The sequence below is a fragment of the Protopterus annectens genome, chromosome 1.part1 (genome assembly GCF_019279795.1).
Source record: "Protopterus annectens isolate FY-2018-M chromosome 1.part1, PAN1.0, whole genome shotgun sequence".
Classification (NCBI taxonomy): Eukaryota; Metazoa; Chordata; order Ceratodontiformes; family Protopteridae; genus Protopterus; species Protopterus annectens.
In genome coordinates, this window is record NC_056726.1 from 1,184,551,719 (window position 1) to 1,184,695,897 (window position 144,179).

The window sequence follows — 144,179 nt, forward strand, 5'->3', positions numbered from 1 at the left end:
CAGCCATGTCGAACTCAGGATTAATGGATATGCTCCACCTATGGGAATCCATGTGATAGTGAGCCACACACTGTAGTGAGTTGAACCTTGCCACAACATTAACTGGAAGATGCTGGAGGGATGGATTCCTGTTACAGACACTGCCCATACTTTGGACAACATCCCTAACTACATTATACAGAGCACCTCACTAACACTCTGCAAGAGAAACCTTGAAGAGTGGATGGGAAACATTTGATGCACTCCAGGGATCCCACCATTAGCTCTGCTCCACAGAGGGACAGTTATTTAATCAATGGGATGGCAAAAGCTGACGCATTTTGGCTGGGCTTATGAATGACCTCTGGCAGTTGGTCAAGTACCTACCTATGAATCTATACATACAGTATCAGCACATGCTGATAGCTTAATTTACTGTTCAGGTGTTTACTTACCTTGTGCCAATGGCAGTTGTGTGTGCAATAGCTGAGGGCTGCCTATGTTAGATGCACACAGTAGACTGCCTATACATAACAATTTACAGGAGTCTTGTGTGTGTGCCTTCCATTTTTACTGTGTGTGCAGGTGGAGAAAAGTATCAGTCCCTAGGTTCCTACACTGTCAGTGTGTGTGCTATACGTACCCTCTTTGCCAATGCATGGGCATACTGGGCACACCTCCGTCTGCTTACTGGGGCTGGCTCAGGGTGTTCGTGTTCTGAGTATCTCTGTACCTGTGGGGCCCTTGGCAATGGCGGTGAGCTGTGAGGGCCTTCACCATTCTGTCCCTTCTGCAGCTGTTTCCGCAGGACCATATTGTGTAGCATGGCACATACTATGAAGATGTGGGCACACCTGCCTGGAGAGTACTACAAGACTCCACCAGATATGTCCAAGCAATGGAACCGTGATTTCAGCATCCCAAACACACACTCTATAATGATTCTGGTTTGTGCGTGTGCCTCATTATGGCATTCCTGCATGGGTAATAATCAACAACTGGGAAACAGTCCACAAAACACAAACGAAAAAAAATGCAATTCCCCTGGAGATGAAATCAAGATGCTGCGATTCAGTGCAATTGTAAAAAATATATATAACTTCTCTTTATTAGACGTTATTGTTGTTTAGCGCTTTCATCTAACCATCCTTAGACTTCCTCAGAACAAATATCTGCCGTTAGGCATCCATTATATAAAAGGTGTCATCATCACCTGATTGAATAATTTCAAAACATTTAAAGTGCTAGTACAAATTCTCCTCCTATACTTCATTCCCTTTAACAAACATTTATAAAACAGGTTAAAAATCAATCATATAACATACTAATTCATAAATAACTTATGCACATGTTTGTAATATAAGCATTTGTTAAAAAATTTATATATTTTTTTATATATAAATGTATAATAAATAATGAATTAAACCAGTTTTACATACATAATTACACACAAATGGAAGTAAAGAAAGAACACTTCACTTTGTTTAGTAAAGGTATGAAGTATGTGCCAGTGAAAAAATGTAAGGTAGAGGATTTCATTATAGATTTTAAAAAATATGTAAGGAAACTAAACCTTGCGACAATATTCGACAAAGAGAAGACTAACACCAAAAGCAAGGCTATGTTCAAAAAGAGAAGCACTTATACCCCACCGCTTAACAGTGTATTAGGGCTATATGAAAAAATGGTCATTGAAGAATTATACAAATATAGTAACAAAACTAAGCATACTAAAGTAAGGTATAATTTGACCATTCCTGAGTCCACAGCACTAAAGGAATTACAGCAAAATAACAAGGTAAGATTAATGAAACCAGACAAAGGGGGAGGGATAGTACTATATGGATAAGAAGAATATAAGAATAAAATTAATGAAATCCTACTGAATTCTGGAAAGTACACAACCTCCTCAAAAAATGAAGTGAATATTGGATATAATAAAATTAACCTATACTTGGAAGACTTATTGATAGACGAAAGAATAAGTGGTGAGTTATATGACTATTTAAAGGTGGATTCTCCTATTATAAGTACTATGGTGGGCATTCCCAAGATCCACAAGGATTTAAATGATCCCCCTTTTAGACCTATAATATCAGGTAATAAGGCCAAAACTTTTAATTTTGGCAAGGTAGTGGATGGTTGGCTTAAACCCCTATACAAGTCATTCAAACATGTAATTATAGACTCTTGGGACTTTTTGGGGAGATTGAAGGAAGACATGATAACACCTGGCGCGCTTCTAGTGACTATAGATGTGGTAGACTTATTCTCAAGCATTCCACAAGAAGATGGACTGCTTAGATTGGAAAATTGTATGGAAAAATCAGGTATTTATTCAAGTGATAAAATACAACTTACAGTAGAATTTATGGAATTAGTACTGAAACACAATTACATAATGTTTGAAGGAGAATACTACATTCAAACAAAAGGAGTAGCTATGGGGGCAGCGTGTGCCCCCATATTTGCCAATATTTACTTATGTGATTGGGAAGAAGAACATATATTTAGTGATAGTAGGTTTCAGGAAGTGTTATGCTACTACCGATTTTTGGACGACATTTTTCTGATCTGGAAGGGTAATAGAAAAGAATTGGAATTATTTATGAGTGACCTGAATTTAAAGAGTAACGAACTGAAACTCACATACAGTGTGGGACTGTATTCTATAGCGTATTTAGATACCCTTATTATTGTTGATCAGGGGAAAATAAAAAGTAAGATACACAGGAAAGAGACGTTTAGTAATGGCTATTTAGAATACAGTAGTTCCCATCCTACTTCACAAAAAAAGAGTATAATCAAGGGCCAATGGATTAGGGCTGCTAGGATGACATCTGAATTTAATGATTTCATTAGGGAATTGCAGTTTATAGGAGACATGTTCATCCAAAGAGGATATCCTAAATGGTTAGTCAAGGATGTGACCAGTTATGTCTTGAAAGAATGGGGTAACAAATATGTACCCCTATTAGGAAAAGGTCCTTTGGTAAAAGCATGTAATAAGACAACTGTTAATAGTATGACAGATGTGGAGTATACTAGGGTCTGTATTTTGCAACATACCCCTTGGACTACAAATATTAAAAGAATTATTAGTAACAACTGGAATATATTAAAATGGATAGAAAAATCATAGAGATAGTAGGAGATACACCTAGATTTGTATCCAGAAATGGGAACAATTTAAAATATGAGTTAGAAAGAAAGATAACATTAAATAACAATGAAAGAGGTAAGACAGGCACAACAAAATGTGGCACATGCAATCAGTGCAGATATATATTCCTTGAGAAAAGTATAAAATTAGAAAATGTTACCAAGATAGAGATATGTTTCAAGATAGGGAATTGTAGGTCTACACATTTAGTCTATCTTGCGAAGTGTGCCAATTGTTGCAGTTATTATGTAGGAAAGACTGATAGGAGTTTAAGGCAAAGGATATATGACCATTACTATTGCATTAAGAGAAAAGATGGAAAAAATGCCTTGTGGAGACATTTGCAAGAAAGCCATAGCTGTACATTGTTTCATTTTGCCATTTTAGATACAGTAATAGTAAATCCCAGAGGTGGGAATATAAGTAAAAAACTGGGAGAGTTAGAGACTAGATGGCAAATAAAATTAAATGCATCTACCCCACCAGGACTGAATGACCATATTTCAGTCAAGCCAATTTTGGTAAATAGTGTTTAGACTGATAGGAGAGGTAGATAATAGGTCACAATGCACTTTTGGTTATTGTTTATTGACCAACTTGATCCAGAGCATGACATTATTAAAATGGACCATGAGGTTACACATCATTTTATGTATACAATAGTACTATATTATTTTATATATACATATATATATAAAAAAAAACATATACATTTTTTAACAAATGCTTATATTATAAACATGTGCATAAGTTATTTATGAATTAGTATGTTATATGATTGATTTTTAACCTGTTTTATAAATGTTTGTTAAAGGGAATGAAGTATAGGAGGAAAATTTGTACTAGCACTTTAAATGTTTTGAAATTATTCAATCAGGTGATGATGACACCTTTTATATAATGGATGCCTAACGGCAGATATTTGTTCTGAGGAAGTCTAAGGATGGTTAGATGACGCTAAAAAACAATAACGTCTAATAAAGAGAAGTTATATATTTTTTACAATTGCACTGAATCTCAGCATCTTGATTTCATCTCCAGGGGAATTGCAATTTTTTTCATTTGTGTATTCCTGCATGGGTGTGTGTGGGCATTTCTGATGGAAGTCATCATCCACGGTTCCAGTGCATAGCCAGCATCCCCCACCAGGTGGCCATTTGGGATGTCCTCCCTGGCAAATAACTGATACAGCTGTGAGTCATGCCAGATGTGGGAGTCATAATAGCTTCCAGGGCTGCCAGCACACACATCCATGATAATGCCCTGGCATTGGACACGAACTGGCAGTTGATGGAGGGGTATCCCTTGCGGTTTATGTAACGCCTACCCTGCTCACTGGGTGGTGACTTGATGTGTATGTGCGTGCAGTCTGTTGCACCCAGTACCTCCGGGTATTCAGCCACATGGTGGAAGAAATGCATATTGCTGGCCAACACCTCCTGCATTCGGGGGAAGTATATGTGCTCATTGGCATGTAGTAACATGGCATCCAGGAACTGGTGTAGTACCCTGGATGCTGATGCGTGTGAGATCCCCATGATATCCCCAGTTGGTCTTTGAAAGGTACCTGTAGCTAGCATTCTTAGGCTTACACATACCTTCGTATCCACTGGGAAGGGTTCCCCTCTGTTTGTTCTGGCTCTGAGGCGTGGCCGGCACAACTCCACAAGTTGCTGTAGGATGTCCCTGTCCACCCTGTAATGCTCTACTATCTCCAAATCATGTAGCCCCTGGTAGGTTATCCTGGGTCTGAACACTCTCCTCCTCCTCTGGTGCTTGAGGTAGTTGTGTGCATCATCCTCCACACCACCTTCAGTCTCCAACACATGCTGGTGGATCAAAACTATGGCAGCCCCTAACATGTACATACTAAAAGTTCCCCGTATGTATACACCACTGGTGCAGAGTGTATGGGAATACACAAATGTGTGTGAGGTGCTTTCACACTTTATACTATTGTGCTATAGATGCTGCTGATGTCAGTGGGTGTATATGAGCTATTCCAGCTACAGCGTGTCTTAATTATTGTTTTACAATGAGTACTGCAAGTGTGGGGCATTTACTGTGGAGCTCTGCTTGCCTGCCTTAATTAATCTGTTGCCCTTTAATTCACTTTTAAACCTGGATCACCTCCCATTATCAGGCATGCATCCACCTGCCGTCTTTCTTGTTTTGTACTTTCCCTACCCAGTCATATCAAAATGTGTCTTGTAGCTGATATACTGCAAATCAACTTTGTTCTGCTTTGACACTTTACTGTTTTCTTTGCAGTACAGCCCCTCCCCTTCCTTGTTCTGCAGGAAGCTGCTTGCAGCCTTGTTAGCTGTTGTCAATGGCCCACTGTAGGCTCCTAGGTGTTAATTAGTCATTTGTACTCCAATTTCCCTGCTGCAGCATTTCCTTATTTCTTTCCTATATCCTTCCTCTTTCAGCTGCAGTGTGAGCTGCACAAACCCATTTACTGGATTTAAGCGCGTTTTCATCTCCGTTCACATGCATACTCGGTTACCTTGTGTACTCTCAGCTAAGCACAGCTATAGCCAGTTTAACACACCCCTATCCTGCAGCTTTGCTTAACTAGGGGCAAACCGGTTTAGCAATGCTCCAATGTGCTTACAGCAATGGTGGCACACCCCTCTCTTGATGTCATCTTTATCTCAAGGGCACACCTCAGTGTTATAATGCTACACTGTAAGGTGCACCCTTACACCAGTGGGGAATCTATGATTAACTATTACTCCTCTCATTTGCATGGCATTGCCTACTAATTCCTAACTACCATGCATAACACTGTCACAGCCCCTTAGCAACCCTTTCACCATAGTATGGTGTAGCATGCCTGCCATTGACTATTATGGGGAAATCGTGATATGTGTTACATTGCAGTTTTATTCTATATTTTTATATTTTCCTTGCGATCCCCTTTGTGCACCACTGCCCTGTGCTTCCACATCGCGATAGTTTGACTATATATATTAAATGTTAATTTTATATTTTGTACATTTTTATGCCAATGGCTATATGTTTGGCCATTGGCATATATTAACAATATAATATATGTGTTTGGTCGGCTGTCATACCTCCAATTTTATGTTTGCAAAAATGTAAACCGTTTTCTACTGTTTACATTTCTGTATGCTTACACTATGCCTGCACCACTTCCTGGATCGCTACATACCTTCATTTGCATGCTATACTGCTGCACATGGGGTAATTAGGATACAAGGCCCGGGAGTTGTGCGGGCGTAGCGTATGCAGGTAGTGCACATGGGAGCAGCTCGTACCTGGATCACTCGGTGTCCATATTTGGTGTTAGAACACCAATGCTACGCCTGCACCTGGTGCAAGCTTTATGAATCCCAGGGGCAGTTTCACTTTTGCTGGCTATTAAACTGCAGTAGCTATGAATTCCCACTAGTTGTCATGAGTGGGTTAGTTTGAGGCTTCTATGAGAGATAGAGTAAGCATGGATATAATATATCCATGCAGTAGGTTATTAAATATATAGTTGTATTTTCAAATTAAGAGTTTTTATGTTGTCCATAACAGTTTTAAAAATATATTCATCATAATGAATCAAGGAAAGCACTTTTTAATTTTACTTATAATAGCAGTCTCCATCAAATGATAGATAATGTTTAACATTATATCTATTAATGTCAGTGGGTTGAACAACCCCATGAAATGTCAACAAATATTTAATGCTATATAAAGCAGATGTTGCATTCATTCAGAAATTCCACTTATTAACAGAAGATCTAAACAAATTAACCTTTAAGGATTATAAGATTTTGGTAAGTTCAAACTGCAACAACAAAAGCAGAAGTATCCTAATTTTACTCAGAAAATCAATGAGAATTCCAGAAATAGTTGGCTCATACTCATGCAATGATGGTATGCTTGCTTTAGTCATACTAATACTAGATAAAAAGATGTACACTTTTGCAAACACCAACTGGATGCTGGGTATTGAGACTAAAACTGTGAAAATACATTTAGACGCCATAACATTAAAGTCTTAAGGTGAGTTACTATTAGCATGTGATTTTAATTGTATCCTGTCCTCCACTGATACCACAAGCTCTAAGCCCTTCAAGATGTCCCTTGTTGCCATGCACTTGAACAAATGCATAAAAGACAGAAACCTAATTGACAGTGATGGTATAAAAATATTATCCTCCCTGAAGTATTCTCACTATTCTTACATATTTGGCACACAGACCAACATATACAAATTCTTTGTAACCAGTTCTTTACTGGCCAAAACTGATAATGTAATGCTGACATCATGGCCTATGTCTGACCACAATGCTATCACCTTCAATGTAACACTTAATACTGACCCCTTAAACTTCTGCCAAAGATTACCTGCTTATCTAGTAATAGTACAAGTATTTAAAAAATGGTTTCTAGATGAAATAAAGCTTTACCTAGATGTCAGTAATAATGGACAGGTTTTAGATATTATCCTATGGCACACTTTAAAGGTAGTCTTACATGGTAAAGTCAAACACTGGTATATAAATAAAAAGAAAGAGTGGGATAAAACACTGGTAAATATACAAAAAGAAATTGATGAACTAAAACTTACATCAAATGACACATCTGCATTAGTTGACATATGTAAACTGAACAGAAATATCAGGATATCATGCAGAATAAAATATCAATACATCTGTAAAAAGTCAGATTACAATCCTATTCAATTAATCCCAAGAGTATGCATGGGATTGTGATTATATCTAAATATTTAAATGAGAAAAGTCATATAAAATAAATAATAAACACTAGAAATAATGAGACTATCAAAGTTACAGGTCTAAAAATACCTTATTATGTTTTAAAAACCATTACAATAATAATAATAATAATAATAATAATAATGATAACTCATCTACAAAGTGAAAAAACTATACACAACTTTTTTGCTAATAATATTCAAAAGAAGCTATCCAAAATTGATATTAATAACACAGGTAAACCATTTTCCTTTAAAGAAATAAAGGAACAAATAAAAAAATTTAAGTCAAAAAAGTCACCAGGGCTGGATGATCTAATTCAAGAATTTTACAAACTCTTACCTGATAACATCTTGAAAAGATTACTCAATGTATTCCAATAAGTTAAAACTACAGCAAACATCCTTACACCATGGAAATATTCTATCATCTCTCCTATCTTAAAACCAAATAAAGAGCCCAACCTTTGCACATCACATAGGACAATTTATTTGCTAAACATTGACTACAATATATTCATGTCTATCTTAGCAGAAATATTAAACACTATTCTTTCAATATTAATTCATGAAGACCAAACCGGGTTTATCAAAAACAGAAACTCAAGACAATGTAATTGAATTACTGTCCTTAACAGACATAGCAAACAAGAAAAAAAATGAACTTTCTATTTTAAGCCTTGATATAGATAAAGCTTTCAACTCCCTAAGTTGGCCATATCTGTTTAAAGCTCTGCAAAAATATAATTTCTCCCCAAACTTTATAGGATAAATTAGAAAACTATATTTAAAGTCCATAGCCTATGTAAAGATTGGGTCTTATCTATCTAGCGCATTTGAAATATCAAGAGGTACTAAACAGGGGTGCTCCCTCTCCCCATTACTCTTTGCCCTGGCTATTGAGCCTCTTGCAAATTATGTTAGAAATAACGACAGCATTGAAGGATATAAAGTGTCAGACAAATTATCCCCCAGGATACAACTGTTTGCTGAGGACCTACTAATAACTTCTAATGATATTGAAAATTCAATAGATCACCTATTACATAATCTAAACTTCTTTGCAAACATCTGTGGTCTAAAATTCAATCATAAGAAAACTCAGGCACTTTTAGTGAATAAAAATGTTACTATAAAACTTAGATCAAAAAGTGGCATAAACTGGGAGGGCACACATATTAAAAATCTAGGTATCATTACTGAATCTAATTATAAAAAAATCACTAACATGTAATTACCAACAACTTACAAACTCAGTTACTAGTCTAATAAACAGTTGGAACAGACTCTTCTTCACATTTGAAGACAGACTAACTTTAATCAAAATGATACTGTTACCTAAAATCTTATTCATTGACCAAGCTCTAATAATTCCCCCACCTGTCAAAATTAATCAGAAAATTAATAATTTATTACTTAACTTCCTTTGGTATCCCAAAAAAAACAAGAATTTCACTTCTCTGGCACACCACAAGCTAGGATGAATGAGGTATAGGGTTTCCAAATATTGATTTTTATTTAAAGTCCACATATATTAACATAGTATTCCTTTGGAATAATACTTCTTATACATCATATTGGAAATCAATGCATGAAACCTTACTTCTTAATAGTAATTGGACATTGCTTGAACCATATACTCAAATACATACAAACATCTTAATATGGATTTTAAAAATATACATTCAAAGTGAAAGGTCAAAACTTGCTCTCACACCTCTAATAAACTAAAGATTGCTGTTGTTTAAAAAGCTTATGTTTTCTAATCATTTAATTAAGAATTTATTAATAATTATGTTTCCTATTGCTTACACAATTGAAAGTTTGATGTCTTTGATACTCAGAAAATGTCAGCATTTATGACGGGTGACCTATTTTATTGGAATCAATTTCTCTCAGTTAATAAAATAAGTTCTGCAGACCATTTGGTCAGCATATATAGTTTGCAAAATTGCAATTGGCCGGACATCCAAACTATAAGGAGTCTATACATACTAAGCTCAAACCCTCATTAGAGGCATACAATAAGAGTAATTTAAAACTCTAGAATTTTATCTCAACAATTATTAATAGCTCACCCAAGAATACTTCATACATTATCTGTTATTTATAAAATTTTCAGAAATAATTTTAGCAAAACAGGCGTTTCTTTTTGGAATTATTCAACCGAAGTTAATAGACACGTATTCTCAGAAAAGGATAAAAAAACTTTAAACTTTGTTTACAGTTGGTGAAGGGGGGACTATATCATTTGAATGAAAGTTCAAAATGTTGATTGCTGTAAACAGCAAAAAATGCCGATAATCGACGTCTGTTTTGTGAGATCACGGTACAGTGAAGATTGGGAAATTTGCCCTTTTCTCACTGTAATGTGATCTTGGAGTTGGTATATATAATTAGCAGGGGGGTGTCAGCATTTTTGCTGTTTACAGCGATCGACATTTTGAACTTTTGTTCAAATGATACAGACCCGGTGAAGGAATCCGCATCTTCCTTGTTCTGGTGTGTATACACATGAAAATTTTTTACATAGATGTTTTTTCATTCCACATAGACAAGCAATAATGTACAAGAAAGATGAAATGAAATGCTGGAGATGTGGACCCCCTGATGCTGACTGGATACATGTGGTTGTTAATTGCAAAATAATTTCCCCATTTTGGTTAGACTTTAAATATCTTTGTAAAGCTCTATGGAATGACAACTGTATAATTTCTGACTCCCTTATCCTTTTTAATGTTCCTGTTCCTGAAGTCATTCCTAAAAATCACATTTTTACTATGGTCTATCCTCTCTATAGCAAGGAAAATTGTTACTAAAAATTGGAAATCCCAATCTACTCCTGTCTTTACAGCTGAGTATATTCATCTTGTGAAATACATTTGTAAGAATGAGATTGCTACTATAAAAGCAAGGACTAACAACACAACCCATCATTTAATTGCTTGGACAAAATTGTCTAATCTGTTAGAGAAATATTAGGTATTGTCCTGTGTATATTGCTTTTTTAGTTGTTATGGACATTGTATATAGTTTATTTGTTTTTTTTGTTACTATATTGTTAAGTTATTGTGTTATGAAATGAATAAAAACATTTTGAAAAAAAAAACTTGGTATGCTCCACAGATCCAAAAAAATCCTTACCTACTTCTCCAGAGTAATACTGACAAATGCATTATTTATTTATTTATTTATTCATTCATTCATTCATTCGTTCATTCGTTTGTTTGTTTATTTATTTATTTATTAATTGATTTGCTTATTTATTTATTTATTTGTGTATTCATTTGTCAATTTTTATTGGGAAAGTCTAACTGGGTCTTAAATTACCCGTTTTCAGCAGAGGCCTGGGGAGCAAAATTCTAATTACATCCAAAATACAATAAATTAATTGGAAATACACACAAAAAATAAATTCTGGATACATTCAATAAAAAATTAAAGTATAACTTCTGCCTTTTCTACTGTATGCCTCATCAGTTCTTACCAATATTCAAATCTCCTTCATTAAAAAACTAGTGCTATCTTATAAAAAGGCATAAGATTTCTAACCAGTCTGTCATATAAAAGTCATCATTGCTCTGCTCTGAATACATTAAACTGGCTTGAGTTGCTGAATTACTTCAACTACTCTTAGCTTCTACTTGCCCACAAAATGATATATAATCCCTTACACTATCCATCCATCAGTAACATTCTCAAACAGTACCTTCCTAACCATCCACTTTGCTCATTTGAGAAACAGCTTCTTGAAACACATAAAACTAAAACATCAAAGGACTTAGTTTTATTTGTTTGTGTCTTTAGGCTTTTCCCAGTTAGGGGTCGCCACAGCAGAACTCCGGTCCGCTAATGATTGGCAGTAGAGTTTTACGTGCTGGCTTGCCGGGCCTAATGCACAACCTTCAATGAAGGAACACCCATTCACGCATGTCGCCACACAGAAGGCACTCTAACTGAGAATCGAATGGGCAACGTTTAACTGTGAGGTGACAACACTACTGCAGCACCACCACCGCAGTACCACAGGACTTAGTTTTATATTCCTGCATAATAGCCAAAACCTGGAATAAGATTTTTATGGACATTAGATCAACACCTATAAGTCCCATTTATAAATGATCACCTTCTCAGCTCCAGGCTCTGTACTTGCCTGTCTCCAGGTTAAACTGGCCCTTTTATTTTCCGCTTCCTGTATAGGCTTATAGATTAGTACTAGGTTATTGCCCTTGTGGGTCATTTTAAGCCTAGCCAATTATCCCATGTGAGACTCAAACCTTGCACTTTGCGGCAACACCTTAACCATTATGCCAAGCTATATTCTTTCTCTTACACTCTCTCTCTCTCTCCCTCTCTATGTCTTCACCTTCTCTTCTATACTCCTTCCTCCTAGCAATCTACTATTACCCACTATTGCTCCCACTGCTATTAGCATCTACCCTTATTTCTCTCTTATTTCTTTCTGTATCATATTTAAATCTTTTTTTATCTTCTTCGATTCCACCCCCTTTGACCTTTCTTAACCTATAATATCCTTCTTACTGACAAGTTTCTGTTTCTGAGCCTTCAGTATCATATTACTTCTTCTTTCTACATAACATTCAAATATTCTTATTAATTATATATTTATATGTTTTTTGCCTGTCTCTGATATAATCATACTTTTTTCTCATTTGTATAATTTGCTGCAATTTTTTACTACTTATATCTTTAAATGGATCACACCCACACATACCCTTGCGCGCTTACACGCACACACACACACACACACACACGCACGCACGCACGCACGCACGCACGCACACACACACACACACACACACACACACACACACTTTGCATTATATCTTATGGAGTTTTTTTCTGTGGGCCTCATTTGAAAATGAGATTACTTTCCCAGTAATGAAACGTCAAATAAATAAATATATGGTAGACCGGTCAGGAAACCAGATATGAGTTTCAGCTAACAAAGTTGAAACAAGATTCTAAGCAGCAAAAAGTTGCTTTATTAAAATGTCTCTTTTGCAATATGCAAATATTTTGATGTGATTGTAAGTAGGCTATAACATGCTTAGGATGGTGTTAAGTAAACTTAATGTATGCTAATATGTTTTATTTTTAAAAACAAGTGATGCAGAATATATGGTATATAGCTTGTTAGAGTGATTTGTAGGTCATAGTACACAGAAGTTCTAGAGATATCAGTATAAATATCAATATTTTTGGGGTCAGACCATAGCTACTATCTCTGTATGCAATTTATAACACCTTCTGACATTACATTAGAAAACACAGACTGTCTCAGTTTAACAAGACCACAGGGCAAGCCAAATGAAGGATTCTTTGTTTTACAAAGAACTGTATTGACGAAACTTTTTCTCATCAGTTCTGTTTTCATTAATGTCTTAAAAACTGCGATTTCTGGTATGGCTGTCTGACAAATGGTTATACCCTCTAGGGATCTCCACAAATAATATATATTTGAGTCATTAGAACACTCTGTGGAGCTCTTTGCAAGCCTTACTTGATTATAGTTGCAACTGCTGATGCCCCCATCAGTCAAAAAAGTGAATTTGGTGAAGAGATATCTATATGGGAGGAGCAGTTGGCAAGAAAGAGACTAACATGGGGTGAAATACAAAACTGGAGTGTGCAGAGATGAACAGCACTAAAAGATCACAGAGTAGGAACCGTCACACATACGAGTCACTTTGGAACTAATACTGCAAGAGATTCAGAAAGTAAGCCAAAAACTGTATGGGAATCTCACAATAATGAAGTTGATGCAGTACTGTCCTCATTTTTAGATGAACTAAGTTAAGAGGAAGCTTTGAATTAACAATTTAAAGGCCATGTGGCAAGCCTGGAAATGGCTTTGGATTCTGTTTAAGAGAAACAAAGAGATGCTGAAGGTAGAGCTTGATGAAAAAACATTCACATTATAAGAGTACCTCAATACGTGCTGAATTTATGAGGAGCTGTACCTGTGAGAAATTTCACATCAGGTACCAAAAAGCCATATGGAAGCCTTGTATAGCATGTAAAATGTATGACCACAAAGTGTTCCTACATAACATCAATTCTGGTCAAGCGAAAAAAAAAAGACAAGGGCACCATTTGCCAATAAGATGGCACCTTTTAACATTATTACAATTGGTTATATTAGTGACAAATATTTCTTGTTATATCTTTTTATATCTTACAGCTTTTTCTTCAGGCCTTGGCTGAAAGGGGCCTATCAGACTACTCCAGTGAACAAAAGTAAATAAGTTAATTAATAAATAAATAAATGCAAATAAGCAATGCACGAAAGCCAAGTCTGAGGACTGAAATTCAGACTTTTGTACCTACTAACACTGAAACTGTAGAAGCAAACTCATTCGTGGAGCTCTGAATGCCCCAAACTGCCTATGCCACCTGGAACTGAACCAAATCAGAGAGGGCACGTGTAAAAGAGAACCATTGCCTGCAGGTGCTGATAGATTGTCGACATCTCCAAACTCAACTCCTTTACTTGTGCAGCAGACCTTCTCCTTATTGTCTCAGCAGCAGCATTGAGGTGAAGAATAATAAGCAACCAGTCAGGCACAGCTAGCTATTAAAGCCGATGTATTCATTTGGAACATTTAAATAAGGAAAGTGATCTGTAGGTTTCTGAGAGGCATGGAAGCAGAAAGAGTGTTTGCTGTTTCACTGAGGTGGCAGGAAGGACCAACAGGTATGAAAAATTTTTGACTCATCATAGCTAGGGAAGTGGGATATTATAAGTGTACTGCAAATACAGGAATAACAGATACTGTTAGTCAAAAGGCTACATGCAAATTAGACCCACACAAGTAATCAAAACCAATCCAGTTCTGGACAGGTCTTTTGATGCTCATGGATGACCCTAGTAGGAAAGACCCATTTAGAATATTTAACTTCTGTGGACAAGACAGCAACACAGCCAAACTAGTGCGTCAGTAGTAAGTAATGACAACTTTTCAACTTTTAAGAGCTGGTTTAACTGGCGGTATCTCAGTACCTGACAGCTACCTCACATAAATTATTAAATGCTCAATGATATGGTCAGCCCTGACAATTGAGAACAGAAATGTTTATTCAGCTGACCTAACCTCCCACTTATCGAAATACATAGGGAGATCATAATTATTTTTGTTTTGTGTTATGGCTGTGTGATAGTGATGATTGGGATTGGGTGAACCTGTAAAACCCATTCAGTGTTTTAGTCTCAGTAATGTTAACATTAATGGCCTCATGATACCCATTACTTTCAAATACAATTTAACAGACATAAGTGCAGTCCTGAACATAAGCTCTACCTGAGAAATCTAAAAGAGTAATGGATGACTCTGTGGATACTTTAATTGCTATATAGCTGGAATAACTTATTTGTGTGTGTGTGTGTGGGGGGGTGAGTTAATGGACTGCTAAGATGGTAGATGAATGTGCTAAAGTGGCTGTGAAACACACAACAGATACACAGTTGCCTAAGACCAACACAAATGTCAGACAGATGAGTTGCAGGGTTATTTCCTGTTCTTTAACAATATTGTTTATTTGTGTGTATATAGCTGATGAAGATTTAGTGTTGTTGTTGAATCATGTTTAGCAATTAAAAAGTGGACAAACATTTTACTGTACAAGAACAGTAGCTGACAAGTGGTAAATTGGAAGTTATGAAAATTAATTCTGAGCTATGGTCCTTGTGGTATTGTTACCATCATTAAGTAAGCCATGGAGGGCAAGGGAGTCAACAGTGGAACGGACAGTGTTTACTCTAACTTAAGAGCTAAGTGAAGTAGGTGCATACACTGAAGTAGTAAGGTAAGATGAGGGCATATACATTTTATTGACAACTAGCAATGACATTTTTCAAATAGAATGCTATTAGTTTGCCCTACCCCATTAAAGGAAATAGAGGAATGCTATATATATAAGCATGTTTACCCTAAACACTGTGGTTCTGCAAAAGAGGCACTTAGATAAGTGAGAGTGCCATCAGTTAATAGGAGGCCATTAGAACAAAGGGACAATAGTAACCTACCAGGGTGCCTGGGAAAAATAGATTGCTTTGTTGGTTGCTTAATGGTTTCCTATGATCATTGGGAAATGATAAGTGACCCCCACTGGAAGTTTGTAGGGAGAAAAAGCTTCTTATATAGTGGTGAGAAATGGGCATCCTTTAATATATATCTGCAACAGTGATTCCTGGTGGGTAAATTAAAAGCTGTAGTGATGTGCCCGCTGTAGTTTCAGCATAGGATAGGGGTACACGTGGAGGACCGGAATGTGACAACAGATGCTATAGGTGTTCATGGTGGGCCAACTGCAATCCATGTCCTAAGACTGGGGAAATTCATGCACAGGTATATGGATAATATGAGCCTGTTGGCTGTATATACTCAGATGTCAGGTCTCTTGTCTGAATCATCACCCAACAGTTATCAACTACCTTGAAATGAGACTGGCAATGGATCCATTGTTTCCAATCATAAAAATACTGGAGGTTCTCCTTTATTATTTACAGCAGAAGTCCTTTAGTAATTGGTACAGAGAGATCTTTTAAGAGTCTGTTGAGATCATGAAAGTAGATAGCCATAACATGAGTATGATTTGGGATGAATTGAAGATGAGTATAATTCAGACTCTCATACCCTCGGTTGTCAACTATGGTTGGGAAAGCTGGACCATACGGAAACAAAATAGAAGGAAGATTGACTCATGCATGCGCCATGGACAGTGAGGTGGACCAATAAGTTCATCACAGAGGAAATTAAACTTGAAATGCCACTTGAAACACAAATGATGAATCTCTGTTTGTTATACTTTGGCCACATGGTTCAAAGGGAAAGATCGCTGGAAAATGATATTATGATTGGAAAGAGTGAGGGTAAAAGGTGCAGAGGAAGACTGCCTACGAGATGGATTGATACGATCAAAATGACAATGTGTCAGACATTGGAGGATCGCATCAGACTAGCACACAAAACTGAATGCTTTTTAATTCCTTAGTCTATCAAGTCACCAAGACTCAAACTTGGGTTGATGGGACATCACATAACATAACATAGTGACAAAGGTGAAGATGTATACAAATAAAATCTGGCATAGAAGTGAAGTACTATAGAAGTTAAGTACTGTAAATGGAATAAAAATGGAAAGTGAAGGACAATTTTCCTCAACTGTCCCATGGCCAAAGGGAGACAACAGATCAAATGAAAAGGAAAATACTAATAAACTGTAAGTACGAGTTCCTGAGAGAATGTGACAGTGACATATATTCCCAAGAACTCACTGGGACATCAAAAGAGTCTTGCAGAAAAGATATGGTAATAATCAGTCCAGAGGTTGGTGAAGAAACTTTACAGGCAAGATGCAGAAATGACTGTAAAACACTCATCTTTGGATGGGGCAGTGGTGCAGCGGTAGTGTTGTCACCTCACAGCAAGAGGTTCTCCGGTTCAATTCTCCACTGCAGTGCCTTCTGTGCAGAGTCTGCATGTCCTCCCTGCATTTGTGTGGGTTTCCTTCAGGTGCTCTGGTTTCATCCCATGATTCAAAGACATACATCTGGAGTATTTCTCCTCAGCCTCCACTGAAAATTGGCTTCATTCCAAGTCAGACTTTCCTGGTGAACAAATGTTAAATAAATAAAGTAAATCTAAAGTGATGGACAACCTTTGGGGATATTACCAGCAGATACACAGAGTGGTGAAATGGGCTTGTCTATTCTCAGACTGGAGATTTGTATTCAGTGAAAAAGCGCAGACTGAAGCACTGGTAGGCCCAATAAATAATGGAGTGAAAAGATACCATGTTGAAACAATGTTCAAAAACTTGATCTTGATCAATAATTGCATTTATGAATAAAATAAGACTAAATATAATGATCTATTTAACAATACAAACATATATTATTTGACTTAGAAGTAGGGGACTTGCATTTTTAGCGAATAAATATTTATTCCCCTATTTATTTATTTATTTCTTATTATCTTCATATCCATATTTATTCATTTATTTATTTATTTACTCATTTATAAGAATATTTATTCATTTATATATTCTTATATTACTTCATCACAGAATAATCTGTAACATAACATAATACAGTAAGCTTTATATTTAAGTTACTGTAACAGAACATGTTCTGTAATTATATATAATTCTTAATATTTTAAATATTTAAATAATTTGAATACTTTGAATGTATTAAATGTGCTAACCCTTTCTATATCAGGTAACTTATTTTAATTTAATTCAATTCTACTTTAAACGCTCATGAAAACACTCGTCGCTAACATTAATTCAAAGAGTTTAAACAGTCTAAAAACACACTGACCAGTGGTTATTATACGAACATTTCAGTATGGTTGATGTATTTAGGCCTTTTATGAAATGAATGCAACATTTGAAAAATTCTTTAAGTTTGTATTAACCCACTAATTGATAGATTGCTTGAGTTGCTTGTTTTATTTTGGCGCCTTTTCCAGATCTATTAGTATAAATAGATGGCTTGAATTTTAATTGTATTGTCTGAAGAAGCGTGGTGGTGACCACGCGAAAGCGCTTACAATAAACGTTTTGGTTTTTATATACTGGATCTCTTGTTATTCTACAAAGCGAATTTATGGTTCCTGACTTAATGACTTTTTGGTTTACTGCAAATTGAAGTTCATTGCATATTGAATCAGCGAAGCTGTTGCTTCTGTCTTCACTGTTCTGTCGCTACACTTTTTGTGAGCTTCAGTCCGTTTTGGATATATTGCTTTTCCATACAATTCCGTGGTGAGAGTACCTGGTTGCTTTTCTCATTTCTGCCTTCGGTTACAGGTATTCTCTCTTCAGCTGCCGGTGAAGAGTTTTTTTGAACATTACCTTTTTATACTTTATTTTCGCCGCCAGCACACGATGGATATCGCTGATATTGAACTTGATTATACTCCAGGGACGAGGGAAGCAGTAGTGCACCTAGAAGACTTGCTACATGTACAAGCTAACCCTTTATTGACCTTGGATTTTTCGCAAGCTGAGCATGTTACTCCCGTGAACACAGAAGGTTTTAATATTGCCGACTTCAACCTTGTATCCAAAGCTCTAGAGGATGATATGTACAAACTTCAAAGATACGCCTGGCAAAGGCAACATTTAGAGGCTTGTCTCCATTACTCCATTGTACCAAGAGGGATGCGGGTTATGTGCATGCCGTCCTACGGTGAGGCACATCCAGAACTCCTCAAAAAATGGCAGGATCTGAACATAGACCTCGGACACAGGTACATTAGACTTCTTCTTGACTATTTTTCTTCTTTAGAAATAGAGCTGAGAGATAAGGTAGATGCCAATTTCAAAGATCTTAGCAACCGCTTTAAAGCGGACTACTGTACTCGCAGATTACGTAATATATGTTTACAAGTAAATGCCTTCAGCGAAAGACTGAAGGCAACAAAAATGCGTAAACTACAAAGGGACTTTCAAGATTTTAAATTAAGACAGGTATTTGTCTGGCCTAGAGGCAATAACTTAACACACAATGAGAATGATGGCTCCTATGTCAACACAAAAAACACTCAACGTTCTATTTCTGCAGAAGATTCTTCTGCTGCCAATAATGTTAATGATACTCTGTTGCCGACAAATGTTACCTTGCCTATTGCTAGTTTAGAGGGGGCTAATACTAGTGCTTTGGTTCCTAATTTGACTGACACGCCCCCTCCGAACCAACTAGCGTTGTTAAAAGCTGTTACTAATCCAGGAGCCAGACCAAAGGATCCTAATATTGTAGCTCCTTTGGGCTCCTCGTCAAAAAACTTTTTACCATACCCAGTGAAACAAAGGTTTCAGAACAGAGGACGGTCTACGAGTCGAGGCCCAAGGAAAAGGAAGCTATCTGCGGAGAGCTTCCAATCTACAGGACGAACAACAAAAAAGTGACTGGTTTATTGTATAATTATTCTGACTACAGTCTCTCTGATGCTGACATTTCTCTTTTAAATCGTGGCTTGAATTTTATTCCAGCCTGTTCTGACACACTAACTAATGTTTTAATTAGTTTAAGACTGTTTTGTAGACGGGTAGCCTTAAAAGTTTTCTTTAAAGAGAAACCTGATTTAAACAAAAATGTTACATCTACTGTTTTTAAAAGGAGAAGCACTTTTATGCCCCCGTTACCCCATTGCATAGAATGTTTTTTACATATCTGTGAGCAAGATTTTTATGAACTATTTTCCACTAAAGTGAAACCTGCCTATTTTAATTTAAATCTAGATGAATTTAATTCTTTGAAACACCTAAAACAAATTGATAAAATCTCTATCAAACCTGCCGACAAGGGAGGAGGGATTGTGGTACTGAACAGGGTTGAGTATAATACTAACATGTGTTTAATGCTTACTGATGAAATGACTTACATTAAATTAGAATTGTGTAAAGTGAATACTATCATTAAGAATGTACAAGACATGTTCTATGACTTGCTTATTTGCAGGCAGATTAATGAAGATATGTACAGTTATCTTTTGGTGGATAACCCCACCATACCTATCATTAAAGGACTTCCGAAAATCCATAAGAATACCTTTCCCATCCCATTACGACCTATAGTATCAGGCGATCGCTGGGTTACAGCCAATGCTTCTTGCTTTGTAGAGTCTTTACTCAGACCAATGGTTGACTCATTTGATACTATTTTAAAAGATACCTATCATCTATTGGCATGTCTGTCAGAGATACAACTAGATATCCAACATCATGATTATATTTTGATTACTTTGGATGTGAAGAACCTCTTCACTTCAATTCCCAACGATCTGGGTATTGAGGCTATAAGAGAAATATTATTGTTGCATAAATCTTTTTCTAATGAGAAGCAGTTACTCATATGCCAATTACTGGATGTTATATTAAATAACAATGTATTTATGTTTTTAAATGAGTATTATCTACAGAAATGGGGGGTGGCGATGGGTACCCCATGTGCAAACACCTATTCCAACTTGGTTGTTTTGGCCTGGGAACGAACTTACCTATTTACCCACCCCCTGTTTACCCAGATAATCACTTACAAACGTTTTGTGGATGATATTTTTATTGTATGGAAAGGCACGGAGTCTGATTTTGTACAATTTTGGAACTACCTTGAGAGCACCTCCACTTTTTTACGGTTTACTATGGAATGCTCCAACAAATCTATTAATTTTTTGGATGTCACACTAAATATTAATGATGATGGTACCATAACCTCGACCATCTATAGAAAACCAACATGGAGGAATACACTTTTATCTTTTGATAGTATGCACCCTAGGTATGTTTTTCCTGGCATCCTTAAGAGCCAATTTATCAGAATAAAAAGACTTTGTAAAGATCCACAGTTGTTACAACTAGAAGCGGATAACCTAGAATTATTATTTAGGGAGAGAGGCTATGATTCAGATCTAGTCACAAAAACAAGAAATAGTGTAATTAGAACTACACTAACAAGTAACCAGGAAACAACTACCATTAATAGTAGATACTTTACAAGATGCAAGGACTATGTACCCATAACTCTGAATTTTTCTAGTATCATTAATGACATCAAGAAATTTTTTTATAATAACTGGAAATTACTTATGATAGATCCCTTTGTCAAACAATTAATAGGGAACAAACCACACTTCATGTTTAGTAATAGCCCGAACTTAAAACAGCTATTATGTAATGATAAAGCTACTAGTGATGAACTAAGTTCACCATTTATTAATAAGAAAGGCACCTTCCCCTGTTACAATTGTAGGAGGTGCAGCTATATTTCAAAAGAAACAGATTTTAAACATCCCACTTTGAACTATAGTTTCCGTCCCAGGTTCTATGCCAATTGTTGCACCAAGAATCTTATTTATTTGGCCACATGTAAAAATTGTACATCATTTTATATTGGCCTTACTAAAAGATGTCTGAAAGACAGAATTTATGGTCATCTTTATGACATTCAGAAGAAGAATGAACTTAACGCCTTAGCTAAGCACATTTTGGAACAGCCCCACCATAGCTTTGAATTTAAGGTATTAGAAATAGTTACGCCTAGTAAAAGAGGCGGGGATAGTTCATTACTTCTAAATAATAAGGAGTTAAAGTGGATATTAAGACTGGCTGCACATATCCCTCCTGGTATTAATAACCAAGTCTCTATTAAACCAGTCTTGGAATCTAGATAAAACTCTGTATATGAAGGTTTATTAATGGAGTGTAACACTGGTTCATCATTATTGTCAAAAGTTTTCTGTCTTCATTGTTTCCTTAATCATGCATTTTATTATAAATATACTAACTAGTAAAAATGTATTTTTTATATACAAAGGCTTTCCACACGGTGTACCCAACTGGTCCTAATTATGTATATATTCATCTAACTATGTAAGTTGTATTATACCTATTTTATTTGTCACCTTTCAGTACCACACACATAACACTCTTTTCTATCATTTTTAATCATTACTCATTTATTTTATTCATGTTAATAGTTTCTTATATATTTACATATCTATATATTTACATATACGTGCATTATTTTAATATTCATATTTTCATATCATATATCCTTTAAATATAAGGTGTATTTTATGTATACTTATATGTTTCAAAAAATTCCATATTTACAGACTTGTTTAACATTTAATATTGATTTCATCTAGATTTCAATATCAGGTTAACTGTTTTTAACATTCATTAACTTTTATTTATTTATTTATAAACTCGATTAATGATTTAAACTTTGACTATTGATCTTGATCAATAATTGCATTTATGAATAAAATAAGACTAAATATAATGATCTATTTAACAATACAAACATATATTATTTGACTTAGAAGTAGGGTACTTGCATTTTTAGCGAATAAATATTTATTCCCCTATTTATTTATTTATTTCTTATTATCTTCATATCCATATTTATTCATTTATTTATTTATTTACTCATTTATAAGAATATTTATTCATTTATATATTCTTATATTACTTCATCACAGAATAATCTGTAACATAACATAATACAGTAAGCTTTATATTTAAGTTACTGTAACAGAACATGTTCTGTAATTATATATAATTCTTAATATTTTAAATATTTAAATAATTTGAATACTTTGAATGTATTAAATGTGCTAACCCTTTCTATATCAGGTAACTTATTTTAATTTAATTCAATTCTACTTTAAACGCTCATGAAAACACTCTTAGCTAACATTAATTCAAAGAGTTTAAACAGTCTAAAAACACACTGACCAGTGGTTATTATACGAACATTTCAGTATGGTTGATGTATTTAGGCCTTTTATGAAATGAATGCAACATTTGAAAAATTCTTTAAGTTTGTATTAACCCACTAATTGATAGATTGCTTGAGTTGCTTGTTTTATTTTGGCGCCTTTTCCAGATCTATTAGTATAAATAGATGGCTTGAATTTTAATTGTATTGTCTGAAGAAGCGTGGTGGTGACCACGCGAAAGCGCTTACAATAAACGTTTTGGTTTTTATATACTGGATCTCTTGTTATTCTACAAAGTGAATTTATGGTTCCTGACTTAATGACTTTTTGGTTTACTGCAAATTGAAGTTCATTGCATATTGAATCAGCGAAGCTGTTGCTTCTGTCTTCACTGTTCTGTCGCTACACTTTTTGTGAGCTTCAGTCCGTTTTGGATATATTGCTTTTCCATACAATTCCGTGGTGAGAGTACCTGGTTGCTTTTCTCATGTTGAAACAATCATCAAAGAAACCCCCCCCCAATTTATTGTAGATCCCTGAAGGATATTGGAGGACCATGAGTGGCATTTGAGGGACTGCTTGCACTATTCAAAAAGTTCTTCTGAAGGTGTTGTTTCAGACTCTTTTAGAAGGAAGTATTAACTGTAATTGTGAAAAAGGGGTAGGGCCATTTACTGTTCTCCTCCTAAAGACTCATACTAGTGTTAAGCTATTATTACAATTTTATGTCAATAATATGAAACAGAATATCTTGAGATATACCAGGGCTTGTAGAATTGGAATAATGTGAGTTTCTGGTGGAATAGCAGACTTTTCATAAGATCTTGAAGACATCTTTGGTTGTAAGAGATGTGTATGAGAGTAGTTAACAGGTGGTCTTAGGCAGTATCGATGCCAGAAATGAATTTGACCAGGTGGAATGATCACATATGTGGAGACTGCTGTTAGAATTGGCAACTCCATTGAAATTAAATAAACATATATTTGGCACATACCAGGGTTCATCAACAAGGGTTAAAACTCAGCTGAATGTACTAGAATCTTTTGATTTTTCAAGACAAACAAGCTAGGGCTGCCCTCCATATTAGTTTTGTTTGCATTATATCTAGAATCCCTTGTAGAATTGATTAGGGCTTCCCCTGTCAGTGGCTACAGGGCCACTGGATACAAGATAATAATATCACTGTATAAAGATGATATCATTCTAGTTATGTATAATATAGAGCAGGACTCAGTGTATCTATTTAGGAAATTGCTCAGATTCAAAGCACTAATTGCCTACAATCTTAAGCAAAACAAATTGTTTGGTTATAATAAATTGCGTTCCCTTGGCATGTAATTAAAGGTTGATAATAAACTTTTAAGGGGAAGTCAGAATGTAGGATCTGGTTTGGAAACAGGTCAGTGAAAACACACTTGATGGTTAGAATATGCGGGGCTACTCTTAGTCTAGACTTAAATATTTAACATGTGATTATAAAAAAAATGTTGCCTGTGCAAAAGGGCCTAGAGAGTTGATGCAGGAACATAACATAGCTGGTGACTCCGTAGAGCGATCTGGAGAGTTGTTGACACAGGGAAAGGAAACACTCTGCAGTTAAGGTTCAGTGTTTTTTTTTTCTGTTATATTTTTAATATTATGTTTACAGTTATAGTATTTAAATATATTTTATTGTTGGGTCAATAAACTCATTACTATATAAAAGAGAATGCAAATACACTAAATTAACATCAGGAAAAGAGCCAACAAAATATAATAAACAGAAGGCAGTGCAAGCAGTGTTAGATGAATAAGGACCCAGGTTTGTAGCTTGCCTATTCTGATAAGAGAAAACTGCACAAACAGAGCTCAGTCATATATATATGAGACAACTGAACTGTCCCTGGAGATTATTTTAATGACAAAGCTGCTGCATATTTTTTACATTTAAAAATGACAGTCTCAATGCTAAAGTCTCCCAAACAATATATAGCTTGATCTTCAAATTTAAGTAAGTAAAATATAATTCTTCCAAAACTGATATTTTAGATAGAAATTAGAAAGCATAGTGCCAGACATTTGCAAATGAATAAATGAATATGCTATTCTATGAGAAACACCAAATTTTAATGCTTTCTGCTGTGGTCCAGTGTATTTTGTGTGTGTGTGTGTGTGTGGGGGGGGGGGGGGATCACATCAGTCACCCTGCTAGACAGGGGTCCAGGGAAGTAAATAGTGTAGGAAAAAATAGCCAGAGAATTGTTCTGGCTAGGCTTGTATAGGCCCTAGGGCTGATAGCCTAGTACCAACCTATGAACCTATGAATCTATGTGTGTGTGCGTGGAGGGCGTGATGCAGCATAAACAGAGCTGAAGAATGAATACTGCTGTGTGAAAGGGGATATAAAATATTTTAGCATCAATGTTCTGAAATATGAATTTAGGGTGTTTTTTTAAATTTCTTAAACAAGCAGCCAAAAATATTATCACAATGTTTACAAGAATCTGCATGAACATGTAACTGCATTCCCTTTTTTTATGTTTGCATATGATTAGTTTGTTAATACAGTGATAGGAATGGACCTCATTACTAACTCAGGGTATAGTTTAAGTTTATGAAGTCACTATTACTTCAGTGTTTAATGTATGCTAAGATTACTTTTCTCAGAAGGCATAACCTGGGACTGCAGAAGGATAAGCATGAGTATAAGACCCAAAATGAGCAGCCGACTCTTTCAGGAGAGTGAATGAGGTGGGTGACTGTGCCAATAAAATGCAATGCATGGACTGTCAGAGGTAAATGCCACTAAAAGGTACATTTTTAGCACTGCTGGTAATTAAAGATAATTCAGAAATGTAGATTATTGCTGGTGATTAAGGACAATTCAGAAACATGTAGATTCACTTATAATGAGGTCTTCCTCATTGCGGCTAAAGTTACCTCTTAATTGCATTTTACACAATCATGTAAATTGACCTACCTGAGATAGGCAGTTTATGCAAGTGACAAGGATTCTTTAGGAATCCCAGGAATAATATAATCAGAGCTCTTTCAGTGTGATCCTACTCTTGCTATTAAATTATAATGCATTTACATTTCATACACTGTTAGGGAGAATGCAGTATAATTTCTTAAAAGATATGTGGATCAATTATGTTTTTGAAATAGTGTTCCAGGTTTGCCTTTATAAAATATTCTTGGGCTTATTTTGCTTTGTTATTAAACATGTTAACATATCAGAAAGAAAAAGCCTTGAACATGTTACTCAGAATTGTATATGTGTATGTTTTGTTTGTGTGTGTGTGTGTGTGTGTGTGTGTGTGTGTGTGTGTGTGTGTGTGTGTGAGAGTCTATATATATATATATATATATATATATATATATATATATATATATATATATATATATATATATATATATATATGTACTACAATACCAAATGTATGTTTGTTTCAAAAATTAAGTGCTGGTTAGAACTGACAAGCATTCAAAATTGTGAATGTCTGCGTTACTGACAAAGGATAAAAAAAGGTAAAAACCCAGGGTTTTCATTAGGATTAACAGGTATTACTAAGCCCCACTGCCTTCCTTAACAATGTCTGCTAACCCTAAACCTGCCCCTAACTCTAACCATGCACCACACCTTACCTTATTAAAACCCTTTTGATAACACTACCACTATTCGGACAAATTAAGGTTTAGTGTTAAGAAATGGTTTGGTGTAAAAATGGCACATGGAGAACTGTTTTCCTTTTGCTGTCTTCTACACTTTCAGCATTATGGAGTTACATTTTAGGAAACTTCAAAATAGTGTTTGGCAATGATTTTCATGCAGCATTTTGGTATGTTGATCATTCATATCAGTCTGTCTGTCTGTCTATCTATCTATTTGCCTATATCAGCAGACTTCCAGAGACTTCCAGTACTATACAGTGAAGAAACTGCTTTTGTTCTCCACAGTTACAGCAGTAAAAACAAGAAACCAGTTTTACCCTTTACCTGTGTAAACCTATTATTTCAGTGTTGACTTGGGTATAGTGTCTGTTTAAATACATTTCCCAAATTCTAATCTTGTACAAATGAAAAACTGATAGACTTAACCTAGTGTTTCATCAGCCATGTCCTTATTAATAATATAACTGCCATTAAGTCATTTTCAAAGGACGTGCGTCTTTTTTCTCATGCTGCCACTGCTGACTTCATTGTTTCTTGTACATCAGCTCCCTGGTGTTCCCATCCTTGGAAATGTCCAGAAATTGTCACTACCCTGGTATAACACACAATGGGAGGATCTCTCTTCAGAAGAAACCCTTCACTCAGGAATCATGTGAATCACAAATGTTTGTTTTCTTATGGGCAATGCACCAACACATGTTATGAATAGGAGACAGTGAGGTGATGAGTAATCTACTATGGCAGACAATGGGATTTTTTGCTTTAGGCCCTAGATTCCACTCTGGGTGTCTGTCGTGTTCAAGGGTTTGGTGGGTTTGGCACACAACTGCCCACATTGGTGTATATCCACACCTTCAAGTGTGATGTAATCAGCTGGCCCTGCCCCCCTCCTTATAGGCTATTCCCTCTATGTGAGTTATAGTCTCCAGATGGACTTTAAATATGGACAGTAAGCATGTACATTGCATCCCTCCCCCAAGATAAGGACAGCAGAATAAAACTTGTTCCCCTTCTTCCTCTTACCAGCTTTAGTAGGTGCCACTCACAGATCAATCCCTGGTTACCTGAGTCAAAGTCAGGTATTTATCATATGTAGCATTGGAGCTGGACCATGCTTTTACAGCTGTCTTCCACATACAAACAAGAAACCCTTATTCTGGGGGACTTCAACCTAGATTGGTTCACCTGTATATCAGAACCACCAAGTAATCTAATAAATCTCCATGGCTACCAGCAGCTAGTCCAAATTACAACTAGATGTGATAGAAAATCTAAAAGGGAATCCATCCTTGACTGGGAGCTAATTAACAACCCCAAATTGTACCCATACACAGGCAGTCTCCCAGACACCTTAAGTGACCACAACATAATATACTTTATACGTAGTAGAAGAAGCATATGCAAAACCACTAACTATATATCCACTAGAAACACAAAAAAATTCTCTCCTGAGGTCCTTAACACTTTACTCTGTAACTGTGACTGGACCCCCCTAAAAAACTCTCCCACTTGACCAGGCTGTAGCATATTTCAACAAAATATTTCTACAACACCTAGACACTGTCGCTCCATTGCGCAAAATCAAGGTTAGAACCTCTACAAATCCCTGGCTCAGTAAAGAAACCAAACAAATCCTCAAGTCCAGAGACACTGCCTGGCTTTACTATCAAAAAAAAAGAAACACAAAGCCTAACTAAGTACCAAGAACTGAGCAACCGTGCAAAAAAATGCATTAGGCCAGACAAAAAATCATACTACACAATATTACAAACTAAATACCAACACAACCCACAAACATTTTGGAAAAATGTAAACCAACTACTAAAATCCACCCAAAAGGCTACCCCCAAACCAACCACCCCTGACACTAAACTTCCCATCGAAACACAATTCAACTCCCACTTTGTGAACTCAATTCTATCCTTAGTATCACAGGACAGTTCCTTCCTCACTATCCCCCCCAACACAAATAACTCTAATACAAGCTTTGCCCTCAAAACAGTTTCCACCACTTCAATCAAAAGCATGCTCTCCAAACTAAAAACCTCATCAACAGCAGCCGACCTGCTCCCCAGTTATTTCTTGAAACTCACAGCAGATGCTATTGCTATCCCAGTCTCCACTCTCATAAACAGATTAATTGTTGAAAATTATGTGCCCAAACTCTGGAAAATATTCTATGTTACACCCATACATCAAGGGGGGGACCTCCATTGAACTTAATAACTACAGACCCATTGCTTTACTCTCCCCCTGGCCATAATCCTAGAAAAATGCATCCATACCCAGATGCTTAACTATCTCCTAGACAGCAACATCCTGTCACCTACTCAGCATGGTTTCAGACCTGCCCATAGTACCACTACAGCCCTCCTCTGCTTCACAGACACAGTAAACCATCTCAAATATGAAGGCCTACAGGTGTCAACTCTTTTTTTGGATATGTCCAAAGCATTTGACACAGTCTCAAACCAAATCCTGTTAAACAAACTAAACCATTATCACCTATCAAATTCCACTCTCAACTGGTTTCAAAGCTACTTAACCGACAAGTACCAAGCTGTGAAATGGGAAAATTCTCTCTCTCCTCAGCTGCCCATAACTATAGAAGTCCCACAGGGTTCTATCTTATGACCACTACTATTCACAGTCTTCACAAATTACCTCTATACCTCAACACAGCATGCATCTATAATCCAGTATGCAGATGACACTACCTTAATCTGTGCTGCACAAAACATTCCCACCCTCCTGCAAACAACTCGACTAACATTCTCTGATGTTGAAAACTACCTTACCAAAGCCCAACTTATCCTCAATCCAAAGAAAACTCAGCTTATGATTATAACCTGTTCTAACAAAAACACTAACAGTCAATTCACTATCTACTCCACAAATGCTACTCCAATTGCTCCAGTGGCACAGGCTAAGCTATTGGGAATAACCATAGACTCCCACCTAAAATTACATAGTCATCTCAACTTAACTATTAAAAAAGTACATGCCAAACTGAGATCACTCTACCGTATCAAACCATTTCTTACCAACAATACAAGATCAGCCATTGCTCACTCCCAACTTCTATCCACCCTACTCTATTCATCTCCCATTCTGACTAATCTCAACAAAACTGAACTAAGCAAAATGGAAGCCTGCTATAACAGAATTGCCCATTGTGCTGCAAATTGCTCATATAGAACTCATCACTGTACTGCTTTGAGACAGCTCTGTTGGCTTGAACTGCCCAACCTCCTAATCTACAATCAGCTCTGCCTCTGTTATTCTATCTATTACCTCCCCAATAAGTGTCCTGCCCTCAAAAACCTAGTACAACATCACTCAGCCAAAAGTCCTCTTAGATCATCAAGCAAACTACTACTAGAAGTCACCAACAGCTGCAATAGCTTTGGAGATGCACTATATAGTAGTTCAGTGGCTAAAAAATGGAACTCTGTCCCTACTAGCACTCAAAACTCATTATACAAAGCCTCCTTTAAAGACCTCATCAGGCAACATCTCAAGCAAAGTTGGCAGTGCCATGATTGCTCCTCAGGCTAGTGAAAGCAGATAACATATATACATACTAAATCTAGACCACTTGTTAATAGTTTTCAATCTTACTCACAAACACTGGCTAATCTACAATGTATGCACTGTACCTGTGTACTATGTATATATTCTACCTATGTTCCAAATTTCAGCTGTACACCACAAATCTATTAATTACCTTTATTTTAAAATTAATATTTTTTGTTTGTTCTCTCCACTGTAACTGTTTATGTGCCGCATACCACTGTAAAAACATGTCTCTTGTAATTTGTGTGTATACTGATCATGTCTATATAACTAAATGTGTCTGTAATTTTTCTTTGTGGGGCTTTTCTTCCCGGGCCTCTGCTGAAAAAGGGCCTTTTTGGCTCAGTCAGACACCCCCGGTTAACAAATGTAAAATAAAAAAATAAAATTTTCTGCTAAGCCATTATAAGCATGATAACACTTGTATTTAAGGAAATACTGTACAATGTATGTGAATGTAGGGTTAGACAGTTCAAAACCCACAGATGCCAGTGAAGGTGCATTTCAAAGGCACATGTGCTGTTAGCTTTACATAACTATACTTAGTAGCCCAAGTTTCTGCCATTCTTCACTAGCTACTTCTCAGATATATTTTCAAGTTGTATTACCATCCCTTCCCCCAAGGTAAAAATCATCTTATTGAACAACAGCTGCTCACATTCAGTAGGCTGCTTCTTTCTTTTTATATTTCCAGTTAATATCTTACACTTACCTAGTATTTGAAATAAATGGTAATAAATATCAGGAGCTGAGCTAATACTTCAGTCTCAGTGACTTTTGCTACAGTGTGGACTGACTTGAAATACTGTTACCACGGACAACTGGTGCTGATTGCAGGAAGAAATAAAATGCATGTGGTTGTTTTATATATATATATATATATATATGTATATATATATATATATGTGTGTGTGTGTGTGTGTGTGTGTGTGTGTGTGTGTGTGTGTGTGTGTTTTAGGAAAGAACATGTGCTTCGGTGTTAATAGCCCATTATGAAAGGTGCATGGTAACTCAAGGATTAAGGTCTGTGCTTCACAGCCAGAATGTCTGAGGTACATTTCTGTCTTCCAGTAACTGTTTTAATGGAGTTTACATGTTCTTTATGTGTGGGAGAGTGTCGGAGTATGCTGATTTCCCTATCAATATATGTTAGCTGACTGGCTAATGTATACTGTCTTTATATATGTTACATTTGCTCCTACCATAATTAGAAAGACCAGCTTACTTACATTAATATAAAGACTAGCACATTTTGTTAATGGTAGGATAGTTGATTTGCTTCATTCCTCCATCTTAGGAAAGCACACCATCCTCACAGATTCTGAATTAGTGAAGCACAAACAACGTCTTATTTATTTTCAATGGAAAAAGAAAGAATCATCTTAAGCAAGCACCCAGAGCTTATATCAGCCTGGTAATACTTGATTAGTATAACATACAAATGTTTTCAAACTCATTATCCTGCTACTCAATATTCAGGTTGCCATTTCATGGGATCATAAGACTTTTGAGTTTTTTCTAGAACTTATAATCTCTTAGAGTGAACATTCATAAAACTTCCAATTATATTTAGTATGCCCAGAAAATTAACTCACTATTTTTGTTTGTAAAGGACAATAAATGCATCCGTATTCTATAGATAATTTAGTAATGTATAAATCTTTTTGTATTATTTGCCATTACCATATATTTATTATGACACATTATTACATACCATTAGTCTAAATCCTAGGCTATAAATTAGCCCAGTGAATGAAAGAGAGGCTTCAGATGTACAAACACTGCAATCAAAGAATGAACTATGCGAGTCTTAGTGTTAGAGATCATTAATAGCATTTTTTAAATATATTAATATCTTGCAGTGCATTGTTTCCCTGATGAGCGACAAAAGCTATTTGTTCTAAAACCCAGGAAACTACATGAAAACATTTTTTTAACAATACAATGTAAACTTATTTGAGAAATAAAAACCTCTTGTAAAACAATGGCTTGTAAAATTCCCATATAGGGATCAAGAGAAGCCGCTTACCTGAAGTTAGTGTAGCTAGCACCAAGATGTTTATAGTGTTAGCAGAAGAGCATTTTTCATTAGCATAAAACATGTGATGTGCTCTGGCTGACACAGCAACACATCAACTTGATTTCCATTTAATACCACAAGCTGCTAAATATACTGTCAGTTCCCTGAAGAGCAATCAGCTAGAGAATGTTGCTGATTTAAATCATCCGGAGTATGGTATAGATAAGACAAAATATATTTTTAAAAATTATCATAAACTCAATTGAATGCAGGCATTTCTTTCTTTAAAATGACTGAACAGGAGATGCAAATAAATTGCACAAAAGAAAAAAATGCTGCTCCCTCTTTCTGCGTCATTAATTTGCACTCTCAACCTGAGTGAGCAATTTATGAAAAACACATTTGTACAAATACACTTTCTAAAATTCATGTGGTAAAAGGATAGAGTGAAAATAAATTTGCATGTAAAAAGCCAGTTAAACTACCACTCACCCCTTCTATTTTGAAACAAAACTGTTTTGCTCTCTATTAAAACTTTGGCCATGTGTAGAAAATTAATAGGTGAAACCTGGAAAAGCATACAAATGAGACATGGGCTATCTTTATGAAATGAAGTCACTAGAGTTGCACTGGAGTTCTGATATGTATCTGGAATTAAAGGGTTTGCAGCCTACAACACAGATAATGAATCACAGTCTTTATAACACCACACTACTTTGTTAGGTGTAGATGATTATTTGAATTGATTACTTTAGTTAATTACTTTAGTTAATTCATTCAGTTAATCACATCTTCTAAAACTGTGAGAGCTGGAAGAGGCCAGCAACTGATAATCCAGAGGGAAAAAGTATTTAACAGGTATGTATTTGCTACCTTAACAATAACATTTAGAACACAGAACCACTTGACTCATTAGACTGATACCACCTTAGCCTGAGTACTTCCTTTTGTCACCATTTATAACGGGAGTCTTTCAGCCATCGCCTGCAAAATACAGTAATGTAGCAATTAGCCATGGCATTTTCAATTAATTTGTACAAACTTATTAGTGAGTAGTGACAATCTGTAAGTTAGATGAATGTCAAGTACGTGAAAACTGAATGAATACAGAAATGTGAGAACTAAAAATAAAAAAAAGGTTTTCTAAAACAAATTAAGAAAAAAAAAAAACCCAGCATAAAATATATAAATGAAAAATAGCACCATTTATAAAGGCTGCACAATGCATCCCTTAGCTGTTGAACAATCACAGAGTTTTGTATTAAGAACTCCTGTCCAACATTTTCCACAGACGCATGCTATGAGAACCTGCTATGCATTATACCTTTAATGAAAAAGAACATTAGAAATCATCAATGGGAGTCACATTGAGTGTCGTAATGCTAGCAACAAATTAAACTTCCCAGAAATATGCAAAACACTGCAAGTGTTTTTGTAGTAGGGGAAGCCCCTCTGCATTGTGCAACCTCAGGGAAAAGGGAATACCCAGCTTTTAAAAGAAATAAACAAACAAACAAACAAACAAAAAAACTCCTTTACTTATGAGAGAGAAACCAATTATTGCAACTCCTATGACCTGTGTTTGACTTGCAGTTTAGGTAGTAGACAAAGACAGATGGTATAAATAAGTAGCCTCTGCAGGCTCACCCATCATGGGAAGAAAGAGACTCTATGGTACACAGTACGGATGAATTCAGCAGGAGTCTTGAGAGGCTACAGGAAACAACTACTTAGTCTGTGAGACTATGTGCTAATCTTAAAGCAGAAAGAAGTACACCTGTGTGCAAAAAAAAAAAAAAAAAAACATGGGACTCCTAGGACAGCATTAGCACATGCAGAATTCAGGGACTGTTGCAGGGATGGGTTATGTACTTGGAAATGTAGGCCTACATGAACAGTGGGCAGCCTCTTGCATAAAACCTGAGTCTCACTCCCTTGGAAGGAACAGGTTAATGCTCTAGCCTCAGAAATTAGGACAGATACACAACAAGGTTTTGCCTTGGTTAGGGAAAGAATGGTAGTGGCTCTTATCCCTATAGAAAGAATAAATGGGTTCACGTACCTCTCAACCTCTTAGACCAAGAAATCCAGACAAAGCCATACATAAAGTGGGACAGAGGCCCAAAAATAGGGACATTTTTTAAATATCAGTCTTACAAACTTAGAAAGTTGATAGAATTACAGGTTTTGAATTAGCACGAATGTTCGGAAGGGTATGATGTCTGAAACTCAAATGTCTGGCATTATTTTCTAACTTAAATCTGTAGTTATTTGCCAGTAATTTTCCAAAAAAGCACAATTTTATGAAAAACTAACCCAAAGTATGAGGCAAAAATGTGAACGTTCTGCGAAAACCTTTATGTTTGAGAAGTATGATGAGTTGATTGGGTGCAGGGAGGGGGTTTCCATTGGCCATGATGAGGGTGACAAAAAAATTCTGCAATGCCTGCTGCAACATTACATTTTTGTGAGGTATTATGATAATCAGTAACAGTGCTGCTGATAAACTGCCACATTCCCTCATCAAATAACACAGTATGAAAGCTAAAATTCACTAAAGTTAAAATTTTATAACCATATTTATAAATATGAGAAAGGTACCTTAAATAGACTGTTATAGACTTCCACAGTAAAGTGATTAAGAGAAATTCTCATCTCTGCTCCTAATTGTACTGCACTGTTGCTCTATACATAAGTAACACAAACTATATCATCAGAGTTTCTACTGTGAATCCAATCATTTCTCAGCATTCTGAGGTTTCAGACATATTCAAACCTCTCAATCTTTTAGAGCAAAAAATCTGGGAAAAGCTATAAAAAATGGAGGGATAATGGCCCAAAAATAAGGACACTTTTTAAATATTACTCTTACAAACTTACAAAGTAGATAGAACCATAGGTTTTGCATTAGCATGAATTTTCAGAAGGGTATGAAGTCTGAAACTAAAATGACTGTCATTATTTTTTAAATGACCTCAACACTTAAAGAATTGCCAGTGATTTGCTAGAACATCACAATTTTATGAGAAACAGACCAAAAATAAGAGGAAAAAATCTGTACATTCTGCAAAAATCTGTACAGTCGAGAGGTATGGACATATTCATGAAACTAAATTATTAGACTTCCATAATTTAGGCATCTTTAATATTAACATACCTGCTGAATCACTCATTATGTTTTTGTCCTGTATCTTTGTCATCTGTTTGTGAAGGCAGATGAAGGTGATCTAATTAAAAAGTGTTCTCATACATGAGCATATGTGTGCTTATGCATGCATGTGTGTGTATAAGAGCATGCAAATACACTGTGTGCATGTATGTGTTTGAGCAAGCGAATGCACTGTGTACATATGTGTGGGAGCATGTGTATGCATTGAGTGCATGTGTGCTGGAATGTGTGAGTTTGTGAGCTTGTGCATGTATTGCTTGTGCATGAGCATCTGCATACATTGAGTGCATATGTGTGGGTGTGCGGGTGTGTGCCTGTGAGCATGTGTCTGCATTGTGCATGTGTACTCATGTGTGTGTGTGTGTGTGTGTGTGTGTGTGTGTGTGTGTGTGTGTTCTTGTATTCGAGTGTTGTCTGTATACACTTTTTTTAGAAAAAAATAACTGGGTAAGAACACAAGGACCTGAAAGTTAATACCTAGTGGCACCATGAATGTTGCAGAAATATCATTATATGATGGTAATATGCAAATGCACTATGTGTATGTGTGTGTGAGCATGTGCATGCATTGAGTGCATGTGTGTATGTATGCGTGCATTTCTGAGCATGTGCATGTATTACTGGTGTGTGAGCATGTGCATGCATTGAATGCAAATGTGTATATGTTTGTGTGAGTGTGTGTGTCTGGGGGGGTGTCTGTGAGCATGTGTATGCATTGCATGTGTTTGTGTTTGTGTGTCTTTATACGCTTGTTTTAGAAAAAAAATAACTGTGCAAGAACACAAGGACCTGAAAGTTCAGACATAGTGGCACCATGGACGTAGCAGAAATGTCATTATATGATAGTAATATCAGGATGACTTCATAAGTGACTTGTGCATCTTTGAGGAGAGCCCTTGCAAATTAGATTTTTCACATGCATAAGCAGGGTAAAGGCAATAAAGATTTATTGCCTTCCTATCTCCTAAACTCACCAGTCAAAACACATGCACAGATACACACACACAGACACACACACACACACACACACACACACACACACACACACACACACACACACACACACACACACACACATACAGAGCCAAAGGTGATTCCAAATTTTAAAAATTAAAGGCTTTTTTGGAAACCTACGCTAACTGCATAAGAAGTGTAGAGTTCTAAATAGCTACACACTGATCAGTAGCTTAATTTCAGCTCTCCCAGTGTGAGAAAAGAGACTGAGAGGTAAGGGCTAGTAATTCTGTTAGTAAAATTTAGTTACTAGCTAGCAAGTAGGCTGCCTGGATGCCAGGAAGAAGAAACACAGAAAGTCAGAAATAGAATGAACTAGAAAAAATGAAGAGAAATCACTGACTAAGAAGAATCCTGTAGCTGTTCAACAAAAAGCAGTTTAAGTTCCAGCTTTGGTACAAGAGATGGCTTCCTGTAACTTAGAGTAAAAGAATAAATCAGATATACTCAGAGTTGATTAAAATAAATTAAACATTGAAGGGGTAGATCAACTCAAATTAAACAGATGGAAAGAATGGAAGAAGTTTTAAGTTGTAATTTAGGTCAACTGATTGAACTGCAAAAATCAGTGGGCAAAATGAAGAAAAGCTGAATGACAATGAGACTTTTCAAGAAATGATCGTTCAAAAAATTGGTAGATTTAGCAGACAGAGCACACTGAGACAACCAAAGGTTTTCTGCTGTACCAGAGGAACTTGATGGAACAGACTGTATTAATTTTATGAAAGTACAAATAAGCAACCAGACTGGTATTCCATAGCAAGACCTGTATTAGTAAAGATGTGATCATACCAGTAGAAAGAGTTGATTCTGACAAAAGTGTTACAAAAGGGCAAAGTATTAAAAACTGGAGACAGTATAGCATTTGTGGAAAATTATTATTCACTGTACTCCAGGCAGAAGAGAAGCAATTTTATCCCAGCAATTAGGGAATGTTAAAAGGCAGATGTGAGATTCAAGCTGTTATGCATAGCTGTGTTCAGAATAGTTTTTTTTTCCCAGAAGATCAAATACATTTTTTGATGCAGAATAGGCTAAAGAGGAAATGTAAAAATTTATCCAAAATAAAAAGTGAGCCAGCAAACAGAAGGGGAATCTGTTTCTCATTCTTCTAACAATAAAACTCAAAGAGATGTTGCCAGTGAAACATTTTCTAATGTCCCAAAGGAAAACGCTTGAGAAATGGGGGGGGGGCACAGGAGATGACTAGAAGAAGCGGAAGTACCTTGGAGTTCTACCAGAGTCAAGTATTGGGAAACGGAGATGAACAGGAAGAAGACCAGCAACACTGAATTTAGTGAATAAATGTGTGAACTATGGCTATACTGTTAAAAGTGGCTGAGAAAGATGTGACTTTTGCTGACATTGTTAAACTTCTAGGTGGACTGGAAAGCAGATTTCCAACTTGTCACTAAAGTTTAGAAGAATACTAAAAAAGAAGAAAGTAACTGTAAGTAAAACAAAGTTTTGTTCTTAGCAGTATTTATATAAAACATTTCATTATATAAACTGCATGTTATATACTAAAAAAAATTGTGTAGTATGTAGTCAGAGATATATAGAATGAGGGAGTGGTTAGTATATGTAATAAATGTACTAAAGAAATTAAGTAATTTGTTTTATATTTAACAAAAATATAGTCATAACTATGTAGAAAGATAAGAAAGGCTGGACAAACGTGTGTTTATATGTTGTAATATTGAACTGTTGGGGTGGATGATGAGGTGTAAATGTACACTAATTATAATGTACACTGATTATAATATAGAGTTGAGATGTTTTCTCTTAGTTTTGCATAGAAGAATGTCTGGATTAATGCCATTAGCTTAATCTAAAAATATTCATGTGTGTGTGTGTGTGTGTGGGTGTGTGTCTATGTGTGTGCTTATTAGAAAGTGGGCTTGAAAAAATAAGACTAAAGCAAATTTGTGTAGTATGTAGTTAGGGATATCTAGAATGAAGTGATGATGGTTATTCTTTTCAGTGATTGTTGTATGTGATAAAGGTACTAAAATAAGAACTTTTTTAGTTTTAAAAAATGTAGTCATTACAATGTAAAAAGAGAAAAAAGGCTGGATAAAAGTGTGTTTATATAATGCAGTTTTGGACTGGTGGATGTGGTGTAAATGTGTACTGATTTATAATATATATAGAGTTGAGATGTTTACTGCTACTTTTGCATAGGTGAATGTCTGGATTAATGCCCTTAACTGAACCTATAAATACATTTTTTGATGTGTAAGTAAGTGGGCTTGAAGAATAAGAATAACATGGTGAATGCAATGAGAAGGTTTAAGTCTACTGCATATATAATAATATTAACTTGCTTTTTTTCCTTCAGCAAATAAAGGTTCACTGTGAGCTGTGATTTGAGAAGCCTTCAGCTGAAGGCAGTTTTACATTGTGTTCTTATGTTTCCATGGAGACAAGTTGACTTTGGGTGCACGCAATATATCTTGAGAGTTCTGATTATTGTTTGCTAAATACTTCAATGCGTTTACTAGAACAGTTTCTAATTTTGTTTTATTTAAAGATAGTGCACTTTGTTTTCTGAAAGCATACAAACTGTTTTCACACCTGGGAGGATAAAAGAGATAAGAAAAGAACAATCAGCATTCAATACAAGTGGGAGCAAAGGATGTAACATGCATTGTCACATGGATAACCTTAATTTTAGGTTAGATAATACCTAAAATTGTAGCACCCCTACAGTACCATCCTCCCTGGTAAGATCCAACCATAAAGCAGTCACTTTCCAAGTCAGCATCTCACCTCACTCCCTTCTAACTAGGGTCAAACAAAAAACTTCTCCAAAGCTAATTAGAACCTCACCTCCTGAGGGATGGTATAAACAACTTCACAGCCCCCTCCCCCTCAGTTGGAACTGGCAGCAGTGTCCAAATCTACACCAAAGTACTATATGAGACACTTATATAGATGCATGGAATCAGGAATACCTGACAGGACAAAATCATCCTCCAGAAGGAAGAGTAAACCTGTCTGGTGGACATCTGCAATAAATAAACTATATAACAAAAGGAAAACATTGCTGACCAGGAACAAGAAGGAGCAGGTGCCAAATTGGAAGCAATTTCTCCTTAGCCTGAACAAGCAAATAAGAGCACTAGTGAAATCCTCAAAAGCCAACTTCGAATCCAAATTGGTCACATCTACTACAGACAATCATAAGCCCTTCTTCACATATGTCTGCAATCTCAAAGGAAGCACGCAGATCTGTTCAGAACTAGTGGTCAAGGACACCACATACACAAATGCTGTAGATATAGCCAACCTACTGGCTGACAGATTCAGCAAAAACTTCACCCTTCTGTCCCCCCCCATCAGTAAATCAGGAAATCCCCAGTACCTGCACCCCTCCCCTTATCTCTAGGGAACAGGTCATTATTACCCTCTCAAAGGAAAATCCATGGGACCCGATAACATCCCAGGGTGCATCCTACATGAACTCAGGCATGAACGTGCAGCATCATTAGGCACCATATTCAACCAAAGCCTGAATACTGGCTTTGACCCAGCCAAGTGGAGGATAGCTACTGTCAACCCTTTACTCAAAGATGGACTGTCCTTTGATCCAGGAAATTACAGACCCATCAGCCTAACTAAAGAAACAACCAAAAGACTAGAATGTGGACTTAAATTCATTCCTACTGTTATGCCACATATTCATGAGTTAAAGTGTGACATTTTTAGATTTATTAGGAAACTGCAGCTTAAAGTATTGTTTAGTGGAAAGATGGCTTCTTTAGATTATGATTCAGATGACATTGATTCTAATTCAGATATGGATAGCTTTTATTCTTGTGTATCAGATGAAACACCTAATGCTTATTGTGTATTTGATACTAGCATGATTTCTGCAAAAAACAAGTTTGTTCCTATTTCTAACAATGAGAATGTGTTACAATTGTACAAGATGTTACATTTTTCAGTAGAAATTGTGTGGTGCATCAAGCTTCTCAACTTCTTTTTCAACTCTCTTTTTTGGATTTATCAGTAGAAAAGGAAATGTATTAGTTTCTGGGGAATGTTAATAACATCATATATAATTTAACAAAAGCTGAATGGTCTGCTCTGGTAGCTCTCAGCAATAACAAGAATCTTATTTTTAAGCCCTCTGATAAGGGCAACAAACTTGTTATTATGGATGTAACCCAGTATCTGGATATGTGCTATAGACACCTAAACAATGACAATGTTTATCTGAAGGTCCCTTTTTCTGTGTATAGGTCAGCTATTAGTGAGTATTTGGACCTGATTGGAAAGGGTGCAAGACTGGGGTATATTTCCTTTGATGATGCGAAAAAGAAATTTGGTGTGAATGGTGCTGGCATTGCATGTTTTTATTGTTGGCCCAAAATACACAAATGTTTGTTGAACCCACCTGGATGCCCCATAGTATCGGGGACTAAATACTTTGCTCATAATATTGGATGTTTGTTACACCAGCTGTTACTACCTAAGGTGATGTTGCTACCTGCATATATTAAAGATGTTTTTGATTTTTTGAAGAAAATTAATAATGTGGAAATTAATAGGAACATGTACGGATTTACTAATCTTCCATGTAAGACTAGATTAGTCTTACATGGAAGCGCCAGTGTAAGAGTATGATGGCAGCGCACCGTGCATATTAATAAGGGGGTGCTGCCTCAACTCTAAAGCTTATATAGAGCATGGACGAGTGTAGGGAGCGTGTCGGACTGCCGAGCAGTCCAATAATCCACACCCCTGCAATGAAGAAATGCCGCAATTTTGAGTTACATGAGCTAGTCCACTCACATGTGTACAATGTAACACTACACTCCCCCATATGTTAAACAACTGACAAAATTAAAAATAAAAAGAATTATATATATATATTTTTTCTTCCAATGCAGATGCCCGTATTTGCGCGGGTTTGCCCATTGCTTAGCTACAGTTAGCAGCTTAGACACCAGAAGAGGATAATAAGAAAAATATATGCAAATTAAGCAAAATAGTGATGGCATAGTGGTTAGAACCTTCGCACAAAGAGGAGGCATTCCCGGTTCGAGTCCCACTACTGCATGTTCCATTTTCTGTGGGAAATCTGTATACAAAAATATTTCTTGACAATTTTTATTTATAAGTTTTGTAAAAGCATTTAAATGTTAAATGTAGTAGTGAACGAATTATATATATATGAAGGTGAAATAGTTATGCATTCTGAAGCATGAGTATTCTATTTTAAGCAATATAAAGCACTGCTAAGCACATTTTACCATTATTGAGCATATTTAAATACAATAGCGTGTAGCTGCGCACTGCACTAACCAGTGCAACCACAACGTATATGCGTGTAGCTGCGCACCACGCTAACCAGCGCAACATCGGACAACGTTAGGCAACGTCGATCAACATCGGGCAACATCGAGCAACGTTAAGCAAAGCCGGGCAAAGTTGAGCAAAGTCGGTTAAACACGCTCACACCTCCTTTACTGTACCTTAACCAGTCAGGTCTGGCCAGCAGGAAAATAAAAAGCAGTGACAGGGCTCAAACACAGGATACTGTGCACTATAGTCACAGTACTTAACCACTAAGCCATGACAGCATTTCACAAACATGCACTTTCAACAGACACATATCTATCAAAGGAATTTTAAACATTGCCAACATCAGCTAAGCAGGCGTGCCTACAGCTGAGTTTTTCCATAAGTTGCCAATCACAAATAAGTGTGGGAAATGAGGCATATTTAAGCTCCACAGGTGGAAATACTTGCTATAACTGGTTGTAGCTTCCTTCTGCAGTCAGCATGGCTGGTATTGGTGAAGGCACTCGATTTAGAGCGCAATGCTGGTGCATCCAGGAGTCCAAAGTAATGGTTTGGCTCCTTGTCCACAATCATGAGGAAAGACTCCTGCAGGGCCAGTACCAGGGTACCCAATATAAAATGGAGGCCTGGAACAGTCTTGCCCGTGATCTCACCAGTGCCACTGGTGTTCCTTAGACTGGTGAGCAGGTCAGGCACCATTATTCTGATCTGAAGCAACGTAGGGTGCATCAACTAGACCAGTGGATCCAGAAATCCTGTATGATGCCTAATGCCCCAGTACTGAGTAAGTACCCATTGTATTAAGTAGGTAAGATTTGCTATGCTTGTCTATACTATGGATAGGTATGTCTCAATATCACTGCATTTACTTCACAGCTGCAGGTGTCCAGGCTATGAACCAGCAAGCCCATGAAGATAGGCTGCAAAGGCTGCATCATGAGGCAGGTTAGTAATTATTCTGCATGTACTGTTATATAAAATAAATGAGAGAGCCTTCAAAAAGTCTTTTAACCCAATAAATAAAGGTGTAATAATCCTTTAATAAATGTATGATTCATGGAGTGTGTCTGTGTCATTTTCTTTGATATGTTGTTGTACTGTTGCATTCTACAAATAGTAGTGTTGTATTAATCAGTGTCAACCCACCCTTGGGTAGGCCCATATAACGTGGATGAAGGGAGTCCCAGCATCTTGTATGCATATGTACAGCCCTCAACTGTTGGTTCATGGCCAGCATGTACAGGTTAATCTGGCACATGAGTAGCTTGGTATTGTGTTCCCCAGAAATGTCAGTGTGCTGCCAGAAATGTAGGGATCTGTTAACATATAACTGATAATTTCACCTGAACATATCTAGATAATTATATGAAAGTAGAACTGTCAGTGTACCATCTGAGCAGTAGTGTGTGTGAGCAACTCTCAAAATATGTTGCAGTAACATCTGCATCTTGGACAGTTTGTATGTAAGATACAGCTCATGTATATAATGATCTAGCAAAATCCAGTTGCACAATATAAGGACATTGGGTAGTGTAATAATACATTTAAGGGACATATAACTGCAGTTAATAGGAATGTAGTGAAAACTAGAAGGATATATAAGTTGTTAATTGAGCTATCTTTTCCCACCCTACTGTATGTGCATAAAAAATGCAATTCCACACCTCAGTCAGTATGTCTAATCTCAAAACATTTGTTGGGATATATGTCCTTTTGGTTTATAAATATTTGCATTTATTTCTATGCATGTGCCTTGTTAAAATACCACAATATTGGTGGCCTGTTGCCATCAATTCAACCTGCATGCTGTTGTAATGTCCACTAATGTTCTATATATGCATGTGTTATGCTTGCTTTTCAACTGTTGAAAATCTGGTGTGTTGGTTTAATTGGAATACTTCTGCATGCTGTTATAACTAATTGGGAATGCTGTTGATTGTTACTAACCCATATCTTTATTAAACTATCCAAAACATAGTTCGTATGGGAAGGCCAGTCCCAGCGGACCCACCTGTCCCACCTCTGCTAGCTATGGCATCTGGCACCAGCAGATCCAGTGCCCAACTTGGAACCTGTGCCACCTTTGGGTGGAAGCACTGCAGGGGATGGGGCTCAGCCCCCCCCCCCATGCAAGCATGGGCAGAGGGGCACCTATCACCCTTCGAACGGTCCGGGCTGTGGTGCGTAGAGAGATTGAATGTTCTGTTGCAGAACCTCTACGCCAGCTTGAAGCCCGAGTGGTGCAACTCCCAGGTCAGCCTGCCCCTCCTACACAGCCCCCAGCACAGCTACCCTTTGGGCCGTGAAGGTGCATTGGGGACTGCCCATGGGTGGGGACCTCAGTCCCACTATTTTCATCTGGCGGCTCATGGGCTTGCGATTTCTAAACATCCCTCCCCGTCAAAGGTGTTCACCCACCACATGCGTCATATACTGCCCCTGTATGTGTCTTGTTTGCCTTGTCTGTTTACCTCCCCAACCTACCTCCCCAACTATACCTACTTCCCCTACCCCAAATTCCACTCTCACCTGAAAAAAAAAGGGCAATCTGCTCCCAAAAAAAATTATGCCCCATACATAGCTGCCCATTTTGCACACATGTCCACTGGACACATAAAATGTTATTTAATTGGCATTACAACATATTTTGTTGTCCTCACCCCTCTCTCAGGGGTTGAAGGGTTCATATCTACCTCCAAATATATTGCATATGCACAGCTGTTGCTGTGAAGAAATGGGCAGCTATGGACCTTCCCTACACCCGTCCTGCACATCCCAAGCTATTTTCCATCTTGTCTTTCCCTCTTTGTGCCCCTTTTTCACCACATTTCTATCTCCCCATTTTTCTTTTCTTTCAAAGAAATTAGCGTGGGGGTGAATGGGAGTAAACACTATTAAGCAGTACTGAGCGGGTTTGTGCAGGTTTGCGCTTGTTTTCGCTTGGCTAAGCAATGCGCAGCAATGTGCAAACCTGCACAAACCCACTTACAACTGCTTAAAAGTGCCTTAGTCACTCTGTATGTAAGGGCCCTTGTTCTGCTCAGGAGCAAAATAAAACACCTCTGTAAGTCTCGAACCCCGGACCTTGCACACACTACACAACATGAAGCACCACTAAGCCACGGTAGATATACATCAAGTTGGTGCTTAAATAATTATATCATGCATAAGAATGAGTGAATGTAAAGGAAAATTAGGAATACCATACCACACAACTTGTTTTGTGGATGGAACTACATTCCGCTCTGCTTCAAGCCCCATGAGGAGCTCAGTGTCTCTCCAACCTAACACCACTCAAGTATTCAACTGCAGTACCACCTTTATCATTCTTATAAGAAAAGTGCAGTCTGGGTCTGAACTGTCTACAAACAGCTAAAGTTAACTTTGAACCTAACACCACTCTTAAGTATTCAACTGCGGTACCACCTTTATCATTCTAATAAGAAAAGCGCAGTCCGGGTCTGATCTGTCTGCAAACAGCTAAAGTTAACTTTGAGTAAGTGTCTACCTGTTTGAGCCAATATTCATTGTCCCCTGGAGAGCACTGTGCTTTTGCTTGTAAGCAACCATCCCCCCCCCCCACACACACACTCATCTTCCACTTTCTCTCTTATTCCCTTCTGATAGCAAATAGTATCCATAATTGATCAATACTGTGTGTTTGTTAATTTAAACTGAGACCATAGTAGCCTACTGATACAAGGTTATCCTGTTTTTCCACCTGAGAAATGGTTAAGAAATGACTTACAGTTTCAGAGCAGTCCTTGGTCAATTCTGATTGTTTCTTAAATGCAAACTTGTCTTTACTTTGGCTCATTAGCAGCAGTACAAAAGAACTGCCTGCTCACAACCTTGTTCTCCTCCTCCCCCTTCCCTGTTTATTACCTTAAGCCAATCCCAAAGTTAATAAATATTACCTGTGGCAGGCATCATTTTTAAAACTACAACCACCCTTTGTCACTATCATATGTTCATTTATCAGTTTACTCTGTTACCTGATTGTTTCCAGCCCCCTCATAAGAGCAACTAACAGGGTCTCTACCTGCTTCGCTCCCCACCCTGCCTCCTATTCCCTCCCGCTCCCAGTGGTCCTACCTTTATTACACTCACAAACCCCTCCCATCTTTCCAATAGCCAACCACAGAGCTAACCCAACACTACCTCCTCCATTTTCCCACTACTATCGCACCTCCTCAACTAACATGTGCAAGCATACCTTACCTATGCTCACTGCATGCACTCTCCTTGCATATCTTACATCCTACCAAAGCTCCATCATTGCCCCACTCAACCACTACCACCGTACTACTACTCACACCACCACTCATGTCTCACACTCACTCAGCTCCCCTCCCACCAACTCAAGAACCATCCCTATGCACCCCCTCATATTCTACCAACTATATTACTCAAACATAAAGCATCCCTACAACTTAACATAGTAACCCTCCCACCATACCTATTACCCACAGAGCACAATCATAAAGTTTCCCTAATAAACAAACACATTCAAAAACTGAGAAAACTAATAACCTCATGCATATCAAAACTAGCCCTAAGTGGAGACATCCACCCCAGCCCTGGCCCTACCAACTCCAACCCCAATCCTCATAATCAGACTAGAAACCACAACTTCTCTCATATCACAGACAATAGAAAGCCAAGTGACTTCCTTCTATTAAGCCTAAATATTAGAAGTATATCCAACAAAGTCCATGAACTCCATGCCACCATAGACTTGTACTCCCCAGATATAGTCATCCTGACAGAAACCTGGATAAAACCTCACATTACCAGTGAGCAAATACTCCCTACCGGTTATGGCATACTAAGACTAGACCGGCTAAACAAGAAAGGAGGCGGTGTAGCTATAATATTTAAACAGCATCTAAACATCCAGATCTTAAAATCATCAGCTCCACAAACAGGCAATGAAGAAATAATATATATCAACCTCAAAATAAACCAAAACAAAACTATCAACATAATTGGATGCTACATCCCACCTGGCCAAAACATCCTTCCACTAGAAAACCTCCTCAGCTGGTCTACCCACCATCTCCCCCAAGAAACTATCATTTTAGGTGATTTCAATATTGACTGGCAATCCTGTTCTGGCAACAATCCAACCCATCATATAAACCTTCATGGCTTCACCCAACTAGTCCAGTTGCCAACCAGGATAAATAAAAACTCCAGCAAACACACTACCCTGGATTTGATACTAGTCAGTAAGAGCCCCCAGTCATATACAACAGGCTGCTTATCAGATAGCCTCAGTGATCACTCCTCAACATTCCTACTAAAAAAATACATATACCAAGCTAAACCTGTCATCTACCGTCAAATACGTAAAAAACTAAACTTTAACCCACTCACATTCATCTCATCCCTCAAAGAATGTAACTGGTATTCCCTAAAGTGCCTCAGTCTTGATGAAGCAGTTGAATTTTTTAATACTACCTTCCTGAGCATCCTTAATTACCATGCCCCATAAGACTTTCCAGAACAAAAGCACAACCCTCCCCATGGCTACAGAAAACTACTAAGTCAGAAATGAAAAACAGGGATAAAGCCTGGGAGCACTGGCGCAAAACCAAAACCCCCTCAACTAGACAGAAATTCCTAGAACTACACAATATAGTTAAAAAGCTAATAAAACAGGACAAATTCCAATACTACCAGTCTGCCCTAGACTCCTCCCAACACAGCCCCAAACAATTTTGGTCCTCCATAAACTCCATCCTCCACCCAGGTAAACTCAGTACCCCTCCTCCTAACATCTCTCACTCCTCCAAAAATATTGCTACCTCATACAACACACACTTCACACAAACAATACTACCACCAGCTGAACAACACAACCCCCCTCCCCTCCAACCCACACCTTCAACTAGTAATCTCCCCACTGCCTTCTCGTTTTCTCCTGTACCTACCTCCAACATAAAAAAAAACTCTTAACTAAATTTAAGCCCATGAAATTAGCAGCAGGCAACCTCCCAAGTGAATACCTACAAATTGCAGCTGATGCTCTGGCCTACCCAGTATCCATCTTGATTAACCGATCTCTGTCAGAAAGTTACGTTCCCACACTGTGGAAAGTATCACATATAATTCCCCTCCACAAAGGCGGCCCCTCCACAGAACTAACCAATTACCTCCCCATAGCTATTCTCTCTCCACTCTCCAAAATACTAGAGAGATGCATACATTCTCAGGTCTCAGACTACCTCCTTACTAACAACCTCCTTTCCAATACTCAGCATGGTTTCCGACCAAACCATAGCACCACTACTGCCTTACTCTCCTTTACTAACACTATCCTTCAGCATAAAAACAATGGCTGTCTCTCCTCTGCTATTTTCCTAGACCTATCTAAAGCATTTGACAAGGTCCCACACAAACAACTCATCTCTGTCCTCAATAACCTATCCTCTCAATCAGTCACCAAATGGTTTCAGAGTTACCTGTCTGACCACCAACAATCCGTTGTATGGCAGAATGACATATCTCCCCAACTACCTGTCTCCATAGGGGTTCCCCAAGGATCCATCCTTGGACCCCTACTCTTCTCTGTTTTCACCAATAATCTAGCCTCTGCCACCAAACATGGCACACTCATACAATATGCAGATGACTCTACCATCATCTGCTCAGCCCAGTCCCTACCCAAACTGCAAAAAGTCACACAGGAAGCCTTTTCCTCTGTTGAAACTTGGTTATCCGATGCCCAATTAATACTCAACCCAAACAAAACTAAACTACTCATCTTCCAACCCACCAAACATACTCAAAACAACTCTCACTTTGCCATCACAGCAAAAGACAACACCACTATATACCCAGCTGAACACACCAAATTGCTAGGAGTGGAAATAGACAATAAACTAAAATTTGACATTCACATATCCATGACCATAAAAAAAGTCCACAAAAAACTAGGAGCATTATACAGAAATAAGCAACTTCTCACCAAAGCAGCAAAGATTTCAATAGCAAATTCCCACCTTATCTCCACCCTACTTTATGCCTCTCCAATATATACCAACCTAAGACAATGCGATCTAAACAAGCTAGAGACCTGCTACAACAAAATCGCCAAATTCGCCACAGGGGCATCCTACCATAGTGACAACTGTCTCTCACTTGCTGAACTGGGCTGGCTTGAACTCCCTCACCTCCTTCAATGGTATCAGTTATCACTCACTCACAAACTAGTAAACCATCCAATAAATGTCCCATCCTTCCAGAATCTACTCCAACCCTATTGCACCACCAGACCACTAAGATCCAGCAACATAAATCACTTGCAGATCACTAAAGCCAATAACTCTGCTGGTGAAGCACTATTCTCTTGCACCATAGCCAAATTATGGAACTCCCGCCCTCCCACAATTACCTCTGTACCATCATGCACCCACTTCAAAACTTTACTAAAAGCGCACCTAAAAACATGCTGGCTATGCCCTTGCAACTCCCACTCTAATATCACCCACCCCATCCAGCCACTACCTTTCTTTCCACCCCACTAATTACCTTGAATATAGCAAGCTCAGATGCTCATAAGCCTAGTACTTATTATACAGCAGGAACTTCTTATTGTAACATTTGTTAATGTCTGCTATGTACTTCACAGATAAAGATTCTAGTTGTCTACTGATATACTATGTTCTTCATCTGTAAATATGTTTGTAATTAATTATGTTAAATTGTTAATCGCTATGTAATCCAATGTAACTACTGTCTGTTTATTTTAACTGTGGAGCTTTTCTCCCCGGGCCACCACTGAAAATGGACCTACGCCCAGTCTGACACTCCCGGTCAACAAATGTAAATAAATAAAATAAATAAATGTTGACCAACAGTTGTTGTGGGATTACATTACATGACTGTGATAAGAGAAGCAGCCATTCTAGCAGGAAATAATGTTACACCATCACTTTACAACTCCATACAGTATCACAGCAGGACAAACACTGGCATATCTGTTTAGGGCAGAGGCCATACCTCCCAACTGTCTCTAATTTTCAGGGATGTCCCTGATTTTGACAAAATTTTAGCTCTGTCCCTCTGAATCTCTCCTAAAATTACTGACTTTGGGCAGAAAGGTGGTGAATTACACTTAATGAATAATGAGAATAATTAAGAGTTAGACACTTATTTTACTCCAGAAAAGGTGTATTAATTCAGATGCTCTGATTCTCTCAATGTTTCAACTTAATGGCACTAATATTTTAAAGGTGTCCCTGATTGTCCCTGACTTTTTCCTGACTTTTCCTTGAGTCTGTTCAAATATGTACCTGATTGGTTGAGAGGTCTGGCAGAGGCAGAAACACAGGGGCATATTAGCCTTTCTGCTGTTACACACTGTGCAAATAGCTTTGGAAGGAGTTTCGGAAGCATACCATTATGTAGGAATACAACACTGAAATACACATGGATGTAGCCATGTACTGGTAGCAACCAACTGTAAGAATGCCATTGCTCTATTGCTGAAAAGACCTGTGTGGTGCACAGACAAAAAATAACAGGCTATTCTCTGGCTATCATGTGGATAGGTCCATAGTTGGGAGTTACGCAGATTACTTGCCTTGATAAACTAACATGTACACAGCAACCCTGTAAGTCCAACAAGATAAAATGCACACAATACTACTTACGCTCTCTGTACTTCTGCAGCCCTATCCAAATGTAGAATATACCTGTGTGTGCAGGGTCTACCAAGGATGTAGGTAAGCATACTCACAGTACTGAAATGTGTCCAGTTTTTCTGAGCAGCTTGTGCTAATGTCAGCACTAAAAAAGCACAAACTGTTTAGAACTGTGTAAATGAATATTCACAGTATAGCAGTTCACAAACAATTCTTCTGCCAAAGGATTACAACTCTATAAATAGCTTTGTATGACAGTTAATTTTAACAGTTGAAAAGAAAGTACATCTTTCCATGTATCTTGGGGTAGCATTTTGAGGGGTGAGTACATTTCTACACTGACAAGTGAGTAATGGAAGCAGCAACATTAGGTCTGAGTACAAAATGTAAATATCTGACTACACCCCTGGCTTCTGATATAAGAACTATACCAACCTTCTGTCTTAAACAATGATGTCCACACCAAACAAGGATGAGCTCCATCTTGGAAAGCTGAAAGGGCCATGCCTACATGAGTCAGCAATTTATAGTACTGGGTTGCTAAAACAGTGATTACTGCAAATACTACACAGCAGGCTCCATGCAATTAGCAAATGGTGGCCACTAATTGGTGCAGAGGCCATTGCATGCTCATGTGCAAATTCCTACAAAATCAGGCTGCAATCTCTGCCAACAAACTCAATCACTCTATTGCAGAGACTGACAGAGAGAGAGGGAGAGACAGAGAAAAGACAGAGAAAGAGAGAGAGACAAAGAAAGAGAGACAGAGAAAAGGAAAAATAAATATTACTAAATTATACAAAGGAAAGGTATGTGACACATATGTATTTACTGGCATGTAGTAGATGAATTATTGAAGAATAGTCTACATAATGTGAACCATTCATATGTGGCAGCAGTATTTCTTTATGCACAAATGTTCTGCTTAATTACTGCTATGGACAATACTGTGTGTACCTGTGGGCAGTGGGACATACCTGTGAAATGTGTATCTCAGCATTAAATGTCAAAGATATGATCCATGTTATCTGTGTCCTGTACAGTAGTGTGCCCAATGGCTGTTGGGGGAATTAGCAATGACATTATATAAACATGGGTGTGACAGAACAACACATGCATGATATGATAGTCATATTAAAGTGTAGCTTAGAATTGGCAACTGTTGTAGCAGTCTAGTATGCTTATCTAGCATCTGTTGCCATATATACCCCCCTAATGTTAGTCTGTGTTCATATGTGACACATGTTTGTGTTGCAGCAAGGCCCAACAGCTCAGCTGTGAGGTCCAGGGACTTACAACAGTGTGGACCATGTGTGTGTATGCCACACACATAAACGGAGAAATATATATGTCATATATATTCACATCTGTATATGTGCTTAGAGCAGGGGACATATTGCAACTGTTTGCAAAGGGGTGAAATATATATGTTGGTGAAGGTTAGTATGCACATATTTGTATGTAGGTTTTAGTGCGTGACAAACAAGGCAGCATACAGTGCTGGTATATGACATGTGGTGGTTAAACACTGTGGGTAGTTTGTTCAGTTTGCAATGTTGAAGCCAGTAAGGCCTGCTAAAGCTACCTGGGCTGTGAACACCTTCAATGCATTTATCCCAAGACTGTGCGATTTTATTACATTACTGTACACCTGACATCCTTTGTATAATTGATATTCTCACTATGAAAGGTGAAATGTATATGTGCCTACATATATATGTATATGTAGAAAAATGGATGTGTATATGTATATATACATACATATATATATATATATATATATATATATATATATATATACTCATACACACCTACATCTACTTGATGCAATAGATTCTCTATACTGTTGACTGACTGTGATGGTCAATATGTTTGTGAATACGTCAAAGATATGTATCTGTGGGATAGCTTAGTGGGAAACTGTTTATGTTATGGCATTATGGGTCCTTGCTTTGATCCTAGCAAAAGCTGTGTATTCTGTTGCTAGGCAGAATAAGTGCTATTGCATAAAGTGTGATTAAGTCCCTTGGTTTTAACTAGGGTGTGTCACTGGATGCTAAAGCACTACATCTATGATTATTGATTGGTACCTATGTTGAATGCAAATCATGTGTGTACTGTAGTACTAATTGAAGCTTTGGGCCTGATCAGCAAAGTATGGTGTATGTCCACATTGCTTGCATCCACTGTTTTGTGTGGTCCCTGTATTCATCACAGATTACATTTCTTAAGATTAAGGTTGTGTAAGTACTGACACACAGTACTGTATAGTACACACTGAAAGCTTATCTGGGTTGTCATACCTTTGTGTCCGGTAATTATGTCTGATGTGTGTGGGTATGTCTGTAACATATCTTTGACATATGTGTGGTAATATAACTGCATATCAAGCAACATTCATAGTGTACTACAGCAGTATGTGACCTATATTCCCAAGTTGTGTGGTATAATAGTAATACCTTTACTGGACCTTACAGTGATTGTGATGGATGATATATTTCTTTACACATCAGATTGATGTATATCTGCTGTGGCTAGGTGGTGCATTGTGTTGCATACAGTGTGCCAGGTACTCTTGTATAGTCTTATATAGTGATTTTATTTTGTTGGTGTGCAGAACATGGTTCATTAGATAGAGAGTCAGCAAGGCACTTTCAAGCAGTTGTGGGGTGAGCAGTGATAAGTGGCAATTACAGTGTTTCACTCTCGGTTAGCTTATAGGTTGCTATATATGGCAGTTCAGTGATATCTGTACTGTATAATGTTAAATGTGCCATATGACTTGCTCAGACATATTTTTGTATTTATGTCTTCCAGGGATCATGGCCCACCACAGGAACCTGAGTTACAGTAGTGCTGAAGATTATATCATTACTAGCAGTATGATTCAGCCCTACCGTCTCATGTTCTCACAAACCAGCCAGGACCAGCAGGAGCATACTGCAATGTGGCAAGATGTTGTCGCAGGGTCAATGAGGTAGGCCTGCATAACCAGACATATGAGCAGGTATGCCACCACTTCAGTAATCTTCTCAGACATGTCCGTCAGCATGCTGCTGATGTGCATAGACAGCAGCTTGCAACAGGGGGTGGTGTTAATATCAATCCCCCCCCTCACCAGAGTGGAGGAGCTGATCATGAGCCTGGTGGCACCTGCCCAACAACAACAGCTGCAGACATACACCATGATGGAGGTTGGAGCCAACCAGCAAGCACACATGGAGCATGCAGGTAACATGGCATATCTGTAGACTACTGTTATCTGTATTGGTAGATCATGCATATGTGAGATGTGGAGTGTGTCGTTCAAATATGTGGAGCCTGTTGTTGTGCAATACTGATCATTTGGAACATAATCTGTAGCCCTGTGAATCTAAACTGTTGTACTGTAAGACTGCAAATACACAGTAGCAATGCCACAGTTATGGCTACTGACAAACTGTTTCATCTCTATGTAGGTCCCTCTGGGGTGACATCAAGGCAGCAGACAGATGCTGGTGAGTGTGTTGTCCATTTATTATTGTAAATAAAAAGTGCATGTCTTAGTTAAGGTGTAGGCCATGTACACATGTAACACACCTACCCATAATGCATAATTGTGCATGTTTGGTGTAAGAGCACACACATCTCACTAATGTGATTAGCTGCCTCAAACACATGCAATACCCAGACCATCTCAAACAAATGTGGCTAGACTGTAGTGACCATTGGATAGGCACAGTTGATACTCAACATGCACATAACATACACATCTATGTCATACACAGAGCATTTTAACATGCTACACATAAAGGATTCCAAACCCTTTGTAAAGACACACTCCAGTATCCAAAATCTCATCCACACTTTACACATAATATACCTGAGGGGTAAAGGCCTATCCTGGGGAATTTAAACACTCTGCAACACACTACACATTCACGTCATAGAATGCTCCTTATTGGCCTCCTTATAAACTCACGTAACAACTGGTTGTGAAATGGTGAATTTAGCCAAGGTAGTACAGTTCCGGCACAGCATGATTAGTGCTGGTTTGTGAAACATTTGTAGCCTTGAGTGACCACCTCATGCTTCATTTTGATGACCTATGGTACTATAGCCCATCCAGTTATTGTAACCACAGTACTACACATAGCTGTCATTGCTACACATCATAATGATGCGTGTGTGCACACATATGTACTTTTAAACAGTTTGCATGCCAATCACCATTTACACAACTGACACATATATGTCTTGTGATGCTATTGAGTGGCTAGGTAATATGACTCATATTGGGTATGTGTAGTGTTTAAATATACAGTTGTGTTTTAGCATGCCATGTCATGGATGAGACTGGCATGTCCACAATATGATCTACACTCACCATACGTACCGTACATTTTGTATGTGGCCGAATGGTATTCCATCAAATATCCATGCACCACTGATGATGTTGTGTGAATACTCATCATGCATGTGCTAAAAATGTGTCCACAATTTTTTGCTAAAGACACAGAGGTTGTAATCAGCATTGGATACCTATCTGACACACAGATACACATCCAGCAATATTATGTACACCTGTTTGTTATGGTGCACAGTACATCACAGGGTTATGAATACCTGCACAGCAATGTTGTGTTATGTATGCATTGTGTTCCTGGGGGAGAGCCATCACCTAATAACAAAACGCATGCACCAAGGCCATGTATAATGTTAGTAAGAAGAACTGACTGCACTTGCACTGCATGCTGTTGAGCAACACATGTCCTGCATGTTGACATGTGTGATATGACTGTTTTGCTTCTGATACTGTACCCCACCATCACCTGCTATTGTGTATGTTCTGTGATTGCTGGTGTTGTGTGTGTCTGCTTTCAGGAGGAGTGTAGTTTTGTGTGTGTGTGCATGTGTTGCATGTGTGCATGTGTGCATGTGCACATGTGTGCATGTGAGCATGTGGTCTGAAGTCATGTTCAGGTCTTAAAGTGTGTTTCCTGTTTTCCTCTCACAGGTGGTGAGGTGGGGCTGGTTCAGTACAGCAGGGAACTTGATGTCACTGAAACAGACAGTGATGATGATGAGGATAGGTGTGTTGAGGCACAGGCAGGTTTGTCAGGGTCTGTTGTTGGGCCACCAATTGACAGTACACAAGTCTCCACCCCATCCATGCACACAGTCATACTGCCTGTACATCCATCATCACCATTGCCCTTAGCTGAGGGACAGTGTGTGGTTGGCACTGGCCATGACAGTGTGGTATCTATGGCACATGTATCAGGACACAGCAGCCATAGCCAGACGTCTGGAATGGTACCACATAGGCAGATGCCCAGGGGTTCTCGTCAGAGCACTGTTGGTCATCATTCCCCTGGTAGACATGCCACACCTCTTTCTACCATACGCATGTTCCAGGCACAGAGGGCTCATTGCACCTCTGTAAATGACAGTATCCATAACCTAGCATGTGCCATGTGTAACTACACTGAGGTCATTGATAGATGTTGGGGTGAGACAATGGATGTCCTCCACATTTTCATGTCCATGTGCGGGACAGTTGAAACGTCAACATGGATGTATGCCAGCAACATCACCAGCTGGAGGTCACCGTGGACATCCAGCAAGTCACAGCCACTCCTGTAGTGCCAGTACCAGCCCCAGCAATGTTGGGAAGCTGTCCATAGACCTTTCTAGCAAACCATGTGCATGAGGCTCTGGCCAGTCTCAGCAGGTTCCTGTATCCAGTGGACATATGTCAACCTCTTTGGATAATATCCAATCTGGATTAGTACCTGATACTGTCTGTAGCACCCCTTTCAGGCACAGGTTCCGTATCTGTGGCCAGAGATGGTGATCTGTAAAGCCTACCAGGTACAGTCTGTAGCTGTCTCACAAATCCCTGTATATGGCAGCCACATGGTAGAACTGTGTGCATGCAAACACACACACACATAAACCAGAAACCTAGTGCAAACACATACCCGCACACATGACATCAACATTGCCCCTTAACAGTACTCATGGCCCTCACATACACACTCACATTCACACACACACATGTCAATTGTATGGCTCAGTGTAAGCCTCTGGCAAACCAACAACACACCCTGTGCATATGATGAAACCAGTGCCACCTCCTGTCATCTGTAACACTGATGCAGGAACAGGCTAACATGGTGCTGATGCACAGGGTGACTTTAATAAAGTATAGCAATTATTGAATGTGTAGCATGTTGTCAGCAGTAAAGTGTAATGATATCCTTGAAGGTGTAGCTGAGCAGGCATGATGCATTAAAGCTGTAATTAGCAATTTTGTATTGTTTTCACCAGTGTTTATTCCAATTGTGTTTTGTTTGCCCATGTGCCACTTGACTGATGTGTGTAGTTGTGTTAGCATGCGTTATACAGTGGACAGTAAGTGTGGGGTATGTGCAACACATGTTTGCAGGTGTCCATTTGTGAACATGGTGGAGGTGCACTGTCTGCATGTACATGCATATTGGACACATGGGCAGGGTGACATGCCCTGTATTGGCCAGTGTTAACACTCCATAGTTTCTATTGGTGGCCAGTATGCATTGCACTACACACATTTTGGAACTTGAGCACGCATATGTTTGTATGACACAGGTTGACACTGTGCTGTGGGTGATGCTGTTCTGGCTATCTGTCATTGGTTTGCATTACTAAGGTTAACACTGTCCCAGCTGCATAATCCTTTAGTAATGCACACTGTTCACCTGCAGGGTTGCATGGACCGTGCTATCACAAACACAAGAAATTCTCACTTATACAGTAAAAGTGCATTAGTCTCATGGACCCCTTCCATAAACTAAATACATAATAGAAGGTGTGAAGTTGTACCAAAAAAGAGTTACATACTAAGAAGGGATAACCTCCCTGGTCAGTATCATTGGGAAAATACAAGCCCTCATTAAAAATACAAGGCAAGCTTCAAAATACAAAATGGCAAGGATTCCAAAGACAGGGAAAATCTCAAGTCGGGTCACAGTTAGTGTAAATGGTAACAAAGTACACTTATCTGACTGATATTACCAATTTCTTGTCAGACAGTCTGAATGCAGATTTCACCACCCTGTCATTACACAAGGGCCACATTTCCAGATCTGAAGAATGCAAAACCTGATGATTCACAGACAGTCTAGTTAAAACATCTCTTTACCAAAGTCCAAACCACAGTGGCAATGGTACTAGACAGTGTCCCTGGCTATGTCATATACAAGCTGACATATGAAGTCACTACTCACCTAAACCCTCTGTCCAGATGCAGCCTCTATACAGGTTACATACTTGTGGAATGATGCATGGTAATGGTGTTCACAGTCAACATGGGTTGAGCTACAACGTCTTCTTCCTCTCTTTTCAGATGCTCCCTTTAGGGGTTGGCACAGTAGATCATCTGTTTCCATTTCTTCCTGCCCTCTGCATCTTGCACTGTCACACCATCCACCTGCATGTCCTCTCTCACCACAGCCATAAACCTCATCTTAGCCATTCCTCTTTTCCTGTTACCTGGCAGCTTCATTCTTAGCATCTATTTCACAATATACTCTGCATCTCTCCTCAGCACATGTACAAACCAACTTAATCCTGCCTATCTGGCTTGGTCTACTAACCTTCAAACCTGGGCCGACCCTCTAATATACTTATTCCTAATTCTGTCCACCCTTGTCACACCCAGTGCAAATGTTAACATAAATTGATTAAGGGTAGAACTACAACAGATCCTGGAAACTCTCACCCTATAAGCCAGACAAATGTTATCTGGAAGGCTATGGAGCACAGCATTATGGAACTCATTAACAGGGAGATTATGAACCTGCAAACACTGCACCATACCCAGTTAGGTAATCTAAAGGCCAGATTATGGCTCCTACACCTAGTAGACTTCAAGCCTGTTAACAAGGCTATAGGTGAGGGAGGGGAGGTCCACACAGCCAAGCTGTAGCTCACCAGCAATTCATACCCATCCCACATTCTGGTATTATACATAACCTCAACAGACTGACCATAAACAATTGTTAGATAATGAATTGACAACTGACGCACAGATGTAGGAGACACAGTAACATTTGCAGCCTCCATGTACAATTCTATGCCAGTAACAAGTGGTATTCACCTGCACTCAGTCCTGGGACCACTCCTGTTTGGCATATAGCTTTCTTAGGTACAAGCAAACACAGTAGGGATATGTCTGCCCACGTTTAATGAAAATGCATACTGTGGGCTATACTTTATTCTCCAGATGACAATCACATCCTCCAAAAGGGTAGCATAGAGACAGACACCTGGTGTCAAACTCATGCTGTAAAGCTATAAGCCAAAGAAAGCATAGTTATCCACTTTTAGGAAACAAAGTATCCCCAGAGTACCACATAGGTAGTAACCCCCAAAATGTGGAACAGGTACTAATGTATACATAGAGCCATGTGTTTCGTCATCTCTCCTTTGATAATCACATTACCAAAGGATTTTGGAAATCCCTCTGTGGAGCACATAAGCAATAAAGGGTTTGCATGCAGATCCACAGAGGTTGTTGCACACCTATAATGATTAGTCATCTTTGCCAGGCTTTGCTTGCTTTGGAACAGGATTCAAATATACCTCAAGCATAAACCCTCACTCACACTCTTCAATAGAAACTGTGATGAGTGGATATGAAACAGAAGACGTAGCCCAGGGATCACTGCAGTGGCTAAGATTGTCACAAGCATACAGAAGTGACCTAAGGTCTGGAAAGTGCCAGCATGCTCTGGCAAAGATAACTGATGCTTTCATGGAAAAAACAGAGTACCCACCTATGAAATAATTTAGGTCACATGTATGTATATGGCTGTGCCCCACAGCTACCTTACATGTGTAATGCGCATACATTTGTCATTGTGATATGTCATACACTAGAAAAATTAAAACCCACTTTACATTGACCAATGGTGTCACACACAGTCAGCAATGGTGTGATTCAAGCTCCTTCCTAACTACATTACAATACTACAGCAGTTTGCATTTACACGACATGTTACACACATTACTTGAATTTTACTTTTCCACAGGTATATTTGTAGGATGGTGACATCATCAGACTTGACAAAGATGAGTATACCACTTTTAAGGGGTGTGAGTAGTCTCCAAAACGGTTATTTTTCCTAGGGAGACACACACACACACACACAGTTGACAAATGCAGGAATAAAACCCCTATTTAACTACATTATGATACTACAGCAGTATGCATTTACCTGACACGCTATACACATTACTTGGATTTTACTTTTCCACATTTGTAGGATGGTGACATCATCAGACTTGACAAAGATGAGTATACCACTTTTAAGGGGTGTGAGTTGTCCCCAAAAAGGTTGCTCTTCCCCAGTGAAACACACACACACACACACACACACACACACACACACACACACACACACACAGGTGAGAAGTGCAGAAATCAAACCCCTACCTAACTACATTATGATACTACAACAGTACGCATTTACATGACATGCTATACACATTACTGGGACTTCACCTTTCCACAGTTATATTTGTAGGATGGTGACATCATCAGACTTGACAAAGATGAATATACCACTTTTATGGGGTGAGAGTAGTCTCCAAAAAGGTTGCTCTTCCCCAGGGAGACACACACATTCACACAGTTGGCAAATGCAGGAATCAACCCCTACCTAGCTACATTATGATGTTACAGCAGTACGCATTTACACGACCCACTATACACATTAGTAGGATTTTGCCTTTCCACAGGTATATTTGTAGGATGATGACATTATCAGACTTGACAAAGATGAGTATACCACTTTTAAGGGGTGTGAGTAGTCTCCAAAAAGGTTGCTCGCTCCCCAGGGAGAGACAGGCACACACTCACACAGTTGGCAAGTGTGAGGTTCTTAATCCAATCTAAGTACATCTTCACACTTCAGCAAGCAATATGGAGTTACAGGGTGCAATACAGATATTACTTGCTGACAATTTGCCCAAAGGTTTTTTTTTCACATTTGCTAACCTCAGCAGGCTTATCATACTAGGTGTATTGTGAGTGTATTGTATGCATAGGCCATGACCATATCATATATGGTTTAATGCACCACATGCTGGCACACACAGGGTCAAACTGGTGGCTAAGCTCTGTCAACCCAATACTGGACAATACAGTCAAGAGGAGTAGGGTCATACAACCACAACACCAACAGTCTCACATAGACCTACAATATAAGCACCAGCAAAACACACACATAAATACACATTACCATACTCAGAGAATACAAATATTAATCTGAAAGAGAGAGAGTGTCCTCCTAAGCAGACAAGCAAGCAACATGCACCTCCAAGCACATGCCAGAAAACACATAATACACCAAAGCAGTGTGACTCACAACAGACCCTAAGGTAAAACAACATACCCAACACACTAGTAATAGGTGACTCCATAGTCAGGCACACAGATGTTCCACTCACTCGGCTGGAAAAGGGGAAGGTTACTGTCAGTTGTCTGTCAGGTGCTATGATCCGCCACATAACACAAGCACTTACATCACTCCAGAACAGGTACATATATGATGTATTCTTTGTACATGTCAGTGTGAATAATCTGAGACATACCTCCCAGGACAACATGACAAGAGATATATAGTAGCTCTATGATCATGTAACCCAGGCTGGTATGACCCTGACCTTGAGTAGCATCTTACCTTCACCTACATGATACTGCAATATAACAGAAAGATGATAAACTTCAACAATTGGCTGAGCTTCTGGTGTCATTCAAAGGGGATCCAGTCTCTGTTTGCCTGTGATGACATGATAGACAATCCTCATTGCTTCGCTACAGATGGTTTGCACCTGTTGCTCCTATGCTTCTGAATACTGGCCAAAGCACTTGCTGTCCCCATATTACGTTATTTAGGCAAGGCTCAAAGGTTCATAGGTTCATAGGTTCATAGGTAGGTAATAGGCTATCTGCCCTGGGGCCTATACAAGCCCAGCCAAAAAGGTACCTTGGCTTTCGCCACCCAAGAAATTTATTTTCCTGTGCCACCATTGAGCAGAGACAAGGAAGTGATCCCCGGGGTGAATTTCCTATTTCCCATTCAATCATCAAGATTTTTCTTGAAGAATGCTAATGAGGAGCTTTGTTTGATATAGATAGGTAGTTGATTCCGGAGTGTGGGAATTCTCTGGGACAGGAATCTATCCCTCCGGCATATTCTGTTTATTGTGATGACAAAACGTTTAGGTCCCTAGAACGTGTAGCTCGGAGGGATTGGGATTTCTTTAAGTGGAGCATGTCCAACAGCTCTGGGTTTGACATAGCTTTGTATGTTAGGCAGAGATCAACTCTGAGTAGGCGATATGCGATGGAGTAAAGCTGGAGTTTTTCACTGCGGCCTTTCCAATTGTTGTAGATGTCTTATGAGGTACATACCAAAAGGGGCGTTGTACTCTATAATGGATCTAATGAGTGATGAGTAGAAGGGAACAATGACCTCTTTTTTTCCACATGAGAAACCTTTTGTGATGAGGTGTGCCACGTGGAAGGATTTCCTGACTACTGTGGCGATGTGATTATCAAAGAAATGACTACTGTCCACCTGTGTCCCAAGGTCTCATCACACTTTCAGTGTTAAGTATACTACCGCCTATGTTGTAGTTCATGGTTACAGAGTTTTTACCAAAGGGGATGACAGTGCACTTTTTGGCACTGAGCTTGAGGCCTTGGCTTTGACATCAGGCATCTGTCTCAGTGAGGCCCTTTTGTAGGATGTCCACATCATTAGTAGTTTTGATTATGGCTCTTAGTTTGCAGTCATCTGCAAACTTCATTAGCCAAAGACATTCTGTGTTAGCCTGTACTTCAGGGAAGTAGATACCAAACAGGACAGGACCCAGGACTGAACCCTGTGGTACTCCACTTGTCACTGATCTGAAGGCGGATTTGGAGTCTGCTACTTTCACAGTGTGGGTTCTGTCAGTAAGCCAGTTGGCAACCCATCTTGTGACATAAGGATTTATACCTAGATTAGTGAGTTTATCTATAATTCCAGAGTGGGGGATGGTGATGAAAGCCTTGGCAAGATCTAGACAGGCTGTGTGAATGACCTTACCCTTGTCTACGGCTTTGGTGACTGCTTTAAAGAAGTCTATCAGGTTTAGGAGACATGATCTGACTTTTACAAACCCAAACTGGTTGGGTTCCAGAGTTTGGGGATTACCAGTGCCTTTGTTTATAAGTTCCATGATGATACATTCCATGGCCTTGCAGACCAGGCTCATCAGGCTAATGGGGCGCTAATTCCCGGGGACTGTGTTGGCTCCCCCCTTGTGTAGTGGGATAACCGTCGCTGTGCACCATTCAGCAGGCACAGAGCCTGAGGTGAGGCTATGATTGAACTTGGTACTTAGGTGTGGTGCCATTAAATTATGTAGTTCATGTAGAACGCAGCCTGGGATGTTGTCTGGTCCCATGGATGCTGTGTTCCTGGCTTTGGAGAGTGTTTTTTACCTATGCAGCAGTGATTACAGGAACATTGCATTCTTCTGGTATAGAGATGGGCTCTTTAATGGGTGAGAGGGGGGTAAAGTTAGCACTGAACTTATCTGTCAGGATGTTGGCAATATCAGTTGGGTCTGTATATTTAGTGCCATTGTGCTGTAACTCAGAGCATATCTGAGTGTTGCCACTGAAATTCTTGACATAGCTATAGAATGCTTTATGGTTGTCTTTAGAATCAGTGGCAATTTTGTTTTTGTAACTAGCTTTGGAGGATTTTATCAGGGATCACAGCTTCTTACTGAGGCTGACCAGGGAGCTCCTCAACTCATGGCATTTTACTCTCTTTTGCAACAGTTTCTTCCTTCTGTTGTACAGTTTGTTTATGGCAGGGGACCACAAGATTGGCTTCCTTTTTTTGGAGGATAGTGTCTTGGTTCTGTTTGGGATAGCACGATCCATGCACTCATGAAAGTGCTTATAAAGTGCAATTGTCTAGGATTCAGTAGTCATAACTGTATTGTCCATCTGCATGGGTGTCATGAAGTTCACCACTTCTGTCTTAAGATGCATGAAGTTGGCTTTGGAGAAATTGTTTAACATGGTCTCTTTAATAGCGGGAGGGGGCAGAATGTGGATATGTAGGGTAATTAGCTTATGGTCGGGTCGGACCAATGAGGTGTTGACTTCAGGTGTCACTCAGGACAAACCAAACTCCGTAACCAACACAAATAACCACAAAGTAAGCTAAATGCTACTCATTGCCAGAAGTCTCAGCCTCCAAATACACACACTCAAGGCACTTCTTAGTATGGAGAATATTGATATCTGTGCAGTAACAGAAACCTAGTTCAAGGCTCCAGAGAGCACACCAGCACTACCAGGATACTACTCATTCCATACCTTCCAGCATCAGAACCTGGATCATAGCACATAGGGTGGGGATGTATCCATATTCAACAAGGATACCTACACCTATCTCTCCACATCCTCTCTACAGGATATGTACCCATAGAATGTTGCACAGCAACATTCTTCCCACTCCACAAGGTTGGGGCCACAAAAGACCTTTGGCATTCATGCTCTATGAGCCTGACGAGTCTGATCTGCAAGGCAATGGAGCCAATCATAATGGAAGTCAACAATAAAGACATTGGGAACCTTCACACAGTTGAGCACAACCAGTTTGGCTTTGTCAAATGCAGATCATGCCTCCTGAACTGGGTGGATTTCTTTGAGCCATTTACCCAGGCTACAGATGATTGAAAGGAGCTCCACACAGCCTACCTACACCTCACTAAGGCCTTTGACACCATTCCACAGTCAGGTATCATAGATGAACTCACCAACCAGTGCCGGTTAAGCAGGTTTAAACTATTCGGGCTACCTAAAGTCCACTCTTCAAATTTTCCCTTAAAACTACCTTCCTCGAACTATACTACTGATCAAATCAGCGTATCCTATAACTAAAAAGATCAACTCTACTTGACTCCAAGTAGACTATTCTCTATCTATTAAACCTAGCACTTGCTCCTACAGTACTTATTACCTTGATACGGCACTCTTGTCATAGATAGTACCCCAAAAAGGCAACCCCCCATTTCTCGGTCACCCATGTCCCCGAATCTTTTTAAAGTTTTTCGTCTACCCTTCTAGCATGTCGAGGGATCAGTTGCTAGTGTCCTCTCCTGCTCAGCTGGTGAACCTGGGAATATTGAGGCAATGTTTCAATTGCCTCATGTACACAGACAACCCTTTCCTCCTCCCACAAAACACAAATACATGCGAGATGCAACTATACAGCCAAACTGGAGGCTGAGCTCTCTCAACATAGGACTGGCAAGACCAGTCAGGAGGAGAAGGTTACCACACACACTATAGACCCAGTCTCACATAGTACCATTACAACCTCAAATCATACACATAAACACACAAAGACATACTGGAGGCTCTGATCAAAAATCTACCAAAACAGCAGAGGCCACCAAAGCAGACACCCAAACAACCACCACCTCAGAACACAACACCCGCAACACATAGACCTCACAGTCAGAGTGTCAAACAGTCACAGCCCTTAAGGCCAAACACAATGCCAGACACACTAGTCATTGGTGACTCCATAGTCAGACACACTGATGTCCCGCCACCAGACTGAGTAAGGAGAAGGTCACAGTAAGCTGCCTGTCGGGCGCTAGAATCCGCCACATAACGCAAGCACTCAGGTCTCTCAACAGCAGGTACAAATATGACTCAGTCATTGTCCACGCTGGTGTAAACGACCTGAGACGTACCTCCTTGGACTACATGAAAAGAGACATTGAGGAGCTCTCTGATTATGTAGCCCAGGCAGGTATGACCCTGACCTTGAGCAGTATCCTACCTTCACCAAGAATGATGCCACAATACAGAGATAAGATGATCAGCTTTAACAATTGGCTTAAACACTGGTGTCATTCAAAGGGGATCCAGTATCTGTCTGCCTGGGATGACATGCTGGACAAGCCACGCTGCCATAGGACGGCTTGCACCTGTCACCCTGGGATTCCGGATATTGGCAAAGGCTCTTGCCACCCCATAGTGCCTTTTTAGGCAAGGCTCAAATTCTAAACCTACCACCCTAGAACACAAAAAGGAAAAAACTAAGGGTAATGCTGCTCAATGCCAGAAGTCTAAATCTCAAAATGCACGCACTCGAGGCCCTTCTCAGTATGGAGAACATCGATGTCTGTGCTGTGACAGAAACCTGGTTCAAGGCTCCTGAGAGCACCCCAGCGCTATCAGGTTTTACCTCATATCATGCATTCCGCCCCAAAATCCGGACAATACCAAGAAAGGAGGGGGTATCCATATTCATCAAGGACACCCACACCTCAAGACTGGTGGCAACGCGACGATGCATCGGAGACCATCCAGGTGCAATTAACCGTAGGCAAGACTGCTCTGCAAATTGTAGCATGTTACAGGCCACCCTCACAAACTCAGGAAACTCACATGGCCTTCCTGAAAACACTAGAGGGGATAAATGTATCACCAAACACCATCATACTAGGTGACTTCAATTACCCTAATATAGACTGGGAACACTACTCAAGCCCAAACACCCTAGCCCAAAAGTTCCTGGAATTCATAAACTCAAATGCCATGGAACAACTAGTCACCATCCCCACAAGAGGAGATAACATACTTGATCTCATCATCACGAACATGGGAGCACAATGTTCAACACCGTAAGTATACCCCTCACTGGTGAGATCACATCACAAACTAATCTCGCTGGAGGTCCTCATCCCACCCCCACCTGAAATAAAAAAGACCACAGTAAAGAACTTCTCAAAAGTCGACTTCACACTTCTAAAGACTAGTGTGGTCTCCTTTCAGGCCCCCGAGCCGGCGGAAAACAATACTCAAGCCGCTGAATCACTTACAAACGCCTTCTACCAGCACCTGCAGGACTGCATGGATAAGGCAATCCCAAGCAAAACAAAGACTCTTTGTACCAAAGGCAAGCGTCCAGTCTGGTGGACCCCAGCCATAAACAAACTCTACAACAAAAGGAGGAAGCTACTACAAGATAGAGCAAAATCCTTAAAAGGTAAGACACCCTTGATCACTATAAGTAAAAACTAAGAGCTCTCATAAAATCATCCAAAGCAAATTTCGAGAGAAAAATAGCTAAAGACTCAAAAGACAATCATAAGGCCTTCTTTAGCTATGTTAGAAACCTAGGAGGAAACTCCCAGATATGCTCAGAACTAGTTCAAAATGATGTGAAGATTACTGATCCTACAGACATTGCCAACATACTGGCTGACAGGTTCAGTGCAAACTTCTCCCCTCCCCCAAAAGGAGAGATATCTATACCAAATGAGTGCAGCCCCCAAACATCTCCAGCCCAAGTGAGAACTGCTCTCTCCAAAGCAAAAACACAGCATCCATGGGACCCGATGGTGTCCCGGCTGTGTGCTCCATGAACTCAATGAGGAATTAAACCCACAGCTAGGACAGCTGTTTAATCAAAGTCTTACCTCTGGATACGCACCCAGGAGTGGCACTGCAACTGTGGTCCCACTTCACAAAGGTGGTGCCTCCACAGACCCTGGAAATTACCGCCCATTAGCTTGACAAGCCTTATCTGCAAAGCCATGGAGAGGATCATAATGGACCTCATAAATAAAGACATAGGGAATTTGCAGACTTTGGATCCAACCCAGTTTGGCTTTGTCAAAGGCAGATCATGCCTTTTAAACTTGGTTGACTTTTTGAAACAGTCACCAAAGCCATTGATGAGGAAAAGGCAGTCCATACAGCCTACCTCAATCTGGCTAAGGCCTTGATACAATACCCCACTCGGGTATCATTGAAAAACTCATCAGCTTAAATGTTAACCCATACATCACAAGATGGGTTGCAAACTGGCTGAGTGACAGAACCCACAGGGTCAGAGTTGCTGGCCATGTCAGACTCAAAGCCTGTCACAAGTGGTGTCCCACAGGGCTCAGTCCTGGGCCCACTCTTGTTTGGCATCTACTTTTCAAGTACAAGCAAACACAGGAGGGTTATGGCTGACAAAGTTTGCAGATGACTGCAAACTGGCGCCATAGTAGAAAACACATCTGACACAGATATCCTTCAGAAGGGTCTCACAGAAACGGATAACTGGTGCCAGAGCCACGGCCTAAAGTTAAATGCCAAAAAATGCATAGTCATACCCTTGGAAAACAAGGTTACCCCTAGCTACCAAATAGGTGGCAATCCACTGAGCACAGAAGAAGTTATCAGGGACCTGGGGACCCAGGTTGATAGTAGTCTGTCATTCGACACCCATGTAGCTAAAGTAGTTAGGAAGTCCTTCTACATTGCCCACCTTATCATGAAGGGATTCTCATCTAGATCAAGGGAGGTCATAGTCTCCCTTTACTCATCACTCATCAGACCAATGATTGAGTACAATGCCCCATTCGAATGTATCTGACCCGACACTTGCAGCAGCTGGAGAGGCCACAAAAGTTCCTCACCAAAAGGATAAAGGGTCTCAAAAATCTGTCCTATGCTGCCCGACTGAAAGAACTCCAGCTCTATTCAGTCGCCACGCTGCTCAGAGGTGACCTTTGCCTAACATACAAGGCCATGTCAAACCCAGATTTGATGAATATGCTTCACCTCAAAAATCTAGATCCATCAGAGCCACAAGGGCGGGAGACTTAAACCTCGACACGGCTATTAATAGGACGTGCTGGAGGGATAGATTCATCACCCAAAGACTCCCTATGCTGTGGAACAAAATCCCGGTACATGTGAGGCAGAGCACCTCGCTGGCCTTGTTCAAGAGAAATCTTGACCAATGGATGGGAGATCGCAGATATACCCCAGGAATTACCTCAGTGTCACTGCTCGACAGAGGCACAGCAAAATAATGGGTATAGTTCCCCATACTAAAGGGGTGGCGTAAGCCACAAAACAATGGGCTAGGCTTATAAATGCCCTCGGGCAGATAGCCTAGTATGAACCTATGAACCTATGAACCTATGAACCTGGGCATAAATCCATACATCACAAGATGTATTGCAAACTGGCTCGCAGATAGATCCCACAAATTAAGAGTTGCTGGCTACATGTCAGACTCTAAAATGGTAACATCTGGTGTCCCCCAGGGTTCAGTCCTGGGGCCCCTCCTGTTTCGTATAGACTTCTCAGTAGTACATGCCAACACATGAGGGTTGTGGTTGACTAAGTTTGCTGGGAACTGTAAAGTGTTTGCCATAATACATTCCCAGGATGGCACAAATATTCTCCAGAAGGGACTTTATGAGACAGATGTGTGGTGTCAGAATCATGGCCTTAAGCTCAGTGTGAAAGAATGCATAGTAATCCCCTTTGGGGAAAACAAAGTACCCACAAACTATCACATAGGCTCCTCTGGAAGAGTGTCAGTGAGGGACACAGCTTAATATAGGTTGGGAGCCTGTTCCAAAGCAAGGGAAGTCTGTGAGTTAGTAATGTATCCCTCCAACATGTTCTATTTATTGTTGTGATGATTATATCCCCAGAGCATGTGGCACAGTGAGCTTGGGTTTACTTCAGATAGAGCATGTACATAAGTTCTGCATTGGACAACGACCTATCTGTTGGGCAGAGATCATCTGTGTAGACAGTATGCTACAGAGTACAGATTGAGTTACTTCAGTCTTGTTGCATGGGGCAACTGTTTGAGGCCAGTAATCCTCTTGTTGAAGTACTTCAGTGGTCTTTCCAGATGCTGAAGGTGCCTAGTCAGATTCAACACAAGTGTGCCGTGGTACTCTCTGATGGGTCTGATGACTGATGAGCAGAGGGAACCTCCTTTGAACTACATGCAAAGACTTTGGCAATTTGTGGGAACACATAGCATGATTTTCTAACCACTTTGTGAATGTGTTTCTGGAAGTAGAGATGACTATCCACATGCGTCCATAGATCCCTTATTATTACCTCCATATTTAGGGTGTTAGCATCTATGTGTTATTTGTATGACTAGCTCGAGGCCATAATTGTGACACCACATCTGTCTGAGTGAAACCATTTTTAAGGATGTCTCTGTTGTCCCAAACATCGATTATGACAACCTTTTTAAAGTCATCCACAAACTTTGCTAGTCATAGCCCTTGTGTGTTTGACTGTATTTCTGAAAAGTATACACCAGACAGGAGGAGTCCCAGGACTGAGACATGGGGGACAGCAGTTGTTACCAGCTTACAGTCCAACAGGGAGAACATAATTCTTACCTTGTGGGATGTATCTGTGCCCCAGTTGGCAATCCATCAGATGAAATACGTGTTTAAGCACAGATTGTTGATTTTGTGGATACATGTGTGTGCGATGTTGGAAAAGGGCTTTTCAAGGTCTATGTAGGCAGTGTGGGGCTCACTTCATTGATGTATGTCCTGGGTAACTGCCTTGAAAACTGTCTAGCAGGTTTAGGGACCTTGATCTGCCCCTGACCAAACCAAAATGGGTAGGGCTGGGTGTTTGTAGGCTCCCAATAGCTCTATTTATGAGTTCCATAATGATGGACTCCATGGCCTTGCAGATCAGGCTTATTAGGCTTATAAGACAATAGTTCCTATGGTCTGTTGTGCACCAACAAGTGAGGAGTGTGCCAAACATTGCTGTAACCCATTCAACAGTTGCATATCCTGTACAGAGGGTGAGTATTAACAGACTGTTCAGGTGCAGGGTCTGTTTGTTTTGGAGATCACATATGACACAGCCAGGGACACCATGTCATCCCATAGACACAGTGTTTTTAGGTTTGGATAGAGCTGTTTAACTATTGTATATGTGATTTCTGGCTTTTCACAATCTCCAGGTATAGTAATGGGCCCTTTTGTCAGTGAGAGGGGGGTAAATATGTATGAACCTGTCTGACAAGATGTTGGCAATGTCAGTCATGTACATGTATTCATTTACACTTTGCACTGACTCAGAACATATATGGGTATACATTGATATTTATGACATAGCTAAAGAAAGCTTCATGGTTCCCTATGGACTCTTTGGCAATATTTTTGCCAGAACATGGCTTAGATAATGTTAGGAGTGCTCATTGTTTTTTGATGATACTGATCGGAGATTTATTTATCTTCTTTGGATTTTCACTTTCTTTGAACAACTTAAGTACATAGTTTGATTATGACAGGGGTCCAATATATTATATGGATCTATTTTCATATCACTGTGTGTGCTAGGCAGGATTGGTGAATAGTGACATGTGTCTGGAGTAAGAATTGCAACTGCCAGATATGTGCGGCCCACTGCTGTACTCAGACATGGCCTAAGTGTATGAGCATGCTCAGTATGACCTTTCAGTATGTTGTTGACTGACATTTGCTTTGTTTGTTTATGTGTGTGAGCATGCCCACTATGGGCATATATATACTATATATGTGTGTGAAAATTCAAGTTGTTTTTACTTCAGGGCTCACCTTTGTGTTGTACATCAACAGGAAGCACGCTGTGCCTGCAGGCTTCCATGAGTCAATTTGCATAGACTTATCAACATTTCTACATACAGGGGGGACAGCTATTATTTGTACATTTCTACCCGGGGGGAGCACCTGATTGTTACTGTGGGTGTACATAGGATGAGCGGTACACCTGACACTTATACACATTTGCTAGGCCTGCACTGCTATGTCACGTACTCCATTTCAGTCTGTACTGTTGCCTATCATACTGGTTTGAGGCATACAACTGTACTACAGACCTTAGCTTCCAAATACATGCATATTAGTTTGTGACTTCATAGCCTACGCAACCCACATCACACTGCCTGGCCTGTTGTTATCTGTCTGCATAGGCCTGGGGGAAGATTACTCATATGCCTCTTCAGAGGGCATGATACAGCATTTGTTTGTGTTTGCTTTTGTCTACAATTGTCCTGCTGGTTGTGACCATTAGGTATGTGACCCCCCCCCAACTGGTATGTGTGAGTGACTTAAGTTGTGTTTGTGCCACTGAAATGCTGTCATGGCTTAGTGGTTCAGTACTGTGACTATAGTGCACAGTATCCTGAGTTCGAGCCCTATTTTACTGCTGGGCAGACCTGACTGGTTAAGGAACAGTAAAGCAGGTATGAGCGTGCTTACCCAACTTTGCTTGACTTTGCCCAACTTGCCCAACATTGCCCAATGTTGCCCGTCGTTGCACTGGTTAGCGCGGTGTGCAGCTATGCGCAATTGTATTTAAATATGCTCAGTACTGGTAAAATGTTTTTAGCAGTGCTTTATATTGCTTAACATAGGGCACTCATGCCTCAGGTGGTGCTGCAGGGCTGCCTATGTCGGATGCACATAGTACACTCCCTATACATGTTTGAAAACAGGTAGTGTCAAGTTAGGCATCCCTTTTGCTGTATGTGTGAGTCAGACAGAGGTGTCATTTCCAGGGTTCCTACTGAGTCAGTGTATGTGCTATGCGTTGCCTCTTTGCCAAGGCCAGGGCATACTGGGCATGCCTCCTTCTGCCTACTGTGGCAGGCTCAGGTTGTTTCTCCTCCAAGTCACACTGTGCCTGTGCAGGCCTTGGCAATGGTGGGGGGCTGTTTGGCCCTGCCCCATGCTGTTCCTGCTGCAGCTGTTTCCACAGGATCATATTGTGTAGCATGACACAAACCATAACAATTTGGGTACATGTTATTGGTGAGTACTGCAAGGCTCCACCAGATGTGTCCAGGCACTGGAACTGTGACTTGAGCATCCCAAACACCCGCTCAATTATGTTTCTTGTTTGTGTGTGTGCCTCATTATGGAATTCTTGTTCAGATGTGTGTGCATTTCTGATGGGTGTCATCAGCCATTGGCTCCAGTGCGTATCCAGCATCCCCCACTAAGTAGCCATTAGGGATGTCGCCATTGGCAAATCTCTGGTACAGCTGCGTCAGATGCCAGATGTGGGAATCGTGATAGCTTCCAGGGCAGCCAGCACACACATTCATTATTATGCCCTGGGCATCGCACATGACCTGGAAGGTGATGGAGGGGAAGACCTTGCAGTTGATGTAGACCCTACCCAGCTCACCGTGTGGTGCTTTGATGCATATGTGCTTGCAGTCTATTGCACCCACTATCTCTGGGTATTCTGCTATTTGGTGTAAAAGACACATATTGCTGGCCAGTGCTTCATGGGAATTGGGGAAATATACGTGGTCACCGACATGGCATCCAGGAACTGGTGGAGTACCCTGGATGCTGATGCCTGTAAAATCGCCATCATATCACCAGTTGGTCTTTGGAAGGTACCTGTAGCTAGTATTCTTAGGCCAACACATACCTTGATATCCGCTGGGATGGGTTCCCCTCTATTGGTTATGTGTGTGAGGCATGGCCAGCACAGCTCAACAATTTGCTGTAGGAGGTCTCTGTCCACCCTATAGTGCTTCACTGTCTCCAGCTCATGTAGCCCCCTGGTAGGTTACCCTGGGTCTGTACACTCTTCTATGTCTCCTCACTGTGGGTTGCTCAGCAGCATTCACAACATCACCACCCTCAGCACCTTGCACATATTGGTTTATGATAGCAAGAGCAGCCCCTAACATTTTGGCTGACGTAAGCTTTTTAAGCTTTCCCTGTTTATATACTGCAGTGTTGCAGAGTTCTTGGGGAAAAAACAGGGGAGAATGCTGTTTGCAGAGTTTAAAATGCTGGGCTGGGCTGGGCTATTCTGCTGCCTGTGTAATTGACTGATTCTGATATATTTCACATGGCAGCTCTGCTAGTTCTCCTTGGTTAACTTCCTACTACTTCTTTTCCTTCCTTTTGCCTTTCTGTTTCTGCCCGGGGGGGGGGGGAGTGCTGCGCAAACAAGCGCACACGCTGTGTGCATGTTTGCAAGGAGTTTCCAATCTTTTAACATTGTGCAGCTTTGGTTTGATGTTTTCAAATAGGACAACTGTAGGCATGCCTCTTGCAATCCTGAGCAACTCAAATCAAACATAAGCCACTGTGCTCCAATTAGCTTGCAGCCTTGTTTGACACACCCCCTCATGATGTTACATATATTCTACTCTGCTACTCACCTACTCCTACTCTTACACTCTTGGGACATGGCTCACATGTTGGGGAAAACTGGGATTCACTATCCTTATCCTCATTTGCATAAGATTGCCTACTAATGCATGGTTACATCTCTGACACTGAGCTTCCCCCCTTATCAACCACTACTCAGTGGCTATGTTGTCTTCAGCCTGCCATTCACCTGCATGGCAGAATAAGCTTTTTAGTGAAAATGCATATTTGTGGCTTTTTTTAAATTATTTTCTTGTTTTTATAAGCGTTGCACATTTGTGCGGTGTTGCACTATGCTTAAACATTGGAGATCGGGAAAAAAATGTAATTTTTAAATATTGTTAAACATTTATAAATGCCAGTGGCCTTATATTTGTCCATTGGCATGCTTCCTCAACTGTATGCATCCTTTTATTGGAGCTGTCATTGCTCCGTTTAGCTATTTGCAGAACTGTACTCTGTTACCAATGGAGTACATTTCTGCAGCTAACACTAATCTTCCAAGGACAGGTTAGTTTTTCCTGGATCGCAAATTTACCTCATTTGCATGGCTTTCACCAGCAAATGAGGTAATTTGCATACCATGACACTGTCCGTGCAAGAGTAGCTTTAGCAGCTCTCGTGCACGCCCCTGCCGGCTGTACCTGGATCGCACGGCAGACATATTGCAGGCGTGAGCTCCTGCACTCTTCTTGCACTCCATGCAAGCTTTCATAAATCCGGCCCATACTTTGTCACTATGGATGTCTAAAGCTTATATACAAATATTGCTGGTATTGAAGCTGTTTTTATGGGTGAATCTCCTGCCACAGAGTGTATTTTGGAATTGTTAACTTTCTGCTTGGAATAAAATATTTTTGTATTTAATGGGGAAATTTATCAACAGAAACAAGGCACAGCTATGGGGGCAGCATTTGCCCCTACATATGCCAACCTGAGTATGGGGTAATTTGAACTGGAGTGTATATACAGATCATCATTTTATATACAGTATGTTAAATTTTATTCTCGATATATTGATGATCTTATTTTTCTGTGTGATGGGAAGAAAAGAATGTGGATGAATTTATTGAGCATATACAGTCCAATAGATTCAATCTGTCTTTTGATGGCATACAGAGGGGCAAAAATGTGTCCTTTCTGGATGCTGAATTGGATATTTCTGGGCCTAGAGGGTTACATACTAAAGTACATAGAAAATTTGATGGAATGAACCAATATCTAAAAGCTTCCACTTGCCACCCTCCCCCCCACATACTATTAAAGCCCTCCCCTATGGGGAAATGGTGCGGATTAGTAGGTTATGTAATGACCCTTTAGAACTTCAGGAGGAGATGTTGAAAACAAGCCTAATGTTTGAATCTAGGGGCTATAGTAGCTTGATTATTGACAGAGCAGTTACCAAAATAAAAAAGAGGGAGAGAGACAATTACCCCAGGTGCAAAACAGTTGGTAATACATATCATGGAAGTCAGACAGTGTCTCTACTTATAGTTGCTTTAGTGACATTCTAACAGGTTTGGTGAAATACTATTGGCAGTATATGCAATGTAGTGGAGATTCTCAAGTTATGGTTAACTGAGAAACTAAAATTCTCATTTAGGTTGGGGAAATGATTAAAAATGTTCTAGCAAAAGGTAAATTTATTATGCCTAATATTAATATATATAATTTGAGATTTAACTTTGGCACCTATGTATGTAATAGATGTAAGGTTTGTAAACATATTGTGAATAGTTTTGGGAATATTGGTGGATGTAGATTTGCAGTGAAAAGTTTTTTCAAATGTGATACCACTGTCTAGCCTTGATACAGATTTGCTGTGTCCAGGACTATTTGTGGGCTTCTAAGCCCCCAAGCTTTTCTGTGTTGAAGGGAAGCCTTCTAGCTTAATTTTGTTTCTTAGAACTAGCCAGTTTTATAGTTTCAGCACTCAAGTCTGTTTCTTTGAGCTCAGCACTTGTTCAGAACTTATTGTAAGCACTAAATAAGATGCAAATTACCACAGCACTCAACTTTCCTCACTGTCTAGAGGAAAACAGTTTCTAGTACTTAACAAATAAGCACCTATCCAAGCAAGTCTAAGGATCAGCTCCCGGTGTTTTCTCCTGTTTACCTGATGAATCTGGGCATCTTGGGGCAATGCAGCAATTGCCTCATGTACACAGATAACCCTCTCCTCCTACCACCCATCACTACAACCTGTGAGAGATGCACTTATATAGCCAAACTGAAAGCAAAGCTCTCTACACCTAAGACTGGACTAGACAGTCAAGAGGAGAAGGTAAAGGCTTGCATCACACCACACTCAGCACATAGTCCCTCAAAACTTACACCACCAAAACACACACATAGAAGCACAAAACACACACCTACATTCTCGGAGGCTCTCATAAAAACCTGCCCAAGCAACAGTGACCTCCAAAGCAGAAACATAAGCAACCTCCATCCCCCCAACACAATCCAAATGACACATAGTCCACAAACTCGGTGTGCCACTCAACCACAGCCCATAAGACATAACAACGTACCCAACACACTATTCATAGGTGACTCTATAGTCAGGCACACTGATGTTCCACTCACCAGCCTAAACAAAGAGAAAGTTATTGTCAGCTGCTTGTCGGGTGCCAGGATCCACCACATAATGCATGCACTCAGGTCACTCCACAATAAGTACAAATATGACTGACATTGTCCATGTTGGTGTGAATGACCTGAGATGTACCTTCCTGGAGTACATGAAAAGGGACATGGAGACATGGAGGAGCTCTCCAATCTTGTAGCCCAGGCAGGTATGACCCTATCCCTGAGTAGCATCCTGCCATCACCCAGAATGATACCACAGTACAAGGACAAAATGATTGACTTCATCAATTGGCTAAGCTTCTGGTGTCATTCTAAGGGGATCCAGTATCTGTCTGCCTGGGATGACATGATCAACAAACCACGATGCTTTGCCAGAGATGGCCTGCACCTGTCGCACCTGGGATTCCGGATACTGGCTAAGGCTCTAGCCACCCCTATAGTGCCTTTTTTAGGCAAGGTTCAAATGACAAATTCACCACCATAACAGGTACAAGCAAGAAGAATCTGTGGGTATTGCTACTCAATGCTAGAAGTCTTAACTTCAAAATGACTCACTCAAGGCACTCCTTAAAATGGAGAACATCAACATCTGTGCAGTGACAGAAACCTGATTCAAGGCTCCAGAGAGTACCCCTGCATTACCAGGCTATAATTCATACCACACGTTTTGGCCATGTAACCTGGACCAAAACACTAAAGGCAGAGGCTTGTCCATATTCATTAAGGATATCCACACCTCCAGGCTAGTTGTCAGCATAATGCATCTGTGATTATCCAAGTGCAACTAACTCTGGGCAAGACCACAATCCAAATTGTAGCTTGTTATAAATCCCCCACTATGCCCCAGGATTCCCACTCCTCATTTCTTGATACACTGGAAAATATTAGGGTATAACCTAACACCCTAATAATGGGCTATTTCAACTACCCCACCATTAACTGGGAAAGCTACTCATGTGCCAAATCTTGTGCTCAATGTTTTCTGAAATTCATAAATTCCAATGCCTTGGATCAACTTATCCACACCCCCACCAGGGGCAGCAATATCCTAGACCTGGTTACTACCAACATGGGCAACCGGTGCTCCACACCAGAGGTCAATTCCTCATTGGTCAGATCCGACCACAAGCTAATTACCCTAGACATCCACATCCCACCTCCACCCCCCCCCCCATTAGGGAAACCACAGTAAAAAAATCTCCAAAGCCAACTTCACACTTCTTAAGACAGAAGTGGCAAACTTCACAATACCCATGCTGATGGACAATAGAGGTATGACTGCTGAATCCTACACAAATGTACTTTATAAGCACTTACACAAGTGCATGGATCATGCAATCCCTAACAGAACCAAGATGCTATCCTCCAAAAAAAGGAAGCCAATCTGGTGGTCTCCTGCCATAAACAAACTCTACAATAGAAGAAAGAAACTATTGCAAAAAAGAGCAAAATCCCGTGATTGGAGAACCTCCCTGGTCAGCCACAGTAAGAAGCTGAGATCCCTCATAAAATCCTCCAAAGGTAGTTATGAAAACAAAATCACCACTTACTCTAAAGACAACCACAAAGCATTCTATAGCTATGTCAAGAATCTCAATGGCAACACTCATATCTGCTCTGAGTTACAGCACAATGACACTAAATATACAGAACCAGCTGATATTGTCAACATCCTGGCAGATAGGTTCGGTGCTAACTTTATCCCCCTGTCATCCCCTAAAGGGCCCATCTCTGTACCAGAGGAATGCAAAGTTCCTGTAATCACGGCTGCACAGGTAAAAAACACACTATCGAAAGCCAAGAACACAGCATCCATGGGACCTGACAACATTCCAGGCTGTGTTCTACATGAACTACAGAACGAAATGGCACCCCACCTAAGTACCATGTTCAATCATAGCCTCACCTCAGGCTATGTTCCCACTGAATGGCGCATAGTGACGGTTATCCCACTCCACAAAGGGGGAGCCACCACAGACCCCAGAAACTACTGCCCCATTAGCCTAACTAGCCTGGTCTGCAAGGCTATGGAATGTATCATCATGGAATTTATAAATAATGACATTGGTAATCACCAAACTCAGGGCTCCACCCAGTTTGGGTTTTTAAAAGGCAGATCATGTATCCTAAACCTGATAGACTTCTTTGAAGCAGTCACCAAAGCCGTAGATGAGGGTAAGGTGGTTCACACAGCCTATCTAGATCTCTTCAAGGCTTTCAACACCATCCCCCACTCTGGAATTATAGATAAACTCACTAAACTAGGTATAAATCCCTATGTCACAAGATGGGTTGCCAACTGGCTCACTGACAAAACCCACATTGTGAAAGTAGCAGACTCCAAATCCAACTTCAGACCTGTGACAAGTGGAGTACCACAGGGTTCAGTCCTGGGTCCTCTCCTGTTTGGTATCTACTTTTCTGAAGTACAGGTTAACACAGAAGGTCTTTGGCTAATGAAGCTTGCAGATGACTGCAAACTTGGAGCCATAATCAAAACTCCAAAAGATGTGGACATCCTACAAAAGGGCCTCACTGAGACAGATGCCTGGTGTCAAAGCCATGGCCTCAAGCTCAATGCCAAAAAGTGCATTGTCATCCCTTTAGGTAAAAATTCTGTACCCATGAAATACCACATAGGCAATAGTCTACTTAACACCGAAAGTGTGATAAGAGACCTTGGGACACAGGTGGTCAGTAGTCTCTCCTTTGATAATCACATCACCACAGTAGTCAAGAAATTCTTCTATGTGGCACACCGCATCACAAACGTTTTCTCATCCAGGAAAAAGAGGTAATTGTTCCCCTCTATTCGTCACTCATTAGACCCATTATAGAGTACAATGCCCCTTTTGGTTTGTACCTCACAAGACATCTACAACAACTGGAAAGGCCGCAGAAATGCCTCACAAAGAGTATTACCAGCCTCAAACAGATGCCCTACACAGACCATCTCAAAATACTGCAGCTTTACTCCGTCGCATATCGCCTACTCAGAGGTGATCTCTTCCTAACACACAAAGCTATGGCAAACCCAGAGCTTTTAGACATGCTCCACTTTAAGAAATCCCAATCCCTACAAGCTACATGCTCTAGGGAACTAAACCTTGTCACCATAATAAACAGAACATGCTGGAGGGATAGATTCCTGTCCCAGAGACTTCCCATACTCTGTAACAAACTACCTATCTATATCAAACAAAGCTCCTCATTAGCACTATTCAAGAAAAACCTTGATGATTAGATGGGAGATAGGAAACTGACTCCGGGGATCACTTCTGTGACTCTGCTCAACAGTGGCACAGAAAAATTATTTTCTTGGGTGGCAAAAGCCAGGGTACCTTTTGGCTAGGCTTATATAGGCCCTAGGGCCAATAGCCTAGTACCTACCTATGAACCTACGAACCTATAATCTTTGCCCTTAAATGTCCATGTAACAAATGTTATATTGCTCAGTCTCAGAGAGTGTTCAAAGTAAGACTTCTTGAACATATAAGAGATATACAAAACTTTAAAGAAACCAGTTCTATGGCAGTTCATTTTCATCAAGCACATCATGGTTCTTCTGTGGGTTTACAAGGCACCATTTTAGAAATAGTGGATGGTAGTAATTGTGAATTTACTGACACTTATTTTAAGGATAAACTTTTATATAAAGAAGCTAAATATACTCTTAAATTTGATACTCTTTTACCTAATGGTATGAAATATGAACTTAATTGGAGAGTTCTCCTTTAATTATGCTTGTGATTTTCTTTAACTGAATTTTTATTGAATAATTGATTGTGCTATTTATATGGAGTGTTTCTTTGGGTGTGTTTTGTCCTTTGAAGACTTTCCAGCCGAGACATCAGAGAGTGAAGAGAGTTAATAAAATACTTCTGGATTCTACTAGGTTACTGGTCTTTTGGTTGTTTCTTTATTTTATTTTGTTTTATTTGTGTATTATTCCATCAGCCTAACTAGCCTGATTTGCAAGGCCATGGAATGCATTATCGTGGACCTCATTAACAGGGACATTGGCAACCTCCAAACTCTTGGCTCTACACAGTTTGGCTTTGTCAAGGGGAGGTCATGCCTGTTAAATCTGGTCAACTTCTTTGCGTCAGTCTCCAAAGCCATGGACGAGGGGAATATGGTGCACATCACCTACCTTGACCTGGCCAAAGACTTTGACACTATTCCCCACTTGGGCATAATAGATACACTTTCTCAACTAGGTATCAATCCATTTGTTATCAAATGGGTAGCAAATTGGCTCACTGATAGAACCCACCTAATCAAAATAGGGGAAGCCACCTCAAGCAGTAGACCCGTAATGAGCAGCGTACCCCAGGGATTGGTCTTGAGGCCTCTGTTATTCAGGATATACTTCTCTGAGGTGCAGGCCAAAACCAGTGGGCTATGGCTCTCCAAGTTTGCAGATGACTGCAAGGTGGGTGCAGTCATCAATTCCCCAAGTGATGCGGATGTCCTTCAAGAGGGTTTCACGCAAATAAATGACTAGTGCCAGAACATAGCCTCAAGCTAAATGCTTTGGGGAGAGAGATGTCCCCACATATTATCACATTAATAACAATGCCCTAAGCATGCAATCAGTCATGAGGGATTTGAGCACCCAGTTTGATACCACCTGACCTTTGACCCCATGTTGCTTCTATTGTATGGAAAGCTTTTTACATGGCCCACCTCATAAGTAAGGGTATCTCATTCAGGCACAAGTAGGTCATAACATCCCTGTATTATTCCCTTATAAGGCCAATTATTGATTGCAATGCCCCCTTCTGCATGTACCTTGCAAAACAAATGCAGCAGCTGGAGAGACAACAGAGGTTCCTCACCAGAAGAATTCAGGGCCTCAAGCATCTACCCTACACAGATAGGCTAAAGGTCCTGTCCCTCTACTCAATTTCACACAGACTCCTCAGAGGTGACCTCTGTCTGGCCTACAAAGCAATCTCATACCCCGCCTTGATGGGACTGTTGCATATCCGCAAGTCAAGCTTCACTCAAGTAACCCACATGCACGACCTCAACCTGGTCTGTGACATCAATAGGACTTGTTGGTGGGACAGTTTTGTGTCCCAGAGACTCACCCTTCTTTGGAATAGACTCTCTCTCTCTCTCTCTCCATGTCAAGCAGAGTACCTCATTATCTCTTTTCAAGTGCAACCTGGATAACTGGATAGGAAACAGAAAAATACACACCTGGCATTACACCTGTGTCTGCTGGACATGGGATTTGGGTGCTGACTTGTCTAAACATGGACTAAACACTTGGCTAGGCTTATAAGGGCCTCAGGGCCAATAGCCTAGTAACTTCCCATGATCCTATGATCCTATGGGTGCAACTGTCAATTTGGAGCAATTGTTCCTATCAAGAGGGATAAACTTCATTACTTGAAAAGGTGCATAGTTTTGTGTGTGTTTTTTAAGTAATTATCTTATGGGAGTGTTCTGGGTGTGCGCATCATTTGTTTTAAGGATTTTCAGTAAAAGAATAAGTCTTGAAAATTGTGACAGGTTCAAATGAAGATGCAAAGAAGCAACATTTAAAAAAATCTGTCACGTGTTATAGGTGCTGATAATACCTTCTTATCATAATGGATACACTATCTGTATTAGTTTGGAACATAAATGAAATCACAGGTATAGAAAAAAGGTAAGAGTACTGAATTATATTAACTCATTCATACCTATAGCACTTTTTATATACTTCCAGTTGACATTCATAACTCCTTATGGCATCCTGATCTTTTCTGGATCTGGCTTCTTTAACTAAATGACTTACCACTTAATAATAGGTAATATTAGAAAGGGCAAAGGGTTGTTAACAAGAATGACTCTAATATTGGTAAGCTAAGGTGCACTGTAGTGTAAAAATTCATCACTGCCAGTTATTATTCATATGTTCATATTTATGATCACACTTTCATAACTTAGATGCCTACATGCTGCTGAGGAGTATGGTGTGAAAGAGCATGGTGAGAGACAGGAAAATTCATTGTCAATGTCCAGTTATATCACACTATACTTGTGATATTGCTAGTTGTTTGTGAGTAGTTATGCAAATAAGCAATATTTCCATATGCATGTAATATTTGAATAAACAAGTGACTTAAAAACTGCTACATAGCATCAGGTGAAACCTTAGATATTATTGAAGTAAACTTTGATATTTGCACATTAAGTTTGCACATCATGACAGATATTCAGTGTTATATAGAGTGCTAATTATACAATTAAGCATATTTTCATATTTCTGTAAATATCTAAATAAGCATGCACTCAGAGATGATTTCTTGCTGTCAAGTGAAAGCTTGTGTCCAGTTAGCCAAATTGTTCTAACAGTATATGTTTATTTTGTACATTTTGTAAGATATGACAATTTATTTGTGAAAGCTTAGCAAAAAATATAATTCTGGGTTTGTATGAGTTAATAATACAGTATTTATGGAAAAACTATGAATGCAATGACTAATAGGATCATAGGAATTTAGTAGGCTATTGGCCCTAATGTCCTCACAAGCCTAGCCAAGAATTTTGCCCATGTTCCATCAAGTCAGCACCCTGTACCCCTGTCCAATGGGGACAAGTGGAATCACAGGGGTGTATTTTCTGTTCCCCATCCAGTTATCCAGGTTGTGCTTAAAAAGTGTTAATGAGGTACTCTGCTTGACATGGAGTGAGAGTCTATTCCACAGAAGGGGAAGTCTCTGGGACACAAATCTTTCACACCAACATGTCCTATTGATGTCACAGACCAGGTTGAGGTCACCCATGTAGGTTACTCCAGTGGAGCTTGACTTGTGGATATGCAGCTGTCCCATCAAGGTGGGGTCTGAGATCGCTTTGTATGCCAGACAGAGGTCACCTCTGAGGAGTCTGTAGGAGACTGAGTAGAGGGACAGGGCCTTTACCCTGTCTGTGTAGGTCAGATGTTTGAGGCCCTGGACACTCCTGGTGAGGAACTTCTGTGGTATCTCCAGCAGCTGCATGTGTTTTATGGAGGTACATGCCAATTGGAACATTGTACTCAATAATGGGTTTTATAAGGGAAGAATACAGGAATGCCATTCCACAAAGTACAATAACTGGGCTAGACTACCACCACAAATAACACTTCTTACTGATACCATTGCTATTTGTACAGTTTTCATAGATTTTATTGTCCACAACATATTCGCATTTTTTATCTTAGGCTTTTGAAGTTGATTTTTCAGAAAATGCTCTGGAATCAATGATCTGTACAGGATGCTAGAGGTGTGACATTCCACATCACATAGGTGTTAATGAGTTGTATATCTGACATGGCTTAGTGGTAAGTCACTTTGTCTATGGTGTGCAGGGTCCTGGGTTCAAGACTTGCAGATGCTGTTTATTGGGGTTAGGAGGGTGGCCTAATGGTTAAGGTGTTTGCCTTACAAACACAAGGTGCAGGGTTTAAGTCTCACAAGGGATAACTGGCTAGGCTTAAAATGGCTCACAAGGGCAGTTAGCTTAGTACTAATCTATGAATAAAGAAATGCAGAGAGTAAGTAGCAATCTTGCAGAAGACACATTTGGAAAGTAATGAGCATATGAGATTTGATAAAGAAAGGATTTCAGGATGGATATTCAGCAGAATATCAGGGACAATTATACAAATTGTTAGAGGAGCTACAATAGTGATAGAAGACAGAAAAAAATAATAATGGTAGATTTGTGGCAGTTAAGGGGCTAATGGCAAGAGAGGAATATTATCATGGCATAGTTTTATATTCTATCTAAAACTGCTATTATGGAGCTTAAGAAATTTTGGGAGAAATAATCAGCTTTCATCAGGGAATGTTACTTAGAGGTAGGGACTAGAACTTGATTTACAACTCTGAGGATGTTACTGGGAGACCTTGAAGAGAAAATTTAACAAAAGAGGGTAGATTTCTGAATAAATTTGTGAAACTATTTGATAGGGAACAAGGGGCAGCCACGGTGGTGCAGCGCTCAGCATTGCAACCTCACAACAGGAGGTTCTCTGGTTTGATCCTCAGCTGGGGTGCCTTCTCTGTGGAGTCTGCATGATCTCCCTGTGGTCGCATGGGTTTCCTCCGGGTGCTCTGGTTTCCTCCCACATCCCAAAGACATGCTGTAGGTGGATTGGACACTCTAAATTGGCCCTAGGTGTGAGCATGTGTTTGTGTGTGCCTCCTGTGGAAGGTTGGACACCGGGCTGTCAATTCAACACTGTAAAACTCCACTGCCAATTATGAGAGGACAGGTGATCCGCTGTGGTGACCCCTAACCGGGAAAAGCTGAAAGAAGAAGATTTGGTAGAGAACACATGCATTCAGTAGTAAGAATTCAAAGAGAAAATGTGCTAATAAAAACTTAAATAAAATGCAGGGAAAAGAAGTCGAAATGAGACACTGGCACTTTCCCAGCTATCTGTTAAAAACAGAGGAATTTATGGAATGGGTAGTGGAAAATATTTGAGTTATTAGGGAAGACACAAATTTCTTCAGAAGTTAGAGTTAGTGAGTATGATACAATGAAAGTAGAGTTTATAAATAAGGTAGAAATAAAAGAAAAAGATATATGGTTAAGAAGTAACAATGATTGTTTATGTGGACTGACAAAGGTTAAAGTATTATACAAAAAGGGGAATCTCAAACAGCAAGAAGAGGCACCAGCTGCAGAGTGCTAAAGAGAACATATCGGAGTAGCTAGATAATATGCATAAGTTTAGAAAGATTGCTATTAAGCAACTGTTTTTTGAAAATTACTTCAGAGTACAAAAACTTTTAGTACAATTATTTAGGCAACAGAAAGTAGAAAGGGGTACTGCCACACAGATCGACTATAAGAAGAAAATAACCAGAGATATTATAGAGGCATTTGTATAAAGCAAAAATGTGGAAATCAAAAAAAGTGCACAATGGAAATATTTATGTAATTCTTAGGTATGCCAAGGTTGGAGGTAGATGAGGCTGAACAATTAACAGTTAAGATAGGAGGAGATTAGATAAAAATGGCGGCATGTAATTAATCTGCTAGAAGGTCTCCAGGATCAGATGGTGTTCCTCTGAGAATTTGGAACCAAAGCAGGAAGAAAGTTATAAAGATCTGGAATTTTTTGTTTGACAGTATTTTAAAAGAAGGAGAAGCACCAATATCCTGGAAGAAAGCTGTGGTGGCTTCAATACCTATATACAGTAAAGACCAATGAGGTCCTGCTTCATAAATAAACATTTCAATTCTAAATCATGATTATAAACTATTTTCATCTATAAAAACTAAACGAATGGCAAAGGTGTTTCCAAAATTGATAGATACGGATCAATGTGGTTTGTGGAGTGGAGATACACATTTGACAACATTAATAGAACATTGATGACACAGGGGAAGCAGAATGTAAAAATACTTCATTTATTGGTGGGTCTTGATGAAGAGAGAACATTTGACAGAGGAAGCTGGGATTTTATGATTAGGACAATGGAAGCATTTGCATTCCCTGATACAAAAGTAAGGTTAATTAGGAGGAGGTATGAGGGATCAGAGAAAATAATTAAAGTGGAAAGGTACCTCTCTAATACACTGTGTCTGAACAGAGGAAAAGGCAATGGTATCCCCAATACCTTTTATTATTTGCTTTATATTTAGAGACATTGGCAAAGAAAATAATGGACTCAGAAATTCAAGGATATAATTGATATGGTAATCAAGAAATGTTGGTTTTATTTGTAGACAGTATTATTTTGTACCTTATAAAAACAGAAAAGGACATTTCAGCGCTGTGGAACATTTTGATACAGTTTCATATCTTTTCAGGATATAAAATAAATTAAGATAAAACAAAGAATTTGGCTGTAAATTATATACCCATGCATGAATTAGTTCAGCAATACCCATATGTATGAGGACACAAATCTTTCAACCTCTTAGAGTAAGAAATCTGGACAAAGCCATAAGTAATGGGGGAACAAATGTTCAAAAATAGGGACAGTTTTAAATACTCTTCTTACAAACTTAGAAATTTGATAGACTAACAGGTTTTGCATTAGCATGAATTTTATAAAGGATAGGAAGTCTAAAACACAAATTTCTGTCAATTTTTCCATAATCTTCCAGTGATTTGCTATATCACATTTTTTGGAGAAACAGACCAAGAATATGAGGTAAAAATCTGGACATTCTGTTGAGAGGTACACATAGGTTCATAGGTGTGTACTAGGCTAATGGCTCTGGAGCCTTTACAAACCTAGTCCATAGAAGTGCCCTGGCATCGTGCTCTCCTGACATTGGTTCCCACTGCCTCTATCAAGTACAGCCACTGGAGTGATCCCCAAGGTGAACTTTCTATTTCCCAGCCACTCATCAAGATTTTTCTTGAAAAGGGCTGGTGAGGTGCACTGCTTGACATGTATAGGAAGTCTATTCCAGAGCATGGGCAGTCTCTGGGTTATGAACCTCTCCCTCCAGCATGTTCTGTTGATTGTTGGTAATGAGGTTGAGGTTTCTGGAGTGTGTGGTGTGGAGGGATTGGGATTTCTTTAGATGTAGCATTTCTAACAGAGCTGGGTCAGACATGGCTTTGTAAGTCAAGCACAGATCGCCTCTTAGTAGACGATATGAGACAGAGAATAGCTTGAGTTTTTTTGAGTCTGTCCATGTACGACATGTGTTTAAGGCCTAGGATCCTCTTTGTGAGGTACATTTGCGGCCTGTCCAGCTGTTGCATGTGTCTAGTGAGGTACATGCCAAATGGGGCATTATACTCAATGATTGGCGTAATGAGGGAATAGTAAAGAGAAATGATGACGTCTTTCTTCCTGGATGCAAAACCCTTAGTAATGAGATGTGAAACATAGAAGGACTTTCTGACCACAGTGGAAATGTAGTGGTTGAAGGAGAGGTTGCTGTCAACCTGCATCCCCAGATCTTTTATAACACCTTCAGTGTCCAGTGGGCTCCCATCAATGTGGTAATTAGTGGAAACTGAGTTTTTCACAAAGGGAATGACAGCACATTTTTTGGCATTAAGCTGAAGGCTATGGTTTTGACAACAGTCATTGGTCTCAGTGAGGCCTTTCTGTAGGATTTCTACATCACTTATGGAGTTAATAATGGCTCCCACCTTGCAGTTGGCTGCAAACTTGGTCAGCCAGAGTCACTCCATGTTGGCCTGGACTTCTGAAAAGTAGATGTCAAACAGGAGAAGACGTAGCACCAATCCCTCTGGGATTCCACTCATGACTGGTCAGCAGTCTGACTTGGAGTCCGCTACTTTCACACTATAGGATCGATCTGTGAGCCAATTTGCAACCCACCTAGTGATATAGGGGTTGATGCCAAGTTTGGTGAGTTTATCAATAATTCCTGAGTGGGGAATGGTATCAAAAGCCTTGACTAGATTGATGTAGGCTGTTTGAACTTCTTTGCCCTCATCCACAGCTCTGGTGACTGACTCAAAGAAGTCACCCAGGTTGAGCAGGCATGATCTACCTTTCACAAAACCAAATTGCATGGGATCTAGAATTTGGAGATTCCCCTTATCCTTGTTAATTAGGTCCATGATGATGTGCTCCATAGCCTTACATATCAGACTCATTAGGATAGTGGGGCGATAATTCACAGGGTCTGTAGTCACTCCTCCTTTATGGAGAGGGACGACTGTAGCAGTGCACCCTTTGGTAGGGACAAAGCCTGAGGTGAGGCTGTGATTGAACAGAGCACATAGATGTGGTGCCAGTTCACTTTGTAGTTCATGTAGAACACATCCAGGGATATTGTTGGGTCCCATGGAAACTGTGTTCTTAGCTTTGGACAATGCAGCTTTAACCTGTGCTGCAATAATGTTGGGTCCCTGGCATTCCTCTGGTATTGTGATTGGCCCTTTGGGAGGAGAAAGGGGTAAAGTTGGCACTGAATCTGTCAGCCAGTATGTTGGCTCAGTATAGGAGGTACCATTGTGCAGTATCTCAGAGCAAACCTGGGTATTGCCATGGAGATTTTTGATATAACTATAGAAGGTTTTGTGGTTGTTTTTAGTGTCTGGTGCAATTCTGCCTTCATAGCTGGCTTTAGAGGTTTTGATAAGGGATCTCAACTTTTTGTTGAGGCGAAAAAGGGAGTTTTTCCAATCTTGGGGCTTCACCTTTTTCTGCAACAGTTTCTTCCTTCTGTAATAGAGTTTATTAATGGTAGGGGACCACCAGATTTGGCTTCCTTTTTTGGATGAAAGCATCTTGGTTCTGTTGTGTATGGCTAGTTCCATGCATTTATGTACGTTTGTACAGTGCATCGGTGTATGATTCAGCAGCCATGCATCTATTTTCCATTGACATGGGTGTCGTGAAGTTAGCCACCTCTGTTTTTAGGATCCCAAAGTCAGCTTTGGAGAAATTTTTCATGGTGGTTACCTTTGTGGGGGGGGGGGGGGTGAGATGTGGATTTCCATGGTGATTAGTTCGTGGTCGGATCTAACCAGGGAGGAATTGACTATTGATGTAGAGCAATGGTTGCCCGTGTTAGTAATAACCAGGTCAAAGATGTTGCTTCTTCTAGTGGGGGTAAGAAAGAGTTGGTCCAGGGCATTGGAACTGATGAATTTCAGAAAGCGTTGGGCCAGTGTATTGTTGCATAAGTCGTTTTCCCAGTTGATGGGGGATAGTTGAAGTCAACTATATGAGAGTGTTGGGTTCGACCCTAATTGTTTCCAGGGTGCTTAGGAATGTGGAGTGAGAGTCTTATGACATGGTTGGGGAGCTATAGCAGGCTATGACCTGAATCGCTGTCTTACCCAATGTTAATTGTACATGAAGTATCTCAGATGCATTATGCCGGGCTACTAGTATGGAGGTGTGCATATCCTTTATGAATAAGGAGACACCACTGCCTTTGGAGCTTCGGTCCACATTCTGGGGCCAAAAGGTGTGGAATGAGGTATAGCTTGGTAGCACAGGGGTGCTTTCTGCTGCTTTAAACCGGTTCTCTGTTACAGCACAAATGTCTATGTTCTCCTTTTTGAGGAGTGGTTTGAACAAGTGCATCTTGAGATTTAGTAGCATTGAGCAGCGTGACCCTTAGATTGCATTTATTTATAGCTGTTACGGTGGTAATTTGGTCTTTGGAACATCACCTAAAAATGGCACTATAGGGGTAGCAAGAGCCTTAGCCAGTATCCAGAAACCCAGGGGTGACAGATGCAGGCCATCTCTGGTAAAGCATCAAGGTCTGTCAATCATGTCTTCCAAAGCAGACAGATACTGGATCGCCTTAGAATGACACCAGAAACTTAGCCAATTGTTGAAGTCATTCATTTTCTGCTTGTACTGCGGTATCATTCTGGGTGATGGTAGGATGCTGTTCAGGGCTAGGGTCATACCTGCCTGGGCCATATAATCAAAGAGCTCCTCCATTTCTCTTTTCATGTAGTCCAGGGAGGTGTGTCTCAGGTCATTCACACCCACATGGACAGTGACAGAGTCATACTTGTACTTGTTTGTGGAGTGACCAGAGCGCGTGTGTTATGTATTGGATTCTGGCACCTGATAAACAGCTGACTGTTACCTTCCCCTTATTCAACCTAACGTATTGAATATGCAGTAAAATAACATGAACTGTGTTAAGTTTTACTAGCTAAGATTTTCACCTGTGTATTTCAACAATTGAAATGAAATGGTGACATTTTACAATGTACTTGTTGATAGTACGTGAAATTTGTGCCATGAAAATCGGACTTTTATGTGAGTTATAACACACTGCATATTAAAGTACCCTTTTTGAAATTGTAAAGGCAAATCCAGTGTTGATGATTTTTAACCTATTTCCTAAAAACTGAATAAAATATAACTTTAAAAAACATACATCAATTCCCCAAGTGATGTGGAAGTCCTCAAAGAGGATCTCACACAAACAAATGACTGGTGCCAGAAATATGGCCTCAAGCTGAATGCCAAAAAATGCATCATCATCATCTTTGGGGAGAGTGATGTCCCCACATATTATCATATTAATAAGAACATCCTAAGCATGGAATCAGTCGTGAGGGATTTGGGCACACAGGTTGATAGGAACCTGACTCTTGACCTCCATATTGCTTCCATTGTACTGAAAGCTTACTACATGACCCACCTCATAAGTAAGGGTACCTCATCCGGGGACAAGGAGGTCATAACATCTATGTATTCTTTCTTTATAAGACCAAATATTGAGTCCAACATCCCCTTTGGCATGTAACTAACAAAGCACATGAAGCAGCTGGAGAGACCACAGCGGTTCCTCACCAGGAGAATCCAGGGCCTTAAACATCTACCCTACACAGATAGGCTATAAATCTGACACTCTACTCAGTTTCATATGGACTCCTCAGAGTTGACCTGTATTTGGCATACAAAGTAATCTCAGACCCCACCTTGATGTGACTGCTGCATATCTGCAAGTCAAGCTCCTTTCGAGTAACCCACACGTGCGACCTCAAACTGGTCTGTGATTTCAAAAGGACTGTTGGTGGGACAGATTTCTGTGCCAGAGACTCCCCCATGTGTGGAATAGACTCCCTGTCCATGTCAAGCAGAGCACCTCATTATCCTTTTTTATCTTTTTTTAAGCGCAACCTGGATGGGAAACAGAAAATGACCCCCCTGGGATACCACCTGTGTCCCTGCTGGACAGGGCCTTTGGGTGCTGACTTGTCTAAACATGGGCTAAACTCTTGGCTAGGCTTATAAGGGCTTCAGGGCCAACAGTCTAGTAACATCTATGATCTATGATCCTATGACCATATACTAGTTTAAACAGTCAAACTGTCATGATAACACTTTGATTCACTATGGAGCTACAGACTGCTGTTTTATGGTGTCTGCATACCATAGTAGCTTAAGAAACTTTAAAATATCAGCCTTCATCCATATGATATGAAAAGATTACAAGGCAAGACTGCAGGTAATGGAACTAATAAATTAGGGAAGCATATGTTCAAACATGCTTAATTACATCTTTTTGCAGAAGTCTGTAGTGTACTGTGTCATAATCTTTTACTTCATTCCACAACACAAACAAAAACAATAAACCTAAAGAAACAAACAGGTAATAGGCATTCACAGGACTGGAATAATTTAATTGTAAGCACTTTTGAATGTAGAAATTTAGAAACTTCTTCAGACAAACATAAAATTAGTAACTGACCAAGTTTAAATAACCCTCCACATCAATGACATCATATCCTGTTAAACATTTAAAAAGATAGTCCCCCAGATTTACTAATCTGTGTAAGACTAGATTAGTCTTACACGGAAGCGTCAGTGTAAGAGTATGATGGCAGCGCACCATGCATATTAATGAGGGCACGCTGACTCAACTATAAAGCTTACACGGAGCATGGACGAGTGTAGGGGGCATGTCGGACTGCCGAGCAGTCCAAAAATCCATGACCCTGCAATGAAGAAATGATGCAACTTCCAGATGCATGAACGAGCCCGCTCACATATGTACAATGTAACACTACACTCCCCCATATGTTAAACAACTTACAAAATTAAAAATAAAAATAATTTTTTTTCTTCCGATATAGCTGCCTGTAGTTGCATGGGTTTGCGTGGGTTTGCCCATTGCTTAGCTACAGTTAGCAGCTTAGACACCAGAAGAGGATAATAAAAAAAATACATGCAAATTAAGCAACATAGCAATAGCATAGTGGTTACAGCCTTTGCACAAAGAGGAGGCATTCCCGGTTCAAGTCCCACTACTGCACATTCCATTTTCTGTGGAAAATCTGTATACAAAAATATTTCCTGACATTTTTTTATGTATAAGTTTTGTAAAAAGCATTGAAATGTTAAATGTAGTAGTGAACGAATTATATATATATGAAGGTGAAATGGTTATGCATTCTGAGACATGAGTACCCTATTTTAAGCAATATAAAGCACTGGTAAGCACATTTTACCAGTATTGAGTATATTTAAATACAATTGCACATAGCTGTGCACCGTGCTAACCAGCACAACGTCTTTGCGCATAGCTGCACACCGAGCTAACTAGCGCAATGTCGGGCAACATTGAGCAACTTAGGGCAAAGTCGGGCAAAGTGGAGCAAAGTTGGGTAAACACGCTCACACCTGCTTTACTGTTCCTTAACCAGTCAGGTCTGCCCAGAAGTAAAAAAAAGCTGTGACAGGGCTCAAACTCAGTATACTGTGCATTATAGTCACAGTACTTAACCACTAAGCCATGACAGCATTTCACAAACATGCACTTTCAACAGACACATATCTATCAAAGGAATTTTAAACATTGCCAACATCAGCTAAGCAGGCATGCCTACAGCTGAGTTTTTCTAAAACTGGCCAATCACAAATAAGTGTAGGAAATGAGGCATATTTAAGCTCCACAGGCAGGAATACTTGCTAAAACTGGTTGTAGCTTCCTTCTGCAGTCAGCATGGCTGGTGTTGGTGAAGGCACTCGATTTAGAGTGCAATGCTGGGGCATCCAGGAGTCCAAAATTATTGTTTGGCTTCTCGTCCACAAACATGAGGAAAGACTCCTGCGGTGTCAGTACCAGGGTACCCAATATAAAATGGAGGCCTTGAACAGTCTTGCCCATGATCTCACCAGTGCCACTGGTATTCCTCGGACTGGTGAGCAGGTCAGGCACCATTACTCTGACCTGAAATGATGTAGGGGAGATAAACTGGACCAGTGAATCCAGGAATCCCGTACGATGCCTAATGCCCCAGTACTGAGTAAGTACCCATTGTATTAAGTAGTTAAGAATTGCTATGCTTGTCTATACTATGGATAGGTATGTCTCAATATAACTGCATTTACTTCACAGCTGCAGATGACCGGGCTACGAAGCTGCAAGCCCATGAAGATAGGCTGCAAAGGCTGCATCATGAGGCAGGTTAGTAATTATTCTGCATGTACTGTTATATAAAATAAATGAGAGAGCCTTCAAAAAGTATTTTAACCCAATAAATAAAGGTGTAATAATCCTTTAATAAATGCATGATTTTTGGAGTGTGTCTGTGTCATTTTCTTTGATATGTTGTTGTACTGTTGCATTCTACAAATAGTAGTGTTGTATTAAGCAGTGTCAACCCACACTTGGGTAGGCCCATATAATGTGGATGAATGGAGTGCCAGTAGCTTGTATGCATATGTACAGCCCTCAACTGTTGGTTCATGGCCGGCATGTACAGTTAATTTGGCACATGAGTAGCTTGGTATTGTGTTTCCCAGAAATGTCAGTGTGCTGCCAGAAATGTAGGGAGCTGTTAACATATAACTGATACTTTCACCTAAACATATCTAAATAATTATATGAAAGTAGAACTGTCAGTGTACCATCTTAGTAGTAGTGTGTGTGAGCAACTCTCAAAATATGTTGCAGTAACATCAGCATCTTGGACAGTTTGTATGTAAGATACAGCTCATGTATATAATGATCTAGCAAAATCCAATTGCACAATATAAGGACATTGGGTGGTGTAATAATACATGTAAGGGACATATAACTGCAGGTAAAAGGAATGTAGTGAAAACAAGAAGGATATATAAGTTGTTAACTGAGCTATCTTTTTCCACCCTACTGTATGTGCATAAAAATGCAATTCCACACCTCAATCGGTATGTCTAATCTCAAAACATTTGTTGTGACATATGTCCTATTGGTTTATAAATATTTGCATTTATTTCTATGCATGTGCCCTGTTAAAATACCACAATATTGGTGGACTGTTGCCATAATTTCAACCTACATGCTGTTGTAATGTCCACTATTGTTCTATATATGCATGTGTCATACTTGCTTCTCAACTGTTGAAAATCTGGTGTGTTGGGTTAATGGGAATACTTCTGCATGCTGTTATAACTAATTGGCAATGCTGTTGACTGTTACTAACCCATATCTTTCTTAAACTCTCCAAAACATAGTTCGTAGGGGAAGACCCGTCCCAGCAGACCTACCTGTCCCACCTCAGCTGGCCATGGCACCTGACACCAGCAGATCCTGTGCCTAGCCTGGGACCTCCTCATCTGTTGGCCCTGTGACAACTTTGGGTGGAAGTGCTGCAGGGGATGGGGCATACCCCCCTGTGCAAGCGTGGGTGGAGAGGCACTTATCACCCTTCATAGGGTCCGGGCTGTGGTGCATAGAGATATTGAACATTCTGTTGCAGAACATCTACGCCAGCTTGAGGCCCGAGTGGCGCAACTCCTGGGTCAGCCTGCCTCTCCTTGGCTAAGCAATGTGCAGCACTGCGCAAACCAGCACAAACCCGCTTACAAATGTTTAAAAGACCCTTAGTCACTCTGTATGTGAGGGCCCTTGTTCTGCTCAGGAACAAAATAAACCACATCTATAAGACTCAAACCCCTGACCTTGCACACACTACACAACATGAAGTACCATTAAGCCACGGTAGATATACATCAAGTTGGTGCTTAAATAACTATATCATGCATCAGAATGAGTGAATGTAAAGGAAAATTAGGAATACCATACCACACAACTTGTTCTGTGGATGTTGACCAACAGTTGTTGTGGGATTACATTACATGACTGTGATAAGAGAAGCAGCCATTCTAGCAGGAAATGTAGTTACACCTTCACTTTACAACCCCACACAGTATCACAGCAGGACAAACACTGGCATATCTGTTTTAACTAGGGTGTGTCATTGGAGGCTAAAGCACTACATCTATGATTATTGACTGGTACCGATGTTGAATGCAAATCCTTTGTGTACTGTAACGCTAACTGAAGCTCTGGGCCTGTACAGCAAAGTATGGTGTATGTCCACATTGCTTGCATCCACTGTTTTGTGTAGTCCCTGTATTCATCACAGATTACATTTCTCAAGATTAAGGTTGTGTAAGTACTGACACACAGTACTGTATAGTACACACTGAAAGCTTATCTTGGTTGTCATACCTTTGTGTCCTGTAATTATGTCTGACGTGTGTGTAGGTATGTCTGTAACATGTCCTTTGATATATGTGTGGTAATACATATAACTGCGTATCTAGCAACATTCGTAGTGTACTACAGCAGTATGTGACCTGTATTCCCAATTGTGCACATATTTTGGCCACAAGTTTGGCATTAACAAGTTGTGTGGTATAGCAGTAATACAATTACTCGACACTGATTGTGATGGATGATATATTTCTTTACACATCAGCTTAATGTATATCTGCCGTGGCTAGGTGGTGCATCGTGTTGCATAGTGTGCCAGGTACTCTTGTATAGTCTTATATAGTGATTTTATTGTGTTGCTGTGCAGAACATGGTTCATTAGATATAGAGTGAGCAAGGCACTTTCAAGCAGTTGTGGGGTGAGCAATGATAAGTGGCAGTTACAGTGTTTCACTCTCAGCTTACAGGTTGCTATATATGGCAGTTCAGTGATATCTGTACTGTATAATGTTAAATGTGCCATATGACTTGCTCAGACATATTTTTGTATTTATGTCCTCCGGGGATCATGGCCCACCACAGGAACGCAAGTTGCAGTAGGGCTGAAGATTATATCATCACTAGCAGTATGATTCAGCACACCCGTCTAATGTTTTCAGGATCCAGCCAGGACCAGCAGGAGCGTACTGCAATGTGGCAAGATTTTGTCCTCAAGTTCAATGAGGTAGGCCTGCATAACTGCACATATGATCAGGTACGTCACCACTGCAGTGATCTTCTCAAACATGTCCGTCAGCGTGCCACCGATGTGCTTAGAGAGCAGCTTGCAACAGGGGGTGGTGTTAACATCTATCCCCCCCTCATCAGAGTGGAGGAGCTGCTCATGAGCCTGGTGGCACCTGCCTAACAACAGCAGCAGACATACACCATGATGGAGGTTGGAGCCACCCAGCAAGCACACATGGAGCATTCAGGTAACATGGCATATCTGTAGACTATTGTTATCTGTATTGGTAGATCATGCATATGTGAGATGTGTAGTGTGTCGTTCAAAGATGTGGAGCCTGTTGTTGTGTAATACTGATCATTTGGAACATAATCTGTAGCCCTGTGAATGTAAACTGTTGTTGTACTGTAAGATTGCAAACACACAGTAGCAATGTCACAGTTGTGGCCACTGACAAACTGTCGCATCTCTATGTAGGTACCTCTGGGGTGACATCAAGGCAGCGGACAGATGCTGGTGAGTGTGTTCTACATTTATTATTGTAAATAAAAAGTGCATGTCATAGTTAAGGTGTAGACTATGTACACATGTAACACACCTACCCATAATGCATGCTGTGCATGTTTGGTGTAAGAGCACGCACATCTCGATAATGTGATTAGCTGCCTCAAACATATGTAATACCCAGACCATCTCAAACAAATGTGGCTAGACTGTAGTGTCCATTGGATAGACACAGTTGATACTCAACATGCACATAACCTACACATCTATGTCATACACAGGGCATTTTAACATGCTACACATAAAGGATTTCCAAACCCTCTGTAAAGACACACTCCAGTATCCAAAATCTCATCCACACATTACACATAATATACCTGAGGGGTAGAGGCCTATCCTGGGGCATTTAAACACTCTGCAGCACACTACACATTCTTGTCAGGGAATGCTCCTTATTGGCCTCCTTACAAACTCACGTAACAACTGGTTGTGAAATGGTGAATTTAGCCAAGGTAGTACAGTTCTGGCACAGCATGATTTGTGCTGGTTTGTGAAACATTTTTAGCCTTGAGTGACCAGCTGATGCTTCATGATGATGGCATATGGTACTATACCCCATCCAGTTATTGTAACCACAGTACTACACATAGCTGTCTTTGCTACACACTATAATGATGTGTGTGTGTGCACACATATGCACCTCTAAACAGTATGCATACCAATCACCATTTGCACAACTGACACATATATGTCTTGTGATGCTATTGAGTGGCTAGGTCATATGACACATATTGGGTATGTGTAGTGTTTAAATATGCAGTTGTGTATTAGCATGCCATGTCATGGATGAGACTGGCATGTCCACAATATGATCTACACTCACCATAAGTACAGTACATTGGGTATGTGGCCGAATGGTATTCCATCAATTATCCATTTATTTATTTTATTTTATTTTACATTTGTTGACTGGGCTAGTCTAGCTGGAGAATTTCAATTTTCAGTAGAGGCCCGGGGAGAAAAGCTCCACAGAGTGAGATACATTCAGAGATGAAAAAATTTACATACAAACAAAAAATGTCATACAAAAATGTAATAGCAGTACTCAATATAATGAAAATCTAAGAGTTAGTAATAGAGTTTGCAAGCAAACATTAAAAATAAAAGATAATGGCTATCCATGCACCACTGATGATGTTGTGTGAATACTCATTATGCATGTGCTAAAAATGTGTCCACAATTATCTGCTAAAGACACAGAGGCTGTGATCAGCATTGGAAACCTATCTGACACATAGATACACATCCAACAATGGTATGTACACCTGTGAGTTATGGTGCTCAGTACATCACAGGGTTATGAATACCTGCACATCAATGTTGTGTCCATGTATGCATTGTGTTCTATTGGAAGGGCCATCACCTAATAACAAAACATATGCATCAAAGCCATGTATACTGTTAGTAACAAGGACTGACTACACTCGCACTGCACACTGTTGAGCAACACATGTCCTGCATGCTGACATGTGTGCTATGACTGTTTTGCTTGTGATACTATACCCCACCATCACCTGCTATTGTGTATGCTCTATGATTGCTGGTGTTGTGTGTGTCTGCTTTCGGGAGGAGTGTACTTTTGTGTGTGTGCATGTATGCATGTGTGCATGTATGCATGTGCGCATGTGTGCATATGTGCGTGTGCGCATGTGTGCATGTGTGCATGTGTGCATGTGGTCTGAAGTCATGCTCAGGTCTTAAAGTGCATTTCCTGTTTTCCTCTCACAGGTGGCGAGGTGGGGCTGGTTCAGTACAGCAGTGAACCTGATGTCACTGAGACAGACAGTGATCATGAGGATAGGTGTGTTGAGGCACAGGCAGGTTTGTTAAGGTCTGTTGTTGAGCCACCAATTGACAGTACACAAGTCTCCACCCCATCCATGCACATAGTCATGCTGCCTGTACATCCATTATCACCATTGCCCTTAGCTGAGGGACAGTGTATGGTTGGCACTGGCCAGGAGAGTGTGGTATCTATGGCACATGTATCAGGACACAGCAGCCATAGCCAGATGTCTGGAATGGTACCACATAGGCAGATGCCCAGGAATTCTCATCAGAGCACTGCTGGTTATCATGCCCCTGGCAGACGTGCCACACTTCTTTCTACCACACGTATGTTCCAGGCTGTCATGGAGGCACAGACACGAATGGAGTGGTACACCAGACAGGGGCTAAGGGCACAGAGGGCTCATTACACCTCTGTAAATGACAGTATCTGTGACCTAGTAGGTGCCATATGTAACTACACTGAAGTCATTGATAGACGTTGGGGTGAGACATTGGATGACCTCCACAATGTCATGTCCATGTGTCAGGACAGTGCAGGATGGTTGAGATTTCAACATGGACATATGGATGTCCAGCAAGTCACAGCTGCTCCCATAGTGCCAGTACCAACCCCAGCAATGTTGGGGGGGCTGTCCATAGACCGTCCTAGCAGACCATGTGCACGTGGCACTGGCCAGTCCCTGCAGGGACCTGGATCCAGTGGACATTTGTCAACCTCCTGGGGTAGTACCCAATCTGGATTAGTACCTGATACTGTCTGTAGCTCCCCTGCCAGGCACAGGTTCCATATCCATGGCCAGAGACAGTGATCTGTAAAGTCTGCCAGGTACAGTCTGTAGCTGTCTCACAAATCCCCGTATATGGCAGCCACATGGTGGAACTGTGTGCATGCAGACAAACACACATAAATCAGAAACCTAGGGCAAACACATACCTGCACACATGACATCAACATTGGCCCATAACAGTACTCATGACCCTCACACACACACACACACACACACACACACACACACACACACACACACACACACACACACACACGTCGATTGTATGGCTCAGTGTAGGCCTCTGGCAGACCAACAACACACCCTGTGCTTATGATGAAACCTGTGCCACCTCCTGTCATCTGTAACATTGATGCAGGAACAGGCTAACATGGTGCTGATGCACAGTGTGACTTTAATAAAGTATAGCAATGGTTGGATGTGTAGTATGTTGTCAGCAGTAAAGTGTAATGATATCCTTGAAGGTGTAGATGAGCAGGCATGATGCATTAAAGCTGTAATTAGCAATGTTGTATTGTTTTCACCAGTGTTTATTCCAATTGTGTTTTGTTTGCCCATGTGCAACTTGGCTGATGTGTGTAGTTGTGTCAGCATGCATTATACAGTGGACAGTAAGTGTGGGGTGTGTGCAAGACAGGTTTGCAGGTGTCCATTTGTGAACATGGTGGAGGTGCACTGTCTGCATGTACATGCATATTGGACACGTGGGCAGGGTGACATGCCCTGTATTGGCCAGTGTTAACACTCCATAGTTTCTATTGTTGGCCAGTATGCATTGTATTACACACATTTTGGAACTTGAGTACGCATGTGTGTGTATGTCACGGTTGACACTTTGCTGTAGGTGATGCTGTTGTTGCTATCTGTCATTGGTTTGCATTACTAAGGTTAACACTGTCCCAGCTGCATAATCCATTATTATTGCACACTGTGCATCTACGGGATTGCATGGACCATGCTATCACAAACACAAGAAATTCTTACTTATACAGTAAAAGTGCACTAGTCTCATGGACCCCTGCCATAAACTAAATATATAATAGAAGGTGTGAAGCTGTACCAAAAAAGAGTTACATACCAAGAAGGGATAACCTCTCTGGTTAGTATCATTGGGAAAATACAATCCCTCAATAAACATACAAGGCAAGCTTCAAAATACAAAATGACATGGATTCCAAAGACAACACTAAAGGTTTCTTTAGTGTTGTTCATAATCTACAGGGGAAATCTCAGAGAGGGTCACAGTTAATGTAAATGGTCACAAAGTACACTTATCTGACTGACATTACCAATTCCTTGTCAGACAGTTTGAATGCGGATTTCACCACCCTGTCATTACACATGGGCCACATTTCCAGACCTGAAGAATGTAAAAACCTGATGATTCACAGACACTCTAGTTAAAACATCTCTTTAACAAAGTACACACCAGAGTGGCAATGGTACTTGACAGTGTCCCTGGCTGTGTCATACACAAGCTGACATATAAAGTCACCACTCACCTAAATGCTCTGTCCAGATGTAGCCTCTATACAGTTTACATACTTGTGGAATGACACATGGTAATGGTGTTCACAGTCCACAAGGGTTGAGCTACAACGTCTTCTTCTCCTTTCGGATGCTCCTATTAGGGGTCGCCACAGTACATAATCTGTTTCAATTTCTTCCTGCCCTCTGCATCTTGCACTGTCACACCATCCACCTGCATGTCCTCTCTCACCACAGCCATAAACCTCATCATAGGCATTCCTCTTTCCTGTTACCTGGCGGCTTCATCCTTAGCATCTATTTCATAATATACTCTGCATCCCTCCTCAGCACATGTACAAACCAACTTAATCTTGCCTATCTGGCTTGGTCTACTAACCTTCAAACCTGGCCTGATCCTCTAATATACTTATTCTTAAACCTGTCCACCCTCGTCACACCCAGTGCAAATGTTAACATAAATTGATTAAGGGTAGAACTACAACAGGTCCTGGAAACTCTCACTCTATAAGCCAGACAAATGTTATCTGGAAGGCTATGGAGCACAGCATTATGGAACTCATTAACAGAGACATTATGAACCTGTCAACACTGCACCATACCCATTTAGGTTCTCTAAAGGCCAGATCATGGCTCCTACACCTAGTAGACTTCATGCCAGTCAACAAGGCTATAGGTGAGGGAGGGGAGGTCAACACAGCCAAGCTATAGCTCACCAGCAATTCATACCCATCCCACATACTGGTATTATAGATAACCTCAACAGACTGACCATAAAAGATTGTTAGATGATGGCTTGACAACTGGCACACAGATGTAGGACACACAGTAACATTTGCAGCCTGCATGTACTATTCTATGCCAGTAACAAGTGGTATTCACCTGCACTCAGTCCTGGGACCACTCCTGTTTGGCATATAGCTTTCTTAGGTACAAGCAAACAAAGTAAGGATATGTCTGCCATGTTTGATGACAATGCATACTGTGGGCTATACTTTATTCTCCAGATGACACACATATCCTCTAAAAGGGTATCATACAGACAGATACTTGGTGTCAAACTGATGCTGTAAAGCTATAAGCCAAAGAAAGCATAGTTATGCACTTTTAGAAAACAAAGTATCCCCAGAGTACCAAATAGGTAATAGCCCACAAAATGTGGAACAGGTACTAATGTATACATAAAGCCATGAGTTAAGTCATCTCTCCTTTGATAATCACATTACCAAAGGGTTTTGGAAATCCCTCTGTGGAGCACATAAGCAATAAAGGGTTTGCATGCAGATCCGCAGAGGTTGTTGCACACCTATAATGATTAGTCATCTTTGCCAGACTTTGCTTGCTTTGGAACAGGTTTCAAATATACCTCAAGCATAAACCCTCACTCACACTCTTCAATAGAAATCGTGATGAGTGGATGTGAATTGGAAGACGTAGCCCAGGGATCACTGCAGTGGCTAAGCTTGTCACAAGCATACAGAAGTGAACTAAGGTCTGGAAAGTGCCAGCATGCTCTGGCAAAGATAACAGATGCGTTCTTGGAGAAAGCAGAGTACCCACCTATGAAATACTTGAGGTCACATGTATGTATATGGATTTGCCCCACAGCTACCTTACATGTGCAATGCACATACAGTTGTCATTGTGATATGTCATACACTAGAAAAATCAAAACCCACTTCACATTGGCCAGTGGTGTCACACACCTGGAGCACATACACAGTCAGCAAATGCAATATTCAAATTCTTTCCTAACTATATTATGATACTACAGCAGTATGCATTTACACAATGCACTATACACATTACTGGCATCATGAGACTTGACAAAGATGAGTATACCACTTTTAAGGGGTGTGAGTAGTCCCCAAAAAGGTTGCTCCGTCCCAGGGGGAGACACACTCACACAGTTGGCAAGTTCAGGATTCAAACCCCTACCTAACAATATTATGATACTACAGCAGTACACATTTACACAACACGCTATACACATTACGGGGGTTTTGTTTTTCCACAGGTATATTTGTAGGATGGTGACATCATGAGACTTGACAAAGATGAGTATACCACTTTTAAGGGGTGTGAGTAGTCTCCAAAAAGGTTGCTCCTCCCCAGGGAGACACACACATGGCAAATGCAGGATTTGAACCCCTACCTAACTACATTATGATACAACAGCAGTACACATTTACATGATGCACTATACACATTATTGGGATTTATCTTTTCCAAAGGTATATTTGTAGGATGGTGACATCATGAGACTTGACAAAGATGAGTATACTACTTTTAAGGGGTATGAGTAGTCTCCAAAAAGGTTGCTCTCTCCCCAGGGAGAGACAGACACACATATACAGTGGGCAAGTGTGGTATTCTTAATCCAAACTAAGTATGTCTTTACACTTCAGCAAGCAATATGGAGTTAAAGCGTGCAATACAGACATTACTTGCTGACAGTTTGCCCAAAGGTTTTTTTCACATTTGATAACCTCAGCAGGCTTATCATACTAGGTGTATTGTGAGTGTATTGTATGCATAGGCCATGACCATATCATATATGGGTTGATGCACCACATGCTGGCACACACAGGGTCAAACCAGTGGCTAAGTTCTGTCAACCCAATACTGGACAATACAGTCAGGAGGAGTAGGGTCATACAACCACAACACCAACTGTCTCACATACACCTACAATATAAGCACCAGCAAAACACACGCATAAATGCACATTACCATACTCGGAGAATGCAAATATTAATCTGAAAGAGAGAGAGTGTCCTCCTAAGCAGACAAGCAAGCAACATGCACCTCCAAGCACATGCCAGAAAACACATAATACACCAAAGCAGTGTGCCTCACAACAGGCCTTAAGGCAAAACAACATACCCAACACACTAGTAAAAGGTGACTTCATAGTCAGGAACACAGATGTTCCACTCACTTGGCTGGACAAGGGGAAGGTTACTGTCAGTTGTCTGTCAGGTGCTATGATTCGCCACATAACACAAGCACTTACATCACTCCAGAACAGGTACATATATGACATGTTCTTTGTACATGTCAGTGTGAATGATCTGAGACATACCTCCCAGGACAACATGACAAGATATCTATATTAGCTCTATGATCATGAGACATACCTCCCAGGACAACATGACAAGAGATCTATATTAGCTCTATGATCATGTAGCCCAGGTTGATATGACCCTGACCTTGAGTAGCATCTTACCTTCACCTACATGATACTGCAATATAACAGAAAGATGATAAACTTCAACAATTGGCTGAGCTTCTGGTGTCATTCAAATGGGATCCAGTCTCTGTCTGCCTATGATGACATGATAGACAAGCCTTGTTGATTTGCTACAGATGGTTTGCACCTGTCACCCCTATGCTTCTGAATACTGGCCAAGGCTCTTGCTGTTCCCACATTACCTTTTTAGGCAAGGCTCAAAGGTTCATAGGTTGATAGGTAGGTACTAGGCTATCTGCCCCAGGGCATTTATAAGCCTAGCCATAATGTGTTGGCTTTTGCCTCCCTTTTAAATTAGTTTCCTGGGCCCCTGTCTAGCAGGGCTACTGAAGTGATCCTAGGGGTAAATTTACAATTTCCCATCCACTCGTCAAGATTCGTCTTTGAAGAGAGTCAGCAAGGGTCTATGCCTAACATCACCTGGGATTCTATTCCAGAATGAGGGAAGTCTCTGGAACAGGAATCTATCTTTCCAGTACGTCCTGTTTATTACTGTGCTGAGGTTTAATTCACTGGAGGTGTGGCTCTAAGAGATTTGGTTTTCTTGAGGTGGAGCATGTCCATTAATAACTGGTTGGACATGGCCTTATACATCAGGCATAGATCCACTCTGAGCTGTCAGTAAGCAACCGAGTAGAGCTGGAGTTTCTTTAGTCGAGCTGCATAGGGCATCTCTTTGAGGCCCATGATCCTCTTGGTGAGGTACTTCTGTGGTCTTACCAGCTGTTGCATGTGCTGATTAAGGTACATACCAAGTGGGGCATTGTACTCTATTATGGGCCTAATGAGTGATGAGCAGAGGGGCACAATGACCTCCCTTGATCTAGAGGTGAACCCTTTCGTGATTAGGTGGGCTACATAGAAGGAATTTCTAAACACTTTGGCAATATGATTATCAAAGGAGAGTCTACTGTACACCTGTGTCCCAAGGTCTCTTATCACACTTTCAGTGTTAAGTATACTACCGCCTATTTTGTAGTTCATGGGTACAGAGTTTTTACCTAAGGGGATGACAATGCACATTTTGGCATTGAGCTTGAGGCCATGGCTTTGACACCAGGCATCTGTCTCAGTGAGGCCCTTTTGTAGGATGTCCACATCGTTAGTAGTTTCGATTATTGCTCCTAGTTTGCAGTCATCTGGGAACTTCATTAGCCAAAGACCTTCTGTGTTAGCCTGTACTTCAGGGAAGTAGATAACAAACAGGACAGGACACAGGACTGAACCCTGTGGTACTCCACTTGTCACTGGTCTGAAGTCGGACTTGGAGTCTGCTACTTTCACAGTGTGGTTTCTGTCAGTCAGTCAGTTGGCAACCCATCTTGTGACATGGGGATTTATACCTAGTTTAGTGAGTTTATCTATAATTCCAGAGTGGGGGATGATGTTGAAAGCCTTGGCAAGATCTAGATAGGCTGTGTGAACCACATTAACCTTGTCTACAGCTTTGGTGACTGCTTCAAAAAAGTCTATCAGGTTTAGGAGACATGATCTGCCTTTTACAAACCCTAAAGGTTGTGGTCCAAAGTTTGGAGATTACCAATGCCTTTTTGTTTATAAGTTCCATGATGATACATTCCATGGCCTTGCAGACCAGGCTCATCAGGCTAATGGGCGCTATTTCCCAGAGTCCGTGGTGGCTCCCCCTTGTGTAGTGGGATAACTGCCACTGTGCGCCATTCAGCAGGCACAAAGTCTGAGGTGAGGCTATGATTGAACATGGTATGTAGGTGTGGTGCCAGTTCATTCTGTAGTTCATGTAGAACGCAGCCTGGTATGTTATCTGGTCCCATGGATGCTGTGTTCCTGGCTTTGGAGAGTGGTTTTTACCTGTGCAGCCTTGATAACAGCAACTTTGCATTCTACCGTTATAGAGATGGGCTCTTTCATGGTTGAGAGGGTGGTAAAGTTAGCACTGATCCTATCTGCCAGGATGTTGGCAATATCAGTTGGGTCTGTATATTTAGTGACATTGTGCTGTAACTCAGAGCAGATCTGAGTGTTGCTATTGAGATTCTTGACATTGCTATAAAATGCTTTGTGGTTGTCTTTAAAATCAGTGGTGATTTTGTTTTCGTAACTAGCTTTGGAGGAGTTTATCAGGGATCGCAGGCTCTTACTGAGGCTGACAAGGGAGCTCCTCCACTCACGGGATTTTACCCTGTTTTGCAACAGTTTCTTCCTTCTGTTGTGCAGTTTGTTTATGGCAGGGGACCACCAGATTGTCTTCCTTTTCTTGGAGGATAGCATCTTGGTTCTGTTTGTGATAGCACGATGCATGCAATCACATAAATGCTTATAAAGTGCAATTGTGAAGACTTCAGTAGTCGTAACAGTATTGTCCATCTGCATGGGTGTCCTGAAGTTCACCATTTCTGTCTTAAGAAGCATGAAGTTGGCTTTGGAGAAATATTTTAACATGGTTTCCTTAATGGGGGGTGGGGCCAGAATGTGGATATGTAGGGTAATTAGCTTATGGTCAGATGAGACCAATGAGGCACTGACTTCAGGTGTGGAACACCGGTCACTCAGGACAAACCAAACCCTATAACTAACACAAATAACCACAAAGTGAGCTAAATGCTACTCATTGCCAGAAGTCTCAGCCTCCAGATGCACAGACTCGAGGCGCGTCTCAGTATGGAGAATGTTGACAACTGTGCAGCAACAGAAACCTAGTTCAAGGCTCCAGAGAGCACACCAGCACTACCAGGATACTACTCATTCCATACCTTCCAGCATCAGAACCTGGATCATAGCACATAGGGTGGGGGGTGCATCCATATTCATCTAGGATACCTACACTTCTCTCTACATCCTCTCTACAGAATATGTACCCATAGAATGTTACACAGCAATGTTCATCCCACTCCACAGGGGTGGGGCCACAAAAGACCCCTGGCATTTATGCTCTATGAGCCTGATGAGTCTGCTCTGCAAGGCAATGGAGCCAATCATAATGGAAGTCAACAATAAAGATATTGGGAACCTTCACACAGTTGAGCACACTCAGTTTGGCTTCATCAAATGCAGATCATGCCTCCTGAACTGGGTGGATTTCTTTAAGACAGTTACCCAGTCTGCAGATGATTGAAAGGAGCTCCACACAGCCTACCTATACCTCGCTAAGGCCTTTGACACCATTCACCAGTCAGGTATCATAGATGAACTCACCAACCTGGGCATGAATCCATACATCACAAGATGGATTGCAAACTGGCTGACAGATACATCCCACAAATTAAGAGTTTCTGGCTACATCTCAGACTCTATACTGGTAATAACTGGTGTCCCCCAGGGTTCAGTCCTGTGGTCCATCCTGTTTGGTACAGACTTCTCAAAAGTACATGCCAACACAGGTTGTGGTTGACTACGTTTGCTGGGAACTGTAAAGTGTTTGCCATAATAGATTCCCTGGATGACACAAATATTCTCCAGAAGGGAATCTATGAGACAGATGCATGGTGTCAGAATCATGGCCTCAAGCTCAATGTGAAAGAATGCACAGTAATCCCCTTTGTGGAAAACAAAGTACCCACAAGCTACCACATAGGTGTTACCCCCTAAAAACTGACTAGGTAATAAGAGATCTGGGGACACAAGTAGATAGTCATCTTTCCTTTGACAACCATGTTGCCAAAGTGATTAGGAAATCCTTTGTGGCCCACCCACTCAACAAAGGGTTTGCATCAGGATCAAAAGAGGTAGTGGTGGCCCTCTACTCTTAAGTCATCAGACCCATCATTGAGTACAATGCACCATTTTGGATGTACTCGACTAAGCATATCCAGCATCTGTAGAGACCACAGAGGTACCTCACCAAGAGGATTACTGGCCTCAAACAGTTGTGTTATGCAACACCACTGGTAAAACTAAATCTGTTCTCCGTTGTGTACCGCCTACTCAGAGACACACTCTGCCTAACATACAGAGCCATGTCCAACACATAACTGTTGAACATGCTCCATCTAAGGATAACAAAATTGAGTCGCACTACACACTCCAGGGATATGAACCTCATCACAACAATGAATACAACATGCTGGTGGGATAGAGTACCATCCCAGACACTTTCCTTACTGTGGAACAGAGTCCCAATGTACATCAGACACAGACCCTCACTGACACTATTCAATAGGATCCTTGATGAGTGGATGGGAAACAGACAATTCACGCCAGGCATCACATCAGCAGCCCCACTAGAAAGGGGCTTAGGGTACTAACTATTAGAACTAGGGCTTAGGAGACTACCCAATGGGGTGGTAAAAGCTGCACAACTTGCCTAGGCTAATATATGCCTTCATGAAGATAGTCTACTACATACCTATGAACCTATGTGACAGGTACATGTCTACAGATAGTAGATGTGTACTTCATTGTACAGTCATGTTGTACAGTAGGCACATGCACCACATGCACTGTAATGCTTACAGATACTGGTGGCTGTTATGTACAGTGGGTGAGATGTTCACCACATGTCTTTTGTGCCATTGGGATGTGTGCTGGGTGGGATGGTCCTGTATGGCTCCCTGTCATGGTCACCCTCTTACACACATCTCTGCCCATCCATCTTTGGCTTATTATACTGTGTTCCCCCTACATATATATAGGTACATAGGTGGGTAATAGGCTATCTGCCTGAAGGCATCTATTAGTATGGCCAGAGTGTGCAGCTATCACCACACATGGGGTTAGTTCTCTAGGCCTCTGTGTAGTAGAGCTGATGAAGTGATCCATGGTATGAAAGTTCAGTTTCACATACACTCATCAAGTCTCCTCTGGAAGAGTGTCAGTGAGGAACTCAGCTTATTGTAGGTTGAAAGCCTGTTCCAAAGCAAGGGAAGTCTGTGAGTTAGTAATGTATCCCTCAAATATGTTCTATTTATTGTTGTGATAATGATATCCCTAGAACATGTGGCAAATTGTGCTTGGGTTTACTTCAGATAGAGCATGTACATCAGTTCTGCATTGGACATGGACCTGTCTGTTGGGCAGAGATCGCCTGAGTAGACAGTATGCTACAGAGTACAGATTGAGTTAACTTCAGTCTTGTTGCATGGGGCAACTGTTTAAGGCCAGTAGTCCTCTTGTCGAGGTACTTCAGTGGTCTTTCCAGCTGCTGAAGGTGCCTAGTCAGATTCATTGCAAGTGTGCTGTGATACTCTCTGATGGGTCTGATGACTGATGAGTAGAAGGAACCTCCTTTGACCTACATGCAAAGACCCTGGCAATTTGTGGGAACACATAGCATGATTTTCTAACCACTTTTTGAATGTGTTTCTGGAAGCAGAGATGACTATCCACATGTGTCCACAGATCCCTTATTATTACCTCCATATTTAGGGTGTTTTTGTATGACTGTAGCTCAAGGCCATAATTTTGACACCACATCTGTCTGACTGAGACCCTTTTTAAGGATGTCTCTGTTGTCCCAAACATCAATTATGACAACATTTTTGCAGTCATCCACAAACTTTGCTAATCATAGCCCTCATGTGTTGGACTGTATTTCTGAAAAGTATACACCAGACAGGAGGGGTCCCAGGACTGAGCCATGGGGGACAGCAGTTGTTACCAGCTTACAGTCTAACAGGGAGACCATGATTCTTACCTTGTGGGATCTATCTGTGCCCCAGTTGGCAATCCATCAGATGACATACGTGTTTATGCACAGGTTGTTGATTTTGTGGGTATGACATGTGTGTGGGATGTTGGAAAAGGGCTTTTCTAGGTCCATGTAGGCCGTGTGTAGCTCATTTCATTGAGATATGTCCTGGGTGACTGCCTTGAAAACTATCTAGCAGGTTTAGGGACCATGATGTGCCCCTAACCAAACCAAAATGGGTAGGGTTGGGTGTTTGTAGGCTCCCAATAGCTCTGTTTATAACTTCCATAATGATGGATTCCATGGCCTTGCAGATCAGGCTTATTAGGCTTATAAGATAATAGTTCCCATGGTCTGTTGTGCACCAACACTTGTGGAGTGTGCCAAACGTTGCTGTAACCCATTCAACAGTTTCATATCCTGTACAGAGGGTGAGTCTCAACAGACTGTTCAGGTGCAGGGTCTGTTTGTTTTGGAGTTCACATATGACACAGCCAGGGAAACCACGTCATTCCATATATGCCGTGTTTTAAGGTTTGGATAGATCTGTTTAACCATTGTATATGTGATTTCTGGGTTTTCACAATCTCCAGGTATGGTAATGGGCCCTTTTGTCAGTGAGAGGGGGGTAAATATGTATGAACCTGTCTGACAAGATGTTGGCAATGTCAGTCATGTACATGTATTTATTCACACTTTGCACAGACTCAGAACATATATGAGTTTCCATTGATATATATGACATAGCGAAAGAAAGCTTCATGGATCTCTATGGACTCTTTGGCAATATTTTTGCCGGAACATAGCTTGGATAATGTTAGGAGTGCTCATTGTTTCTTAATGATACTGATCAGAGATTTATTGATCTTCTTTGCATTTTCACTTTCATTGAACAACTTAAGTACTTGTAGCACACAGTTTGATTATGACAGGGGTCCAATATATTATATGGGTCTGTTTTCATATCACTGTGTGCGCAAGGCAGGATTGATGAATAGTGACAAGTGTCTGGAGTAAGAACTGCAACTGCCAGATATGTGTGGCCCACTGCTGTACTCAGACATGGCCTGTGTATGAGCATGCCCAGTATGACCTTTCAGTATGTTGTTGACTGACATTTGCTTCATTTATTTAAGTGTGTGAGCATACCCAGTATGACCTTTCAGTATGTTGCTGACTAAAATTTGCTAAATTTGTTTGTGTGTGAGCATGCCCACTATGGGCATATATACTATATGTGTGTGAAAAATCAAGTTGTTTTTTACTTCAGGGCTCACCTTTGTGTTGTACATCAGCAGGAAGCACGCTGTGCCTGCAGGGCTTCCATGAGTCAATTTGCATAGACTTATGAACATTTCTACATACAGGGGGGACAGCTATTATTTGAACATTTCTACCCAGGGGGCACACCTGATTGTTACTGTGGGTGTACATAAGATAAGGGGTACACCTGACACTTATACACATTTGCTAGGCCTGTACTGCTATGTCAGGTACTCCATTTCAGTCTGTACTGTTGCCTATCGTACTGGCTTGAGGCGTACCACTGTACTACAGACCTTAGCTTTCAATTACACGCATATTAGTTTGTGACTTCATAGCGTAACCAACCCACATCACACTGCCTGCTGTTATCTGTCTGCATTGGCCTGGGGGGAAGTTACTCATATGCCTCTTCAGAGGGCATGATACAGCATTTGTTTGTGTTTGAGTTTGTCTACAATTGTCCTGCTGGCTGTGACTGTTAGGTATGTGACCTCCCCCCAACTAGTATGTGTGAGTGACTTAAGTTGTGTCTGTGCCAGTGAAATGCTCTCATGGTTTAGTGGTTCAGTACTGTGACTATAGTGCACAGTATCCTGAGTTTGAGCCCTGTCACTGCTTTTTATTTTCCTGCTGGGCAGTCCTGACTGGTTAAGGAACAGTAAAGCAGGTGTGAGCATGCTTACCCAACTTTGCTCGACTTTACCCGACATTGCCCAACTTTGCCTGACGTTGCCCAACATTGCGCTGGTTAGCGCGGTGTGCAGCTATGAGCAATTGTATTTAAATATGCTCAATACTGGTAACATTTTCTTAGCAGTTCTTTATATTGCTTAAAATAGGGACTCATGCCTCAGGTGGTGCTGCAGGGCTGCCTCTGTCAGATGCACATATTACACTCCGTATACATGCTTGAAAACAGGTAGTGTCAAGTTAGGCATCCCTTTTACTGTATGTGCAAGTCAGACAGAGGTGTGATTTCCAGGGTTCCTACTGAGTCAGTGTATGTGCTATGCATTGCCTCTTTGCCAAGGTCAGGGCATACTGGGCATGCCTCCTTCTGCCTACCGGGGCAGGCTCAGGTTGTTCCTCCTCCAAGTGATGCTGTGCCTGTGCAGGCCTTGGCAATGGTGGAGGGCTGTTTGGTCCTGCCCCATATTGTTCCTGCTGTAGCTGTTTCCGCAGGATCATATTGTGTAGCATGGCACATACCATGACAATTTGGGTACATGTAGTTGGTAGTACTGAAGACTCCACCAGATGTGTCCAGGCACCGGAACCATGACTTGAGCATCCTAAACACCCACTCAGTTATGTTTCTTGTTTGTGAATGTGCCTCATTATGGAGTTCTTGTTCGGGTGTGTGTGTGCATTTCTGACGGTGTCATCAGCAGGGCTTCAGTGCGTATCCAGCATCCCCCACTAGGTGACCATCAGGGATGTCCCCATTGACAAATCTCTGGTACAGCTGCGTCAGATGCCAGATGTGGGAATCATGATAGCTTCCATGGCAGCCAACACACACATTCATTATTATGCCCTGGGCATTGCACATGACCTGGAAGTTGATGGAGTGGAAGCACTTACAGTTGATGTAGACGCTACCCCGCTCACCGGGTGGTGCTTTGATGTATATGTGCATGCAGTCTATTGCACCCACTACCTCAGGGTATTCTGCTATTTGGTGGAAAAGACGCATATTGCTGGCCAATGCCTCACGGGAATTGGGGAAATATACATGCTCACTGACATGTGCTGACATGGCATCCAGGAACTGGTGCAGTACCCTGGATGCTGATGCCTGTGAAATCCCCATTGTATCACCAGTTGGTCTCTGGAAGGTACCTGTAGCTAGTATTCTTAGGCCAACACATACCTTGGTATCCACTGGGATAGGTTCCCCTCTGTTGGTTCTGTGTGTGAGGCGTGGCCAGCACAGCTCAACAATTTGCTGCAGGAGGTCTCTCTCCACCCTATAGTGCTCCACTATCTCCAGCTCATGTAGCCCCTAGTAGGTTACCCTGGGTCTGTACACTCTTCTCATTCTCCTCACTGTGGGTTGCTCAGCAGCATTCTCAATATCACCACCCTCAGCACCTTGCACATGTTGGTTTATGATAGCAAGAGCAGCCCCTAACATTTTGTCTGACTTTAAAATTTTTAAGCTTTCCCTCTTTGTATACTACAGTGTTGCAGATTTCTTGGGAAAAAACAGGGAAGGATGCTGTTTGCAGAGTTTAAAGTGCTGGGCTTGGCTGGGCTAGTCTGCTGCCTGTGTAATTGGCTGATTCTGATATATTTCACCTGGCAGCTCTGCTAGTTCTCCTTGGTTAACTTCCTACTACTTCTTTTCCTTCCTTTTCCCTTTCTGTTTCCACCCGGGGTAGCGCCGCTCAAACATGCGCACATGCTGTGTGCACGTTTGCAAGAAATTTCAGATATTTTCAAAGTGTGCACCTTTGGTTTCTGGTTTTCAAAAAGGACAACTGTAGACATGCCTCTTGCAGTCCTGAGCAACTCAGGGCAAACACAAGACACTGTGCTCCAATGAGCTTACAGCCTTTCTGACAGACCCTCTCATGATGTTACCTATATTCTACTCTACTACTCACCTACTCCTACACTTACACTCTTGGGACATGGCTCTCATGCTGGGGAAAATTGGGATTCACTATCCTTATCCTCATTTGCATAGGATTGCCTATTAATGCATGGTTACATCTCTCACACTGAGCTTCACCCCCTTAGCAACCAGTACTCAGTGGCCATGTTGTCTTCAGCCTGCCATTCACCTGCATGGCAGGATAAACCTTTTAGTGAAAATGGCTATTTTTGGCTATTTTTAAATTATTTTCTTGTTTTTAAAGCGCTGCACATTTGCGCGGAGCTGCGCTACACTTAAACATTGGAGATCGGGCAAAAAAGTTAAATTTTAATAATTTTAAACATTTATAAATGCCAATGACCTTATATTTGGCCATTGGCATGCTTCCTCAACTGTATGCATCCTTTATATGGAGCTGTCATAGCTCTGTTTAGCTATTTGCAGAACGGTACTCCATTACCAACGGAGTACATTTTTGCAGATAATACTAATCTTCCACGGACACATTAGTGTTTCCTGGATTGCAAATTTACCTCATTTGCATAGCTTTCAGTTGCAAATGAGGTAATTTGCATACCATGATGCTGCCCGTGCAAGAGTAGCTTTAGTAGCTCTCGTGCACGCCCCTGCCGGCTGTTCCTGGATCGCACGTCAGACATATTGCCTGTTTGACGTCTTACTCTACTCTACAACTCCGTGCAAGCTTTCGTATATCTGGCCCTAGACTTCCAGAAATCAGGGAAAGTGACGTGGAACACAAAGTAATAAACACACAAATTAAGACATTGAAGATAAAGATGCCATATGTATGCAATAATTTTATGTGGAGATTTTCTAAGAATTCCTCTTAACAGCCTGATGGCCTCTTAATGAACTGTATTTGAAATAAAATAATCAGATCCTGATGAAGTAAAATATTAGGGAAAATACTTAATGCTTTTAGTGACTGGATACATATAGATGTATGAAAGAAATACTCAGTGAATGCAATGGCAAATCTGCAAAGAAATAGGGCAAAGTGTAAGATTTTGTTAAAGGGAGAGAAGTGGGCTTTATGTATTCAACAAGAGTAGCAGCAACAACTACAAAAATAACAATAATATTAATAATCTGTATTAATAATCAGTTGCCATCTAGAAGTGTTTGTGAGTGAAATTTGCTCTGAAAAAAAAAAGTTGAGTTAGTTTTTAATGTTAGTAATTTATTCTGATTTAGCAAAGAAAAGAATGAATTCCAGCAGTGAGGCAGTTGAGTGTTAAAAGTTATGTAGGCTTTATTCCTTTGATAATCTTAAATAGGTTTAAATAAAATAAAATCCCTCTTCTGAAATGCCTTGTGAAGATTAATCATTCCGAACTACAGAGGTCACTCTCTGGCTGTGATTAGAAGATGGTGGTAATTATTACATAGGAATAAAACTATGTTGATACAATGCCTGCATTGTTAGAGACCTGACAGTTATGAACAGGCTGCCATTTGGTAGATTCCAGTTGCAACAGAAGTGAATGTATTGCACTGAGAATGAAGGCGTGCAGTGAAACAATGTTTCCTTGTGTCTTTTTTGCAGTAAATGTAGTAATGGAGTATCATTGATCAACAAGGTAAAGGTCACATTCTAATGTTCTGGACTTAGGATGGGCAATAGTGAGATAGCAGTCCAGAAGGGAATTATTCCCAGATGTATTTCTATGCTTGGTTGAGGCAGCGGCAATCTGAGGGAGAATCAACTTGAAAAGTACATTTCCAAGGACAAGTTCTGTTTGCTCATTTCTTTGAATATTAATGTTATTGTGAAAATATAATTCTGCTATGATAGTAAAGGTGTAATAGATATGATAATAAAGAGGATAAATATAGGGGCACAAAAGGAGGAATACATGCATCAGCAGTTCCAAGTATGAGATGCCACTCCCCAAATTAAGTCGCCAGCATATAAAATTTGGGGTCATATTCTCTGAGTTTAGAGAAAGTTGCAATGAACTAAATTATCAAAGTATGTAAAGGGTGGCACAGTGGTGCAATAGATAACATTGTTGCTTCACAGCAAAAGGTTCGCAGGTTCAATTCTTGGCTGAGATGCCTTCTGTGCAGAGTCTGCATGTCCTTCCTGTGTTTGAGTGGGTTTCCTCTGGATGATGCAGTTTCCTCCCACATTCCAAAGACATGCAGTGTGTGGACTGGATGCTGTAAATTAGCTATAGGCGTGAGTGTGCATGCAAGTGTGAGGTATGGAAGAATACCCAGGGCAAGGGCTAACCATGCAGTGGTGTGAATGTTAGCTCTAGATTGTTGTCACTGTTGAAATGACACCCTGACCCCATGTGCAAAAATGAGAAAAGGAGTTGTGTATGAAGGGATGGAGTAAACCTACCCTTAAAACAACTCCCCATCTTGTCAACTGGTATTAAACATGTGGTACGTGTCAAATTACCTGCTCGATAGGCCTAAATCTAATATGTGACATCAACAAAACCTGCTGGAGAGACAGGTTTGTCTCCCAGAGGCTGCCCCATCTCTGGAATAGACTTCCCATACATGTCAAACAGAGTACCTTGCTGACCCTCTTCAAGCGCAACCTTGATGAGTGGATGGGAAACCACAAATCTGTCCCAGGAGTTCCACCTTTGTCCATCATTGGCAGGGGTGACAGGTGCTGACTGAAGTTTCTTTTTTGGGAATAAATTCTTGGCTAGGCTTGTAAGGGCCCCAGGGCCATTAGCCTAGTAACCTCCTATGATCCTATGATCCTATGAGGATGGTTTCAGCTAGATCACAGTTGTGTTGCTAATGTCCAGGTTTGTTGCATGCTTCATTGATTTTATAGTCTCACATACCATATGTCATAAGTGCTGTATTTATTTGAATTTGCAGAGCCAACTTCAGAGTCCCTACTGGTGCATTGCAAATGGGGATAGACTGGTTAGGGCAGGGTGGTCATCATGTTCATAGATGATGGAATACAAACTGAAGACTTAGGAAAGTTGACTGTTAGAATGTTAAAATGTGATGTCATAAACAGTGTTCGTATTTGCATTTGCAAATATAACAACAAAGTGCCTAGAGGTGCATGGATGGTGCATGGATGGATAGAGCTAGCCTGATTTGTCAGGGTGGCTGTCCTGTGCACAAATGAATGAATGCAAACTCAATAATTATAAAACACTGACTCTGTAAGTGTTAGCATGCAGTTTGGAAGCTGTAGCAAAGTTGAACTTATAAGCAGTTTTATAACTGAACATAGAGAGCAATATAAAACTTGTAAGGTATATGGTAGAGTGATGTGATATCCTGCTACTTAGAACAGATATAATTGGTTGCTGGAATCTCCCTAGAAGGCTCAGTATAGACAATAATCAAAGAGAATGAGTGAGCATTGAATGTCAATCACTTTGGAAGCATGAGAAATACATCAGAATCTCAGGAGGGTAATTAGATGAGAAAAAAAACTATAAGGTTTTGGGAGTCAGTAACAACAGTGAAAATTAAAATATGACATGGAAATGTCTCTATTCCCATGCCATTGCCAGACTTTGGAATGCACTCCCTCTCTCTCTTACAACTAGACTCTGAAAACATTTACATTTGCACTAAAAGAACACTATCTCAATAACCTTGTGTGTTCTTGTAGTCATATAATTAAACCACCTTAAATGTTTTGGCCACTATAAACCACAAATACATTTACTAACTTAATATTGTTGCAATTTACACTATCTGTCTTCGTATCCAATCTCTCTTGCTTTCTTTATTTCTGTGGCTGAATAAACAGAATTGATTAAACAGTATTCTTACTTATGACAATATACAAACAGAATTACTAAAAATCTAACACACTGTGTTAATTTCTTGTATTGTGTACCTCTAAAATGTGTATTTGTCTTGTATATCTACTTCAGTTTGTATTGTGTAAAAACATTCTTTACTTTCAAAGGTAAGCTGATGTTATGTAAAAATTTATGTGATTGTACAGAGCTTTTCTCCCTGGGCCTCCACTGAAAATGGGTCATTGACCCAGTGGACTTTCCCGGTCAACAAATGTCGATAAATAAATAAATAAATACAAATGTTATTAAAATTTCCAGAAAGCAACATGATAATCCAGGACTGTCTGTTCATAAACCTGTAAAAGCCAGCCGCACTGTAAAGGTCTAAACCACTAAAACTACATACAGATGCACATAGTAAGCAAGGCTCATCCATGTGTAGCCTAAAGTACTGTATTCCAGAAAATCAACGTTTAGCACCTGCTGCAGCTGTCCATAGCCCATGCAGTGTGTCAGTGCATGACTATCAGCACAGCCATTAGAACAGCAAGATAGACAATGACAGTTCTAGAAATCACTGCTTCATTATCCACAGAGGAAAAATGAAGCAGTACTTTGTAACAGATACATTGCATTCATTCAGAACAATCCAGTTAATTTAACATTAATGGATTCAGCAAAATATATGAGCAACTGAATACATCACTTATTAATTCAGAACCCTCAAAATAATGTGAATCTCAAAGACGTAAGCAATGCACATTTAAAATGTAGAAATAATGACGCAGTGGAAGAGTATTATTCATAAGTATGTAGTAATGCACATTGCCTTTACCAGCACCATACTGTTAGCACAGATGATTTTGCCAGCTAATATCACAGGTCTGGAGTGCTGTCAGAATGGTAGTGTTATCATGCAACAAGCATTATGTCATAAACAAATTCCAAGTTACATACAGTAAGCCTCTCCACCATGATTAAAAGGATGAATTACTTTCCAGAAGACAGAAAATATTAATCTATGCTAAAGTTGGACAGCACTCACTCACCCTGCCTGAAGTCATAACTGCAACTTTCCATTGTGATCAAGTGAGATTGGTGACTATGTGAGCTTCATCATCAGCCCTAAGGAAACAGTGCATGATCTAGTTTAGACAGACACAAAGATATTGTACCATAGGACAATGAGTGACAAAAAAGAGAGAGAACAGACAAAATCCAGGCAGCCATTATAAAAACCACTCTCCCACAAGAGGGGAAAACATATTGGTCCTGATCATCACCAACATGGGGAATCTATGTTCCATACCAGAGGTATACCCCTTATTGGTAAGATCTGACCATAAATTAATATCACTGGACATCCATATCCCATCCCCACCCCCAGCCAAGGAAACCACGGTGAAGAACTTCTCAAAAGCAAACTTCACACTTCTCAAAACTGAGGTGGAATCCTTCAAAGCCCCTGGGCCAGTGGAAAATATGGCCCAAACCGCAGAATCCTTTACAAACGCATTCTATGGACACCTACAGGAATGCATGAATGGATCGTGCTATCCAAAATAAAACCAAGACTCACTCCTCCAAAGGCAGGAGACCTGTCTGGTGGACCCTAGACATAAATATGCTATACAACAAAAGGAGGAAGCTACTACATGATAGAGGAAAATCCCAAAAAAGGAAGGCATTTTTGATCAGTACTAGCAAGAAACTACAATCCCTCATAAAATCATCTAAGGCCAGCTTTGAAAGAAAAATTGCACAAGATGCTAAAGATAATCACAAGGCCTTCTTTAGTTATGTCAGGAACCTGGGTGGCAACTCCCAGATATGCTCTGAGTTAGTGCACAATGACAAAAAATACACTGAACCCATAGACATTGCCAACATCCTGGCAGACAGGTTCAGTGCAAACTTCTCCTCCCCTTCTGACATCACAGATGCACAGCTGAGAGCTGCCCTCTCCAAAGCAAAAAACACAGCATCAATGGGACCGGACAGTGTCCCGGGCTACGTCTTACATGAGCTCCAAGAAGAACTGAACCCTCACATAAAGTCACTGTTCAATCTCAGCCTTACTACAGGATATGTACCCAAGGAATGGCATACAGCAACAGTGGTCCCACTCCACAAAGGTGGTGCCACAACGGACCCCGAAAACTATCGCCCTATAAGCCTGGTCTGCAAAGCTATGGAGCGTATCATCACGGAACTCATAAACAAAGACATTGGGAACCTCCAAACACTGGATCCTACCCAATTCGGCTTTGTTAAGGGCAGATCTTGCCTTTTGAACCTGGTCAACTTCTTTGAAACAGTCACCAAGGTCATAGATGAAGGGAAGGTAGTCCACACAGCCTACCTGGACCTCGCAAAAGCCTTCGACACAATACCCCACTCTGGCAAAATAAATAAGCTCACCAGCTTAAATATCAACCCCTATGTCACAAGATGGGCTGCAAACTGGCTCAGGGATAGAACCCACATGGTCAGAATTGCAGGTGCCATGTAAGACTCTAAACCAGTTACAAGTGGCGTCCCACAAGGCTCAGCCCTGGGACCTCTCTTGTTCGGTATATATTTCTCTGAGGTACAGGCTAACACGGAAGGACTATGGCTGACCAAGTTTGCAGATGACTGCAAACTGGGTGCCATAATCGACTCACTGACTGACACAAGCATCCTCCAAAAGGGTCTCACAGAGATGGATAACTGGTGCCAGAGCCATGGCCTAAAGCTAAATGCCAAAAACTGCATAGTCATCCCCTTTGGGAAAAACAAAGTGCCCACAAATTACCACATAGGTGGTAATCCATTAAGTACGGAAGAAGTAATTAGGGATTTGGGGACCTAAGTAGATAGCAATCTCTCCTTTGACAATCACGTTGCCAAAGTGGTTAGAAAGACCTTCTATATAGCCCACCTTATCATGAAAGTGTTCACATCTAGATCAAGAGAGGTCATTGCGCCCCTCTACTCATCACTCATCAGGCCCATAATTGAATACAATGCCATATTTGAGATGTACCTTACCTGACACCTGCAGCAACTGGAAAGACCCCAAAAGTACCTCACCAAGAGGATCAAGAGACTCAAACAGATGCCCTATGCAGTTAGGCTAAAGAAACTCCAGCTCTACTCGGTTGTTTACTGCCTACTCAGAGGCGATCTGTGCCTGACGTATAAAGCCATGTCCAACCCAGAATTAATGGACATGCTCCACCTCAGGAAATCCAAATCCCTTAGAGCTACACGCTCCAGGGACTTAAACCTCAACACAGAAATAAATAGGACATGCTGGAGGGACAGATTCATATCCCAGAGACTCCCCTCACTCTGGAACCAAATCCCAATCCATGTTAGGCAGAGCCCCTCAATGACCCTCTTCAAGAGAAATCTTGACGAGTGGATGGGAGATCGTAGGTTTACCCCTGGGATCTCTTCTGTGTCCCTACTAGACAGAGGCACAGTAAACTAACCTTAAAAGGGCTATCTTCTGTGACCTACTATACAGAGGCACAGTCAACTAATCTAAAAGGGTGGCGAAAGCCAAACACACTCTGGCTAGGCTTATAAATGCCATAGGGCAGATAGCCTAGTATCAACCTATGAACCTATAAGTAGCAATGTAAGATAATGTTTAACAGGAGTAAGATACCCGCCATATGTAAGATCCCATACTGGACATTCTTAGCAACTCCAAATGATGTCGTCTTAAGCTCACCTATGACTGTAAGTGCCAGCACAAATACCTCATCCATGTTAGGGCATCTGACTGCTAGTATAAACAAAAAAATGAAGGTTTTAATTTGCAGTGACCAGATCATACACTTGCATTTGGTGCTGGGAGACCATCAGACTGTGTATTTTATTCCCACTCCAATGATTACTAACACTACAGTGCAGCATTGCAGAAATGCTGTGCACTTGAGTGTGTAATCCTTGGACTAGATATTAAGACAATGTCCTATCTGCTTGGTGGTTAGTCAGGTGGATGTAAAAGATACCATAATTTCTATTAAAAAGACAATGAAGCAGTGGTATACACTGTGAAAGCACTAACTTTTAATAAAACTTGTGGATTTTACAACTGCTGAGCCTTGCCTTTCTGCCTGTTACTAGCTGTGGTTTTGCTTGGAGATTTGTTTGGGTCTGCTGCTGGAATGCACTCACTGCTCTTGGGTTTCTTCGTTGATATATTAAAAAAGAGTAGAAGTTCCACAATACCCTGAACACATTTCCCCTAGCAGTATAAATACTACCTTCGGTATACTTGAAAAGTGGCCTCTAGCCTAGTTGAGCTAACCTGGTCATCAAATAATAATGAGCCATGGGCTCAAGCTCAATGCCAAGAAATATATAGTTATCCCCTTTGGGAAAAAAAACATGTATCCGTGAATTACCATATAGGTGGCAGTACAATAAACACTGAAAGTTTGATAAGAGACTTAGGGACACAGGTGGACAGTGGTCTCACCTTCGATAACCACATCGCCACAACAGTCAGGAAATCCTTCTATGTGGCACACCTCATCACTAAGGGCTTTTCATCCAGAAAAAAGGAGGTCATTGTCCCACTGTACTCATCCCTCATTAGACCCATTATGGAATACAATGCCCCGTTTGGTATGTACCTCTCAAGACATCTGCAACAACTGGAAAGGCCACAGAAATACCTCACTAAAAGAATCACAGGCCTAAAGCAGATACCCTATGCTGACTGCCTTAAAAAACTCCAGCTATACTCTGTCGCATATCGTCTACTCAGAGGCGATCTTTGCTTAACATACAAGGCCATGTCAAACCCAGAGCTGTTGGACATGCTACACTTAAAGAAATCCCAATCCCTCAGAGCCACACGCTCCAGGGATCTAAACCTTGTCATCACAATAAACAAAACATGCTGGAGGGATAGGTTCCTGACCCAGAGACTCCCCAGACTCTGGAATAGATTGCCCAAACATGTCAAGCAGAGTGCCTCTTTAGTCCTCTTCAAAAGGAACCCTGACGATTGGATGGGAGAAAGGAAATTTACCCCGGGGATCACGTCAGTTGCCCTGCTAGACAGGGGTCCAGGGAAGTAAATAGTGTGGGAAGAAATAGCCAGGGAATTGTTATGGCTTGGCTTGTATAGGCCCTAGGGCTGATAGCCTAGTATCAACCTATGAACCTATGAACCTATAAATAAAATAAAAAGGTCAAAGGGAAGAATAAGCAATTCATATGTATCAGTAGTGACAATCATGTGACTAGTACAGTGGGCCGGATGCTTAATACCTGACTACCAACCCTAACAAGATTAAGTGGTGAATAACAATTCATACTCCACAACTACCAATACTAAAAAGAATAGTGCACTGCCTAGGAAAACATGTTTTAGCACTTCTGACATCACCAGAGAGTGTATGCTAAGTAGTGCAAGAATATGTATAATTTCTGAACACTGGCAATGATACAACTTGGCAATTGCAAAACAGGAGAAAATGTATTGGATTCTGGCAGTGACAGCCAAACATGATGAGAAGAATGGTAAGGGGGGTTTGTTTTTCTGATGGCTTGGATTGGAATAGTACACTGGATGGAGGGGGAGACATTTTTATGTATTAGCTATCGACACTGACACTGTGCTGAGGGGAAGGGGGCATGATTTTGATAATCTTTACAGACATTGGTGAGAACAAATATGCTGTGTGGACAACACATTCTGTATATTGTCTACCAGAATCGATTAACTCCCTGTATATTGTCTACCAGAATTGATTAACTCCCTGTGCTGGGTGGAGGGACTGCACAAAATTTTATGTATCCTCTAGTGGCATGGATGAAAATGTTGTGCTGAGAGGAGAAGAGGATATGTACTTAGAGTGAGTTCCCCAGCTTTTCTTTATTGATAATGTCTGATATATTAATATTTCACATTTTCTTGAGTAATAAAATTGCCAAATTGCTAAAAGTCTTGTGCTTTATAAATTAAAAAGAAAAAGAAAAAAAGCAATAATGATGTTTGATATTTTACTTGATGGTTAAAACCTGTCTCTGGTAAAATGGAATTCTTTCCTGCTGGCTGCAGTTTTACAACTCCAGCTTTTAGAGATACTTTTACTGATCAGTTAATTTATTCAATTGTTAACGAGATAAGTGAACTGGTTACAACAGCTATTTTTCAGCCATGTCCCATATAAAAAGGACAATTCTAAGCTAAAAAACACATGGAGCATTTGGGATAGACAATTAATCTGCATGGTTTGAGGAAGTGGGAAAGAAACTGAAATTGTGAACTAAGCAAAACTGTTGGCATATATTGCTGTTACTCTTCCCCTGTGACGGAGGTCATGACAGAAAATTATTTGAGCACAAAATGGCTTATTTAACAGTTACCAAAGTAATTAACACATACAATTGCCTATTATCTTGCTTAAGGAAAAAAAAAATTGCCCTAATACAAATCAGCCTTGCTCAAGAAAAAGCAGGCGAAGTTTCCAGACAGGCAAGAAAAGAACACTTGCTCTTATGACAGCATGGACAGTTGGGTCAAGTTTGATGAAAGAATCACATATTCACTTTTCTTATCATTTAAATGCCAAGTGTTTCCTTCATTCCAGTGTATTCCCATTTATTTGCAAATACACCACAACTGCCTTAATTGGATGATTTCAGTGTAAAATTCACTGTTTTTCAGATCCAGACATTGGCAATCCTAATACATATTATTGTGATTTCTTCTTATCGTAATAGTACAACTTATTTCCGTTTATGACACAGTCATTTTCAGGGCCAGCATTCCGTCTTCATTCAATGTTTTCTAATTTAATTCTTGTTTTTCATTCTTTATTTCACAGACTGTTCTTTTAGTTTTTTCTTTTTTTTTTTCTTCTTTTTTTTTTGAAAATCTGCAGTCCAATTATGGCTTTGAGAAGATAATCCCCAATGGATCGAGCAGTACTATAATGGTTTTCTTTAGCTGTATTAATTCACAGCTCTGACAGCTGTTGAGTCCCAAGGACCTGTTGAGGTGAAGAAATTAGTGATGCTATCACTTTAAGCTGCTTGAGTCTCCTTGGAGACTGTGATAGCTTCTCAGAAGCATGGCTGCATTGACTTCTGTCTCCTGTGAAGTATGAGCTAGGCTGAAGGGTTATTAACTGTCCCCTTTCTCTGCAAATTGGTCATCGTGAACTCTAGATACAGTCTATTAGAATTATTAATAATATAGAACTCCTTTTTCCCAAATGAAAAATATATGATATAGAGGAGATTGCCTGTAGTATTACTTGACTGAATTCTAAAAAAGTGCCTCAAAAAATAAATAAAAAAGTCAAAGTTGCCCGTGAGCAAAAAATCTTAACATGTTACGATGTTTAATTGTTCTGTCATGAGTAATCATTTCTTATAGCCTTATTGTCTTCTGTGTTACTCTAAGTAACTTACAACAATTTTAAGTTTTATGCAAAATGAAATACATGCACACCTCTTTTTATAAATATATATTTGTGGGTGTCTGTATAACAGACACGTATGTGATGTGTGTGTGTGTGTGTGTGTGTGTGTGTGTGTGTGTGCATGCTCATGTGCGCACGTGAGTGTGAGTGTGTGTGTGTGTGTGTGTGTGTGTGTGTGTGTGTGTGTGTGTGTGTGTGTGTGTGTGTGTGTGTGTGTGTGTGTCTATCTACTCGTAAAAGATTACATTGGTTTTATTCTGGTTATTAAACAGCTTGTTAGAGACGGATCAGTTGCATAACTAAGTAAAGTCTTCAAACCTGCTTTAACCTCACTGTACTTATTATTGGAGTGTAAGAGATGTATATCATCTATGCACATGACCAACTTGAGATGTGATAGTTCCATGGGATGGTGATTGACAAATAAGGGAAAAAGCAGATGTCCAAGAACAGATCCTTGAAGTAATACCGAATAGTTCTATAGTGGAAAGGGTATTACTGAAGTAAACCTTGAATGATCTGTCCTGAAGGCAATTCCTGAATCAGTGTATTGTATTCTCTCCATAGTTTCGTTTTTTAGTTCCCAGAGGAGGATGTTATCAATAATGGTTTCAAATGCCAACTTCATACAGAACTCCATTTATAGGAACTCATTCAAGTTGCTATAAATGGACTCAACTATAATTAAAAGGGCTGTAAAAGTACTGAAGGCATTATAGAAGCCACTATACCGCATATTACCCAGGTATACCTCCCTTGAAAGGACAACCAAACGGGTCTTCAGCTGTGCTTTTTAACCATACAGCCTTTCCCCAAAACCAACAGCGTGTAGGTATTTCAACTGTTGCATTTTTTCTACTGATTTTGCCAAAAATAACTTAGTTAAGTGCTCCCTATGAATTTGCTAGCAGCCTACCTTAACTGATAGCAGCCATATCTGTTTTAGTACTTCACCCTAGTGTATTCTCTTCCTATTTAGAGTTTTAGCTCTGCTTTTCTGAAATTGGCCCAGAGTTTCATTACTGTGTTCCCTTACCACTGAGCTGCTCTCCTGCTCCATGCCTTTACTCTGATTCATTGATTGTTTTTGGTAAGCCACCTTCCTGTAACTGTAATAAAATGACTGTAAAAGTACTGAAGGCATTATAGAAGCCATGCTGCACATCACACAGCAATCCAAAGCTACTAATACATTTTAGCAGTTGTTTATACTGACATTTTGTGAAACTTTTAGTAATGGACAAAGATTAGAACTGGGCCTGAACTCCTTTGTTTCTTTGGAAGAAGTGACTTTAGGAAGTAAAATAATATAAACATGCATAAAAGGAACAAGTACCTCTCTGTCTTTTATGTGTATTCCTTTTCCCAACCAGTAATCATTCACAGTTCATCATCATCTTCTTTCGGCTGTTCCCGTCAGGGGTCGCCACAGCGGATCATCTCTTTCCATTTCTTCCTGCCCTCTGCATCATGCTCTTTCACACCAACTGCCTGCATGTCCTCTCTCACCACATCCATAAACCTCATTTTAGGCCTTCCTCTTTTCCTCTTACCTGGCAGCTCCATCCTTAGCATCCTTTTCCCAATATACCCAGCATCCCTCCTCAGCACATGTCCAAACCAACGCAATCTCGTCTCTCTTGCTTTGTCTCCAAACTGTCCAACCTGAGCTGACCCTCTAATATACTGATTCCTAATCTTGTCCATCCTAGTCACACCCAGTGCAAATCTTAACATCTTTAACTCTGCCATATCCAGCTCTGACTCCTGCCTTTTCGACAATGCTACCGTCTCCAACCCATATAACATAGCTGGTCTCACAATCATTCACAGATGCAATCCATTAAAAAAACACAGATGGAATGCCTGCATTATGTTTACATCTCGTACACAGATCCATGTAACTGAAATTCAGGAAAGCTAATTAGTTCACACCTCATTTGCATATTCATCATGCTAACAGCCCTGAACCTACACCACATAAAAGGGCAACCTTGTAGCAAGGCAAGCTGATGGTGAGGAGACTTGCTTATGTGGAGAAGACTGATATTACTTTGGGATATGTCTGCACAGAGGATTACTGAACTTCAGAAGATATGCTTGCATTTTGTCAGCTACATACTGCATATGCTGTTAAGTAATTAAGAAATATCTAAAGCAAAGGCTTTTAGTCTTTTATCTGTATGCATTATTTAGAAGTGTACTGATGCCAGGGCCATGTTTGTTAAGGCATTTCACAGGCATACATGATTGCCAACACATGAAAATAGAATGCTCTGTGATAAATAAGTACAAATGTTTTAGGGACAGTTTCTTTTATAACACTTTTAGCATTTCAAAGGTGGTTTGTTTACAAGATGTGTCATTTTCCTGTTCCTTTTGTTGGGGTGGAGCAAAGCTGCATTACTGTTATGGCACAAACAAGGATAGTTGCTATTGTTACTCTCCTTGTTTTTGGATACAGCCTGTTGTTTCTATTTCACATCTCTAGACTATTTTATGTTTCTCCAGTGGGTAATACTGAGATGTTACCTTTTCTGTTTTATCTGAGAACAGTTATTTTGTAGTTATGTGATACTTATGTGCATTATCCTTCTGTTGTCTTTTAGAGCAACTAGGCATATGCCACCCATGAGTGTCAATCTTCGGAGACCACCCATCACTGATGCTGAAAATCAGGTGATAGTGGATGCCTTTAGGCAACATGGTGCCTTCTTGCTTGAAAGGGGATGGGGAGATATGGCACACAGAATGCAAATTTCTGGCAGTTTGTGCATTGTGTGAATGCCATGGATGTCCATGGAAGGATGTATGAGCAGGTGCACCATAGGGCCACTGATATGATCACATCTGCATGGAGGAGAGTGGTTGCAGTGGGCTATGATTAGATGTTATGAGGGCCTACTATGCAAACATCAGTAACACCAAATAAAGAGTTCCTAGTCACTATCAGGGATCCAGACAGCTCCTAGGAAAGTGCAAAACAGCATGTACTGGATATTGGTGCAACAGTGTCAGGGACAGCGAGTATGCCCCAGGATGAGCTTCCAGGTAGGCTTTGGTATCTCAGCAGTTGAATACTGTTATGTAGTAAAACAATTGACAACAATATGTTACTTCTGTGTCACAAGATTTTTTTTTGGGGGGGGGGGGTTAAAGACTGATACAGATAACAACACATTCTGTTTGATGAGCTTAGGTTGGAGCTGTCAACCAAGTTCTTGTTGAAAGTATAGTTAATGAACATATAAAGGGGGTAAAGGTATTACCCCCTGTGTTGCTGTTAATTTTGATGATGTTGCCCTTACCTTTTGCTTTACTTCTTCCAAGACTACCTGACTTGCAGAGGAGAATCTCACCTGCAGATAGTAAACCAAACATTTTTATGTCAGTACTGCTGAGTAATTAAAAGAAATATTTCAGTCTGCAATGTTGAAGTCAGGGATGTTGTGTGTATTGCTATACTGTCTGTAATAGTGGCACCACTGTTTGTTAGTATATGTTGGACTATAGTAGTGCAAGTATTAATTTTTTCTGTGTTTCCTGCTTTTTATCTTAGGTGATGCTGACAGTGGAAGTGTTGGACCTCTACCACCTGATGTCAGTGTATCACCAGACTCTGATGATGATGATGGTGACCAAACAGAGGCACAGTCGGGGGGTGCAGAGGTTGAATCTGACACTGATATACAGCCACCCACAGCAAATCTATTGGACACAAGCATTAGGCCTACACCTACGCCAACCCATTCCAGTGATCCCGCAGATATTGGACAGGTGGAGGACAAGGCAATTGATCAGGGAAGTGTGGTTACTGCAGCTTCAGTGCCTGTTGACTCTGGTCATAGCCAAAGCATGGTCAAGGTGCCACACAGGAGGGTTGTTAGAGGTGCTCAGAGGAGGCCTGCTGACCCTCCTCCACTGTCTCATCCCATGCCACTCAATGTATGCTTAAGACCATCATGAAGGCACAGGCACATTCCCAAAGGTGCTCCAGACAAATGCTCAGGGTTGTAGCTATAACACAGGCTGACAAGCATGACTGCATCCACTGTGTTGCTGATTCAATGGATCAGATGAATGGCACATTAGAAACAGGGGTGTCTGTGATAGAACAAGGGGTGTATCATGGAATGAACGTTGTCAGTGATGGAGCATCTGCTGGTAGGGGAGCAGCATCCTTGTGGGCATAGGTCAGCCACATCACCTGTTGTTAGTCAATGTGGCCATGTCCAGCATGCTTCCATAGTGGCAGTACTTCCACTGCTCTGTCAGTGGGTGAACTGTCCACACTCAGATGTGGCTGACCATGGGGTCATGGTCCTAGGTGTCCCTATGAAGGGAGCTCATCCAACAGACATCAGTCATGTTCAGGTAGCATCAGTGCATATGACCGTGGGCATTGATGTGCCAGTGCAATTCCTGGCAGAGCCAGTTCTCATGGTCATGGATGACAACAATGAACTGCCACCTCTACGATGTACAGGTCACACCTGAATGACATACCAAGATGTAGAGCTAGCACAGAGCTTGGCTGTGTTCATGCAGACACTTACACACCAATTTCACCTGGAGGACTCCTACAGATACACACACACAACAGTTAACATGGCTCAACCATGCAATTCAAAACTCATTTTGTCTCACTGGCCATTTGTTGGTTTATTCAAATGTCTGCCTGCTGCTCTTTCTTACTCATCCACACTCATTGTCCTTTTGTGTCAGCATAGGCTTTCTGCACCCCCCCACACAGACACACACACACACACAACACCCTGTGCAAGTGATGATAACTGTGCCATATCCCTGTTTTCTATCTTTTGGATTCAGGGATACATAAACTTTGTGTCTGATGCACAGGATGCTGACTTAGTACTTAGTATATTTGCATTTGTGGTGTTTAACTGGTAATTTTACCTTTGACTTATATTAGCCTTGGAAAGTTAGACAGTTGATACCATCAATATTTCCCAACTTTATTGTGAATGATCTTGTGAGGGTTGTTAAGTCTGAAACTGTAATGTGTAGTATTACTTTCTAACTTCTCTCTTTAATGATTTTCCAGTACAAACATATGTTATTAAATGGAGGGCATGCAGTAATCATCCGTACTTTTGAGAGGTACGACTGTGTAAATCATGGATGCCTGAGACCTACTACTTAGTAAAGGACACATATAAGTCAAATAAGTCTTTGCTGTCATGTTAAGTCAATTTCTGTACAAATCTCATACATTTTACTTGTTTACACTACCAAGTAAGGAAAGGCAAGGATATGCCACTCATTTATATTATTACACAATACACTTCAGTTCAGGAATTACCTTGTAAATGCAGCAGTTGCCACCGTTTTAGTTCATTGCTGACTCTGTCTGATGTAAGCAGTACACAGCCAATACATGGGAAGGTACAGGTTAGGATCATTGATAGGTGCCTGGCATCAGTGTTACTATATGTATGTGTGTACGAGGAAGGTTTTAGGCCCTTAGGTGGTGAGTGAGTGTGCTATGTGTTGTCTCTCAGCCAATGCAAGGGCATACTGAGCACACCTACATCTGCCCACTCCCACAGCAGCTGGTGGTTCCCCTCTGACTCCTCATCTACCTGTGGCTGAGGTGACCTTGGCATTGGTACTGGGATGTCTGCCCTTTCCCCTTGCTGATCCTTCTGAAGCTGCTTCATGTGGATGATGCTGTGAAGCATGGCACATACTGTTACTATTTCAGAACAAGTATGTGGATTGTGCTACAGGGCTCCCTCAGATGTATCAAGGCACTGGAACCATGACTTCAGCAGCCCAAACACCTGTTATATGATATTTCAGTTTGAGCATGTGCCTAATTATGGCATTCTTCAGTTGGTGTGTATGCATTTCTGATGGGTGCTATCAGCCACAGCTCCAGTGATTAACTTGCATCCCCCAGTAAATGACCTTGTGGGATATTCCCCCCTAGCAAACATCGGATACAACTGGGAGGTGTACCAGATATGTGAGTTGTGATAACTGTCAGGGTTGCCAGCATACACATTCAAGATGATTCCCTTAGCATTTCACGCAACTTGGCAGTTAAAAGAGTGGAAGTCTTTTTTGTTTATGTAGAGCCTACCCTGTTCTCTAGGTGGTGCTTTAATTTCTATACATGTGCAATCTATGACAACAAATACTTCAGGGTAGTGTGCTACACAGTAGAATTCCGACATATTTCTGGCCATATCCTGAAGAGTATAAGGAAATATATGTGGTCACTGGAATGTTGGAGCGTAGCATTCAGGGACTGATGGACAATCCTGGATGCTGATGCCCATGACATTCACAGCATGTCCCCTGCTGGTCTCTGAAAGGTACCTGTAGCTAAAAGTCTAAGTGTTGCACATACCTTTGTCCCCACTGGGATGGGCACCTCTCAGTTGGTGCAGGCTCTGAGTTGAGGATGACAGAGGTTGCAGATTTCCTGTATTGCATCTGTATTCACCCTACAGCACTCTACAACTTCCACATCATGTAGGTTGTGAAAAGTTAAATGGGGCCTGAAAACTCTTCTCCTTCTTGTCCTTGGTCTGTTAGCAGCAGCAGCAACATAGCCTATTGCACATACAAATGAATTAAAGCAACAGCAGCCCCTAACATTCTTTCCTTGTAGTCTCCTTCCCATGACTGTATTCCAATAGGTTTTGGAATTCAGAGGAAAAACCAGCATTTAATGTATACGGTTGCTTTATAGTTTGTTGAAAAGCTCCACTGTGTTGGATTGGTTGATTAGCATTCAGTTCTGCTGCTTATGCTGTAATTTGCATAAGACAATGTTTACCTTGTTTGTGCAGTGATGCGTGCCTCTACACGGTGCTTACTGAATCTAAAACACTGTGCTGCCATGACTTGCACATGGTAGAAATGGACCATGTAGGTTTTGTTGAATTTGGCTGGTAGTCTACAAATTGTGGTAACTTTATCAGTCCCCCTAGATTTTTAAGATTGCAAGAAAATCAGTAGAAAATTAAAATTATGAGGAAGAATAGTTTACTGTAGTTGTACATGTAAATATTTTGTTTGATCTTAAAATAGGGTTAAACAACACCCTTAATATGAGTGCTGCCCAGAGTTCAGTGTTCATACCTGAGAAAGGTTTATTGCTGGCTACACCTGTATGCATATATGGTAACCACCAGCTTATATGGTGCTGAGTACAGCAAAGTGAAAGCCTACTCAGAAATGCCCACCTTCTTTTGGAATGGTCATAAGTTGGTATAAAGGATTTACAGTTATGTGTGAATGTATCTGTTAGTGTGTAAAGTCTAAAATACTTTCAACTATTTTCAGAAGTTGGGTGCAAGATCAGGTCTGTGCAAGCCTACATAAACTTATGGAAGGTATTTGAGGCAAGTGTCGCTCATTGCAGATATGTGAAATGAATTTTAAAAATGATAAAGAAGTTATATAGTTACTCTATGTGTCCTCTTATGTGGACACTCTGACTGGACCTTTTTTAGGTTGCAAAGGGGAAGATAGGCTGGAAATGGAGAGTCAGAAGGCAAGGGAAACACAAAAGGAAGACATCACGAGAGTTGTACTGTAGGAGGTCAGAGAGGCAGAGAGGAGGTGTACTATGCTTTGATGGGAAACAACCCCCCACCCCCAGTTTTTTCTGTTTAAGAGAAAAATTGGGGAAGGGAGAAGTTAGTGCAGGAAAGAGGATTAAGAAGGGAAGAGAGGAGGCCGAGGAGGTATTGGAGAGGGTCTCACTACAGTCTAAGAGACCTCAAATATTCCCACTGCATGATGGACCTGCAGTGGTTGACCCCAGTGATATGGAGTGGAAGATTCAAGTGAATTGGAGGTCTTGCATGGGCTGAAGATGCCTCTCTTCTATCCACTTAACTACATCCTCAACCAGGTCCTGAAGCTCACGCCTTTTGTGACTTTCTAAGATGCAATGTACCAAGGTGGATACAGGACTGGAGCCACCACTCTGACCCTGTGAGGACATCCCCAGGCAGTCAGAGGGAGATGGTAAATGTTCCCTGACTCTGGAGGCATATGGTTGGGCTGTCCTTACAATATGGCATTACAGCAATTTTATTTTATATTCCAGTGCTTAGTAGGAATACTACATGAAATGGTACTGCATTTTTCACAGATTAATAATGCTGCCAAATGGTACTACTATTGACTGTGATGTAAAAGGTTGCTTATTGGTATTGAACGATTTCTGCTCTGCTCTTCTGATTACTTTAATATGTCAATGATTTAAAAATGACAAAATGCATTCATTGTATTTGCTACAGAATGGAACACAGAATTCATGCCTGCTAGAATGTCATTATATTGATAATGTAAGAAATTATAACAGCACGGCCTTACAATTTGTGCAGGTTGTAATATTTTCTGATTTTAATATTTTTAAATATGTTTGCCTCACAGCAAGAGGTTCTCCGGTTCAGTCCTTGGCTGGGGTGCCTTTTGTGCAGAGTCTGCATGTCCTTGCTGTGGTTGCATGGGTTTCCTCCAGGTGCTCCAGTTTCCTCCCACATCCCAAAAATATGCTGTAGTTGGATTGGACACTCTAAATTGGTCCTAGGTGTGAGTGTGTGCTTGTGTGTGCCTTCTGTGGAAGGTTGGGTGCCGGGCTGGCAACTCAACACCGTAAATCTCCACTGCCAATCATGAGCACACAGGTGATCCACTGTGGCGACCCCTAACTAGGAAAAGCCGAAAGAAGAAAAAGAAGAAGAATATTTTAAATATTCACTAATTCAATAAAACGATCATGTCAGCACACAGGTGCCAAGTCCATAAAACGCTTATTGTATAAATTCCACAAGCGCTTTCACCCTAACTCAATTGTAGGGCTTTTTCAAGTGTTTTTTACACTTGAAAAAGCCCTACAATTGAGTTAGGGTGTAAGAGCTTGTGGAATTTATACAGTAAATGTTTTATGGACTTGCAACCTGTGTACTGACATGATCGTTTTATTGGATTAGTGGTTTAGTTTCTACGATCTTTTTCCACTTGTTTTTTATATTAATATTTTTAAATATGTTATGATAAAGCTTGGCTTGAAATGATTGTCATTGGTGAAGTGACACCCTGACCCCATGTGTAAAATGGGAAAAAGGGGCTGAGGATGGATGAATGGATAATATTTTATGATGCAGTAATTATTAATGTAAGCAAAACAATTAATTAGTATAAAGGGTTTTAATTGTATTCATTTTCCCCTTTGATGTACGTGAGTGTTAGTTAGTGATAAAGTGTTGCGTGGTTTGATGGATGCAGTTAAATTAGGGTACAGTGCAGTTTGGTTTATTTAATCAACATATCTGATATATTTGCCAAAGTTATAGCATATTTAACTCTGGTTGAGAGTACTAGAATCCGGCACTCATTCCTGAACCCAGCAACCCCAGGTGCAGCTCTTGAATGAGAAGCCAAACACAGCTTATGCCTATGAGTGCATATGCTGAGCATCATTTGCATAAGAACTGTGTAAATGGACCACAACTTTTGCCAGTCAAGCTTGTCAGAGACTGATTTGTGGAAGAACAAAATAGATAAGAGCAAGATAACAAATATGTTCAACTAAAATGAATGAGAAATTGGTCATATTCAATTCGGTTAGGAAGATCAGTGGAGGAATGAAATTCTTTTTAGGGTATGGTGCACCAGATCCACAGTTTCTGTACATTGATGTGAATAACAGGAGCGGTAGAGTGTTAGGAGTCATTCTTACAGTTGTATGCATGGATGTAGAAGGCTTATCATTGCTAATGTTTACATAAAACTTTAGGAGAGGCAACATTTTTCAAAAGTGTCCAGTTCAGGTAAGATTAAATACATAATCAATATATTAATGATATATTCTTGCACTAGTACACTGCTTTACAGCATTTCTAATCAATCAGGAGGGATCTAGACAGAGGAGGAACAACTTCAGCCCTGAAGAGAACTACTTTGTCATGGAGGCTCTGAGGGCACATTTCAAATGCCTTTTTGGCAAAGGGATGGGGACCAGAACAAACTGAGATAGCTGAGGCATAGAGTCAAGTGGCTTTGTCTACAAATACAGTCAGGGGAAGGAACCACACCTTGCCACACTGCAAAAAAATGATCAACAACATGACAGGACATGCCAAATCAAAGGCTTAACAGAATGCATTTGCCCATTGAAGTACCAGTGGGGGACCACCAGGATTGATCCCTTCAACAGTTGATGATGAGCACCATTTCTCCATATCAGCAGATGACTGCAACACCAATGAGGATGTCACAGGCATAATCAGAGGTGGTGTAGACACCAGCATTCATCAACCTCAACAGTGGCCTCATTCATCCAGTCAGGAAGGTTAATGCATTCTTGATTCAGAGGTGGTGTGGAGACCAGCATTCATTAACCTCAACAGCAGCCTCATTCATACAGTGAGGAAGGTTAGGCACTCCTGATGACAAAAGTCACATACTCAAAAATACTGCGGGGCGTAACTGCGTATTTATAATGCATGACATTTCTTATCAAGGTGTGTTTCAACCATTTCTGTCATGAATAAAAATGCCTACAATTTGTATGGTAAGGGTGCTCATTATCCACTTACAGATAAGTCAGTTCTGTGGTTCATGGTCACAGTAAGGATGCCGTCATTTATTCCTTCACATGGACAAAGGCAGAAAACACTAGTTGTATTGTGCCAACACCCATACCTCTCAGCTGTCCAGATTTTTGCATATTGTCCAGATTTTTACCTCATATTTTTGGTCTGTTCCTCATAAAATTTGTGGTTTTCTGGATTTTTGTGGCAAATCAATGAGGACTGAATTTTCGAAATAATGTTAGGCATTTGAGTTTCAGACTTCATATCCTTCAGAAAATGTGGTAACACAAGACATTTTATTTTAGCAACATTCTAAGTTTATAATAGCAGTATTTAAACATTGTTCCTATTTTTGAGGCTTTGTCCCACTGGATGGGAAGTCTGTTCTAGAAAAAGAGGTAATTTCTGAGACACATACCTATCCCTTCAGCAATTCTTGTTTGTGTTAGATGAGGTTTGTATTCCTGGCCCTGTTATTTCTGATGCTATTTGCTTTGAGGATGAGCAGTAGGTTCATCTGACCTTGATCAGAGGATACTTTGTATGCCAGGCATAGCTCGCCTTGTGATGGTCTATAGGAGATTGAGTATCTGGCTAAGGCTTTCAGCTGGTCAACCTAGAGTATGTTTTCTGCAGCCTGTATTATTTTTGTGGAACTTTTGTGAATGCTTCAGTTGTTGCATATGTCTGGTGAGGTACATACCAAAGGGGGCAGAGGGCCGAGTACAAAGGAAAATGACATCTTTGGGCACAGATACGCTACCCTTGCTTATAAGGTTCACAACATAGAATGATTTCCTTACTACAACAGATACATTATGGTCAATGGACATGTCACTGTCCACATGCATTCCTAAATCCCTGACCATACACTCTACTCTGAATGGTGTGTTATCATTGCAGTTATTTCCCAGGATGGCCATCTTACCATGGTTACTATATTACATTGCTTCAAACTGAGTATTAGGCCATGACTCTGGCACCAGTTATTTATTTGTCTCAAGCCTTCTTGAAGAGTATTTCTGTCTTTGTGGGATTCTATGACTGTGCATAGTCTGTAATAGTCTGCAGGGGGTAGCTGCGCATTTATAATGCATGACATTTCTTATCAAGGTGTGCTTCAACCATTTCTGTCATGCAAAAAAATACCTGCAATTTGTATGTTAAGTGTGCTTATTACCCACTTACAGATAGGTCATTTCTGTGGTTCATGGTCACAGTAACGATACCATCATTTATTCCTTCACAAGGGCAAATGCAGAAAACACTAGTTGTATTGTGCTAACACCCATATCTCTTAGCTGTCCAGATTTTTACCTCATATTTTTGGTCTGTTCCTCATAAAATGTGTGGTTTTTCTGAATTTTTGTGGCAAAATCAGTGAGGACTGAATTTTTGAAATAATGGCAGGCATTTGAGTTTCAGACTTCATATCCTTCTGAAAATGTATGGTAACACAAGACATTTTATTTTAGCAACATTCTAGGTTTATAATAGCAGTATTTAAACATTGTTCCTATTTTTGAGGCTTTGTCCCTGAGTTCTGTCCCTGCTTCTCCATATTCCACCTATCTAGTCCTAAGACCTTCCTAGTTGCTCAAGTGCACTTCTGCATTTGGCCAATAGAGGGTGTCCCCCCCTACTTTACTTTACTTTACTTTTGTCTCTTTTTCTTCACTCATTTCTTGTTTTTCTCTTCTATTAATTGCTACCCTCACTTTCTCATCCATACTCTTGCCCACTTCACCTATTTAATTATAAAAACCTTACTTACCCAGCTACAACTTACTCTCCTGTATCCTATGCTCTACTGATTGACTCTCGATCCTCTCCTGGTTTCTTCCCACTCCGTTCGCCCTTCGGGCTCACTCCGCTCCCCTACCCTGCCCCCAAATTCCACCCGCCCCCAGTACCTCTACCTATATCCCTCCAGTTTCCACACCCACTTCCTCCCTCCACCAATCAGCCCTCTACACCTTAGACACACCCCAACAGCCTATTATCCAATTTGTAACCACTCCCTCAGCTAATACATACATTCTACTCATTCTAAACACTCCTCCACTCAACTACCTCTCCCTCCAGCTCCACACTTACTACTCCCTATCCTACCCATCCTTACAAAGCTTTTTCTCCATCCCCCTGCACAATTACCTTACAACATATATAAGACATCTATAACACTTAACACAACGCAGCCTTATCAACATGCCTTTAAATCCTTCATCCATTTGTATCCTTCTTTTACTATCTCTTAAACTATCATACCTTTATTACCTCACCCAACCCCATACTTCATACCATACACAATGTTTTCATACAACCAACCATTTGAACTCCCCTCTCTCACACTTGCACTCTCCTATCTCTCCCCATCTTTACCCAATAACACAGCTCCTCACCTTCTCATTCAAAGTTTTCTCCTCTCAGAGAAACTCTCTCCCCATAGCAACCAAACACCCCATAATCATTACAACTGACCCAAATCATTGTTTTACTCTACTCAATCATCTTTTGAACCCAATCTTTCACCTCATTTCCAGTCTTTTATCTGGTGATATACATCCCAACCCTGGCCCCTCCTCCTTTTCCTCCTCACACAAGCCTATATACTTTACCTCTCTAAACTCCCAAAGCATAATGAATAAAGTCCCAACCCTCCATGCATGGCTTATGCATAATAAACCTGACATACTATCTATTTTAGAAACATGGTTAAAGCCCTCTATAAAAGATTCTGAAATTACTCCACCCAACTACTCTATCATTAGAAAAGACAGGACCCAAAGGAAAGGTGGCGGTGTAGCCCTCCTATATTCCTCTTCCTTGCTAGTTACCCCCTACGACAAACCCACTCCTACATTTAACAACGCAGAAGTACTCCTCACTCTCCTACAAGTTAATAAGCACAAACACATATGCCTTGCATCTATCTACATTCCCCCAGGGGACAATATTTCCACACTTGAAAATATCCTCTCTTGGCTCTCTGACAATATTAGCAATGAAACCATACTCTTAGGAGATGTAAATATTAACTGGGCCTCCATCCAGTCCCTAACAAATCCTCTTAACATCAACCTATATAACTTTACCCAACTAATCAATACCATAACACACCCATCAAAAGACCCCTCCTGTGGCACCATCCTTGACTGGATTCTAGTATCACATCCCCACTATTTTTCAGAATGCGGTACTCTTCCTGACCCTCTTAGTGATCACAGGTTCACAGTGCTGTTTACTGCTTCACAGGTTAATACTAAGCTAACTGCCCTTGCGAGCCATTTCAAGCCTAGCCAATTATCCCTTGTGAGACTCAAACCCTGTACCTTGTGTTTGTAAGGCAAACACTTTAACCATTAGGCCACCCTCCCAACACCATCTGCCTACTTTTACTCATCGACTCCCCTGTATCTCATACCGTTCCCACAACTACATTACTACTTGTAACAACAAAAGCTTCAACCCATCAATCTTTGTAGATTCCTTGAAAGCAATTAATTGGAACAATCTAAAGACACTTCCATTAGAAGAAGCAGTTGCTCACTTTAACTCCACTTTCTTAAGAATACTTGATTCCCATGCCCCTCTAAGAACAAAAAGAATCAAAACAAATTCAGCCCCCTGGCTAACCAAAACCACACTATCAACTATGCACCTTAGAGACAAAGCCTGGGGAATCTATCTGAGAACTAAGACCCCAGAACATCATATTGCATTCAAAACCCTTCGAAATAAAGTAAAAAAGCTAATAACCTCAGATAGACAAAAATACTTCTTCACACTCCAAAACAATAATAAAACCAACCCTCAAAGATTTTGGAAGGGGATATCCACCCTCCTGAACCCCAGCAAACCTCACACCCCAACCCCAGACCCAAACAGTCCCGACTTAGATTTAGCTACGCAGTTTAACTGCGGTGTCATCGACTCCATTAGCAAACTCACCTCCTCCTTCACATGCCCCACCTCACTATCTAATACACCCCTCCCTCTCCCACCCACAACCCTATCCCCAATTCCACCTCACACTGCCTATCTTCCACCTTATCCACTACTCCAACTGCTTCATCATTCTCACTCCCCTCAAACTCTCTCTCTCCACATTCCTCTCTATTCTCACTAAAACCTACACCCACTTCCACTATAAAGAAACTTCTTCAGAAACTGAAGCCTTGCACTAATGCCCCTGACACCATTCCCTCCTACTTCCTAAGCATAGCTGCAGATGCTATTGCTTATCCCATCAGCATTCTAATCAACCGCTCTATTCATGAATGCACTGTGCCCCAACTGTGGAAGCAAGCATTCATCATCCCTCTACACAAAGGAGGCAACAATTGTAGCATCAACAACTTTCGGCCTATTGCTATCCTGTCCCCTATTTCTAAACTTCTGGAAAAGTGTGTCCACCTTCAACTCTTGCCACATCTCTTAGACAACAACCTTATAACTCCTACACAGCATGGATTCAGGCCAAACCACAGCACTATGACAGCCCTCTTATCCTTCCTTGAGACTGTTAACACAGCACGTGATTCCGGCCACATTGTCTCTACCCTACTACTTGACCTCTCCAAGGCCTTCGACACTATCTCACACAATCTGCTCTTAACCAAACTGTCAAAACTTAAACTCTCTCCTTCTTCCATAAATTGGTTCTCTAGCTATCTATCAAATAGAAACCAAGCTGTAATATGGAAAATGGCCACTTCCCCTTTCCTTAGTACCCCCACTGGAGTTCCTCAAGGATCTATTCTTGGTCCCCTCCTCTTTAATATATTTATAAACAATTTCCACAAATCAATTCCTTTTGCAAACATCATCCAATATGCAGATGATTCTACCATTATCTGCTCTGCCACCTCCTCCTCTCAGCTCCAAACACTTACCCAGGAAGCTTTTTCAATTACCGAACAGTGGATGAAAATAAATCACTTGGCACTCAATGCCTCCAAAACAAAACTTATGGTATTTACCCCCTCCAAATCCACTTCCTTCAATATAAACTCTTTCTCAATTACCAGCCAAAATAACTTACCCCTTGAACTAGTGACTGAAACTAAGCTACTAGGTGTACAAATTGATAATAGGCTTAGCTACAACTCCCATCTACGACTAAATATTAAAAAAACTCATCAAAACTAGGTATGCTCTACCGTCAAAATCAGTACCTTACAAGCTCTTCCAAAATCACACTCACTTCCTCTTTTCTCATCCCCTCCCTTCTCTATGGGGCCCCACTACTGACCAATCTTCAGTCCTCTCTAAAAAAACAGCTTTCCTCCTGCTATAATAAAATCGCCAAATTCGCAAATGGACACAGGTCCTCCACCCACCACTGTTCCTCTCTCCAAACCCTAAACTGGCTGGAACTACCTAATCATCTCACTTATATACAGCTGACTTTCGCTCACAAGCTCATTCTTAGTCCTTCTCTTTGTCCCTCCCTGTCTTCTGCCTTCAAAATGCACCTACCAAATAGAGTATTAAGGTCTAACAATCAAAACCTATTAGAAGTCCATAAACCATCTGATCACCCTGATAAACACTTACCATCCTTCAACCTTGCCGCCTCTGGAACTCACTCCCACCATCCATTCGTACCACCTCTAAGTACACGTTCAAAACTCTCTCCATACATACCTGAGGTCCCAATGGGATTGCTCTTGCTCCCTCCCCTCATAAATTTATTATATCTCATCATCCTTTACACTTTTGATACGTATCTCTACCTAACAAACCTAATGTTCCATCAGTATATCTACTATGTAAGGTTATTTGATGTCTGCTTGAATAACTCCTCTAAATGTATAGCACATTACTCTTTCTATTTTCTTACCTCTCATTTATCCTCATCATACTGTATTGATTTGAATGCTTTTGAATTGTGAGCTTAAATGTTTTATGTTTTACTCTGTACAATCTTTTTGTAATTTTTGTAATTTTTGTATGCACCTAATTTTGTCTGTATTGGAGCTTTTCTCCCCAGGACTCCATTGAAAATGGGTTCTTTTGGCCCAATGGACTATCCTGGTAAACCAACTGCAAATAAATAAATAAATAAATAAATAAATAAATAAATAAATAAATTGTCCCACTGGATGGGAAGTCTGCTCCAGAAAAAGAGGTAATTTCTGAGACACATACCTATCCCATCAGCATGTCTTGTTTGTGTTAGATGAGGTTTGTATCCCTGGCCCTGCTATTTCTGATGCTATTTGCTTTGTGGATGAGCAGTAGGTTCATCTGACCTGGATCAGGGGATACTTTGTATGCCAGGCATAGCTCGCCTCGTGATGGTCTATAGGCGATTGAGTATCTGGTTAAGGCTTTCAGCTGGTCAACCTAGAGTATGTTTTCTACAGCCTGTATTATTTTTTGTGGAATTTTTGTGAATGCTTCAGTTGTTGCATATGTCTGGTGAGGTACATACCAAAGGGGGCATTGCACTCAATGACTGTTTTTAGGAGGGCCAAGTACAAAGGAAAATAACATCTTTGAGCATAGATAGGATACCCTTGCTTATAAGGTTCACAACATAGAATGATTTCCTTACTACAGTAGATACATTATGGTCAATGGACATGTCTCTGTCCACATGCATTCCTAAATCCCTGACCATACACTCTACACTCAGTGGTGTGTTATCAATGCAACTATTTCCCAGGATAGCCATCTTACCATGGTTACTATAATACATTTCTTCAAACTAAGTATTAGGCCATGACTCTGGCACTAATTATTTGTCTGTCTCAAGCCTTCTTGAAGAGTATTTCTATCTTTGGAGGATTCTACGACTGTACCTAGTCTGCAATAGTCTGCAAACTCAGTCAGCTAGAGGTCATTGACATTAGCCTTAACTTCAGAGACGAGGATGCCAAAAAGGAGTGGCATTGTTGTAGTGTTAGAACTAAGGCTTTAGGGACTCTGCTAATAACTGGCTTTTTTGTAGCGGTTGATACACCCCCATTCTGACTTCTTGGGTCCTATCTGTGAACCAGCTAGCTATCCAGCAGGTGATGTAGGGGTTTATACCTAATCTCATGAGTTGTCAGTGATGCTTGAGTTGCGTATTGTGTTAAACACCTTGGCCAAGTCAAGGTAGACAGAATGCACCATTATTGCCCTTGTCCATTACTTAGTTTATCTTCTCAATGAAGTCCAACAGTATAAGCAGGCAAGATCTGCCTCTCACAAAATGAAACTGGGTTGGATCCAGTGTCTGAAGATTTTCAATGTCATTATTTATCACATCCACAATAATTGTTTTCATTGCTTTACATATGAGACTCGTCGGATTTATTGGTCAGTAATTAGCTGGGTCCATAGATGGCTCACCCTTGTACAGAGAGATAACAGTTGAAGCCCTCCATTCATTTAGCATGACACCTGTATGGACGTTATGGTTAAATAATGACTCTAATGGGCCAGATAGGGCATGGTTCATGCTATTTAGGAGGCATCCTGGGATAGTATCAGAATCCATTGATGCAGTGTTTTTGGCCTTGGAAAGAGCATTGATGACCTGTTCCTTAGTGATAGTTGGAGGAGTTATGCTTCTGACCCTTTCTGGAGAGGAGTTAGGAGAAGGGGGGTAATGTTGGAATTGCTTTTATCAGCCAGTAGATTTGCTATATCCTCTGGCTCAGTATAAAAAACTCCATTTATAATTAGGTCAGCACATCGTTGTGTATTTCATGTTGTAAATAACAATATTGAATGTTTAATAGACATATCCTCTCTCAACCTGGGCAAAGGGAGCCACACCTTAACATCTAAACTGAAATACTGCACCCAAAATGCACCAAAGTGTCACTAGCAGAATATGAATCAAGCGACCTGTTATAGTAATAGAACTCACAGCTTCCTGGGTTCACAGCTTTGGAGGTGTGTTACTTCCTAAGCCACTGAGACTAATGGCCATGCCTGATGAAGTAACTGCACTAAACTATTAAACTATTAATATTACATCTTCTCTGAACTGTTTATAAGCCCCTTCCAGGTTGTAACATGTGTAGTCTAATGGCTAAGACTGTCAAGAGTTGTAATGTGGCTTGAGTCATTCTCACTGATGCAGAAGGCTTTGAGTATAAAATGGTGCATCATCCATCACTAGAGTGCCTAGCATTTACCGGTGATGGTGCTGTGATCTGATATCATCCATCAATCATAGGTTCATAGGTTCATAGGTAGGTACTAGGCTATTGGCCCTAGGGCCTATATAAGCCTAGCCAAAAATGTACCCTGGCTTTCGCCACCCAAGAAAATAATTTTCCTGTGCCCCTGTCGAGCAGAGGTGATCCCCGGGGTGAATTTCCTATCTCCCATCCAATCATCAAGATTTTTCTTGAAGAGTGCTAATGAGGAGCTCTGTTTGACATAGATAGGTAGTCTGTTCCAGAGTATGGGAAGTCTCTGGGACAGGAATCTATCCCTCCAGCATGTTCTGTTCATAGGTTCATAGATTAGTACTAGGCTAACTGCCCTTGCGAGCCATTTTAAGCCTAGCCAATTATCCCCTGTGAGATTGAAACCCTGTACTTTGTGTTTATAAGGCAAACACCTTAACCATTAGGTCACTCTCCCAACCCCTTTATTGTGGTGACAAGGTTTAGGTCCCTAGAGCATGTAGATCGGAGGGATTGGGATTTCTTTAAGTGGAGCATGTCCAACAGCTCTGGGTTTGACATAGCTTTGTATGTTAGGCAGAGATCGCGTCTGAGTAGGCGATATGCGACGGAGTAAAGGTGGAGTTTTTTGAGACGGTCTGTGTAAGGCATCTGTTTGAGGCCAGTAATCCTCTTTGTGAGGTATTTCTGTGGCCTTTCCAGTTGTTGTAGATGTCTTGTGAGGTACATACCAAAAGGGGCATTGTACTCTATAATGGGTCTAATGAGTGATGAGTAGAGGGGAACAATGACCTTTTTTTTTCTGGATGAGAAACCTTTTGTGATGAGGTGAGCCATGTAGAAGGATTTCCTGACCACTGTGGTGATGCGATTATCAAAGGAGAGACTACTGTCCACCTGTGTCCCAAGGTCTCTTATCACATTTTCGGCATTAAGTAGACTACCAGCTGTGTGGTAGTTCATGGGTACAGAGTTTTTACCAAAGGGGATGACAATACACTTTTTGGCATTGAGCTTCAGGCCATGGCTTTGACACCAGGCATCTGTCTCAGTGAGGCCCTTTTGTAGTATGTCCACCTCGTTAGGATCCATCCAGCCATGACC